The sequence below is a fragment of the Schistocerca cancellata genome, chromosome 9 (assembly GCF_023864275.1).
Source record: "Schistocerca cancellata isolate TAMUIC-IGC-003103 chromosome 9, iqSchCanc2.1, whole genome shotgun sequence".
Lineage (NCBI taxonomy): Eukaryota > Metazoa > Arthropoda > Insecta > Orthoptera > Acrididae > Schistocerca > Schistocerca cancellata.
In genome coordinates this window covers 403,921,638-404,056,830 of record NC_064634.1, presented here as the reverse complement: position 1 = coordinate 404,056,830, position 135,193 = coordinate 403,921,638, and the positions used below count along the sequence as shown (strand labels likewise).

At 38.6% G+C, this 135,193-nt stretch overlaps 1 protein-coding gene across 3 annotated transcripts; it reads left to right on the top strand.

Moving 5' to 3' along the window:
• The first annotated feature begins 27,046 nt into the window (after positions 1 to 27,046).
• Positions 27,047 to 119,058, top strand: LOC126100734 (protein sex-lethal-like). 3 transcript variants are annotated; one of them, XM_049911354.1, is made up of 7 exons: positions 27,047 to 27,412; positions 28,212 to 28,419; positions 52,023 to 52,198; positions 66,056 to 66,169; positions 83,680 to 83,840; positions 115,105 to 115,297; positions 117,441 to 119,058. In XM_049911354.1, the coding sequence occupies exons 1-6, from the start codon at positions 27,366 to 27,368 to the stop codon at positions 115,287 to 115,289; spliced, it is 891 nt and encodes a 296-aa protein (XP_049767311.1). In that variant the 5' UTR covers positions 27,047 to 27,365; the 3' UTR covers positions 115,290 to 115,297; positions 117,441 to 119,058. The 3 variants fall into 3 exon arrangements, with proteins under 3 accessions (XP_049767311.1, XP_049767313.1, XP_049767312.1); XM_049911355.1 differs by lacking the exon at positions 27,047 to 27,412 and adding an exon at positions 27,419 to 27,610; XM_049911356.1 differs by lacking the exon at positions 115,105 to 115,297 and having other exon boundaries at positions 27,068 to 27,412.
• The last annotated feature ends 16,135 nt before the right edge of the window (positions 119,059 to 135,193 follow it).

Genomic DNA, 135,193 nt, shown 5'->3' with positions numbered 1-135,193 from the left:
AAAACACTCCATAGCAGTGCAGCACTGGAATAGGTAATGCAAATGCAATGTTGATTTTGGTTTGCTGCTTCCTCTCCCCCCTGGAGGAGGTGGAGGTGCCCCGCAGTTTCATTCCCTTCGCAGCAACCACAGTGCTTGCTGGCAATCGCATGCTTCCAGATGCCCACACAAAAAGTGCTGCCAAGTTACACTGAAGAGCCAAAGAAACTGCTACACCTTCCTAATATTGCGTAGGGCCGCTCGAGCATGCAGAAGTACTGCAACATGATGTGGCATGGATTCGACTAATGTTTAAAGTAGTGCTGGAAGGAATTGACACCACGAATCTTGCAGGGCTGTCCATAAATCCATAACAGTACGAGGTGGTGGAGATCTCTTCTGAACAGCATGTTGCAAGGCATCCCAGATATGCTCAATAATGTTCATGTCTGAGGAGGTTGGTGGCCAGCGGAAGTGTTTGAACTCTGAAGAGAGCTCCTGGAGCCCCTCTGTAGCAATTCTGGGTGTGTGGGGTGTTGCATTGTTCTGATGGAATTGCTCAAGTCTGTAGGAATGCCCAATGGGCATGAATGGATGCAGGTGATCAGACAAGATGCTTATGTATGTGTCACCTGTCAGTCATATCACTCCAACTACACGTGCCCCACGCCGTTACAGAACCTCCACCAGCTTGAACAGTCCCCTGCTGACATGCAGGGTCCATGGGTACAGGAGGTTGTCTCCATACCCGTAGACATCCATCTGCTTGATACAATTTGAAAACGAGACTCATATGACCAGGCAATACGTTTCCAGTCATCAACAGTCCAATGTCAGTGATAATGGGATGGGCCCAGGCGAACTGTAAAGCTTTGTATCGTGCAGTCATAAAGGGTACACGAGTGGGCCTTTAGCTCTGAAAGCCCATATTGATTATATTTCATTGAATGGTTCGTACGCTGGACTTGTTGATGGCCCAGCATTGAAATCTGCAGCAACTCATGGAAGGATTGCACTTCTGTCATGTTGAACGATTCTCTTCAGTTGTTGTTAGTCCCGTTCTTGCTGGATCTATTACCAGCTGTAGCAATGTTGGAGATTTGATGTTTTACCGGATTCCTGATATTCACAGTACACTCGTGAAATGGCCATATGGGAAAATCCTCACTTCACTGCTACCTCTGAGATGCTGTGTTGCATTGCTCGTGCACCGACTATAACTCACTTAAATCTTGATAACCTGCCTTTGTAGCAGCAGTAACCAATCTAACAACTACACTAGACACTTGTCTTGTATAGGCACTGCCGACCGCAGTGCCGTATTCTGCCTGTTTGCATATCTCTGTATTTGAATATGCGTGACTATACCAGTTTCTTTGGCGCTTCAATGTATCTTGTATGTACAGTACAAATGCATGCAACTGCATATCATTGGAAAGGATACTTTCAACAAAGCTGCATCTATGAAAGTTTTGGCTACTGTAGTTAAATTTCTATCTTCGAAAATATACGAAAAATTGGTTTTGTGATATATGTTGCATTGCTTGACAAGCAGTGAGACTTTAGGAGGGACAAGGTTACTACTGCCACCTTCATGCGTATTATAACTAGTATTACTTTAATGTTCATGTGGGTCCAGACATTTGATAAGGAGATTCTGCATGCTTGTTCACATCGAACGCATTCAAGATTAGACTCTGTCACCTTGGTTAGGGCAGCTGGACTACTACTTTTAACATATTTTTAAAAAATCATCACTTAGTAACTATGAATACAATAAATACATGCAGTGTTTCATTTGAAACAATGAAATCTATTCCTACAAAACTTATGAAAAATTAAACTTAATAGATGTACAAAATGTTTTACTGAATCACGTCTTTGTTCTTGGGGGGATGCCTTGTACACGTCAAATGGCTCTGGGCACTATGGGACTTAACATCGGTGGTCATCAGTCCCCTAGACCTTAGAACTACTTAAACCTAACTAACCTAAGGACATCACACACATCCATGCCCGAGGCAGGATTCGAACCTGCGACCGTAGCAGTCGCGCGGTTCCGGACTGAGCACCTTAACCGCGAGACCACTGTGGCCGGCTGTACACGTCAGTTTTACACATAATTTGTCTTAATGTAGTATGTCTATGCCCAGCTGTAACGAGGGCTACATTACAGTATGGACATTTCTTTTTGGCACATTTTTGTCTTTTGGCTTGTACAGACACTGTAATGTACTTTGCAAATGTGTGGGATGCAATTGTATCTCAGTAGGAGGTATCTTTATGTTAAAATCTCACCTGCTCAGTCTAAGAACTGTAGAAAGACTTGGGGTGCCATTCCCCTGAATAACTGTTGCTGCCCGAGTCCCACTCAGGGTCCACAAGACGATATGGTAGTGCTTGAAAGTTTCATTTTCTTCATAATGGGTACTGCAGCAATGAGTTTATTAAAAGAAGGTGGCATTTTCTACTTTTGCTGTAATAATTTTATTAGTTCATAACTGGTTTCAGTCTTCTAGGCAATTCTCAAGTGATTTTATGATTCTGCAGTACAACACTGTCATGTACTGAAATGGCAGCATGTTTAAATTTATGTCTTCTATTTGTGTTGGTTCTCAAATGACTAGAAGAGCAAAACTGGTTGTGAAGTAATAAAATTATCACAACAAAAGTGCAAAATGCTACATTCTTTTTTGTGTTTGTCCACAGACAACTGGTAAGTAAAGGTTTCTTTCTTTCTATTTGTAATTTCAAATGGGCATATTTCATTTTATAGCTAGCAGTGTTCTACAACATTTACCATAAGCAAAAGATGGAAGCTGTATGCAGGTGATCAGGTAGACACTGACACTGATCATACATAACACAGAAACAATATACATAATTTTTTTGTACAATAAACTGCTTCAATCTGATACCATAAGCAAAAGATGGAAGCTGTATGCAGGTGATCAGGTAGACACTGACACTGATCATACATAACACAGAAACAATATACATAATTTTCTTGTGCAATAAACTGCTTCAATCTGATGTGGCATGGATTGTACAAGCCCTTGAAATTTGACAAGTGATTGCCTAAGAGTTCCACACATATTTCTGGTGAGGAGATAGTTGACTAGATCTTGAGTTGGAACTTATTGGTGTTACAGTAATGACCAGCGAATCGTTTTAAACATGTAAATAATAAGGTTGTAGGAGTTTATATAATTGGTGTGATAAGCTGTTGCAACTCTCATTGAGTGTCCAAGTGCACCAAATGAGGCGACATCAAGGCACCAGATATCATTCAGCAGGATTGGGGCTTAAGCACATGACCATTCTGTTCTTTTCCTAAATTGATTAAGGTGAATGTCAGGACCAAGTTTCTCCCCTGCATTTCTCCAAATTAAGCTTGTGCTTTGTCTCAGATCATCTTTTCAGTCTGGGATATTAAACCCTAATCTTCCATCAGCTTCAGATTGTAGAGATGCCACTGGCTGCAGTAATTTAGTGCCCAACTACCTGTTCTGTCTTGTTATGTTTTTCATGGCACACACTAGTCAATACTGAATCATAATTCCTGTTGTGAAATGACTGCATGTCGTAACTTTGTATCTATTGTGCTGGGGGTTGCTATACGAATGTTTAAATGGATCCGGATATTAAAACCATAATTAAGGCCCGCTCAGGTAGCCGTGCGGTCTAACGCACTGCTTCCCAAGCGGGAAGGCATGCCGGTCCTCAGCATGAATCTGTCTGGCAGAGTAGTGTCGAGGTCCAGTGTGCCGGCCAGCCTGTGGATCGTTTTTAAGGCGGTTTTCCATTTGCCTCAGCGAATGTGGGCTGGTTCCCCTTATTCGGCCTCAGTTACACTATGTCTGCGATTGTTGTATGAACACTGTTTCCACGTATATGTACACCACACGTACTCTACCACGCAAACATATGGGGTTACATTCGTCTGGTATGAGACATTCCCAGAGGGAGGGGGGGGGGGGGGGGACTTGGGACCAAACCGCACAATAACCCTGGGTTCGGAGTGGGCGGTGGTGGGGTGGGTGGACTGCTGTGGCGTTTTGGGGGATTGTGAACCGCTGAGGGCTACGGTGGGATGAAGTCTCTCCGTCGTTTTGGGATTCAATACACAAAACACTATAATTAAGACACATTTAAATATTGAATTATTGGAGAATAAGTTGTGGAGACTGCCGCATGAGGAGAAATCAGATCTTACTTGTACTCCTTGAGAAATCTGTGTCACTGAAGAAGGCATTATTTTTCTATTACCTCATAACCAGTTTAATTTCTGTATGGAGAAACAAACAAAGAAACGCCATAACTCTTCAATGCTTATGATTATCCACTGGCCAGTATGCAAATTTTGCCTGCCTTAGTTTTCACATTCAGAAATATTTTTACAACACTGTAATCTAAATTTCACTTCCTGTTCTTCTTTCTCTCCTTAGAGATCTCCCTCCCTATGTCCTCCTCCTGTGGGATTTAATGCCCATAACCGTCTGTGGGATGGTACTGTGACTACTGACTGAGGCAGGACTGTTTTAAGTCCTGCTAGCATAGCATGATCTCTGCCTCCTAAACACTGGAGCCCTCACACACATTAGTGTAGCATGCAGCACTTTCTCAGCCATTATTCTTTCCACCTGCAGCTCTGGTTTCCTCCCCTCTGTTCAATGGGGAGTTAGTTACCATTTGTGCAACAGCAATCACTTTCCAATCATCATGTCTTTTCCTCAGTATCACTTGCCTGGACATCGTGCCAGGTGGACCTCTGCCACTGCTGATTGGGATGCCTTTTCCTTGGTTACCAACCCAACCACTTCACCACATTATGGCACTGATAAGTCCATATGGAGTTCGATCAATGCCGTCCTTTCAGCAGCTGCATTGGTGATTTCTTCCTCCTCGGGTTCTCCCCGACAGAAGAGTATCCCTTTGTGGACCCCCAAAATTGCTGCAGCTATGCCATTGTGCCCTCCAACGCTACAAATGGTGTCTATCTCTCAACCACCTTGTGGCCTTTAAACAGTTGTGTGCCTGGGCCTGTAAACATCAGAAATGGATTTGTTGGGAATTATATGTCAGTGCTATGATTAGGCACGTTTTTGGCTGCCATCCTCCTACTGCTGTCCTGGATAATTCCCTGAATGGCATTATCCTCACCAGTCTGGATTCTATTGTTGATTGTTTTACCCTGTCCTCAGTGTCGGCCCGCTATCTGCCCGCATTCATATTAAACACCATCTGGAATGACTCCGTTTATCTTTCCTTCCCCACCACCTGTAGCCTTATAATACCCAGGTATGACACATTCCTGTGGGTCCACTATACACTGTTGCCCTTGCTCTCTGTTCTGACATGGCTCCTGGACCGGACTGTTTGCCCAACCAAATCCTCCAACACTTATTGGTGTACAGTCAACATCAGATACATGCCATTATCTCGAGAGCGAAAAGGAATTTGCTTCCTAATGTCAAGAAAGCATCGTTATTCCAGTTCTGAACTCAGGTAAATCACCTCATCGTATGGAAGGTTCTCATCTGATCAGTTGAACCAATGTCCCCTGCAAGTTATACGAACATATGGTAAGTTGAAGGCTGTACTGGATCCTGGAATCTCGGGACATTTTGGCTTTGACCCAGGATGGTTTCCACTGAGGCCAGTCAATTGCAGATAATTTAAGCTACCTGACTCTGCTGCCCAAACTGCTTTCATCTGACATCAACAACTTGCTGCAGTCTTCTTTGGTCTGCATGAAACTTATGATACCACATGGCGCCACCACATCCTTGCCACCTTACATGAAGGGGATCTCAAAACAGAACATTGCAGAACCCCATTCTCCTGCTTATGGAAGGTGGTATGGGAGGCCTGTATCTGAAAAGTGTAACACGAAAGAAAGTTCTGGATAAAAATCAGGAGCATGCCACAGTTTTGAGTGTCCCTCTCCTTCTAGTGGCTAACAATGGTCTGGTGGTGGCTGTGGGGCTTACGGTGTCCTCCACTTTGTAGGCTGATGATTTTTGCATTTATTTCTGTTCATTTGTGATAGGTATTGCTGAATGCAGAGTGCATGGGGCAATATATCAAGTTCAGTCTTGGGGTCTCATTCATGGCTTCCATTTTTTGGCTGCCAAGACCAGTGTTATGCCTTTCTGTCGTCGCCATACAGTCCAACCCCATCTGGATCTGTACATTGATGGCCAATCCCTCAATGCGGTGAATTCTCATCTTTTTTTGGGACTGGTCTTTGATGCTTGATTGACATGGCTTCCTCATCTTCATCAGCTAAAACAGACATGTTCGTCACAGTTCAATGTTCTTCGACGCCTCATGAACACTAGCTGGGGTGCAGGTACAGCTCCACACAGCATTGGTCCAGTCCCATCTAGATCATGGGAGTCTTGCATATGGCTCGGCATCAGCTTCGATGTTACTGATGCTAGACCTGATATACTGATGGGGGATATGACTGGCAACTGGTGCTTTTCCGGCTAGCTCTGTGATCGACACCCTAGCGCAGGCAGAGATTCTATCATTGCAAGTTCTGCACCAACAACAGTTGATCATTTATGCGTTACGCATCTGCTGCTCCCCAGAGCACCTGAACTGTCATCTCCTCTTTCCAGATATGGAGCTCCACCTGGGGTTATAATTGCTCTCCACATCTGGTCCCTTTTTTCTGAACTCTGGCTTTCCCCTTTACCACCACTTCTCCAGGCCTGCTCATGTACATCTCCATGTTGCATCCCCTGTCCACAGCTCTATCTCGACCTGTCACAAGGTCTGAAAGACTCAACTTATCCTGAGGCCATCCACCAGCAGTGCATTTCGAGGTTCATAAGTAGTCTACACTGATGGCTTGATGGTTGCTGGTCACACAGGCTTTGCTTATGTCATGCAGGATGTAATGAATTCCACTCCTTGCTGGATGGCTGCATTCTTTCAGTTTGGTGTTGGTAGCCATCTCTCGTACTCTTGAGAATATTCATTGCTGGACCAGTGAGTCGTCCATCATCTGTAGTGACTCTTTGAGCAGTTTACAGGCTCTTGACCAGTGTTACTCTTGCCACCATTTGGTCTGACTCTACAGGATTCCCTTTTTGCCCTCAAACAATGTGAATGCTCGGTGGTCTGTGCCTGGACACCGGGTCACATTGGGATCTGGGGAAATGAATTTGCTGACAGCCTGGCCATATTGGCTACTGACACGCCGCCTTTTGAAATGGTATTCTGGAATCAGACCTTTGATTGGAGTTATGCTGTAAGTTCTGAGGATCTGAAATGAGGAATGGCATACTCCGACTTTGCTGGACGAACTACACACGATAAAGGAGACCACGAATTTATGGAGGTCCTCCACATGCACCTCTCGTAAGGACTCCACTGACCTTTGCCAGCTCCGTCAATACTTGGCTGACTCATGGTCATTTACTCTGTTACGAGGGTCTGTTCCACTGTTGTTGTAATGCCTGTTCGACAGTGGTCCACATTTTGATGGACTGTCCTAATCTAGCCGCCCTGCTGTGAACACTTTATCTTCCTAACTTGCTACCCCTGGTGTTACTTGATGATGTCTCACAGGATGACTTGGTTTTACAGTTTATTCGTGGAGGAGGATTTTACCATTATCTCTAAGGGAGGGCGCTGCAGCCTTGTTGGACCATTGAGGGGTTGGCAGGATGTCCTGTTGCTTCCTCTGCCCCGAATGTGCAGCGGCTGTGTGGGCTTGGTAGTCCACCCCAGACAATGCCATAACCATTCTTTTGCTCTTCTTTCCCCTTCTCACATGTTCTGTTTGACTTGGTCGTCTTCATCTGTTTTTCTGTGCTTCTCCCACTCTGTCAATGTCATTTATCTTTTATGGGTATTGTTAGGTGTGGTGCCTCTGGTTCATAGGAAGGGGTATGTCTCCCATGGCAATTTGTGCTCTTGAGGGCTGCTGGCTGCTCCTGGATGGGGTGTCTCACCTACCTTTCTTCCTTTGCCCCCCTTTTCTTCTTCTTCCTTGTTCCTTCCTCTAGGCTTTGCTGACCTTGGAGTGTTTTTTCCTTGGGTTTTGCGCAGTAGGCCTTTCTGTGGTATGTAGTTTTGTTGAGTTGCCTGTTTCAGATAGGAGAGGCTGAAGACTTCTTAGTTTGACCAGTTTAATCATTAAACAAGCCAATCAACCAAAATTCATTGCCTCTGTCATAAGATAATATTTCTATTCCACTGTCAGAATGATTTTTAACTGCCAGTTGCTTAGTGTTTTTTTTTTCTTTTGCAGCAACAAATAGCATATTTTAACTTCAATAATGGAAGACTGTGGAGGAAGAAGGGGGTAAGTCCATGTCAATAAACTTTACAGGGAAGTAATTTCAAAAAATGAACACACAGACTCATACACCAATATTTTGATCCTGAAACCGTCCTTTATTTTCATTAATATATACTTATGGGAGGAACTGTGCATTTTTATAATAAACACAATTGAAACAGGTATGACATGAACCTGATCACAGGCAAGATAGGTAATACCACAGTAGAACTACGAAAACATGCTTTGTTCATTCTTTGGTTAATGTTTACAAAAACATGAAGAGTTTATTCACTTGCTTGTTGTACTCCACTTTCAATTCTACTCAGCTACTCAACAAACTGCATACTACATATGTGATTGTTTCCTTTCTTCTTGTTCATAGTTTACTTCTTGTTTGCAACTAATTTTCGTTTCTGATCCTTGTTGTGAGATAACTAACTTGAATTAGTTAGCATCCTCATTGCACGCTAGTTCATAGGTTACACTGAAACATTACTTATCTTCAGGCATCTGAGATGATGTTACCAACCCCCCCCCCCCCCCTCCTCCCCTGTCATCAAACAATTTTGCCGTATCTGGGACATTTATAAGTAAGGGTAACTTCCCAAGCCAATCTTCTCATGTTTACTTATCAGCTTTGCATAATATTCTTATTGCTCGTTTCTGTGGAATAACCCCCCCCCCCCCCCCCCCACACACACACACAGAGTTTGACAATAATTTTCAATAATTTTTTCCCACTGCAGTATTTACTTTTTTCTATTTTTTATATACTGGTGCTCCTGGACTCGCTGCCTTTCATATTACTCCCATTTAAGTATTTAAAACATGCATATGCCTTATTTTCATTTATATTTTTCACCTTCCCCTTAACACAATGAAACCCGACCTTCTCCCTGAGGGGTTTAAGACTAGAACAGACCCACGATAACTCATGCCTGTTGCAAGACGCGATAAACGAAGTCCTGTACCTAGGTAAACTTCCAGGTGGATGACTAAACTGATACCAGGACAACCTTCATATTAATTCCTCTCATAAAACCTCCATCCTTTTTTGGCTTAACTACGTATGATCCCCTTTTAGGGACTGACTCATTTTCTAAACAGAAGTGCAGGCCATCTGGAGGAGGACACTGTATGTAGTGCATAATCCATGCACTGAGCATGAAGATCAGATGCAACTCTTGTTCAAATGGATTTACTTTCACACCCATAATCCAGTGCAGCTGCCACTCTGTCATTCATTGGGTCATTACGTACCATCATAGTTACATCCCTTTGACAATGCAGGGATAAAATTGCTGATAGTTGAGCTGCAAACTCCCCAGGTATGCCAAGGAATAGGTGCCTGCTCAATCCAGGACTCCATGCAACAGTTACTGTGCCAGGTAACCTTTCCCGTGGTGGAGTCGATGGAATGGCACACATGGGAAGAGGTGCACCTACAGTGAGTGGCATTCAGGGTGAACAAGCTGCAATGAAACAGATAAAACTGGTGGCCATGCCAACACAGCCATCTCATCAGCAAAGACACAACTCCGAAGTTACAACCCACAGCATTCACCTCTTTGGTCACACATTGGGATGACAACAATGGAAGAAGAAATGGGGGTCTTGGTATGCTCCAGAAACAATGAAGAATCTTTCGCAACATTTAAGTCATTGTTTTTCATTAAAAATATTCAGATAAATTTGGAGAAGCAGCAGAAAAAAAAAGAGCAATGGATCTCTGTTGACCAAAACTTTGAATTCTAACCAATCACAGGTTCTTCAGGCCTATGACAAGCTTGGAGATATACTGAATACTATTCATCTTCTTAAAACATTCAGTAGGATTCAGCATCTTATCTTTCATCAGGCCCTAACATTACAAACACACAAGGAACTATACCCTAACATAGAGCAAAGGAGAGTACATTTTGTTTGCCACATTCAGCAAGGAGCTGGACACTGGTACACTTATCCTAGCCTTGAATGGAAATCTTTTACCTGATAAGATAAAGGTTTTGGCTTACATGTGTGATGTCAATTATTATTTTCCCCTGTGTATGAGATAATTTAGGTGCCTGAGGTTTGGACACATGTCCTTCTGCTGTATTAATGACTTTATCTGTGGGGTGTGTGGTAGGGCATTGCAACAGACGACTGACCTTGCAAACAACTGCCTTCATTCATAAACTGTGCAGAACACCACATGATCAGTGTTCAAGATGGAGAAGAAGATTAAAGAATTCAAAACACTACCCTGCCTATCATATGAAGATGCTGGAAAAAGTGTGGACAACTCCATGCTATACACGTGGCATCAAACTTTGTAAACATAGTGACAAAGTCTGCACCTGACAGCAATGCCAAGCTCTCAAACACAAATTGCCGACACTAGCAACATCTCAATCCAGTTATCTAGCTGCGGAAGAGGCTCAGGTTACATCAGCCTCCAGACCCACAGCACTAATGATAAGCACCCCCCCCCCCCCCAACCCAAGTACAGCTGAAGATATCTCACTTTCCTCTGGCACCGACAAAGAGCAGGACACCTCTCAGAATAAAATAGTTAAGGAACTTAACATCAACCTGTGGCTGACAGAGCTGCAGGTTGTAGAAAAGAACTGTCATCTTCTGTCCCAAATTTAAAACAGGAAAATCCTCACAGAAATTGAAACCTCACAGGGACAAAAAGAAAACATCAAAAGTGAAACTTGATTTTGCTGTTCTGCCTTCATCCTTCCTGAGACTGAATCTATGAAAACTGATGTGGAACCATGGTCTTATGTGTAATCTTACTTCTAATAAAATAACTTGTACTCACTATACACTTCACAGCTCTTCCAGACCAAACTCTGGCATTCCTTCAATGGAATTGTAACAGCTACCATCCCACTGTCCAATCTCAGTCAGCTAATAACTACTCTGTGTGGCTCTACATTATTTTTGAAACAATTGTCCCTATAACACCTACATAAATTATACTCATATCTAGAGGGTGTCTAAGAATGCTGCCATGCTCATATGCTTGGTTGCCTTTAAAGAACATTTACGACTAAACAGTGTATTGGAGGCTTCGGCAGCTGATGTGCACTTGTCCATTGTGGTAACAATACCATAAAATTTGCCTTCTCACTGACTGAGACACGCCATATCACAAGCCATATAATTCCTTCTAATGGGGGACCTAAATTGCCCACAATCACCTGTGGGGCAGCAAAAACATATCTAGTAGGGACAAAGTAACAGAGCAATTAATTTTTGAGCTGGAGCCCTCCCTACTTGACATCAGAGATCCAACACACTCTAATACAGCACACAAATCTTACTCTACCATAGATACAAGCTACAGCATGAGCAGTGCATGAATGGCATTCTCTACTGAGTTCATGCAACATGTTCACCACAGAGTTGATAGTTGGCAGCCACAGCTCACGACTTGGAATACATAAAAACTTTCACAATGAAGAACTTTCTGGTTTTTAGTGACTTCACGAGCTGTCTACAAGGAATACATCAGTGTACCCCAAAACATCCTGGTTTCCGATATGAGACCTCTTATCGGTCCTACACACTACTGGAACCACTATAACATTCATCTGAACACCGTGCCACATTTTAGTACTGGGAAATGATGTGCTACCAAATTAGCGAAAGAAACAATGGAAAGACAAAAATTTTAGTTTGCAGTATCAGGAATGAACTTATAACTGCAACTGATGCACCAAATTTGAGGGCGATCAATGGGTCCACTTAGGCATGGCATACCTCTCTTCAAGCCTCTCACAATAAGCAGTCAGACTGTCCTCTAAATTTCTCTTACGGCAAGAGGATCCACCCTCGTGCAGTTGTGGTAGTTGACATTTTCACCAAGTGTGCCCCTCTGGCTAATCTGAGACAGTGCTTTTCTTACTGTTGATATTTGAGGACAGTGCGATAGCTGCTCAAGATATTTCATGAGAAAAAGTGGATATTGTAACAAAATTTAATGCACCTAACAGTTTTGTGCCAGTTTCCAGGGTGGGTGTGGAAGGAGCACCTTAGCAGTCTTTGGCTGCATTGAGCCCCCACATTGTCATACACTACAAATATACAAATTCTTTTAGTTTAAACTGTTTAAGCCAATAACCTCTACTCCCAGCAAGTCTTCATTTTCTCACCCATTTTAGAAAAAATGAATGGGATGACCAGTCTTAATACAATCTTCACTCATTGGTGTGGGACTTACACAAATTTTGGAATGAAGCACTAACTTCTGTGCCACATTATCATGTATTTTGTATAGCAAGTGTGTGTCAGAAACATCATAGATAAACTGCCTCTGGAACTGACCTGGTGCTACTCCTTAAATAATCAAATAATTACTCTTCATTTTAACTGATATAACTGCAGGGTTTTCATGGAATATTATACATTGTATTAATGAAGGGAAACACATTTTTAGCCTTGTTCCACAAACTTTATTATTACAGCAAGACCTACATTTCACATTATAAACTTGTTTTATAATACACAACTGGTCCCAAAGATGAGAACCGAGCAAAGATAAACAGGTGAAATTTTTAATTTATCAATTCTTGGCTTAAAGTATAAAAGTTATCGCTGTTGACAATTTTAACACAGTTACATATGGATATACAAAATTCATTATAGCAGCATTTACAATAACTATGTCTAAACATAAATTAGAGGAGAACTGCACACAGGAAATGGAATCTTTGTCATTATCTACTACTGAATGGAGGCAACCAGGTTCTTCTCCTATGTGAAATTTGTAATATTGTCTAGAAGTGGTGTAAAACTGAAATGAGTTTCCTCATTCAATAATAAATGAACTTCATCAAAAAACAGCATAAAGAACAGTTTAGATTCAGTAAATAAGTTAAAAGATGTTAAGATTCCAACAACTGCAAAATTAGCCTCTTTTATGGACACAATTTGATATCCCCAGTTCCTATGAAATATTGTATAGAGTGTATGACATCAGGAAGGAATTCTGCTCACAGCTGGTAAAATTGTTGTTTATTAAAAGACTGTCAGTTTTGTGGCTTTAAGCCACATCATCAGGTGTGGGTATGCTTATGATCTTTTAACATTGTTCACCTGATGATGTGACTTAAAGCCGTGAAACCCATCATGAGCAGAATTCTTCCTGACATCAAGCCTTGCAACGGCTGACGTTACCCAGAACATAAAATTGTGTCACAATAATTGTATTTACACAAAAGTAATTGAGAAGAACAGCTGAGTATAATTAGTACAATGGATGTTGCTTAAACAAAAATTTTATCTGCTTTCAATATTATAAGCAAGCAGATGGTGTGGCAGTGGGCTCACCTTCACCCTCCTTGCTAGCAAAAATGCTCATGTCACATGGAAGAATGATTTTCTTAAAAGTATAACATTGGCAAAACATTTATCATAGGACTGGAGGGCTGGATTATTAGGTGTTGAGCCTGAAATGGAATCAATCTTTTTAATTTCTTTAAATGGGCTTCAACAATTTAAAAAAAAACAGGCTCTCCTGGATGATCAGCACCTGTCGCCCATTGCATGATGGCAGGAAGCAAACACTGTCTCGGTCCTGATTGAGCTCTGGGATCTTCGCTCCCCCCCCCCCCCCCCCCCCCCCTCCTCCCTCCCTTCCCGTAGGAAGACCCCTGCAAGATTGGATGATGATACTTGAACCCAGGCCAAACATGCTACACACTAGCTTCACCTAGAAGTAACTAAGCACAAACATAGCAGTAGGCTTAACAGTGTAAGCTTCCAATAAACAGTTAAATTCTTTTATCAGCCCTTTCCAGCTCCAATGGGTGTGGCCCAAGCCCGAAGCTCAACTAATTAGTCCCACAATGAGTATAAATAACACACAACAAGAAAGGGCAGTAGGCAGGTTCAATACTACGGTACAGCTTTAACCATCAAACACGTAAATGGCACGCAAAACAGAGTCAAGCTTTAGCAACAAGGTTCTTACAACTTAAACTTAATAATGGCCAAACGTATAATTAAGCTAACAGGCTTTTAAAACTTACTATGCTAAAAAAAAACTTTGTACTAGTCAAACACATGATTACTACATTCAAATAGAATACGCTAACAGAGCTTAGCAACATGTCTTTTAAAACTTACTACACTAAACTTAATTCTGGCCAAGCTCAATGACCACTACATTCAAACAATAAGCTACTGTCACCCAGATGCACTACATGCTCATGGAGCCACAACCGCAGTGCAATAGTTTAACCTTAACAGGGTATAGCCATGCAAGCCAGGTTGAACACTGGCCACGCTTTGCAGACACTAAGATGCTGTGCAAAACAATGTTAAATAACCAGTGCAACTGTACTCAGCTCATCAGTTGCAGCCAAACACCCTTACTTAAAACTTACTAACTGCGGTGGTGCACCACTTTATTATTCTACAGAAGCAAAGCATGTTACTTCAGGAACACACTCTGCAATACAACCGCTCCATAGGGCAACATAAAAGCTTTATAACAAAAAACTTTAGACCCAATTCAAAGGAACAATATGATAAAAGCCCTGATCATACAACATTCTGCACTTCCAGGGCATTGTGACACATCAAAATGCTTTTCACAGTCCACCCTCCAGTTTTTTTTAAAAAACATAATGTACCCACACAAAAGACCACCATTACCTCCCCCTTTCGATTACATCGATAGTGACAACCTGATATAGGTGATCCTATTTGTTTTCTATGTCCCACAGACATTAGATAGATGCTTCTTCAGTCCAAAAAATACTGGTAGACAACCAGCCATCATAAAAAGTGGGGTGTATGAGATCATATGCTAAGAGTGTCAGTCATGCAATACTGGATAGATGAAGAGGCAATCTCTATTATGCCCAAAAAGCAATATAGAAGCTGGAGATTTAAGAAGCCAGATTCAATCTTTGACACACAAGGCTTAAACAAACACCACAAATACATAATAGACGTAAACATGCTAAATATAAAGGGAAAGTGTGCAAAACTTACTTCATTAAAAATATTAATTAAGAAACAGATGTGTGTATCCCCACAAGTCTCAGGACTCCAAAGGACACTGAACAGTGGTGTGCATGAAGAAACCTAGAAATACAACAAGAGATTCAGGCAGCGCTGCTCCACTGATACCAGGATATTGATGCAGGCCGCCAGTAGATGGTGCAGTGAAGATAGGCCCATGCGTATGCTTCCTACCAGTGGCCTCTAATGCCCAGCCCATGCTAATACATTGGCAGGCGACCCACACTCAGCACACTCACACTGACACATACTAGTAGCACGATACAGCACAACTCTTCCTCATGCAATGTGGGTGCCCAGTTGACGGAGGAGACACTAGTGGCTTGACTAGATGCACACCCATCGGAGCTGATGCCAATGAAGGGAATAGGACAATATGCCAGGCGGGCACCAAAGTATAGGGCTGCACCGTGCAGGGATACTGGCACATCCGAGGGCGACGGGCCTGCACGGTGGCCGGTGACAGCACCAAAGAGGAGGGTGCCAACATCATCTTTGTGTTGTCATCAGCAAGCAGGCCCCAGTGCGGAGAAGACAGGGCTGGACCCACTGGCAATGAGGGCCAAGGCGATGATGACGAGGGACCATTGGAGGCAGTCTAGATGGAACAGCAGGCTGCGGCAATGGACTCGATGCCAAAGATGGAGCAGCACCTGACGCTTGGAAGCTGGAACACCAGGGCGCCGCACGTGAAGGAGGCAACCAATAGGATGGACGAATCTCGATGGCAGGCGTAAGGCAGTTGGCGACGGAGCAGGCTACGATGATGGGAGCTACACTCGTGAACTGGAAGCTTGCTACAGTGAGCTGAGGTGCAAATGATCAAAATGACACGCCACCAGCCTTCAGCCAAAATGACATGCCATCAAGCTGTCAGCTGTATGGTCATCACAAAGACGACAACCCTAGTGGTGGACAACACTGGCTGGTATCAACTTGGGCTGGAGAAAAACCCTCATGTCCATACTGGCAGTCCCAGTGCGACGCGGCTGGATGAACCCGACTGCGGTAGGTGAAGAGCAGGCCACAGAAGGTGGAGTAGCAAGTGTGGCTGTTGGCAGTGAAGTATCTCAGCTGGGCTCTGCTTCCCCATAGGTGTGAAGCAGTTGGTGCTCAGAAAATAGAGAAGGGCATTGTCCGGCAAAGAATCCACAACAAAATTTTTCATTTGGGACTTGAACGTATGCACTAGTCATTGCATCTTGCCATTTGATTGAGGGCGGAATGGCAGAGCCGTAACAAGACGAATGTCATGACGGCAACAAAACAACTGAAAGGTGTTAGAAACAAACTGGGGCTCATTATAAGAAACTAAGGCACAAGGCAAGCCCACAATAGAAAATCTCTTCAAAAGTGTACGAAAGTCAACACACACCAAAGAATGTAAGGAAACCAGAAAAAGTCACCCACAACCAAGAGCCAATAGGAATTCAAGAAGGGACCCACAAAGTCTACATGAATGTGTGCCCTCGGCTGACTGGGAGCGGCCCAGGGGGACAGAGATGTCCTGGGAGGCATCCATTGTTGAGCAAACTGCTCACAAGCCGCAACAAAACAGACAATTTTGCCATCAATTCCTGGCCAAAAAATGGGTCTCCTAGCTAACAGTTTAGTGCACAAAACTCCAAAATGGCCCTTGTTGAGAAGCTTGTGCTGTAATGCAAAAAAAATAGTTGTGGAGGGGCTTCTAAAGACTGACCTGGCAGTTTATATGGCAAGCCCTGTTGAAGAAACAGAACCACCTGGCGGAAAAACGGGTCAACAGCAACGGCAGCTGCTATGCGCGAGTTCGTAATTGGAAAACCCTCAACTATGGCCTGTGTTTCAGTATCAAGATGGAAGCAAAGCAATTCTTTACAGTCAAAGTCAGGAACAGGATCCCAAGGAAGCTGGGACAAGGCATCTGCCTTGGCATGTTTGTATATAGGTCAAAAATGGATTTCGTAATTGTAGCGAAACAAGAACAGCACGCAGTGTTGTAGACGGTGTGCTGCCTTGTCAGGCAAGGGAGTGTGAGGGTTAAACAAGGAAACCCAGCATTTATGGTAAGTGATAAGGTGAAACTTGGAACCATACAAAAAACATGAAATTTCTTGAGAGCGTAGACTACGGCAAGAGCCTCTTTTTCCACCTGAGAGTAATGCTGCTGGACCAGAGCGAGGGATTTAGAGGTGAAAGCAACAGGTCATTCAGAGCCGCTGGCATACTGGTGCGCTAGGACCATGCCAAGGCCATACTGTGAGGCATCTGCTGCCAAAACTGTTTGCTGGTCCAGAGGAAGAATGTTTGTAATACAGGCTCCAGCAAAAGGTACATTCTTGCATAACAAAGCATGGAATAGGTGGGCCAATGTGGCTGCCCCCAGCAGGAATTTATGGTAGTCAACTGTCTTCCCTAGGAAGGCCCGAAGCTCCTTCATGGATGAGGGGCGAGACATAGACAGCGGAGATGTCGTCTGGCAGAGAGTGAACACTATCCCACAAGACCTTGAACCCCAAATAAACAATAGAAGGTTGAGAAAGTGAGGGTTCATGAGGCCACACTGTAAGCCTACAGACTGTAAAACAGAAAACAAAGTGTGCTAATTTTTTGGGAAATTGGTTGCGGAGGAGCCAATGGAAACATGATCATCCAGATAATTACTGTAACACAAGACAGGCATAATATATTGCTCTAAAACTCATTGGAAAATAGCAGACACTCTTGTCAGACCTATTAGAAGGTGCAAATATTGATAGAGACCAAAGGGAGTATTCAAAACCAGAATTAGCAGAAACTCTTCACCACAGGAACATGCAGATAGGCTTCAGACAAACCAATTTTAGAAAAGCGCTGCCCATCTGATATTTTCACCAACAGTTTCTCCTGGCATGGGAAAGAATATGTATCTATGATCAACTGTGTGCTGACAGTAGTACTGAAGTCAGCACACGTGAAGTGGCTCCGACAGTTTCCAAACTACAACCAGTGAAGATGACCATTCAGTAGCCAACAGATTGCATCACCGCTAGAGATTGAGATCTGTCCAATACGGCTTTCAATTGATCTTTTAGGGTAACACAAATAGGTTGCACATGTTGAAAAGTAGGCCGAGCTGTGGACCGTGTCACTGACAGAAAATCCAAGGGTCTGAAATGTGTCCATCCCGAACAAGTTCTTAACACCGACATAGGCAACCACCAAAAATGTAAAGGAACAAATCACTGACTTGTAAGAGGTGGATACCATAAATTGACCCAAATGTGCAATGTTTTTCTTATTATAACTAACTAACCAGCTTCTGCATGACTGGTGTCAACAGCAAAGTGCCTAAATGCTCACAGGTTCGAGAATTCAATTAATTCATTGGACACCTGTGTTGACCTGTAGTTGGATCACTTGGTGAAAAACATTTAAATTGATAAGCAACATGGGAGAAGTCACAAGCATTGGAGTCACACAGTTTACATCCCAGTCCATAACCTGAACAACTTTCAGCAAACTACACACGGAGGTGATGTACCCTGTCTTTTAGCATGCATTACATGTAGCTCAGCACATAGAGCACACCAAATATCTGTGCTGGACAAAACAGAAAGGGCAAGATGGAAACAGAGAATGCTGACACTGGCACTGTGGCAGTCACAACTGTTTGGCCCGGCCTTGGTCTGTTCAGCACTGGGCCCGCATGTTTACCACTGCCACTGCCACTTCCTTATGCAAACTATCTGTCGTCCTAGGGGGCATGTCTTGTGACATTACTGTGACATCACACCATGCTTCAATTTGGTCACCCGCTGCCCAAGAAATTTCAAAATGTTATACTGTTTGAAAAACTTCTGCGAAAGGGAGGGTTTCATGGAGTAATAAAGACTTCTGGTGCATTTCCTTGTCTAGAGCTAACAGATAATTGCGTTGTGCACCACAGTCTGCATAAGAGTCATTATGGGCATCAGTAATGAACTGACATTTACTGTTAAGGCTGTGAAGTTCAGCTGTCCAGGCCCTGTGCTCTCACACTCACATGCACTAGTAAAGGGATACAGAAATTATTGAAAGAGAAAATGTAATTCAATTGTTCATGACCTTTAGACAAGGTTGCAAACTCCACATAGGATAAGAGCCTTGGTGCCTTAATTCATGAGTAGATAATGACAAAAATTAAACAATGGTAAATCCATGTTGCATTATCAACAATATTAGGAAAAGGATACATTGGTACTCACTGTAAAGATGAAACGTTGAGTCGCAGACAGGCACAACAAAAAGACTTACAAAATGAGCTGCCCAGAGATAGTGGTCATGTATGCATGAGAGGTGCTTGTTTGTAAGAATTTATTGGTACTCCTTTTCCTTTCTAAGGAAGAATTTGGCTTAAAGTTCAATTTGTAAGTCTTTTTGTTGTGTCTATCTGCAACTCAACGTGTCGTCTTTATGATGAGTAACAATCTACCAAGGTTGCACAGTAATAATGTGTTTTTGGATCATGGCTAAAATGTGTTTCCTTTCATTCATACAGTCACAATTATTATTTACATTATTGGCATCAATACATGGAAAATTCAATGTGCACATAGCTTTTGGTATGTTTACACCATATAAACAAAAAAGTCTGAGATGATAATTTTTAGATAAAATATCTACTCACCAAGTGATGGCAAGAGAACATTCATATAAGTAGTATTAAAGTTTGCCAGCTTTCTGTGTCAGTGACTTATTCTTCTGGCAGAAAGGTTGGCGAGGAGTCGAGGAAGAAGGGTGAAGGAAAGGGGCTGGGGAGGTTTAGGAAAAGAGGCAGAGTTTAGAAAAGTCACCCAAAACCCCTGGTCAGTCCTAACTTGTACCTACATCTCAAGTTCTTGAGCCTGATAACTAAGTTATTTAGTCTCCTTAAATCTACAGCCATCACCACCAACATACATTGCCCTGTGAATAAGTTCTCCTTTATGATAACTACTAAGTGGCACTAGTGTCCACTAAGAATATACTGAAGAAGAAAAAACAAATGGAATGACAAAACGTGAGCAATCTTTCATACCCCAAAGATCTGACTGCTATTAGTTCCTGGTTTTAGCAAATAATCAATGCCCAGTGCCACTTATTAGATAAAGCAGAAAACTACTGATGGTATAATTACATGAACAGACATGACTGGAATTCCAGTTCCGGAATCATATTTGGCTTAGAAGTAATGTATAATACTAAAAAGTTCATTGTTTAATAAATCTGGCTGGCAGTGCAGAGATTTTTGTTTTTATTATTTTATTCTTTAAACATTCTTCTAAAGACTGAAATCTCTTGTTGGTAATTTGAAAGCAAGTGGCAATTTTTTATGGTTATTTATTTATTATTTTTTGTTCAATACATAGAAATATCAGATTGGATCCTTCAAATTAATCTTTTTTTTTTTATTCTTTCTTTCCTGAGTTTAATGTCAACTCTGATAGATTCCATTACAGTATTTTGGAGATACTGCACACATGTACCAGTGCTTGAAAACACAAAATTGTTTGTTTGCATGTCAACATAAATTGATCAGTTATTTGTTTTGCTAGTACAGTTAACTAGTTGCTAAGGAAAGCTTCCATATAAACAGTGCATTGAACTATTTATAATATGAATAGAGAGAAATTTATTTACGAAAAGGCAAGAGAGGGAAAAAATTTGAAATACTTTTAAAATTGTTTCCGTCCGTAGCTGTTTGGTGAGTAGATTTCTCCACTGTATTAACAAGCAGCATATATATGCTCTCACAGATGGCTGCACATCCTGAGTCAACTTATGATCCCATAATAAGCACGTAAATGAAAGAATGAAATAAATAAATAAATAACACACACACACACACACACACACACACACACACACACACACACACACACAAATAAACATGTCTGTAAATAAAAGCCCTTATTTGGCCGGTTACTAGTTTCACGGACTGGCATGGGTAAATCACATACTTATTTGTCCTTCTCTGGTCCCTTTTAGAAGACAGTGTTGATCTCTCAAACATTAATTAAATTTATTCAAAATTCAAATATGTTTCCAAGTATCAGTGAAATTTGTAAAAAATATTGGCTATTCTTAATTTTCTTTTTAACTGGTTGGGATTCCAAACTGTTTGCTTTAAGTTATATGGGAGCTTGAAGAATATCTTTGCAGCAGAGTACATTTTGAACCATAGATGAGTAAACATAGTGTACATGGACATTATTTTTGTTGCTGGCAATATAATGGCATGACTCACAGTTCACCTGAAAGTTATTTTTATCGTCAGGAAGAAACACTATTGATGAGCAAATTTGAACGTACAAACAAATTATAGAAGATGCTTCTGCACGATGTATGGTTAATCACACAATATTCTTAGCGGTCACTTTATTTACTTCAGGTACACTGTTCCAGACGGTTATACCATCAAAGAATAAGGAGTGAAAATATGCAAAATAAGGTAATATTCTTGTTTTTAGGTCGACACAAAGAATCGATAATTTATTTGTCATGATAATCGGCAACCAGGTACCGCTAACAAGGCCTGCTTGTGCATCCTCTATTTTAACTCTGCAGGCTGAAACAGTATTGAGTTTGGAGCTGAACAGTATTTGCAACTTTCATTCCAGGGTATAACAACGCTCCACTGATGAGTACATGCTCCTACTGGACAATTCAAGCCATTTGAACAGAGTCAGATAGTGGGCCTGCTGAACATTGGATGGGTGTATTGATAGATTGCTACACATGTTCGCCACAATGAATCTGTGGAATTCTGCTGCTTTCAGCTATTGTCTGCAGAACATTTCCAAACATGCAGACCAGGTTCTTGATGTTTGGGTGCTACAGATGCATGTCAAGTTTGATACAATGCACAAGCAGAATTGCCTGAATTAACATCATCCAGGGAAGAAATTCGGGTACATGTTGCACCTGTACTGTCACCAAGGACCACTGGGAACTGTCTGCTTGCAGCACGACTATGATCATGCATGCCTCTGGCCAACCTATCACTAACACCACAACACCGCCAAACGTGGCTACTCTCGTGTCGTGAAAGAGTTGACTAGAGTGTGGCATGATGCTCTATTCTCTTCAGTGATGAGAGAAGGTTCTGTCTCTATGAGAATTATGGACATACATGTTAAGGCATAGATCTACTGAGTGATATATTTCAGGGTGCATTCAACCACTACACACAGGTCCCATACCAGGCTTTATAGGGTAGGGAACCATCAGCTACAACTCGTGGTCAAATCTGGTGTTTCTGCATGGTAAAGTAATTGACTGGTAGGTTATGTGGTTTCTCAGAAGGGCAAAGCACATCTGGTTGCTGTGATGCAACACGCTCCTTGTGGTATACAACTGCCCTCTCCATCCGAACAAATATTGGACATGATGAAGTGGGCACTTGCTTGCTCTCCAAAGCCTATACGAACAACTGTTGAATTGCAACAAATGTACAGGATGCTTGGAACAATCTATCACAGGATGCCATTTGGCATCTTTATGATCACTCGCACGTGAGATACACACCTGAGTTGCTGTCTGATGGGGGGTACAACATGCATTGATGGGATTATATGGACATGCTTTAATGTGACGTGTTTCATTTCAGCTTAATTTGTTATCATACACTCCTACTGATGAACTACATTCCACAATGCTTGTCAATGAAATGACCTTGTCCTTGAGGGTCTTGCATTTTTTTACAGCAGTGTAAGCTGACATACGGCCGGGAGAGTGGTGTGCTGACCACATGTCCCTTCATATCCACATCCAGTGATGCTGTGGGCTAAGGATGAAACGGCGGACAGTCAATACCATTGGGCATTCATGGCCTATTTGGTCAGTATTTTTTGCAGTATAAATATATCCATGTTATCTTAAGCTTTTTTATCTATGAACAAGTAAGTCATTTGTATAAGCTATTGTGCTGCATTATCTGTTGAAATAAATGCACTTCTTTCAAGAGTTTCCAGATTTTTTTTTCTAGGTATTCTAATATTACTTCATCAGCATACACTATTTTAAAAGTTCCTTCTCGCTGCTTCAATAGTGTTTAAGAAGCTACTGAATGATAATGAATCAAGTACAGACCCCTGAAGCACACCATACATCATATTTTTGATTTCAAATCTGCATCCAGTATCTTTTTCATTCATTCACACATCGTATTTTGTAAATCAAATCCCATCATGAAGGATAGCCTTCATGGCAGAAGCAACCGCTGCTGATTACTCCTGTAAAGAATGCTAACAACGAATTACGACAAGCACTAGTTATTCAAATCGATAATTATAGTGTTCACTTTTAGATTACTTTACATACATATGTTACAAGAAAAACAGCTCCTTTGAAAGAAACTACTGCTCGTCCTTCTATACCACTCGGCTGTTGTCAAATACTGCTTTTAGTTGCCAGCATTTTGAAACATAATGGATGCTGAGCTTCTCTTAACAGATTCTGTTAGTCTAGAGACAGCTTTTGTGTAGCTCCCCCTTTTCGGAAGTGGTGAAGCACTTTAATCAGACTACGGTATTTCTCTACAAATTTCATCAATCTACTGTGTACAAGCATTTATCGTATTTTGAGAAACTAGATATTAAAAAGATACTAGTCTTTAGTCATTTGAATCGTCCTTGTCACCTTTCCTGTACATAGGTACTACTACACCTATTTTTTATTTTCGTGTAAGTTCTCCACCAAACAAGCAGTTTGCTATATGCAGTGATAGCTCAGTTATTTTCCCACTAACATGCTTTAGAAGTTGATTTAATATTTCACCATCTCCTTTATTTCATGCATTCCCATTTTGTCACTGTTTCTAGGAACACTGAGTTGGATGATTGTCCAAGTGTTCTAGGATGCTTATGTCTCTTGTGATTCCTTTTACACACTAAATTTTCTTACAGCTTCCATTAAATTGTTGTTTAGTACATTAGCAATATTTGCTCCTTCTGTAGCTGTGGTGTCCTCAGTTTTCTTTAACGTGGAAATATTTTTGTTGCATGCTTTCTCCTTACTGTTACCTTTCAGTGTTAGTTATGCCTCATGCTTTTTTACTTTTAGTTTTTGAAATTTGTTGTAGTTCTGTTCATCAAACTTGCCTTAGCTTCTCTTATTAATTGGCTGTACCTCTTATGACACTGTTAATATTTTCCAGATTCCCTGCTTGTCTGAGATCTTTTAGTTTAGTCCGTAGTTCGATTATTTTTTTTATAATCCATTCCTTATGGTGGCCTTGGTCATTTTGGGGACGTCTAAATGAGAATGGTGCATTATTGTATTAAGAAGTGCATCATATGTCTCACTTGTGTCTTGTGCTTACATAGTTTCGTACCAACTATCTTTCTCAGAGTAATTTAAAAAATTTCCTAATTTGTTGCTTGACATGCCTAACTTTTCTCATAAGAGAAACTCCTTAGGCCAAAATAAGCTTAACTGAGTTTCTTGATTAGTTTATGAGTGTGTTGACTCCACTGCAACTTCATTATGCAGTTAGTACACTATAAAAATTTTCCACAGTGTTCTATCTAGTTTATGGCAATTATTATTTCTGGTGTTTGCTAGTCTTTATTGCTTGTTTTAAACTGCGTAATATAAGTCTTTGTGAAATTAAGATTTCAACTGATTTCTGTGAACCAGTTGCAGGACTATTAAGCTGTCATTTGAGCTGTTTCTGGTAATATTGCACTTGACTTTACATCAGTATGCCTGTGTCATTTATGGTTTTTGAACTGTCCTTTAGTCATTGCGACATAATTTGTGTAGCTTAATAACAAGAGTGGGACCTGGTACCAATCCCTGTGGTACGCAACAAGTTACATATCCCCATTCTGAGGCTAGTTTCATGCCAGAGGTACAGTCTATCAGGATTTCTGTTATGAAATATTTTATCTATGTGCGAGGGATGCCATTAATGGCATAAGATTTTGATTTGTCAAGTAGAATTCTGTGGTCCATGCAATCAAAGGCTTTTGGCATGATCATGGACTATACCAATGAGATAATTTTTCTTGCTTAGCTCTGCTAGTACTTGACTCGCTACATGTTGTACGGCCTTTTCTTTAGAGAATCCAGTATTGAATCATATGCCAGTTTCATAAAAGTTTTTGAAATGGTTTGCTCTAGTTTAGATATGAATGTTAATACAAAATACCTACATCTGTCAGAAAATACGCCCAGAGTCATTGTTTGATTACAAAGATAACTTAAAGTCTGTTCTACCATGTCAGCACAGGATTTACTACTTTTCTCGAAACAAACTCACAGCCTGTTGAACTATCATTTTTTTTGGTGACCTGATGAAATGCATAGCCTACTGAAGTAAATATGTAAGTTAATTTAGTTATTTATGAGTGGGTGCAAAGTTGCTGTCATTGTGAGGAAGTAATCATTCAGTTTGAAGGCCAAAAGTTTGGAAATTGTCACCAATCTGTCACAGCTATTTTCTAGTTTCAGCTTCATTTAGGTAATAATTTTTTTTATCCTCTGAAATAGCCGGAGCTCTCCCTGCCGAACATTCATATCAAGTCAGAATTTGTTTGAAGCCAGAACATGTATTAATACATTAACTAGAGGCATGCGCACACAGAACCATTTGTCATCAAATCTCTCAACTATTTTGTCATTCACCACAAAACTGAAATAATCTGGCCTTCTTCCCTACTCCCCCCCCCCCCCCCTCTTTGTGTAGCTCAGGCCCTGGGTATTCTTGCTCATAAATCTCTTCCCACAATTTCCTCTAAATTCTGTGATTGGTTCTTCTTTAGAATTCTGTGATGTATATGTTATGATCTGTTATGATCTAAACCCACCTAGTCAGCAATATTTATTGTGAGCATGTGACCATCATTATCAGCTAAATCATTGCTTTTACATCAAAATCACTTAATACTGATGTGTCAAAAAAACAAAATGTTAATGAGTGTTGTACTAGGCCTATGTCCTTTAATCTTTGCAAGTAATTTTATCGTGGAAAATAATCCAGTGCTAGACAACTCTAAATATCCTTGACTGTTACTACTCTAGTTACAAAGGCATAACATTCTCAACTAATAGGCCACTATCTCTTTCAACTGTCATTTTTACCTACATCACTGTACCATCACAGGTGGTGTGACAGTACTACAGTAATTTCTGTCTGTTGGGGCACATACCCCCCCAATTGTTCTCCTTCATGTTGGAATCCATAGAATGTGAAATAGGCATGTATGTACATATTTGAACTTGGACCATGAAGACTGTGTATCACTGATTTTCATAACAGAACCATGAGGTGGTCTTCCTAAAATTTGGTTGTTCCGTAACATTATCTGCAAGAACACGGTATATCTGCAATATCTCCTAACACAAAAAGAAAAATGTGGAGATTAGAAAGAAAATCTGTGTAGCTAATACTGAGGCAGTTTACTGCAAATTTTAATAAAAACATATTAACGAAATTAAATACGCCATCGGTCAACGCAATGTAAAGCTATTTCGAAACCCAAATTGAAACATTTTGATGCAAAATACTAAGCATTAGTAAATAGTAACCTAATTCTACAGGGTGTAATGTAGGTGTCTATGGTAAAGAATTTCTAGTATGCTGTTCTATGAAATTATTAAAAAAATGGATAAGAAGTTTAAGAGTCAAACACTATCAAGCACATGACAAATAAATAATTCAGTTAACACGCAAACAGCACAGTACTGCAATCAAGTAGCAACGTAATGAAAAACCAGAAAATAGTAACAAGGAACGAATCGGAACGATATATCAGCCGCTCGAGAACGTCCTGAAAATGGAGTGACATAATGAAGTCTCCTTTAATATGCATATTTAATTGCTGTTTCTATTGTTAAAACACTAAAATCAACAGTATTCTTTTGAAGAAATGTTGGGATAATGTCGAGGCACCGCAATGAAAAACAGAGCTTTTGGTAGCCTCATCGTCGCAAATGTTCACACAGTTGGATATATTCACAGAATTTCCTTCGTCCGCTGCAAAAACTGTTCAAACACGCACCTGATTCATTAATAACAAAATAACAACGGAAAAACAATGCAACGTCGTACTGCAGTGTCGAACTACGTATATTGAAAATGGATGCCTATCCGAGGACACTTCACTACGTTAACCAAGATACGAGGTACGGTAGTTGAAAAGAGCAATATCTGCAAATATATACACCTCTAGAAGCTGTTAAACAACAGTTGTTGGTTACATCGAGGATATCAGTTCGAAAGTTACACGTCCGATACATTCTGCGATAAGAAAATGACAAAATAACTATTTTGATTTGTTTAATGTAGCATTTTCAGTCTCCTTATTTGTAGTGTATTATAAGGTAAGAATTTCCGAAATATCGTTTTTATTATGATGCTGCATCTCTGATAAGCATTGGAGCTGCACTCTTGTGTGATATTTAGCAAAAAATCAGTAAATTTAACTGCACTACGCATTTTATTGTGACAATTATGACACCGGCATCCTATGGCGTGTTTGAATGTTTTGACGATTGCTGATTTTCTGCTATTAGAATGCTTCAGAAATTACGTAAATTGATAATGATGGGTAATCGGTTATACGGAGTTTTGGAGTAAGCTTGCAAATATTGTTGCAAATTTTATAATTGCTACAATGTAGGCTATTCCAAACTCCAAGCATTTCTCATGATTCGAAAACACGTTTTAATTTTTTTTATCAGTGTCCTAATAGGATCACTCAAGACTTCATCCGGGAATGTAGTTATCAGTAGCCTCAAAGCTTTAAAGTTTTCTTGTTGAGTTAGAGTAGCAGTATATTGGATATACTAATAGGTATCTCACTTACGCTCTTTATTTTCTTTAGGGAAGACATGGAAACGTGCTTTATTTATTATTTTTTTGTGTCACTTATGCCACATAGAGACATCAGTTTGTTTTTATTTTTTTTTATCACTCTCATAGTTGGACGGACCAAGGCTCCTCCAAAACTTCATCCAGAAACGGTCAACTCAACATCAAATCAATGGCTGATCAACAAGGAAAGAGAGATGATTCGAAAACAAACCTTATCATCAATTACTTACCACAGACTCTGACAGAAAAAGAGCTGTACAACATGTTTGTAACAATCGGCCCAGTTGAGAGCTGTCGAGTAATGAAGCATTACAAGGTATGATTGATTTTATACAAGTATTTTTCTGTAAGCCTTTCAGTTTCCTACATGATAGAGGCAATATCTGGCTTTTCATGAATGAGAATTAATAAGTAAAACATATTGAAAAGAGTAGAATCATTATATAAACTTCTTTGGTAGTTTAAGCATTTGTCTGCTGTTGTGTCTGGCCATACTTCAGAGTCTGTTTGGATAAGTGTACATGACTGAAATGCACAGTCTTGCCACATTAAGAGCGCCCCATGAATTTGACATCTTTCTTCATCAAATGCAATAGTGGAAAACAAAGAATAAAACACATCTAAAAGACATTTAGAAATATCGTACTTTCGTGGAGTAATGATAGCAGTAAAAAGCATTCGGAGCAACAAACTTAGGTTGGAGTAGGGCTTGCATCATTATTTTGGTGTAATAAAAAACTGAAGACCTTCACGGCAACGTCATTGAGCATTCAGGCAAATATTTGAATTTCACTGATGTTGTATTGTGATTCTCCAGGAGACTGACTGGTTATGCCGAAAACATGTCCAACATGTTGGATGTGGGTATCAGATGCATGCTTTTGGTTCAAGGAGAGTAACCCAAGTTGTTCTGCTTCCATACATGGTGTACAGATTTGCTCCTGCACTTGTGCATCAAATGTGCAAGCAGATGAACAAGAACATAAATTACAACCAGTATTTTAGCCATTATCAGCTACGATTGCCAAGAACCATTTGATGGAGAAGGGGCAGCTATGAGTTGAGTATTCTGCCCCATAGGCTCACATCTCACCATGAAGTATACCTCTGATCATGTACTAAAAGATGCAGCTGGTGGGATAAATGGTCCAAGTTATGTTGATTTATAAGGACAGAATTTGCTTTGGTTAGTGTGAAGACAATCAGTTGACAAAGTCGCTGTTAGAGCAACAGTTTAGGACTCTGGGCACAAGTAAACAGAAAATAATGGGCAATGAAACTTATCAACTCAATTTTGCTTTCCTTTCATTGGTTCAGTCAACTCGGAGCTAGCTTGTCATCTTCCATCATAACCAGAACACTGGGCTAAGCTCGGATCAGTTTGTCATTGTTACCTAGATTTCACATTCACATTCGTTTGCCACCAACACAGAACCAAATTTTCACCCATATACCTAACCTGTACCTTGGGCTGTTCTACAGATGAGTCTGCGACTTGAACAGTCTATATTTCAATATTCACATTTGTTCACTTTGCCAACTCACAGCCATTACCTTCCAGCCTAATTTAGAATTTGAGGCTACACGACATATGTCTGTCACTACAATATAGATTCTGCCTTTGAGATGGAATCATTAATTTTATTTCAACACAGACAGTGCAAAAGTGCTGTACATGTCAGTTAAAGAAACACATGTATTTGGCAGAAGCAGAAAGAAGAAAGGGCCATCTACATAATGCGAGTAATTACAATCATATTGCAACCTGAATCAAGATTGGTGCAATATTTCAGACAAAAACATTAACACATCTCAACATAAATATGTACAGTATCAGTAACAGAAACGTCAGTATTAGTCAAAAATGGAATGTGAAGGAAAGGCTATCCACAAAATACAATTAATTTGTGTGTTAGCAAATGAAGACTGACAGTTACATTACTCAGCAGCTACCATGGTGTGCCTCCAACTTAATACAGAGATACATTGACAACCTCTGCAATAAGTGCAATGTGTGGACTGCGCTTTGTAAAGTTTATCCCATTGCAGCACCAACGTAAGATGTTATGGTGCTAGGAGCTGTAGCCGATGATGTCCATACAGTGGTGATACCAGTTGTGGAACATTAAAGGGTACAGCATGCATCCAGTACTTCGTCCAGCTCCTTGTTGCCTTTCTTCTAGTGTGGGGGCTATGTATTCTAACATAAAATCGTGTCTGTGCACAACACTACTCACATTACCAAAATGCAATCCAAAATCCAGCTGTCCTGGTTACGAAAAGCCATCTTGCCAGAAATAGTGAAGAATGTGACACAACACGTCAAATTTGACTGGTGATACAATTAATGGATTAGATCACGCTTCGCCAACTTGCAACCAGGTTCTCACCTTACAACCTAACTGGGACCTCAGGCTGCATGACGTGTCTGTCTTTCTGTCACCACAATCTGTATTCCAAAAACCAATACAGAAGCCAAAGAATTGTCAGTGTGACTTTCTCATACTGTTTGCATACACTTGCCCCAAACAAACTCACCGGAACATATTTATTTATTTAAGCCGTAACCTTGTTTTTGCCATCACACTAGATCAACTAAACTGGCCTTCCTGTACATATGGATACCAGAATACCTGATGTGCTGGATTTGTAGGTCTAATGAGTTTGTGTGAGATATATTATATTTTTTATTTAAGTCTACTTTATTTTTAAACCACATTTCCTTTTATAAAATATGACACAGAACTGTAAAGAATACCACCATTTCAATTACAGTACAATATGTTGAGCATGATAATTCGTCCTGCAGCCAATGGATGTAGCAGTATTAAAGAGTGTGAAATCTACTTGGGACCAAAAGTTAACTCGTCACCAGAGACATCATCAAGGGGTAAAAATTAGCAAACGTGACTTTTCCAATTTCCTCACTGCTGTATGGAATGAAACACCACCTGAATAGTTGAAAAGTGGTTTTCAAAAAGCAGGAATATTCCCTTACAGTAGAGAAGTAATTGATAAAATGATAATGCAGCCATAGACTGTTTGGAAGCTATGTTTCTAACAGAAAGTACTCAGATTTTTGGGAAGCTTCCAGCTGAACAACCTCCAGAATTTTATAGGCTTACATCTACTGAGCCCTGCAGTTCTCCCAGTATCGGAGTTCTTTCTCAACCATTCCCGAGCTAACCAATGTTTCATTATGTTCTGGAACTTCTGATTTGTCATTTGAAAGCTTATTATTGGAAACAGTCCGACAGTGTAGTCCCACTGGTAAAACAAAGAAGAAAAGGATTGCACCAGGAGCTGAAATTATCACTTCTCAAGATGCCATTTATAAAGAAAAAGATTTTAAAGGAAACAAGAATAATAAGGAGAAAGCAAAACAAAAATGCATTATCGGCATAAAAAAGGGCTTGGTAATGAAAAGTAAATCTTCCAAACAAAGTGCTGTTACTTGATCCGAAATGGCATCTCAGAATGTTGTAGAAAAAAAAATCCCTGATTGCTCATATGGGTAACAAGAAAAAAAGACGAAGTTGAATCAACAAGTGAAAAAAGTGAAACTGAAGGAGGCCTATCTTTAATAAGTAGTGATGAAGAAAATGGGACCATAATAACACTGGACGATCTCAGGAAAGAAATGATAAACTGTGAAGAAGAAGAAGAGGCAAACTGTTTTGAAGCCAAAGATAAAATTACAGATGGAAACTGTTCTGGTAGCTTTTGCAACAAAATGTAAGGAAGTTCATTGTATTAGCCAAGTTACCAAAATTAGTGATTTAGGAGATCCAGAAGTGATTTTCCTCAGATGCAAAAATAAGACAAAGCATGGCACCACATTCTACTGGCCTGATAGAAGAGATGAGGTGGAAGTTCCATCCTCTGATGTCATTTCAGTGCTGCCAGAGCCTACTTTGGGTCACAAGGGGGACCTGACATTTGGTTTTACATTTGATTCATACAACATTCAGTGACTAAATAATAGTTAGGGCCTAAGTGTGAATATAATAAGTTCAATTAGGGCAGTTTAGCATTAAACACAAATTGCCAACAACTTTAGTTCAATTACCATGAAAAATAATAGAAACTGAACTTATAAAGTGAATTTTTCTTTTCTCTTGAGACTAGATATTTTATTATTTTTGTTAAATTGCCTACTAAAGAAAAAAATATTACTTTTGTAGAATTTAAACCAATAAATAACTGGTCTAAAACAAAAATAAATCATCTATGATGCATTCTGTGTCAGTGTTTTATGGTTTAGGCTAACACCTATTTTTTAGTTTAGCTAACATTTTCTGTGTATCTCATAATATAAAAAGAGGTGTGTGCAAAAAAGTTCATATCTTGAGTAAAATTTAAGATATTTTAATAATTTAAAAACCCTCAAGTTCAGTAAAAATTGGGTAATCAGGTCACTTACCCCAAGTCTCTTTCACAATGCTCTGTATGGGTACAACAATGCGGGGTTACACTTGCCCCGTACCATGGGGCAAGTGTAACCTCACAACACAAAATTTTGAAAACAGTTATTTGACCATATATTTTTTTTTCAAAAACAAAATGTGTATTGTTTAAAAGTCAATAAGTCAAACTTTAAGCATGAGAAATTTCAAAATCATATCTTCAATAACAAGTTGGCAATTTGGTGTCAAAGTTGAACTATGCCAGAACGTGGTTACACTTATCCCACTTCACCCTAACACTAAATCACAGTAAGACTCAATTTTTACAGTTTCTAACACACAATTCAACAAAAGCTGAATTTAATTTCACAGAATGGGCATATGATTAGCAAAACCAAACAGTTAAAATTTCTGAAAGCCCACATTCAGGATCTTGTTCAAAGACTTAATGCTGCCATTTTTTCTATTTGAACGGTATCTGAAGTGACTGATTGTTCAACATGAAAATTAGTCTACTTTGCATATTTTCATTTGCTTATGTCATATGGAATTTTGTTTTAGGGTAACTCTTACCATTTTAAAGGATATTTTTGTCTCGGAAACGGGCGGTTCTGTCAATAAGTGCGGCAAGTTGATGAACCTCTTGTTGACCCCTGTTCACGAGTCTGTGTATTTTGACATTGGCCTCTCAGTACATATATTCCTTACTGTCATTTCTTGTTAACAATATTAGCTTATTCCCAAGAATAAGCAGCTTTCACTCAGTTGGTACCTGGCAGAAATCAAACCTGCATTTGGATCGGACTTCGTTAACTCTCGTGCAGAAAGTGTGCAGTATACTGCTGCATCCATTTTCAAAAAGCTACTGCTCGAATTCAAAAATCTTAGCAGCAATCCACACGCTTTCAAATCGAAACTGAAGCGTTTCCTCATGGGTCACTCCTTCTTACGCTGATTCTTGTTGTATTGTTGATTGCTTTTATTTATGGATTGACTTTTTTCGAGTTCATAAACATTTTATTTTCATCTGTTGTTATTTTTATGTTGTAATTTCACATACTGACTTATTCAATAACCTTGGAGTTTTGCTCCTCAATTTGATCCTATGGAACTTGAGTGTAAATAAAATAATAAATGCAATTCAGTTGCTCCAGTCCTGGATGATACTTAGTCACAAAGGGGGTCTCATTTGTGCTTGGTCTGGATGAATGTGGATAGGTTGTCTTTATCCAACCCCACTCATCTATCCTTCCCCCTTCCTCAACCATGTCTCTTGTGTACCCTCTTGCACACCCTAGCCGAGATCTCTACTCACGGTGTTCAAGCCTCAGTGCCTGGAAACGACAGTGGTTACTTTTGTGCAAGTTGCTAATTTGGGGGTGGGGGGTTTTGGAGGGGGGGGGTCGTGTGTTCAGTGCTGAGGATGGGCTCTGACAGAATGCATTATACAAGTCTTAGACAAAATAAGGGTTATATCTGCAATGTTTCTGGCTCTGTCTGAAGCATTGACCACCATCGCACATAAGATACTGACACAAAAATTAGAAATCTATGGTTTTTGAGGGCAAGTAGGAGAGTGAATAGATGAGATTAGATTCAGTTTTCGTTACATATACCCAAAAATGAGATGATTCTCGTGGGTGTGGGACATGCCAGTAATTATAACATAAAAAATAGAACATTTGAATATAATATTCACTTCTGTAATTATTTGTCAGGAGATTGTCAGGATATGTTACATTACAGTAAACGGGAACTGCTAATATTTACAGAATTAACGCACTGTCAGGATGAAACATAGTTAAGCATTTTAATAAATTTATCATACTCAGAATACCTAATCTTGACTGTTGTGACCAATTGTTGTCAAAAGTGAAATGTAACACAGATTTTACTTAAGCTGGTCTAACAGTCCCTGTTAAGATACTCATCCATATAGTAGAAGGAGTTGCCTACCAAAAAATGTTTCTGCTTTTCAGTTTTTTAATAGTTGCTGGTAATTTATTGAAAATGCGTGTTCCTGAATATTGAACCCCATTTTGTACTTAGATAAGTGATTTTAGGTCTTTATGTACATCGTTCTTATTCCTAGTTTTGATACTATTTATTTAGTTACTGTCTGGAAATAGACAGAATAAATATACTGAGAAGCAATGCCTAGAATACTCAGTTCCTTGAACAGGTTTCTACATGATGTTCTTGAATTTATACCACAAATGAGTCTTAGTACATGCTTTTGCGCTATAAAAACTTTTGGTCAGTTTGATGAGTTACCACAAAATATGATCCCATATGACATAATAGAATGAAAGTAAGGAAAGTATGCAAGATTTTGTTATGTTTATAAAGTAAGGGAAGTATGCAAGATTTTGTTATATTTATATCTCCTTCATCTGACATCATTTGCAATGATACCTATGGATCAGGAAACATAATGTCTCAATAGGGAACTCATACCAGCCAGAAACAAAAGCCGTAAAAATGGAGTGCCGCAGGGATCGATAATGGGGCCATTGCTGTTTAAACTATTGTGAATGATATAGGTGTTTGAAAGAAAGAGAAGACAATATTCTATGCAGATGACATGACAATACCGAACATTGATCAAAATGTGGAGCAGCTTGGTGGAAGAACTTATATTTCTGCAAACATCTCAGCTCAGTGGCTCGTGGAAAATGAACTGTATGCAGGATTCAGAAACAAGGAGAAGTCTATGCATATGGACGTAGATGTGGATGATACAAAGTTGGAAGAAGTAGAATCCACTAGATTCTTAGGTATTATTGCGCGCAGTGAGCTGAAATGCAAACAGCATATTAATTCTGTCATATTCATAATGAAGCAGCCGTCATAATATGCAGATGAAAAGCTTCTGTGTATGGTATAGCATGGACACTTTGAACTGTATGTGCAGTATGGAATAGTGGTGTGGGAAATCTTGAAAATATCCAGGAAATAAAAAGTGTGTTCACATTATGAAGAAAAGCAATTAGGATCATTTTAAGGAGGACTTCTGAAATGTGCAGAAGCAGCTTAAAAAGCTAGGCGTTTTAGCTTTTACATCTTTGCACACATATAAAACAGTAATATACGTGATGAGATATTTCAGAGTTATTATAAATGTTAGTGCACATACCTAAAACACATGGAGTAAAAACAATATGTGAAGCATACCTCCTTTGAATGACAATGCTTGAAAGAGTATGGCAGTACTCTGGTATTAAGCTACCAAGAAGTCTACCAAAACATCTGCTTTATAGTATATGTGACACTTAACTATTCAAAGAAACCCAAATACTGTCTGATGGAAAAGGAATTTTACAGTGTTAAAAAGTATCTACTAAATTAAAATTGTGTATGTTGTTGTTTGCTATCAGTAATGTTGGAGAGCGTAATCAAAATTGTAGCTACTGAGAAGTAAATGATAATGAATGCTTTCGGTTTTTGATATGTCCTATATTACATGTACATCTATTGTACACAGCATAATCATTTAGGATCAATTCCATTTGAGCCACTCTGTCAAGTTTTAACTGTCTACCATTTTCTGACTGAATGCCCATTTTTCAACCGTTTACATTTCTGCTTGCATTTTCCATCTGAGTTATCATCTGTTTTAGCAAACTATGCACGGGCTGTCAACTGTTTTTTACTTTTTATCATAGCAATATGGTGAAGGCCATTTAAATTTTAGTTCTGGACCTCTGTTTCTCTTTGGTGTATTTTCTCCGTGTTCCTGTTTTTAGCTGTCTACTCTTATGTTGATTGGGATTGACGTGTAGTCATTTTTTAACTCCTCTCTGTCTTCGTGTTCTAGTTTTGACATGGGCTTGTAGAATGCTAGTTGTTTTTGCACCCTAAAACAAAACAAAACAAAACAAAACAAATAACCACTCTTGCAAAAGTAACTCTCACGCCCAAGTCCACAGTCTCTGGCCGCTGAGATCAGACTGTGAGCAGCAGTGCATGATGGGGGAAGCAGTTGGGTGGTGGCTTACTGGTTGTCATGCTCACATAGAATGCAACACAGTGATTGCGGCTTAGATTGTAGATCACATGACTGATTTCACAGGTAGCCTGCCTTTGATGGGACAGGTGCTGCTTGTGACTGGACTGGGGTAGGTGGTGTGGGAGGATGTATGGGACAGGTCTTGCATCAAGGTCTATTGTGGGATATGAACCATGAGGCAAGGGGTTGGAAGCAGGTGTTATGTGGGGATCGACAAGGATACTGTGTAGGTTCGGTGGCCGGTGGAATACCGCTGTGGGATGGGTGGCAATAATGGTAAGTATGACAGTTCTCATTTCAGGGCGTGACGATGGGTGCTTGAAACCCTGACGGAGAATGTGATTCAGTTGCTAGAGTCCTGGGTGGTACTGAGTCACAGTGGGAATGCCACCCGTCCACCTTCTATCTGGTCAGGTCTTTGGAAGCAAGTTTTTGCTAACTTAAGTTTCTATAGATAGGTTTTATAGTGTATACTACTGACATTGTTAGGGGTGGTCATGTCTATGTTCATCACCAGTTACACTAGCTGTCATATTTACACCTTGAGTGTGAGCCCTTTGGGGAGTGGGAATGATAGGAATTGTCATCCATAGCAATCTTGTGAAAGAAGGTAACACACACAGTATTTCATATTTCTTCTAAATTGTTAGTAGCCAATTTTTCCACATTGTTTGTCCATAATATGTTTGAGCAGACCTACTTTAGAATCCGTTAGGCTGCCATCCCTTGATGTTTGCTTAGCGTCAGGAAGTTTTCTGCCCCCTTCAGGTCCTAAAGGACTTCCCTTTGTCTTGAACATAAATTCTTTTGGACATGGCCAACACATTAAAGTTTTACGATGTGCTGTCCTCGGTATGGCGTATGTTGTAGCACATGTTGAAAAGTCTTGCTGTCACCCAAATACTTGGCATTCTGTACACTGAGCTTCGCCTGTGAAAGATTGGACATGTTGCCTGCACCAGTAACTTCCATTCCTCCACAGTATCCACCAAAATTTCTCTTGCATCTGGTGCTCCTTTCTCTGTGTTTGTATATAGTACTTGGACAAGCATTTGAAATCCATAACTTTCCCAAAAGTCTCCTTCAAATCACTATGACTAAAGCTTAAACAGAATGCTGAATTGATGTTCAGCTGTTACCTACACTCACTCAGCACAAGGGTGAGCAGCTTGAAAAGCAGTGGTCAAAGAATGATTGGAATAAAGACAAATAATGTCTTTGCTGCTGGGTTAAACACAGCTAAATAAATGACAAACTGATTAAACAGTGTTCTCTCTTTCCAATCAGTATGCAACAGACGTATAAAAACCATACCCATTCTTGTCCAGGAAGAAAAGGGTTATGACTGAACACAACAACAAAAATTATTTCAACAGTTTTTCGTTTCCTGGTTCCTTTAAGGCAAATGAATGTTTTTGAAAAACATAACTAATCCATTGACCATATCAACAGTTGTTTCTGTTGCGTCATCCCTGTCAAGTGGTCTAGGGCTCCCCATTCAACAATCTTGGATTTTGCTGAAATTTTGTATGTAGAGTACAACATGTCTCAAATGAACTGTGGCTAAGTTTTAGATTCTCCAGTGGATTATGTGTTGAGATACAGCCATTTGTTTGACCCCATACGCTGACCATGTACAGGCCAACGCTAAGATTTCACCAAACAATGGAAAATCCAGGATGGAATGTAACAGTATAATGAAAAGGAAAGTAGCTACTCACCATATAGCGGAGATGCTGAGTTGCGTATAGACATAACAAAAAGACTGGCACAATATAAGCTTTTGGCCAACAAGGCCTTTGTCGAAAATAAATGATAATAATGTGTGAGTTGCATTTGTGTGTGTGTGTGTGTGTGTGTGTGTGTGTGTGTGTGTGTGTGTGTAGGGAGGTATCTGTTTTCAACAAAAGCCTTAGCAGCCTAAAGCTTATATTGTGACAGTCCTTTTGTCGTGCCGATCTGCGACTCGGCCTCTCCGCTATATGGTGAGTAGCAGCTTACCTTTTCATTACTTTGTAAGATTTCACCAACTTTGAGACCTAATACCTCTCTTAGTATTTGTTTTAAAACATGAAACTTAGCTAGCTTTTACAATTTTTCCACTGTGTTTAATGGCAATAGTTATTTCTGTATGCACCATAAGTAGATAATTATATTATAGTTGGCCTAAAAAATTAACACTCTGAAAAGATTAAAAGTTCAAAGTTTTATATAGCTCCACAAATAATTAAGTAATAGATGCCATATGTGATGCATAGTACGTCTACAAATTGTTCTTTTGAAATTTATTTAAGTTGCGAACTCTTTCTGTGACTTTACAAATTTTGTGTTAAGTTGACAATTTTTGCAAAAACATTAAATTAGGGTATTTTCAGTCCCACGTTGCACACAAAAGTCTTGTTTAGTAACATTTTAAAACCACTCTCATGAGAAAGAGCATGTTTTGAACATCCTAGAAAAGTGGATTTGACTGACTAACATTGGCATACAGTTCCCTAAGAAAAGGGTCAAAATAAGGATTTTTATTTTAATATTCAAATTCTATTTTCCTTTTTTTCCCAAACTTCTTTTAATGCCTTTTTTATTCAGAAATTATCAGTATTCTGTTGCACTGGTCCATGGTGACTCTGTCACTACCAGTTCAAGAACCTGAACTGGCAACTCCACTCCCCGTAGGGTCACGCACAGCAGCTGTGGAATACAAGGGTGGGTTTCTTAGTCTAGACTCCCAAGCCTGTAATTTGGTTTCTTAGCTGAGGTTCCGAAGCCTCCAATGGGTGTCTGCCTGGTTGTCAAGCTAATGATTGAGCATGCCAATGATGGAGCATCTTATCATAGGTTCTCAAGCCTAAACTAGATGTCTTATATGGTTCTGAAACTGATGTTCACAGTTTGATTTTAATTGATAGTAATCTGTCTCCACATTCTGTTACATTTACAAGCCACTTCCTTCAGCACAGTTTCTGGAAAATGATATTATAGGCAAGATGATGTAACTGAAGGTGCAGGGACCATGCAAATCAGGTGTTGCTCCAGAATCCAACATATCACTTGCCTTTGTGGCCAATAAAATGAATGAGCAGGACCTGATGATGGATGCATAAATTTTATCAGCGCATCAGTTTTCTTCAACTGAAACTTCAACAACATTTCCAATGCATCAGTTGTTTTCATAAATACAGGCAATGTATCAACCAGGGGACAGCTCAGGCAATTTCAAATATGCAATAGTGTTGTCAGAAATTTCCAGCAACAAAATATATCGTGTCATTGGGAACTTGGCGGACACAAATTGCGTTTGAGTCAACTGGTACAAATTGGTGATGCTATCTAATACCAGATATTGTGCAGCTTTCTTGCCATGTTTGTTCATGAAACTTCCTGCTTTCTTCAGTTTCAGCTTTTGTGACAAAAAATACATTTAATTCTATGTATATTTTGATTACAAAAATCAAAGAGATCCTTTGGTGTCAATATTTGTCAGGTGAAGGTCTTAGGAGGCTTGCCTGTGCATCAACTGTTTAGTCATGCCACCAACTCCATCATAGGGAAATTTCCCATGGCTTCTAACGTTTGTTCAATTCACCAAACATTCGAAAAATGCGTATTGACACTGTATTGTGTTGCACTTCATTGAAAATTATGCAGCAGTTAAATCTTGCAAGGAGCCCATGTTATCGACATAATAGGCAACAATTGGATGTACTGTTGCGTGTGAATTATCCTAATGAAAGTCCTTGGCAGCATCCTGGGCTGCAAATGAGTAGTTTTCGGCAACGTCCATCAGAACTATCCTGTTGCTTTCAAGTCAGTCTTCAATGACTTCAAGTATTCCATTTGATGTTTTACAGTGAAATGATGACCTGTCAGCTTCCAAATCCTGCTTGAGAGTTTTTCAATAAATTTCTCCACTTTTCAGACATTATTTTCTACTGTTTCACAGTCGCTGTGAACCCACTGTTTGAATTATTTGATTCCTCTGCATCCCTGTCCTGGAATATTTCTTCTAAGTAATGTTTAACTGCATCATCACCAGGGCAGTTTTGACAATGATGCAACATACAGTCCTTGGCCCTAAGATCACAAACTGCCTTTTCTATTAGCATTTTCTGATGTGTGGCCTGCTTCTGGACATGTGGCATTGCTGAGCTAAATAGTGTCTGAAAAGCAGTGATGTGGTCGTGGATGTGTAAGCTGTTGGCAAGCTTGGCACCTCTAATGGCTACTGCCAAAGATTTAGTGGAATGGTTCCCAACCTTTTTTAGACCATTACTTCTGAATGCAATCAGATATCAGCTAGTACCCTGCACTTCCCCTCCCCCACATTATTATCAACTTTAGCACCTAAATAAACTTTAGGATGAAACATTTTTTTTGGAACACTTTTATTTTTAAAATGATGATAGATGAATGATATTTAATGTGTGTGTGTGTGTGTGTGTGTGTGTGTGAGTGTGTGTGTGTGTGTGTGTGTGTGTGTGTGTGTGTGTGTGTGTGTGTGTGTGTTTGGATGAATGATGAAAGCCAAACCAAGTGGACAGCCAGCAAACACACTTCCACAAGTGACAATTACAATAACTTTTTAGCTGAATTCTTGGGTATATTCAATGAATGCTTCCCCTTTTGTAACAGTGAGGACCAGGTCCCATAAAAGTAGATCATGGGTAACAAAAGGAATTAGAGTGTCTGGTGCTACTAAGAGGAAACTGCATATGGAGGCAAAAGTAAATCGAAGCCCTGAATTTCTTAAGTATGTAAGCACATACAAAAAAAATTTGACAAACTAGTTAAACTAACAAAATGTACTGCGAATAATAACTTCATTTCAAATGCAAAAAACAAATCAAAAGCTGTTTAGTTTGTTATAAGAAGCGAAGTTGGCAGTGAGGCAGAGAGAAAATGCCCTTCTAAAATAGTGATAAATGGTAGAGCTGTTACAGAACCCAGTGCCATTTGTGAATCAGTCAATGACCTTTTCATAAACTGTAACAAATTTACTGACTGTTCACCACCAAAAACAAAGCCCAATACGACAGACAGTAATTGGCCATGTTTTAAGTTTTCTCGTGTTTTCATCGCAGATGTCATCAAAATCATAATGTCCCTCTAAAATTCAAAATCTGTGGGGTGGGATGAGGTTTCCACTGAAATAATAAAAATAGTCCGTCACAGTATTGCATATCCACTCTCTTTCATAATCAACCAATCTTTTGATGTGGGATGTTTTCCAGATCGATTAAAATATGCAGAAGTTCAGCCAGTACATAAAAAAGGCAAACAAGATGAATTGGGCAACTATAGGCCAATCTCACTGTTACCAATTTTCTCAGAAATATTTGAAAGAGCAGCATGTGATCAGATCGAAAATCACAATTCATCTAACAGCATTATATTATGCAATCAATATGGTTTCAGAAAAGGCCGCAGCACAGTCCATGCAATAAATGAATTAGTCACAAAAGTCAGCAGATGTCTTGATGGTAGAATGTGTGTGTCAGGCATCTTTTGTGACCTGTCCAAAACCTTTGACACAGTTAATCATGACCTGCTTCTCCAAAAATTGGCACACTATGGTTTTCAAGGCAAATCCCTTAGCTGGATGTCATCATATTTGGTAAACAGAAAACAAAGAGTACTTATTAACATCAATGGCAAGAAATTTCTCTCTGGCTGGAAGCACACTGAATTAGGTGTCGCACAAAGTTCAATATTAGGGCCACTACTTTTTCTGTATTGTATTAATGATATGCCATGCCAGGTCCAGTCTGATACTATCCTCTATGCAGATGACTCAACAGCTGTAGTCTGTTGCAAAAATGAGGTAGGCCTAATTCCTCATATTGAACAAACACTTGGGGAAGTGGAGGCATGGATCAAAAACAATAACTTGACATTAAATTTTACAAAATCATAAAGTGTTCATTTCACCACAAAACAATCTGCACAGTCTGTAAGTGAAATAAGGTATGTGGACAAAAGAATTAGAGACTGCAGACTGTGTCAAATTCCTTGGCGTATTAGTCAATAAAAACCTGTTATGGAAGCACCATGTGGACAACATACTGGGTAAACTGAATAGCCTTGTGTATATTATAAATATCTTGTATAGTATTAGTGATTTAGCTGTAAGAAAAACTATATATAATGCATATTTTGTTTCAGTCATTAGGTATCGTATAATTTTCTGGTGGTCTGAAAAACAAATTTACTTACAGCTTTTAGACTTAAAAAGGGAATCATCTGAGCAATGGTGGGAGCAAAACCAAAGCAACATTATAAACCTTTAGTTGTAAAACTAGATCTAATGAGCATTCCAAGCATATAAAAATCTATGAAACTCTCACTTTCACGAAAAGAAACCCACAATTTTTTGAGGGTAACTGCTTCTTGCATCAATATGATACTAGATGTAGAAAGAGCTACATGTTACCCACCCACCGATTAAAATCATATGAAAAAACCCCGTACTATATGGGTATGAAATTTGTAAATAAAATATGTAAAGGTATGGATGGCCCAAATGTAAAAGGTACCAAAAGAGACCTGGAAAAATGTCTGAAAGATAAATGTTACTATAGTGTAGAAGATTTCTTGAATGGCAACAATGCACTATAATTGTAATTAAAATACCTCTTTAAAGATGTTACACCATAAGTATTATTAGTTTATTGTCTGTTTTTAGTATTATTATATATAGTGTAAAACTGAAAAGTCACTTATGTCACAATCTTTGATTGTATAAGGCATGTTATGGAAATGGAAATGGGATTTGTGGTGCATTGCAAGTACTACCCACAACTCCTCCACAGATAAGGAAGCTAACTACCCAAAATGGAGGTAGACACTTGTTACAAAACATACTTCATCTGCTTTAATCCTCTCCATTGTGGTACTTGACTGATTTGCACACTGCACCCCATTTAAAATTAATCAAGTTAAAATATGCACACTATACTTACGGTTCGTAAACCAGTTCATTGCTGCATTCCTTACATCTGAACTGGCAGAAATTGGAAGACTTCAGGCTGTTAATGCTTTGTGTCTAACCACAGACACTAATAGTAATAATAATTTTAGAAATCAAAAAAGTCTTCCAAAATAACAATGTAAGAAACTTTTATAAAATATTCAAAACAAAGCTAACCGGTTACCAACATCAAAGTCTTTGCTTCAAAAATGAAAATGACAGTTTGGCTCTTAAAATCAGGAAAATTGCTAATTATTTTGAAAAACTATTCAGCTGTGCAGAACTGGAGAATAGTTTCCAACTACAGCAAACTAATAACACCAACCCTGGCACTAAAGAACTTGACAAAACCAAAATAACTAAACAAATTAAGACTTAAAAACAATAAAGCATCCGGAGAAGATGGTATAATTGCAGAACTACTAAAATCAGCTGGCCTGAACACTATAAAAGAGATTGCTCAGCTAATAGCACATACCTGGCAAACTGAGAAAATACCTAAGGACTGTAAAACGGCCCTAATTCATCCAGTGCATAAAAAAAGGAACTAGAACCAATGTTAATAATTACAAAGAAATCTCTCTTCTCCCGGTCACATACACAATTCTTTCTCAACGTTTATTTGATTGAGCCCGAGAACAGTTAGAACGTAAAATTGGTGAATACCGAGCAGGCTTTAGACCAAACAAATCTTGTTCGCAACAAATTCTTAATTTAAAACTGGCACCAAAGGATTTTTAGTAACAATATTGTATGTACATTTGTGGAGTTTTTAAAAGGACTATGACTCAGTTGATTGTGAATCTCTTTTCCAAATTTTAGAGGAACAAGGGCTAGACAGTAAAACTCTAGCACGATTAAGGAAATGATAACTGACACTAGTTCTAAAGTTAAATTCATGAGAGAAATTTCTCATTTGATATCAAAGACTGGTGTTAGATAGGGAGATAGACTCTCTCCATTACTGTTTAACTGTGTTTTGGAAAAGGTAATTACAGAATGGTGACAGCAAAAGTCATGTCAATCAATCAAGTGAGGTAGAAGTAATATTGAGTAGATTGTCTCACCTTGGAAGTTGATCTGGAAATTTTAAGTAGGGATATTACCACAGCTCAAAAACAAATTGAAATTCTTAAAGAAGTTGCAGAAAAACTAGGACTACAAATATCATTTGGAAAAAAACGGCATACATGACATGCAACAAACAAGCACTGAAGTTTTTTAACACAAAAAATGAAAAGGGTTACACAATTTAAGTACTTGGGAGAATCACACAAGAAAACAGTCTGGAAAAGCTGCAAATGAAGTTCGCTGTCAAAAGATGGCAGCTGCATTCAGTTCAACACAAATTTTTATAATAAAAAATCACTTTCTAAATTTAGTAAACATAGGCACTGTAATAAAACTTAAATATCTTTGTGGAGCATAAACTTTAATTTTAAATAGAGAGAGGGCTATTGAATAAATCCAAGAGAAAGAAAGATTGTTAGGACAGTATTAGGCCCCAAAATTACTGATGGTGAAACTTATAGGCTGAGAAATAATAAGGAAATAGAAGAATACACAGACATACACAGTGACATTAGAAAACAATGACTTAAATTTTATGGGCACAGTAAAAGAATGGCACCAACTAGGTTCACAAAACAAATACAGTAAAACTTGCTAAAATCAGAATTGCCTGGGACTAAAATAGTTTTCCAAATTTGACAAGTTTCCGGATTACGCTAAACTACTGGGATACTTAAAATCTGTCAGGTATCATGCACAAAAGTACAGTAAAATTTTTAATTATGCATATACTGTATTTACGTACCTTCACTCCAGCACATTAGAGTTCATTTACTGTACACTGGAAAACAGAACACTGGACCATTATACTAATTGATAAATAACACAGCATTTCTATATTTTTACTTGAACTTTAAATTCGTTTATTGTTGTATGTACATACATGTTATTCCTATGTTTATTTACTTTACATTTCACTTTTTTTTGCCACATATGAAAAGGGGAAACGTGTTTTGATTTCCTGTTCAAAATTGTTTTTTTCTAGGCAATTTTTTGCATGATACAGTAGTTCCCACAAGCTGGGAGAATTTGTGTGTGCTGCAAATTGCATAACATTGTTTATGTATGCTATGGCTTCTTCAGGCATATTAATTTTTCTAGGGGCATCATTTTGCTCCTCTTCTTCCTCCTTTGTTTCTTCTTCATCATCCTCTGTGTTGCGGATTCCTATTAAATCTGTTGCTGAAGTGGAAGCGGAGTGAGTTGACAGAAAGTCATCACTTTTTATGTAATCATCTGCATTATATGAAATGTTCTGCATTTTCATTAATTCAGCAAATGCTGCTGCATTTTCTTGATCTTCAATGGCCATTGAAGTATCTTGTTCTTGGCCCTCAAACCCCACTTTGTTGAAGCACTTGGTGACAGTTTCGGGTTTTATTTCCTTTACTGCCAAGCCAGTCCAACTTAGTGCATCCAGAACAGAAACTGATCGTGCAAGAGCAAATGCACTTTTGGCTTCTTCAACACTAAGAATAAGAGATTGCATCAGTAATCGCCTATAATGACACTTGAAAGTTTTACTGTAGTTGAATTGCACAAAAACAGAAGTAAGGCCAAAACTGAGCCAATTAAATGGTTTGCTGTGATTTTCTAGGATCTTAAAGTAGCTAGTATAACTCAGGCTTATCTACAACTTGGAGAAGACATTTTCTTCAGATATTTAGCATTTCTTACGTATATGCCTCACTTTTATCACCAGCAATGTATGGCACAAAGCACAACCTATGCGTGTAGTGGCTTGACTATGTGAGGAATGTGTAACCTCCACTACATTAATGCTACTAATTGAGGAAAAGTAATTATTGATAACTTATATCATCAGTATTAGTCTTACAGAACTGTGGTAATAGTAATGATCTTTAGAAAATAATTTAGTTTTATGACTGAAACAAAATAGAATCATTTGGTTTTCACCCCTCAGAAAATTTCATTTTACCTCTCAGGGGGTAATTAACCACAAGTTGGGAACCACTGATTTAGTGTGAATCGATTTGCAACAGTGATGGATAACATTTTGTAAAACATTTTAGACTACAAGACCTAATGATGAGAGCACAGCTCTCTCGAATCCGGCCATCCAATAAAATGCCTTTGAGTGGTTTCAGCTTGTGAAGTTTTCTGCAGTTATCATACATTGCAGCTCTTCCACAGGTGGACACTGTCAGGAATATATAACATTTGTTGTTGTTGTTGTAGTCTTCAGTCCTGAGAGACTGGTTTGATGCAGCTCTCCATGCTACTCTATCCTGTGCGAGCTTCTTCATCTCCCAGTAGCTGCTGCAACCTACATCCTTCTGAATGTTCTTGGTGTATTCATCTCTTGGTCTCCCTCTACGATTTTTACCCTCCATGCTGCCCTCCAATACTAAATTGGTGATCCCTTGATGCCTCAGAACATGTCCTACCAACTGATCCCTTCTTCTAGTCAAGTTGTGCCACAAACTTCTCTTCTCCCCAATTCTATTCAATACCTCCTCATTAGTTATGTGATCTATCCATCTAATCTTCAGCATTCTTCTGTAGCACCACATTTCGAAAACTTCTATTCTCTTCTTGTCTAAACTATTTATTGTCCATGTTTCACTTCCATACATGGCTACACTCCATACAAATATTTTCAGAAACGACTTCCTGACACTTAAATCAATACTCGATGTTAACAAATTTCTCTTCCTCAGAAACGCTTTCCTTGCCATTGCCAGTCTACATTTTATATCCTCTGTACTTCGACCATCATCAGTTATTTTGCTCCCCAAATAGCAAAACTCCTTTACTACTTTAAGTGTCTCATTTCCTAATCTAATTTCCTCAGCATCACCCAACTTAATTCGACTACATTCCATTATCCTTGTTTTGCTTTTGTTGATGTTCATCTTATATCCTCCCTTCAAGACACTATCCATTCTGTTCAACTGCTCTTCCAAGTCCTTTGCTGTCTCTGACAGAATTACAATGTCATCGGCGAACCTCAAAGTTTTTATTCCTTCCCCATGGACTTTAATTCCTACTCTGAATTTTTCTTTCGTTTCCTCCACTGCTTGCTCAATATACAGATTGAATAACATCGGGGAGAGGCTACAACCCTGTCTCACTCCCTTCCCAACCCCTGCTTCCCTTTCATGTCCCTCGACTCTTATATAACTTTTCCAATTCTAAATTTATGCTATTTACTGCTTGTTTACATTTTCGTAAGACAGGGAAGTAAAATAAACAAAAAGAAATGATTTACATCAATTTTTATCCTCACTACATCTTTTGCTTACAAGGCCTGTTGTCTATGCTATCACTATTTTTAATAATAACAACAGTAATAACCAATCATTCTCATCTTAGAAGTAGCACACAGTGAAATTTAAATCTTCATCGAACCAAATATTTGGTTGTTTCATCCAAATATGTTGCAATAGGTGAGGTTGTGGTTACAGTGGGATCTGAGAACACAGCTCTTTTTTGTGACAACATAGCAAATTTCTCTTCTATACTGAGCTGAGAGTGTCGAATTGTGTCTTGCTTCCAAGGATATAGTCTGCCCTTTGCTCTCTTATGGGCTGCGTGGAACCAGTAGTTGACACACTTCTTTTGCTCTCATCATGCCTTATGGTGAGAATCAACAACATGCACGCATCACCTAAGTAGACACTGGCACCTGTCTAGACTTCTACTGTCTCGTGCAGAAATGTATAGTATTCTTGAGTATTTGTCCTATTTTAAAGTCAGTTCATTCCAACTACAAATGGATTCCAGCAAACAACAGTGTAAACATTGTAGCTGTTCATAAAAAGTCGAAGTATACGACAAAAATTCCCATGGTTGACACTATGATGAAGCCTGTTGCCTGATCACCACTCCCTCCCCACATTCACCCTAGTTCTCAGCCAAGCTGGCATGACTGTTCTCCTTGAAACCTCTCTGTAATGCTGTACTTGAGTAACTGTGAAACATGGACTGAAATGTGTTCTGGTGTGTGTTTCATTTGCAGTAACAGTAACTAATATGTAAATAAAAGATTGCAGTTATGATTCAGTTCTGTTCTCAAACTTTCGCTCACCCCACAATCTAGTGATGTCTGTCGGTGCTATATTTCAATTAAGAGTACTTTGCAGATGGCAGATTGCAATGGCAGTGGGTACCCACAAAGCTAGCAACACAGTGAATGTGTGTTGCTCGAGAAGGAACTATGGTTGGCTAGTGGCTGACCCCTACCACTCGACTTGTTGAAACATCAATCTCAAAGTAATTTTAATTGGAGTGTATTTCCACAAAAGGTCTTGCCACTGTTCTTAAGTCTCATGATAACAATTACAGTTAGTTTAATATGATTTATTTCATTGTTAAACAATTAATTCTCAATATGTGCTCATTCTTGTTTCTCCTGAATGTCGCCATCTTGCTCTAAAGTTGATTGAAAGCTGATAATGTTTTTATGTGGTATTTTCAATTTGTACTTGGGACAAAGGGTAAAGATGCAACTAAATTGCGGAGAAATAAACACTGTGGAAATAGGAAGAGGAGTCAGACAAGGATGTTGTCTGTCACTGAGTCTCTTCAAACTGTATGGAGAATGGTTGGTGAGAGAAGCTTTGAAAGGATGTGGAAACTTCAGGATAGGACGACGACTCATCAGCACCATCAAGTATGCAGGTGACCTAACAGTGGTCACCAAAAATCAATGACAGCTGTAACACATGATGGTTGGTGGGAACTGAAACGAAATATGGCATGGAATTCAACATTGAGAAATCGAAGGTGGATATCAAAACAGGAGGAACCTTCGAGGAAGATAACTGCTGACTGGAGAATGTGATACAGTGCAAGTACTTGGAAAGCTTGCTGACAAAGAATGCCCACTACACAAATGAAATTTGAGCAAGAATTGCTATGGCCAAGTCCCGATGAAACAAGAATAGGACTCTGCTGACCGGCAACTTGGGCTTGGAATTAAGGAAGAAACTGGTGGAACATTGGCCTGTACAGAGCAGAGACATGTACCATGAGAAGAATGAAGAAAAAATAACCTGGAAAGTTTAGAAATGTGGTGCCGGGGAAGAATAGAGAAGATCACGTGAACAGATCTGGTGACACATTACTATGTACTGAGAAGAGGAGGAGAGAAGAAAATTATTCTGAATACAGTTCTTTAGAGCAGTGGTTCACAGCCTGGGGTAATTACCCCCTTATGGGTAAAATGTAATTTTCTGAATGATAAAAACAAAGGAGTTTTATGGTAATGGATTTTCAAAAATAATTTAATCTCTTTTTCATGCAAGGCTATAATACTGATTACATAAGTTATCAACAATTACATTTTCTTCAGATACTAGTATTAATGCGTGACACAATATGATGGAGGTTACAACTTGTGAAATGAATGTATCATGATCATCATCATTATCATCATCATCATCATCATCTTCTTCTTCTTCTTCTTCCTCACATTGCCCTACCACTACACATGCATTCTGTACATAGTACCATGCACCTGTGACGGCGACCTGTACTCCACTTTTGCTTAAATATCTCATGAAAATACCTGTTGCAGGATTGTAGGTAGTTGCCAGGATAAACTGGAAATTGCTTCATTATTCCCTTCGTAATGACCAGTACCTGTTGCAGGGCTTATACTGTATTATTATTATTATTATTATTATTATTATTTAGTGACAGTGGTCTGACATGAAGTACTGGCAGCCTGAAGTCTTTAAATTTCTGCCAGTTTAGAAGTAACGAGGCCAGCAATCAAGTGACAAACAAACAGGGGCTAAGTTTAGTGCACATATTTTGACTCGGTTGATTTCAAATGGGGTTGAGTGAGCAATTGTCACTAGTGAGAATAGTAGTACAGAGGAAGCATGTTTTGTATTGAGTGTCCAGCCCTTGACAATTAGCTTTCTTTTCTGAGGAGGAGTTGCAGGTAGCACTCACGTTGTGCTTGACAAATGCGTCATCATTCTATTAAAAAATGTTGTTGGAAATGCACAGTATCAATAGTCTCATTGACTCAATAGTTCATGGTTTAATAAAACCACAGGTGTTTTGCAAAAACTAAACGTTGCTTATCTTTCGTGATTTTAAAATGAGTGATCAACGAAAGTTTTTTTTTCACTCTAAAATTTATGTAGGTGCTAATGTTGGCGACAGTGTGGATGGGGATAAATAGCTAATATCATATTGCACTCAGGGGTAATGCTGTTGTCAGAAAGGCTAGCAACCACTGCTGTAGAGGAAAGTCATCTGGATCAGATGCATACTTAGGCATGATGGGCTCACACACAATGTCATCAAAAGGAAGATCAGAACAACTATAGTCCAAGGAAGAAGATTTGAACATCTGGATGACATTAAATATGGAAGTATACTGCAGACTGAAGGCACAAGCTGTAGACAGAAAACATTATTGTCAGAAATTCTCCATACAAAGACACGCACCTGCCACTAGGCAGAATACTACATAATAATTCTAATATGTGAACAAGATCCGAATTTCTCATGTGCAAACCATTTGGTAAATTGTTAAACTCTTGCACAACCAAATTAAATATTGACTTGGGTTCAGAATCAATTAATGTTTTTTTAAGGACTACATTCTTGACTTTGAATGTAAGCTGTACTTAAAAAGCAGCACAAAAGTTTGCATTCCGTATCCATAAGTATAGAAGAACTGCAAACATGTTCAAATAGAACAGTAGTTTGTAATATGACAGAATGTAATGCTATTTCCTCCTGTCTTTCACAGAATTGTCAGATTTTAAGCAGCACGATAGAGTATTGTAGTGACTAGTCCATAGGCTCCCTTGCAGTATGCCATGCAACTCAAATGTCACATGATTGTTCAGGCAAGGTTGATACCGTATGGAGTGCTTTGGTATATCGGAAAATCTTGAGCCTGTTTGAACGGACTATTGCATGCCCAGGCCCACTCTTCTGAATTCTTCAGAATAAATCTGCACATGACCTGACCAGCCAAAGCTTCATATTTAAATGAAAGATAACTCCTGAATTAATGTATTAAACAATAGATAAATGTTGACCTAAGCAGCAGTAGTTTAATCTATGAGTATAAGATGACTGTATTTTACCAATGACGAATTTGGGAAGAAGCATCATCTTATAATCGAGTAAATATCATACTTAAAATAGGTAAATTATGCTAAATTTTGAGTAATGATTTCCACTTCATAGTAAAATAGAAATACGTTAGTTAACATATTTACCCACTCGTACTTTCCTGCTTCTGAAAAATGTGGCAAAGGAGACTATTTCATTAGCAGATGCTACTCTGCAGACCTTGTTTCATTCAATTGTGGCACAAGGAAAAAGTGATTGGTTTATCTCATAGAGAATAGAGAAATGGCTTGTATGAACAGTCTAGTTTGTTCATATTCTTTTCTAATTGTAATAACATGATGAGGATTTTATGTATGATAATATATTTTTATTTTATGTAATGGATGTTTGTGTTGCAGACTGGATACAGCTATGGTTTTGGTTTTGTGAATTACCAAAAACCTGAGGATGCTATTCGTGCCATCGCAACACTAAATGGATTCCAGGTGCAGAATAAAAGATTGAAAGTTTCGTTTGCACGACCATCTGGTTATGATATTAAAGATACGAATCTCTATGTAACAAACTTGCCACGGTAAGCTTTTATTTTAATTTTCTTTATTGTCTTTCTTTCTGGCATGCGGGAAAATCTTTACTACTACTTTCTATAAATACTTTGATAATTCCAGGCTTCACTTTAATGCACATGTGTTTGAATTGAAAATACAGAGCTGTCTCCAGTGGCATCACTAGGATGCCCAACAGAAACTGAAAAACCATGGTATCATAGTCCAAGTTCACAAAATAGGTCGACATTTGCAAGTGTAAATTAATAGTAGCTTATGCCTTGGTTTAAAGTTTGATTAGACCATTTATGGGATTTGGGGCAATGTAATAGTGTATCCTAACTGGCACGATCTAGTATCTGTTTCTTTTGTTGGTACAAAAGTTTTGTAGAGGCAACAATCACAGTAGCCTAGACTACACTTCATTGTGTTAAAGTTTGCACATGTATGCAAGAATACCTAAGTACCTTCTGGTCCATAAATTTTTGTACCTGTAAATGTAATGGAAAAGAAAATTGAATAGAGCTGATAAGGTGTCACAGAATCTAAAATGCCGTAAAGACTTTTTTATATTAAAATGTTTAATCACCTTTGTGGCTTCACAAATATTTACTAATGCTTCTTGTACTGAGCCGAAGAGTGCTGCATAAGATATTTCTTAGGTGACATATTGAAATGAAATGTGTTGTGAATTGATTTTCTAAGTAGTTTCATGAATTGCTTTCAGAAAGTGTTTGAAATTTTTACCCCGAAACTGATTATATGTGCTGCCAATCATCTGATTCATCCCAGGATTTGATCTTTATGCTCAATCTATTCTGAAACTTTGTTAATGAATGATTAAACATTTTTCAAATGTTATACCATGAAGTGCTCAAACCAGACCTGATATAGTGTCCTCTTATGAAGTGCTTGTAATGACATCTCTTGTTTGAAAGGAAATTGTATTTGGGCCTTCATCTATGTGAACATAATGTTTATAATAGAAGGAAACATTCCACGTAGGAAAAATATACCTAAAACAAAGATGATGGGGCTTACCAAATGAAAGTGCTGGCAGGTCGACAGACACACAAACGAACACAAACATACACACAAAATTCAAGCTTTCGCAACAAACTGTTGCCTCATCAGGAAAGAGGGAAGGAGAGGGAAAGACGAAAGGATGTGGGTTTTAAGGGAGAGGGTAAGGAGTCATTCCAGTCCCGGGAGCGGAAAGACTTACCTTAGGGGGAAAAAAGGACGGTATTTGTTGCGAAAGCTTGAATTTTGTGTGTATGTTTGTGTTCGTTTGTGTGTCTGTCGACCTGCCAGCACTTTCATTTGGTAAGTCACATCATCTTTGTTTTAGGTATATTTGAACATAATGTTTGATGGAAGACTGCTGCAAAGGAAAATGTACTGGTATTAATGTAAATTGATGTAAATGATATTTCAGTGAAGTGTGACAGCAAGAAGCCATTGTCACAGATTTTCATGAAATAGATCCATTCAGATTGTGATGCAAAGTAGCTGTTTGGTTTGTAAACTGTTACGACATTTTTTTGATGAGTTATAGTGTCAAGATGGCTTCTCATGTTCATCTGCAACATTTTACATTTTCTGTTATTAAATTTATAATGAGCTTTTTTTGGAAATGCATATTGCCACAGGAAGACCTAAATCTGTGCTTGAATGGAATGAACAGAATAGAGTGGGAAGAAACCATAACAACTGGTACAATGGGACTAATCCTCTGCCATCTACCTCTGGTGGTTTGCAGAGTATAGATATTCATAACGGTGAAAAAGACTGCAAATAGAAATTCAGTATGCCAAGTCACTATTTATTCACAAGGTGGAGGTTAAAGTTCATGCATCTAATGCTTTCTGTTAAGGAACATGTACAGAAAGCCATAGAATGTGAACATCTGAAATTTATCACGCACTGATTGAATGGAACACTCTTATTGTAAGCAGAGGTCGTAAGATAGCCAGGGTACTACAAACCACCAAAATTGCTTAGTACTCTGTTATGATAGAAATCCATCACAGAGAAAGGGCATAGTTTTACATGCTAGGACCATCTGGAATGGAAAATAGAGTTGAGAAAACTATTCGACTGACTGAAGTTAAGAGAGAAAATGTAAAAGAGTAAATGGATTGCATGAAAATGCAACTGTTCTGACAGTCATTGCACCAGAGTCAAAATTTTGTTGTCACGTTCTATACAGATGAAATTGTTTGATTTAATGACTTATGAGACAGGAGTGTTGGCAAGTACTAACTTTCAGGAAGAGAAATGTTTAGTATTGCCGATACATAAAAGTGATGCTCCTGTCCTCACTTTTGGAACCATTACTTCCTTCTTTCTCTTGTAGAGGTTCCGCACCTACATAACACTCTCATTTCTCATCTTTCCCATTTTCATTACACCTATCCAACTTCTCAAAAGCTTCATTTCAATTGATCACACTTTTTTTTGTCCCCGCTTTATTTTAGGGCTCAGATTCCTGCAGCACACAACAGAACTGGTATATAATATGCTTGGCATATCATGTTCTTACTTTTCTGAGGAACTATGCTTGTCGCATCCATTTTAAGATCGGCAGCTGTCAAAATTTCTTTTTATTGTCTTTTTTTAGTTTTTGTGATTGCCTGTTGAGGTTTAGGTAAAAATCTTTTTAATTCCCTTCCTTGAGTCCTATATAAGGACATAATTGTAATACAGTCTGTTTATAATTCCACACAATAAATTTCAAATACAGATTTGTTGTTTAGCAAATTAAATTTATTTCCAACTTTCTAGTTCGGTGAGGCTTTTCATGAGAAGCAGGTAAATCCATGGATTTTGTTGCATCTACAAAAGCAATAGGCAACAAGGAAATTTCTTAGCTTATTTAAAGTTACCATGCAGTATTTCATATGCCAGTGTTCATTTATGCAGATCACTTTAAAATTTCTTATGTCTGAAAAGTAATTTGGGATGGATAGTGACTGCACGTTATGTATGAACACAAGGAGACTTGGCTTAAGAAGTGGTGTTGGCTATGGTTTATTGCTGGGGTAGTCAACCTTTTTTACCTACTTGCCCACTTCTGTATCTCTGTTTGTAGTAAAATTTTCTAACTGCCCAACAGTTCCACTGTAATGGTGATTTATAAAGTGAGGAAGTAACTGTACTATATAAAATTTATAAAGCAGATTTACAGCAAGTTAAAGCATATAATAATAATTACTTACCAAATACTTTGTCAAAATTTTATGACAACCAGATGTAAATGTTTTTCAAATCCCTCTTGTCTGTTGCCCACCATGCAAGCTGGAATGCCCACCAGTGGGTGGTAGGGACCAGGTCAACTATCACTGGGTTATAGGCTTCAGGCCACTTTTCTGAGCTACAATGATATTGGAGTGCCTTTCGGTGCTTTTGGGAATCCCAGTGTTGTTGTGTCTTCCGATGCACCACATCTGACCAGTTCATGGTTTATCCTCACTTAAGGGTGAGTGCCAGAGTGACAGGTTCATGTATCTCTGGAACCGGCTACACAGCTGCCCCGTTATGCCTTCACAACTGGTATGAGGTGCTGCCCTGCATTGATAACATAGCTGAGCCAGCAGAGGATTACTTTATGTTGAGCAAGTTGCCAGTTTTCCAGCCATGTCGAGACAGGCACGGGCAGTGTGTATGTTGACTATCAGGAGTTCCAGTGTTAAATGGGTAATGAAGCTCCTCAGGGAAATAGCAGGCAAGTTGGCAAAAGAAGCCAGTGTGCACCTTTTATGTTTACAGGACGTCTCAAGTGAGATGTGAAGATGTCTGTTGAACACACAGGATGTTACCAGCTGCAAATCATAGCTCATACCTGCATGAATGATGCTTCCTGCTAGAGTTCTGAGGCTATCCTTTGTTCCTTCAAGTGGTTGGCTGGACTAGCATTGTATATGGGGTGCAAACAAGGTTCATAGTTTGCAGCATCATACCAGAGTTGATTCTCTGATTTTGTGCTGAGTGGGGGTGTCTCAACCAGCGGCTCAGGCAATTTTGTGATAATTCATGTGTGAATTTCTTGACACCTGTTATCAACCAGAGAGTTGTGGAGCATCCTCCCCCCCCCCCCCCCCCACCCCACACACACACAAATAGGTCTGTTGAGCACAGCACAATGGCAGCAGCAAAGAAAACTTAACAAATTTGTTAATGTGGGCTGTTTTTAATTTTTTTATTTATTTTATTTTTTTTTTGTTAAGAGGAAGCTCTCCTTAGGATCACCGATGATGAATTGCTTGATAGATCATCCACATTACTCTCAGACAATGTTTGTCATTGCAAATCATAAAGAGAAAATACTAGTGTGATATTAGTACTGCTTATTAAAGATAATATGAGCTGCTTAGTAACAATGTTATGATGGTAGCAAAATCCTGAGTTGAGATTGGAATATGTATTGCAAGAATAGGTTAAGTACCAATGAATTTGTATTGCAAGAATAGGTTAAATGCCCATGGTCACAGCCCATTTATTGCCGTGAAAGGTTTGATGGTGTTTAGTGACATTATTACAGATTCCAAATGTAGACTTATAACAAAACTGCTATGTCTGTCTATCTGTTTGAACACACGAACACACTAATCTCTAAAAAATGGGATTTCACAGGTAACTTAAGTATAGCTTGGCCCACGACTTTATTTCATGAAAATCAGAACATGAATTAAAAAGTATCATCATTTACAGTCTTTATCTAAAAAATCTGCTCACAGTGCAGTACACCAAAGAACCTATATTTGGTGCTGTTAGTTTTTTCAACTCAGTGACAGATGTATTTTCAGAAGTTTATGCAGTCTTGTCTTTATGACTGTGAAACTAAGTGCGAATTCGCTTGGCTGCGATATACGGAGTCACTGGGTTTGCTTTGTGTATTAAAAATGACATTGGTTTATTCCTTTTGATGTGTTTCATTTACATTCTTTGCTAGGATTAACAAATTTGTTAAGTTTTCTTTGTGGTTTGCGGGCCTACTCATAACATTTTGATTTGGTTCTGTGTATAAATAAATATGCCTAGAAAACAGTAGAGTCATTCTGAATGCAACAGAACAGCTAAAACACTATGAATATATGGTCTCGAGAATCCAGTGACATGCGGAAAGACTTGTTCTGGCTTGAGAACACCAGGCTTTAACTTGCTCTTTGGTATATCTTTCCAAGAGTGAGATATGATGTAACTCTGATTGAGAGCATCATGCATCATCTCACTTCTCAGAGTTCTTCACTCACAGAGGCTAATACTGGGAGGTTATAATTAAAGTGCTACTACGCACAGAGGTCCAGTGTGGGGTACACTTATTATATGGCAGTGAAACTTGGTAGACATTCTAATGCATTAATAAGGAACTGATTTACACTGGAAAAAAATTAGTTCAAATATTTGGCCACCAGATGCAAATCTGGCTCTGTGAATGCGGGAGAGGCATATATAAATGTTTCTGTAGGTGATGGATTAGGAAGGAGACCTGAGCAGAAAAGGTCAAACAAGTGAGAAAGGCACAACGTTGATTTTATTTTTAAATGCCACTTACACACTTCATTCAGTATGAACATTAGAGATGTCAGTGAGATGCTGTATAGTGCCAAATTTGCACCTGATGGCCAAAATTGAAAGTAATTTTTCCCAATGGAAATAGATTCTATATTAATGCATTAGGATGTCTACCAAGTTTCACTGCCATATGATAATTACAGCTCACACTGTACCTCCATGAATAGCTGCACTTTATTTATAAGCAGCCAGTAGGTACTCCTCTCCAACGTAACACTACGGAAGCAGAAATTTTGATGGGTAGTAGCACAAGCAAGAGAGTTTTTATCGTGACCATAAACAAAGCACAAGGCCAGAAACGGTGTGTTGTGGACATGGACCTTAGTGTTAGTTGGTTGCCAGTTCTACGTGGCTCTCTCTCTTGCCGGTGAAGCAAACAAACTGTTCGTTTGTGTCCGCTCTCATAATTCTTCAAAAATAGCATACAAAGAAGCTTTATAAGTCAAAGATAAATTCCACGAATGCGAAGTAAATAAATACTTGGGTACTATCAGCTACTGTGAAATAATTTAGATAAAGTTAAGCATGAAAGGAGGTTCAAACATGGTAATTAGATGCATTTATAGGCCGCCTATATCAGGAGCCTTAGTAGCAGAGTGCATCAGGGAAAACCTGCAGAATGTTGCAAGTAAGTTTCCTGTTAACGTTTTTGTTATAAGGCAAGACTTCAATTTGCCATCTATTGTATCGGAGAGTCATGCGATTAAACCTGGTGTCAGAGACAGGGATTTGTGTGAGATTATTCTGAATGTATTGTATGCAAATTACTTCAAGCAGTTAGAGAAATGCTTCATAAGAGCAGTGTTTTAGACCTCGTAACAACAAACAGACCCCAGTGTTTTGAATCGGTTAACATGTAGTAGGGCATCAGTGCTTACAAGGTTGCAATAGCCTCAATGAGGATGGGTCTTACAAAGCATGTTGGGAAAGGTAATATTTTTACTTAACAAGAGTGACAGGGTACAAATGGCAGAGTACATGAATACCTGTAGTAAACATCAAGTAATCAGGTCAGATGATGAAGCTGTGATGCACAAATGGATAAGATTCAAAATTGTTGTTCAATATGCTTTATACCAGTATGTGCTTAGCTGTTTTATATCACTATGTGCTGAGCAAGGTTTTAAGGGCATGGAAAATGCATGTTAGAAAGTTGCTGCAAAATCAAGGAGAGCTTCATCACAGACTTAAGCAAAGTCAAAGCTTAGTTTACAAATAAAAGCTGAATGAACCAAAAATAACTACATAGAGAGCAATGCAAGAAGCATTCAGTGAATTTGAGGGTGAAATTTTGCCAAATAACTTGTGTTATGTAAAGTCAGTAAGTGGATTGAAAACATTCATTCAGCAATTCAGTGACCATACTGGCACCAAAACGGAAGGTGATGGAGAGAAAGCTGAAATATTGAAGTCATTCTTCCAGAACTGTTTCGCCATGTAGATCGCCGTACAGTTCCTTCTTTCCAACCTCACAAGAGTGCCAAAATGGAAAAATATCAACTAAAAGAGCTCGATCGTGGTGGGCCATCTGGCCTTGTTATGTGTGAGATTGTACAGCAGTAATGCAACAGAATTTGCTCCACTTCTAGCAGCAGTATATTATAGGTCACTGGAGCAGCGATGGGTCCTAGCGACTGGAAAAAAGTTAAAGTCCTTTCCATTTTCAGGAAGGGTTTAGTACAGTTGTACATAATTCATTATTTTGTTGAATTATGGTATATGTTGTATTCCCACGTATTATGATGTTTTCAGAGGACAAAAAATCTTTATAATAGTCAGCATGACTTCCGCAAACAGAGGGTTTGCGAAACTCTGCTCCCTTTGTTCCGCTGCAATATCCAGAATATTGTAGACATTGGCACTCAGGTTGATGCCATGTTTCTTTATATAAAGAAGGAATTTTGTACAGTTGCATGCTGCCGTTTAGTGAACAAAATGTGAGCTTACAGAGTATCAGACCAGATTTGTGACTGGATTGAGGGCTTCCTTGATTCAGGACTTTCTTGCTATTAGAGCTCATCACCCTTAGTCAAACTAAGGTGACAGATGTAAAAGCAATTTTAGGAGTACACAAAGAAGTGGATAGCTTTATTACTGTCTACAGTATAGTTAAATGATCTTGTGGATAACATTGAAAGTTCCTTGAGCTATTTGCTGATGATGTGCTTGTGTATAAGAAGGTAGCAATGCCAGAAGATGCCTATTGCAGAAAGACCTGCAGAAGATTGAAGAGTCATACTGGCATGGCAGTTGACTCTGAATATAAATAAATATATTATGTATAAATATCCAAAGAAATCCATGACAGTTCGATTATTCTATTGGCAATAAACCATCCTAAACATTACCTACTGTAAAATTTCTAGGAGTAACCAATTGAAGTGATGTAAAGTGGAATGACCATATAAAACAAACTGTAGGGGGAAAAACAGATGCCAGGCTTAGATTCAAGAGCAGAATTTGAAGGAAATGTTGTTGAGCCACAAAACACTTGTTCAGCCGATTCACAAGTATTGATCATCAGTCCGTGACCTTGGATTGATAGAAGAGATAACAAAGATTCAGTGAAGAGCAACTCATTTTGTCATTAGATCATTAAGTTGGTGCAGAAAGAAATGCTGGACAAACTCCAGTGGCAGACACTAGAAGAGATGTGTTGTGCAGCACGGAGAGGTTTACTGTATTCTGAGAGAGTGCATTCAGGGAAAAGTCAGGCATACACTTTGTGAAATGACCATAGTGAGAAAATCAGAGAAATTTGAACTAATATGGAAGTTTACCAACAAACATTTTTCCAGCACACCACTCACAAATGGAAAAGGGAAGGGTGGAAAAGATAGTAGTATCTAAAGTACCCTCTGCAGTACACCTAAGGTGTCTTGCAGAGCATAAATATAGATGAAGTTTGTCCTCTTTCTTTCTTTTTTTAAGTTCGTCAATTTTCCTTTGTCTTTTCAGTTACGGTCACCCCATTTTCATTTAGATGCATTTAAGGTCATTCATGTTTGTGGTTTCCTGGACACTATTTTTCATGTAACATTTTGGTCTTTTTTCCCCCACCCAGATTTTGTTATCCCCTTTACTATATATTAGTTCCCCCAATAATTGTAATTTTACTAATATTAGCAAATATTTTGCTAAAGATCTGAACTTGTTTAAGTACAGCCCATTTTTGGCAAAACTCTTTTCACTTAGTTACTTATTTGGAATTGTGAACACTGCTCCTAGCTTGTTACAGTGCTCACTTATTTTGCTGTTTATTCTAGCTGTGTATTTGTCACTCTTCTACCTATGTATTTATAACTTGCAGATGTTTTGTACATGACGCCATTGACTATAACCTGGATGCAGAGTGAAGTTTGTACCAACTTGGATGAATGCTCCTTTGAAATTTTTTTCATATTTATCTACTGAAAGTTTTAAAATTAGTGTGCTGTTAAAATTTTTGTCCAACTGAAGTGACTAGATTACTGGACAAACACTAACTTTTGAATTGTGAGCTATGATGATTTTCAGCAAGGAATGACTAATAATAATAGTAATAATGAGAAACTTAAGTTTTCTGTTCTCATTTCCACTGCTGCCTCAGTACATAAATGAGGGGTACTACATCTATCTTGGAAGTCTGTCCTTGTATTCCAGATACCATGCTCTGTTTTCAGTGTCAGCTTTTTGTTTATTTGATATTTTCTTATAATGAGAAGACATTCACAAACTTAATGTAACAATTGGTATTCTCACCAAGGTGTATGACGTTTTGAATGTCTGGTAAGTAGAAGGTTCTTCAGAAGCTGAATGTTTCAAAATGAATATTATGCTTAGAGAAAAGGAAGGTTTTAAGGTACTGCAGCCTCAGTATTTGCAGCTTCCTTTACTACTGCCTGTTTTCTTCAGTTGTGATACACGAATGCACACCATTATCTGTAAATGTCAGGAATTAAGAGGGAGGTAGGGTGTGAGGGTGGCGGATTGGGGTGGTCGGAGGGGTAGCCATAGCCAGAATGGTTGACAATAAATTATTTGTATCTTCTATGACTTTTAGCTATGTCATGAAGTTGGAACTATATTGGGATGAAGCTAAGACAGGGTGTATACGACCCGGGAGATCCGGGAAAAACCCGGGAATTTTTTCATCCGGTAGAAAACCAGGAAACACCCGGGAATTTTTTAGAATTCTGGTATCTTTTTGTTTTGTTTTAGTTTTCAATTAATTTTTTTTAAATTTTGACTGGTAAGAAATAATACTCTGACAAAGGATATAACTGCATCCTGCTACTGCAGAATAATACTGCAGCAATAAAACATGAACGAGGGAAAAAAATAAAATAAAACTTAAGTTGCAAAGGAAATGTGCCATGTACACAACATAACACAGTACTCCTACAAGCGTCTGCCAGTAGAAAAATGTGTCAAAGGCTTTAGGAAGACTATGCAATGCTTCATAACAACGAATTGCCTCCGATGAGCATGACGTCAAAACTGTTTACATTAGATTCGTGTGAGCAGTTGCGAGTGAGCCCAAGCACATGCATGCGCTTCTGGCTACAAACGTATGGCTGTTAGCTGTATAAGCAAGCAGCAAGATGCTACCCGGAAAAATTATACTGGCGCGCGCAAGCTGCCATATTCACTGGGAGCAAACCGGGGTATCTGCCTCGGGAGGCAATTTCAGTCAAGCGTTAATCGCCTTGCAGTACAATGAAGTTATTTTTGTCGGTTTTGCTAAAGAAATATGGGTTTATTAATCTTTTCCGCTGAGGCAGTCAATTTATTTGAAACCAAGTGTTTAATTCCACACTATTGGCTAGTTTCAACTGTTTGCTGTATTTCAAAAGAGCATGGTTCAAATGGCTCTGAGCGCTATGGGACTTAACTTCTGAGGTCATCAGTCCCCTAGGACTTAGAACTACTTAAACCTAACTAACCTAAGGACATCACACACATCCATGCCCAAGGCAGGATCCGAACCTGCAACCGTAGCAGTCGCGCGGTTCCAGACTGTAGCGCCTAGAACTGCTCGGCCACCACGGTCGGCTCAAAAGAGCATGTTTTCAACTTATAGCATGTATGGTATTATGCCATAATAAAAAAACCAAAAATGAGACAATACAGTACTGGTACTCAAAATATTTATTATTTTTAATGATTGCTTATATCAGATCCTGTAACTGTTTTAAATATTCCAGTAAAACTTTACTCAAAAGTTGAAGCCTTAGTAGTGAATGCAACTTTTTGCAATAAATATTGTGTTCGTATTTTCAGGTTCAGGACTCTTATTACACACTTGTATAACTTTAAAAGGTGTGTTGTGAATAAAAATCAACAAAAATTAAAGGAATTTGTGTTTTTTAAATTTCTGGTGGTGGCCGTAAAGTACCCCTCCACTAGATGTAAACATTAAGGAAAATGAGTTGGTATAGCTAAGAATGTGCTAAAGGTTATTTCCAGGTCATACAAAGAAAGCATTTCAAGTAGGCCTAATGAATCCATCTACTTTATAGAATCATTGGACTCAGCAATAAAATTGACCACTCCTAATGTCTGTATATTTACAGTCCATGATAAGTACTGTTGCTGGAAGCACCTTTATCTGCAAATGTAATTGCCAGGATACTCTAGTTGACAAAAATTCAGATCGGAGGATTGCTGAGTGGCTAACGACCAGGGAACTGCAGACTGATAATCCTTTGAGCCACAATGGTTTCTGCTGCAAACCAACATTTTATTCATTTTGACCGGCTGCTGAGGCTGAGCGGTTCTAGGCACTTCAGTTTGGAACCACGCTGCTGCTACGGTCGCAGGTTCGAATCCTGCCTCGGGCGTGGATGTATGTGATGTCCTTAGGTTAATTAGGTTTAAGTAGTTCTAAGTCTAGGGGACTGATGACCTCAGATGTTAAGTCCCATAGTGCTTGGAGCCATTTTTTATTAATTTTGTTTTGAATGTACTAGTGTCTTTAATATGAGACAACTGATCCTACTAAAGCCTGATTTAGGACTTTAGTAACATTGGTGGTTTCATACTAAAGGCACTGCTACTTTGAAATAAAATGAGTAAAATGGTGGTTTGTGGCAGAAGCCTGTGGTGCTCAAATGGTTAAAGAGTTATTCATTCTCAGGCAGAGGACAGGGCATTGTAGCCCAAAATGAAGCTTCAGCACCATCACCGAGACTTAAAAATCTGATGAATAACAGCAGCAAACGTAAAAGACTAGCTCCAATCCTACAGAACCATGTTTCTCTTGTGACCTCTGATGACTTCCGAGAAAACATTTCTAATGTTGAGATTGAGTATGAAGTAGTCTTCAAGGCTGCAGAGGAGAAAGTTCCTTGTCAGTTCAAACTGCTACTGTATCATACCAACAGGTGGCAAAAGATGCTGCATTGTCTTACATGGAACATGATTCTCTGGAAATCACTATCTTTTATTCGAGCATTAAAATGCTTACTGTACTAGAAGCAATAGCTGTGAGGGTTTAGATATCCTGTTGTTTCTCCAGCCCTAACACTTGTTCTCTTCCATATTCTCATCTTCATTTACTTATTCTCCTTATTATATCTGCTCCCATCATTTTCCTATGCTCATTCATCCCTCTGTTGTTTCCTTCTTTCGTTCTTCCCTCTCTCTTACCTCTTAGATGTTAAGTGCATTGCCACTGACATCCAAAATTAAAACTGTCATATAATTCGGTAATAATATGACTGTTATTACCTAATGCCTTTGGTACATGATAAGAAACTAATGTATGAGGAAAGCTAAATTATATGAAGAAGTAGCAGTCACATTAAGCAATACAAATCACTATAAACCAGCGATAAATGTATTTTGAAAGAAATTTTGTCTTCTGTAATGCATACGCTGCTGCTGATGATGGGGCATGTGCCTAACACTAGTCTGGCATGATGGTTTTATTGTTAGCAGCAATGCATTTATGTAAGGGGCAGTCAAGTGAAAACTATTCATATGGAAAAAACTAAGTAAACTGTTTATTATTTCAAAAGTAATTGTCATAAGTGTTAATACATTTATTCCACTGTGAGACAAGATGGTCAATGCCTTCATGGAAAAATGTTTGCTGTTGCCTATAGACCATGATTGTACCGAGGCTTGCACCTCTTCATCCAAAGCAAATGAACGGCCACAAATGTCTTTCTTCCAGGTTCCAAAAATATGGAAATTGTATGCAGAGAGATCAGGACTGTATGGAGTGTGTATAACGGCTTTCCAACAAAACTTCTGCAGCAGAGTTGGAAATAGCCTTGGCTGCATGTGGGTGGTCATTATACTGCAACAGAATGACACCATCTGTTAATACTCCTGGGTGTTTGGACTTAATGACACACTTCAATTTTTGCAAAGCGTCCTTGTACTGCTGTGCATTAATTGTGACCCTGTGTTCCAGAAAGTCAGCAAGCAGTGGGGCCTTGCAGCAAAAGAAAATAGTCATTGTGCCTGTTGTTTCAGCAATGTTGCAGATGTTTTGCTGGGAAGCCCATATCCATCCTCCATAGACTCCTGTTCTCTCCCCATGTGGTTTTCATATTTTTGAGACATGAAGAAAGACATTTGTGGCTGTCCATTTGATTCGGGTGAAGAGTTGCATACCAGGGTACAATCATGGTTCCTTAGGCAACCACAAACATTTTTCCATTAAGGCATTGACCGTTTTGTGTCACAGTGGGACAAATGTAGACAGTTAAAGCAATTACTTTTGAAACAATAAACAGTTTCCTTACTTTTTTCCATCTGACTTATTTTCGTGTTACTGCTCCTTATATAACTGTTAAGTCTCAGATCCCAGAACCCTTACATTCAAATATCATGGTGTGAAGTATTATTGTTTGATGGCTAACAATGTAGTTAGGAGATACAAGTAACACAAGTGGTTGCTACCTGTCCATAAGGTTGTAATTGATGATAAATCTGTGTTCATAATTTCTTACTATCCCTAGCCTTATGTTTATGACAATCCCAGATGTACTAAAAGTATACATTTTTAGTATTTCATAAAGTGTAATGTGTTTCATTGACTGATCTAATTTGATGCCACTAATGTCAAGGAAGTGTTACCTTGATTTGAAAGGCCTGTATCTATTGTTTAATTTTTAATGAAACCAGTGATGCTTTTACTCATAGGTTTACGGTAGATGCTTAAATTACTGTTTGATCAGTAAGAGGTACTAAAAGGGTATTATGTAGGAGTGTGTGTATGGCGAACATAGAGCTATATTTCTTTGCACTCACTTTCTGTTTCTTTTTTGATGATTCTTCGTTCAGTCGTTCAGCAGTAGTGTTCTTCCTCATTTCAGAAACATTACTGAGGAGTACTTGGATAAATTATTTGGGAAATATGGTACAATTGTGCAGAAGAACTTACTTAAAGACAAAATAACAGGACTTCCAAGAGGTGTTGCGTTTGTGAGGTAAGTGAAGTACTGTAACAGGTATCATGTTGCAAACTTGCAGAAACATTTAAATACACTTGCATTGTTTAAAGGGCAAAACAGTAGGTATCTATGCTTTGTTCATTGTATGTTGTTGTTTGAGTTGGTCCTATGTGTGCATGATAAGACTATATCATTGCAATTTTTTGTTTTCTACTTTCTTAATTTGACTTTCAGTATTGCATTTGCACATGACAGTTCAAAAGAGTTGGCATACTGAAACAGAGTATAGAGGAAATATTTGAAGGTCGAGCCGGAGATTTTCATTTTTTAAGGATAAAACTTTTAATTTTTGACTACCACAGATCAGCCTGTTTAGAGTATAGTGTTTTCCTTCCAGATGTTGTGCTGTGTGACACTCATTCCTTAAGAAAGACATGAAAGTAAGTTTATGTGGGGAGTTTAACACAAAATATAAACTGATATTCCAGAGAAAAGAATCTTCGTGGATTTACTTGAATCTTACCAACCCGGCACAGAAAGTTTATTTTACAACTAGAGTTCTTGGATACAGTTTTCACCCTCAAAGACATTGTCTTCATAGACTGTTCTCTAATTGGTGGGCACAGCAGCCTCTCCGATCATGATACACAGGTAGAAATGCTGAAAGGAATCAAGACAAAGTTGTGTTCCAAAATAGCAAACAAAACACTTAGATACATGAATCCATGTGCAGCACAGATATTTGGAGCCAATCTCAAAAGGTGAACTTGGTAAGAAATCTGTATCTATTTATACACTATTATAGAAAGACCAGGTTGGAATATCAATAATATTATGAAAAGGATAGATTACTACTCACTGTAGAAATGTCATGGTGAGTTGCAGATGGATATGGTGGAAGACTGTTACACATTGAGCTTTCGGCCAGAATGGCCAGAGGTATTTGGGGGGGGGGGGGGTGGAAGTGTAGGAAATGGACATAGAGAGGGAGGGGGAGGAGGTGATAGACAGAGAGGGAGGCAGAAGGATATTAGGGAATATTTCCAGTTCCCACAAATATTTTGCAGCTGCGGAAATTGATAGTTTCGCTAGTCTGCAATATAGACAGCTTGCACAGTAAATGTAATACATCTGTACAAACCTTTATCACTTTCTTCGACAGCTCTTTTTCATTAAAAAAAGAAAAATACAGGCAGATATTCTGTGCTAATGAGCAACCAGTTTGGATAACAAATTATGTTAGAACATCATATAGAAGGGGACTGGAGCTGTATCAGTATGAAAGCCATTCATAGACAAATTATGGAACTTCACTGCAGAATGTAGAAGAATGTCATCAGGCAAGCTAAAAGAATGTACAGTATTACTCTAAGAGAATAGATATTTCTCTGAAAAAATTGAAACTATTTAGTCATCTGTGAAAGAGAGTACTCATAACATAATACCGTATTTACTCGAATCTAAGCCGCACTCGAATCTAAGCCTCACTTGGAAAAATGAGGCTCGAAATGAAGGGGAAAAAAAAAAAAAAAAATTCCCGAATCTAACCCGCACCTGAAATTTGAGACTCGAAATTCAAGGGGAGAGAAAAGTTGGTCCATTGTAATACGAGACACAATTTAGGTCGAATGAATGACAATACAGCTACAGTAGTTTGGTTCGAGTCGTAAGCTTAGGAGTTAAGCTTTACCAGGTAGCCATTGCTATGCGTCAGGCGCTCAGTCCATATTTATACGGGTACCCATCCTTTTTCACGTGCTTCGTCTGGTTTGAATCGATTGCTTATTTTGCTTTGATCTTATAAGGTCTGTTTTCTTTGTTATAGGTGTTTACGTCACTCTAAGCTGAAAATGCATTACTGTACTGTGTATATAATAGAGGGAAACATTCCACGTGGGAAAAATATATTTAAAAAGAAAGATGATGAGACTTACCCAACAAAAGCGCTGGCAGGTCGATAGACACACAAATAAACACAAACATACACACAAAACTCTAGCTTTCGCAACCAACGGTTGCCTCGTCAGGAAAGAGGGAAGGAGAAGGAAAGACAAAAGGATTGGGTTTTAAGGGAGAGGGTAAGGAGTCATTCCAATCCCGGGAGCGGAAAGACTTACCTTAGGGGGAAAAAAGGACAGGTTTCACTGGCACACACACACATATCCATCCACACATACACAGACACAAGCAGACATTTGTAAAGGCAAAGAGTTTGGGCCAAACTCTTTGCCTTTACAAATGTCTGCTTGTGTCTGTGTATGTGTGGATGGATATGTGTGTGTGTGCCAGTGAAACCTGTCCTTTTTTCCCCCTAAGGTAAGTCTTTCCGCTCCCGGGATTGGAATGACTCCTTACCCTCTCCCTTAAAACCCAATCCTTTTGTCTTTCCTTCTCCTTCCCTCTTTCCTGACGAGGCAACCGTTGGTTGCGAAAGCTAGAGTTTTGTGTGTATGTTTGTGTTTATTTGTGTGTCTATCGACCTGCCAGCGCTTTTGTTGGGTAAGTCTCATCATCTTTCTTTTTAAATATATTACTGTACTGTGTCATGCATTGTTTGTCACATTCTGATAGTGCGTGTTTACGGTCTGTCGCCGATTGCGGCATGGCTTGCTTTTGTGCGCGCTACCGCCGCTTACAATAAATAAATAAATAAAGAAAAAAAGAGAGAGAGAGAGAGAGAGAGAGAGAGAGAGAGAAATCGTCCCATTAGCGAAACAATGGCAAGAGACTGCTATTTGTTGTTACTTACACTGCTGCTTTCTTTGTTAATGATCAACAAGAACCAAATAATAGACTGCGTATGATAGAACATGTTCTGAACGAGAGTTAAGCGAAAATTTTTCTCCATTTGAAAATCTTTGCTGCCGCTTCTTTAGTACATCAAATTCTGCACAGAAATTAGAGTCATCTTAGATTTAAAAATCTAGTCAGTTGCCGCGCTTAATTTCTGACTGTATCACTATTAGGCATAAGAATAATATGAATATAAACATGACACGATATGTATATTCTTCCGCGTTTGCTGTTGTCTCTCTCGAGTTTCGTAGTTTATTTGGCAGACAGGATTTAAATGAGATAGCAGCAAATACGAAAGAATACATAGCAAAATGTTTATATTCATATTATTCTTATGGTGAAGAGAATACTGCAAGTGATTCACATTTCATCAGGTTCCTATTAGCAACCATCTCTTCTCACAGGTAGAAAAAAATTCAGAATGTAGAGTTGGCCATATTGACAAACATTTTTTTTTTTACGCAGAGGTTTTGGCGCCAGTATTTATCTTTGTGCCCACAAAGCATGCCTGTGTAGCACTACATATATTTGATGGCAGAAGTTAGTTGTGGCGGCACCTACCAACATTTTTAAGAACTTCCGTTTGCTTTGCACTCGATTCTAAGCCGCAAGCGGTTTTTTGGATTACAAAAACCGGAAAAAAAGTGCGGCTTGGATTCGAGTAAATACGGTAAGCTCTGAGAATGAAACAGTTAGTGATCCATCAGAATTGTGTAAAATATTTAATAATTGTTTTCTGTCAGTTCTGGACAGGTTTAATCAAAATTTTATTTCTACAGTTAAAAATGCATAACTCTTAAAAGCTGGTCTTCCAGGACTATTTTATCACATGTAGTTAGAGGAAATGAACAAAGGTGAAATTAAATCAAGTATTTAATGCTATAGAGTGAAGAGCTCCATGGATATGATGAAACTGCAGTTAAGACTATGAAAACCGAGGCTCCATATTAATTCTGTACTCACAAGGTGATTGTGCCTGCTCTTCATCACCGATTTTGTCCAAATTTATGGTATGTACAGGACTTGGCCAGAAATGAAAATGAGAGTAGTGGTGGCTCCAGATGGCCTAGTGTTTAGAAGAAATAGCAGTTTTTGTACAGGTCACGTAAGGCACGAGACCTCATGTTGGTGTAGTCTAAATGCAGCGGTTGGCGCGTCGGAAAGAATACAGGATGGTAATCTGAGGGTCTTCAGCTTGAGTCCCTATACTGAATTTTTTTGTTTTATATTTTCAGTTTTTACATTATTCACACTGCAAATAAACCGAAATAATGCTCAGTATGTTGTATTTATTAATATTTTTGTGAAAGGCATGAAAAGGAAAACCAAAAGAAAATTTGGGTATGCAAATAAATTACATTGAATATCATTCCAGCACATGTAAATTAGCAGCTGTAAAGTAATAAACATATCTAACTTTATGTACAATGTCATCGTGTACAGCCTACAATTTCTTTCTGGAAATCTATTTGCAATCCCAGGTGTTTCCCGCCCCCCCCCCCCTCCCCCACGACTTTCATGATAATATCAATAAATACAATATACTGATTATTATTTATGTTTATTTGCAGTATAAGTAACATAAAAATTGAAAATAAAGGAAAGTTTCCACATAGTGGCTCAGTCCCAAGACTCTTGGATTACCGTTCTTTTCTCTTTCCATTGCGCCAATCGCTGACTGGAAACTATACTAACATATATGACTCGCACTTCACCTGATTCACCCCAAAATAGATATTTTTTTTTAATGTTAGGCCACCTCGAGCTCCAATTTCTGTTACTTTTGTTTCAGGCCAAACCCTGCTTATATAATAAATTTTAACTAAATCAGTGTAACGAGTAAGCCCAGTCCTCTTGTCAGTCACCTGTGGAACGTCTTCGAGTTGTGCTCAGTTTCTTGACCCCCCTCTGGGGGCTCAGCATTCATTTACTGAGTACGGGCTCGAAACCCTGGGGCTCCTTAACTTGGGACTGGTAAGGGCCGCCAGCGCTCTGTCACTGTAAACTCTGGGCATGCTTCAGTGACCACCATGCGGCGCAGTGGTAGAATGTTGTGTTTTGGGGGAAGGGGGGGGGGGGGTCTTTGGCTTCACTGCCTGGATCACGAGGAAGGTACACACGTACATAAAAACACCCTCAACCTCAACGTGTGCTATGTGCTTATTAGATGAATGGCTGTTGAGGTCTCTAGCGAGCAACCTCTGGGGCACCTGCCACTCCCCAGTTGTACAAGGCTTGCTCAGGCATGTAGGGCTATGCCTTGGTTGATGGTTTGTTTCCCTAGCATCTCAAGGGATCCCTGTAGAACGGTCTCATCAAACAACTACTGCTAACGGGATGGGTGTACCATCAGGAAGTACCTACACCCACTCCTCAAAGAGAGCTTGGTTGGTTAGTCCTCCCGAAAAGGAATCTCCGAATCATAGTAACAGGGCATTAGTGTGCCATAACACTTTCATTGTAATCAAGCGAACAGGGGAAACCTTTGAGAAGATCTCACCTTTCTATATTCACAAGACATTGGAAGGTATTGCTGGGTCTCCGGAAAATCTCAAACGACTTTGTAATGGAACACTTTTAGTTGAAACTGCTAATTCCAACCAAATATCTAAGCTTCTGGGATGTAAGGCCCAGTTGAGGCTGATTTGCGTAACACCCTTAACTTGAGTAAGGGCATGGTTACCTGCTCCAATATAATGGAGATTTCAAAATGTCCTTTCACAGTTTTCTTCAGCCTCAGGAGTAGAAAGAAGTTGCAGTCCCCCGTACAGGACGAATGCAGTGGCTGAGGCAACATAACAGTTTGGTTTTTTGCCAAAAAATCATGAACAAGCATTGAAGTGTGAGTGGGAGCATTATCGTGATGCCATTTGCATGAATTATTTTGTCACAATTCTGGTCATTTTCTTCGGATTGCTTGATGCAAACGGCACACAATTTCCAGGTAGTATTCCTTATTGACCATGCGATCATAAGGCAGGAACTCGTTATGAACTGTCCCATTACAATTGAATAAAATGGGAGGATTGGGCCTTGGTTTCAATGTCATACCCATATCTCATGTTTCATCGCTTCTTTAGAAGTTCTGGATTGTTGTCGACTTCATTCAGCAATTTGTGAGCGGTGTCTGTGTGACGTTGTTTTTCATCAAAATTCAACCATTTTGTAACAAACTTTGCTGCTACATGTTTCATGCCCAAAACATCCAAAGAAACTGCTTGGCATGATATGTAAATTGAGGGGGATCCCTGCTGTAAGCTGCAGGAGGACATTAAGCGGAAACAGTGATGATGAGTGAAAATGTGTGCCGGATCTGGATTCAAACATGGTATCTCGAGCGTACTAGGCAGATGTGGTAATCATTGCGCCATCTGAGACATTTATATGTTATGTGTATGTGTGGTATCTGTTATTTTGGACATGTTGGAAAGGACAGACACCATGCATTCATATGATTGATAAGCCTAGCTGGGCAATGGATCCAACTTTTTAATTGTAAATGCACAAATACATCAGACGTCTTGTGGGAATCTCTGAGTAGTGAACAGGAGTATAGTGGACAGGGACTGCGGATAGATGGCGCTTGATGGGAGTGTGGATAGGCCGTGAGGTGTGTCGAGATCATCTGCGCAGTTAGATAATGCTGCGTCCCAGATGTGCCGTGGTTACCGCACCTACCTAGTAAGCAGGAGATCCCAGAGTCGAATCCTGGTCTAGTACACATTTGCACTCATCACTGCTGATTCCACTTAATCTCATGCTGCAGCTGACAGCAGTGATCCCCCTTCAATTCACATATAATGTTTCACAACTGCAGATACTGTGTGATGTCTGTTTTTTCAGACATGTCTGACACATTCATATAATGTATACTTGGCATGAGCCATAGGATATGCTGACATCATCAGCAACCACTCTGATAAGGTGGTTCGACAATATTCAAGAACCATTTTCTTCACTTATTCCACATTGTTGTCGGTAATTGATACATTATGGCATCCAGGGTGGTCGTTGTCTTCAGTGCCCTCTCTACCCTCTTTGAAAAATATTTATACCATTCGTAAACTCTTGTCTTACTCATAGTATATTCGCCAAAGGCCAAAGTCTATATTTCGAATATGGTGCTGCACTTCATTCCATTATTGAAGCAAAATTGAATGCAAATCTAAATGCTAACATACATCAGGAACAAGTGTACGAACAGGGTGATAAAGATAAAAATAATAATAATAATAATTTAATACTGGAAGCACAAAGCCCATGAAATAAAAAAAATTCCCTTACTTTTTGATCATTATTGGTGACAAAATTCTTGTTCTGTGGATCTGCATGCTCACTCCATAGGTAAATTTGCGAACACATGCATCAAGTAAGTAAATGAACTTGTCTGTCCGACTTGGGTGATGGTAGAAGGCAAAAGAGTGAGGTAGAAACTGGTTATTTTTTTCAATTGTTAAAATCGGAATACACCTTGTGATAATAGCTTAATTAAGGCTGATGTCTGTGAAATATTTTAGAAACGCTTGAAGTGGTATCAAGACATGATAATGATGAAGTATGAAAGATATAGCATGTGGATCCCTGAGTGTCACATCGAGAAGGTGGACACATACTCAGAGAGGACACTCAGCAGTGGCAATTGAGTGGAGACCAATGTCTTGAAGTTATCCAAGGGATCACACAGATTACGCAATAGCCTTGTAGTGTGTTTGTCCTGCAATTGCGAAAGTAGCAGATCAAATAGCTGTTAGCTTTCTGATTCAGTCCATGTGCTTCATTGTCTTTCAGATATTTTTTGAATCTGCAAATTATATGCTTGGGAAAGGAACTGTGCATTGAAGACTCTTGGATCCCTCCTGATAAAGTACGTATGCTTACGTTGTATGTTTCACCTTGCATCGTTTAGTTTCTCTGTATCAGTATTTTTAATCACAGATGACCCAGTGGTTGCAGTGTAGTGCGGTCAATTAATGCGTAACATTCTTCTTGCTGCCAGGGTGTGTGCCGTGAAACCTAGTAGTAGAGGTAGGGTTCCAGTCAATTTATTTCAAGACCCGCATGGCAGAGAAAGTAACTTAAGAGTGTTATTGATACAAGTAAGTTTAAGCTCACATTCTCTGTGAAGATGAAGGTAGTATTAGCTTCGTGTTGAATGTGCAGGGGACATATTCTGAGTTTATGGTTTTGCATGAAGGCTCATTGAGCTTTGGGTCCAGAGACAGTCATTTAGAGGCAGCATCATGTGGTTCTGTTTGTGCTTGTGGGCTTAACAATCCCTTTTTCTGGCCTAAATTCATTTTAGCGTTTTGACGTAAGGCAGGTGTCTCGGAGAGATGGATTATCTGGGAGCATTTCTATTAATAAAGTAATAAGGTAAGTTTACAGTATGGTAAACTGCAGAACGACACTAATGAGTTGTAAAGTTGAGTTGCTACACAACATAAGTTCATTCCTGTACCTAGCCTCAGGCACCATGACACAAGTAGGTGAGTAAATAGTTAGCATTCAAAACTAAAATCACAGCTAAACTCCCTGATAAGTTCAAAATCCTCTGTAATTCTTAATATTTCTCTTGTAATATTTTCTATAGTTTGATCTGTTACATGCTAACCATATTGTAACTTTTAAGTACATAATTCCATACCCGGAGAATCTTTAAAAGTGGCAGCCTGCAATATCCCCTTGCAACTGTAGAGTTGAGTCTTGTTATATGAACAGTTGGGGGCAAAAAAGCCTGACATGTGTATGAAATATTTAAAGTACCAAATGATGTTCTTACAAGTACATTACGTGTTGGTAGGGCTCAAAATTCTGTGTGTGTGGCTGACATGTGGGATACCAATTCATTTCTAAACTTCTTTTCCTGTGCATCAGTTTTCCTCTCTGAATGGGTCTATTTCAGACTACTCCCTAATGACAACCTGGCTCGCTTGTAGGATGTAGATTATGACTTTTTCCACTTTCTTCATTTATTTACCCCATGTATATCTGTTAATTTATATTCAGTCTCCACATCTGGGTTTGGCCTCCAGTTTTTCTAAATTTTTTTTATAGAAGTCCTGGCCATACAGTGAATGTTGCCCAATACTCAGCATGATAGGCAGTTCACATGGACACAGTGTCATGACCACGCAGGGATCACACTACTGTTGCCCGATCTTTCACTTTCCTGGGCATGCCAAGGAGTCTTATCTGTCTGGGGGCACAGTGTCTGTCTGTTTGTCTGGGGACATCATGTCTCTCGACACCGACCATTGAGCCAGGTGGCCTTTGCTTTGACTGTGTGCCTTCATTCAGAATAGGCAGTATCATGGCAGACATCGTAAGAAGACAGAAATTATCTGCTTGTGGCTGCAAGGCTTCGTTAATCTCTATTGACAGACTGTGCAGATTGTTGTGATCCTAGTAACCTTTTCTCTTTGACCACTCCGTGGCAGGGAAGCAAAATCAAACGACTTGCACTCACTCCCCTCAGTTTCTGGTTTGCATCCGAAACAAGTGGTGCCCTTTCTGTGTACTAAGCAAATGCCCTTTGTGGAGAATACTGAAAACATATTTGGTGAACTTTCTTCCCTTAGTAAAGTACAAAGTGGTTCCATATTAACTATGACAGCAAATCCTTCCCAGTCCTAGGCATTACTCTCTTGTAAACAACTTAGTGATGTACTTGTTACAATTGCACCTCATAAGAGCCTAATCATGGGACAGAGTTTAACTTTTCACCAAGATGTAACACTGCAGATACACAAAGAACTGTGTGAACATTTGGAGAAGTGAGGAATCAGATTCACACATCGAGGACTGCCAAACTACAAGGGTGACACTCGAGCAGTCATCCTCACTTTTGTCAGGGATTCGTTTCCAGAGGAGGCCAAAATCATGGTTTACCACTGCAATGTGTAGCTGAATTCCCCCTTCCTTTGGCCCCTGCCCCACACCATGCAGTGCTGTAAACATCAGTGCTTCGGGTAAACATCTAAGACAAAATAAAGAACGACGCACCATGAAGGAATTATCTGAATGGGACAGAAATCAATAGATATGCTGTAGAAACTCCCTCCCCAATCCTCGAAGTGTATTACTCTAATGAAGGAGTGCAAACTACAAGAACTGAAGGTCTCCAATTGCCTCTTACACTACTGGACATTAAAATTGTTACACCACGAAGATGACATGCTACAGACACGAAATTTAACCTACAGGAAGAAGATACCGTGATATGCAAATGATTAGCTTTTCGGAGCATTCACACAAGGTTGGCACCGGTGGTGACACCTACAACATGCTGACATGAGGAAAGTTTCCAACCGATTTCTCATACACAAACAGCAGTTGACCGGTGTTGCCTGGTGAAACGTTGTTGTCATTCCTCGTGTAAGGAGCAGAAATACGTACCATCACGTTTCCGACTTTGATAAAGGTCGGATTTTAGCCTATAGCGATTGCGGTTTATCGTATCGCGACATTGCTGCTCGCGTTGGTCTAGATCCAATGACTGTTAGCAGAATATGGAGTCGGTGGGTTCAGGAGGGTAATACGGAACGCTGTGCTGGATCCCAACAGCCTCGTATCACTAGCAGTCGAGATGCAGGCATCTTATCCACATGGCTGTAATGGATCATGCAGCCACGTCTTGATCCCTGAGTCGACAGATGAGGACGTTTACAGGACAACAACCATCTGCACGAACAGTTCGACGACATTTGCAGCAGCATGGACTATCAGCTCGGAGACCATGGCTGCGGTTACCCTTGACACTGCATCCCAGACAGGAGCGCCTGCGATGGTGTACTCAACAGCGAACCTGGGTGCACGAATGGCAAAATATCATTTTTTCGGATGAATCCAGGTTCTATTTACAGCATCATGATGGTTGCATCCGTGTTTGGCGACATCGCGGTGAACGCACATTGGAAGCGTGTATTTGTCATCGCCATACTGGCGTATCACTCAGCGTGATGGTATGGGGTGCCATTGGTTACACGTCTCAGTCACCTCTTGTTCGCATTGACGGCACTTTGAACAGTGGACGTTACATTTCAGATGTGTTATGACCCGTGGCTTTACCCTTCATTCGATCCCTGCAAAACCCTACATTTCAGCAGGATAATGCGCGACCGCATGTTGCAGGTCCTTTACGGGCCTTTCTGAATACAGAAAATGTCCGACTGCTGCCCTGGCCAGCACATTCTCCAGATCTCTCACCAATTGAAAATGTCCGGTCAATGGTGGCAGAGCAACTGGCTCGTCACAATACGCCAGTCACTACTCTTGATGAACTGTGGTATTGTGTTGAAGCTGCATGGGCAGCTGTACCTGTACACGCCATCCAAGCTCTGTTTGAGTCAATGCCCAGGCATATCAAGGCTGTTATTACAGCCAGAGGTGGTTGTTCTGGGTACTGATTTCTCAGGATCTAAGCACCCAAATGCATGAAAATGTAATCACATATCAGTTCTAGTATAATATATTTGTCCAATGAATACCCCTTTATCATATGCATTTCTTCTTGGTGTAGCAATTTTAATGGCCAGTAGTGTATATTTTGTGACCCTCGACCCTACCTCCTGTGCCAGCTGCCTTCGTCACCGTTCTTTTACTCTGTTAATTGCTTTTAGATTCAGTTCGTCCTTGTGTCTGACACACCCTACTTTTTTTTTTTAGTGGTAGCGCTATGATGAAGGCATGACCTTAAGGATTCTTTATCCTTGATGCTAGCTGATAATGAAATAATGGCTAAACTGGATTTTTTCTTGCTCCAAGATAGTGGGTGGTGCTTCCACCTTTAATGCTTGCAGAGCCCGGGGGACACTTGTGTGGCCCCACCTATCTACTGATCTCATTATTTATTTCACCTTATTTTATTACTGTCGGTCCAACTGATCGAATGGCATTTTTAGTCATTTCTGTTTTACTATTATAAATCTCCTGGCGTAGAATGCTGTCTTTCCTCCAAAACTGTCTTAGCCAGATAGATAAAGAACCTACTCACCAAGTGCGAGCAGGAGCATACGTGCGCATGCGCCCATTAAGGAAATTTGCAAGTTTCTGGGCCAGTGGCTTCTTCTTCTGACAGAAGTGTTTAAGGGAAAGGAAGAAGGATGAAGAAAAAGGATTGGCAAGGTTTAAGAAATGGTGAGAGATTGGGAAACTCGCCCAGAACCCCAGGACAGGGGAGACTTGCAGACAGGATACAAAGAAAAGACAAGGAGGAGGAGCCACTGGGTCTGAAAGCTAGCGAATTTTCGTGACCTTTGTATATGTGTCGCTTGGTGAGTAGACTTTTTATGTGTCCATTTAAATTGCATTTTCAAATATTGATCATTTTCCTTAACCCATTAGTGCCGAAATGAATTATTTCGTGATTTAAAAAAAAAAATTGTGTTATTATGTCCGTAAAAGGCATAAATTACACAACAGAGTTGTTTTGATGAAAGTCATTACCGCTATTAGCGAGATATTTGATGTTGCCATATGGCAATGCTATGCGCTTTCACTACCTAAATTTATATGGATTACAACTTCAACTAAAATAAGCAGGTTATTGAAATTTCTTATTACATATACAAGTTATGTGCAAATTTATTATTCAGTCTTCATCATACAATTGATACTTTATAACACAGTACAATTAATAATCAAAAATCAAATCTTGAACTCGGCATTATTTTACACGGAATGGAATAAAACAGTCAATACACAATTCCACATTACACTTTGAACACATTGTTCTCACAATAGATTTACAGTCCTTGTGTGCACACCTTTTCTTCTTCTTTCCTTCTCTGTGCTGGACGAGGTGGTCAGTCTTATCAAATCTACCGTATTTACTCGAATCTAAGCCGCACTTTTTTTCCAGTTTTCGTAATCCAAAAAACCGCCTGCGGCTTAGAATCGAGTGCAAAGCAAGCGGAAGTTACGAAAAATGTTGGTACGTGCCGCCACAACTAACTTCTACCGTCGAATATATGTAGCGCTACGCAGGCATGCTTTGTAGGCACAAAGATAAATACTGGCGCCAAAACCTCTGCGTCAGTAAATAAATTAAAAAAAAAAAAAAAGTGGAAGACGAGCTTTTTTTCTCCGCCGCGAGTTTCGACCACTGCATTTTCATACATTATCCAATGAAGTAAATACAAATTCTGTATTGATCATCTTCGAATGTAGCACAATTTCAGTGTGCTACGAAAATCTGACTGGCAAGACTGTTTGGGATGTTTGTCAATATGGCCAACTCTACGTTCTGAATTTTTTCCTATCTGTGAGAAGAGATGGTTGCTAATAGGAACCTGATGAAATTTGAATCACATACAGTATTCTCTTCACCATAAGAATAATACGAATGTAAACATTTTGCCATGTATTCTTTCGTGTTTGCTGCTATCTCATTTAAATCCTGTCTGCCTAATAAACTACGAAACTCGAGAGAGAGAACAGCAAACGCGGAAGGATATACGTATCGCGTCATCTTTATATTCGTGTTATTCTAATGCCTAATAGTGATACAGTCAGAAATGAAGCACGGCAAGTGACTAGATTTTTAAATCTAAGATGGCTCTAATTTCTGTGCAGAATTTGATGTAATAAAGAAGCGGCCGCAAAGATTTTCAAACGGAGAAAAATTTTCGCCTAACTCTCGTTCAGAACATGTTCTATCATACGCAGTCTATTATTTTGTTCTTGTTGATCATTATCAAAGAAAGCAGCAGTGTAAGTAACAACAAATAGCAGTCTCTTGCCATTGTTTCGCTAATGAGACGATTCCTCTGTCTTTTTTTTTTTTTTTTTTTTTTTTTTAATTGTGCGCGGCGGTAGCGCGCACAAAAGCAAGCCATGCCGCGAGCCGCGACAGGCCGTAAACATGCACTATCAGAATGCGACAAACAATGCATGACACAGTGCAGTAATGCATTTTCAGCTTAAGAGTGACGCAAACACCTATAACAAAGAAAATGGCACTTATCAGATCAAAGCAAAATAAGCAATCGATTCAAACCAGACGAAGCACGTGAAAAAGGAAGGATACCCGTATAAATACGGACGGAGCGCTTGATGCATAGCAATGGATACCTGGTAAAGCTTAACTGCTAAGCTTACGACTCGAACCAAACTACTGTAGCTGTATTGTCATTCATTCGACCTAAATTGTGTCTCATATTACAATGGACCAACTTTGTTTCGATTTGGAGGTGCGGCCTAAAACTTTTCTCTCCCCTTGAATTTCGAGTCTCAAATTTCAGGTGCGGCTTAGATTCGGGAAATTTTTTTTTCCCTTTATTTCGAGTCTCATTTTTCAGGTGCGGCTTAGATTCGAGTGCGGCTTAGATTCGAGTAAATACGGTAATTGAATCTGATATGCGGCTGTCGGAACATGCGCTTGATGCAGATGGTCTCCCGGCTCCTTTTTGTAAAGCAAGTACACTGTTGCTACTTCTCTCTTGAAATCAAGCTGAGAAATAGTTTGGTTTCTTGCTTCATTATACAAAATCCAACTGTTTTGTATGGTGACATCTAACATCCATGTAAAGAGACACCAGTACCATTTCTTGCTTCTTGCTGCAATGCGATAGCATGCTAGATTCTGATCCATCTGATCAGTACTTCCCATATATGTATTATATTTGGCTACCAGTTTTGGTCTGGGAATCATTATATTTCACTTTTTTAGTTGCGAGAATCTCTTGACTTGGCCAACTTCTTGTGCACCACATGAAGAAGAGATCATTGTGACAACTGAGTTGTCCAGCCACTGCACATACAATAATCCATCATTCTTCTCTATTGCTGTCTCAAAATATCGCCGATCTTTCTTGGAAAATAATTTTGTGGCTCAACAAACACATCACCTTCAGTATCGTCACTATAAAGAATCTCCAGCACCTCAGAAAGCGAGAAACCTCTTCTAAAACAAAAAAGAGAAAATTTGTCCTTTTACTGAGTACAAGCGCCTAGTGTTGCCATATGGCAACACTGATGTTCAAACGGCCTAAACGTAATTTATTTCACAGCAAGCAGTAGCTTCCAACGAATATATATGTAAGTATTTAAAGCACAACCATACTAAAAAACCAAATTATATATCGTAAGTTACTGTGTAAAACATACTTACTCGAACTTGCACTCCATTTTTCTTCGTCATTCAGCAAACGACGACTTCAGACAGTGCTTACGCCGCAGAATTTAAATGTATTGTTAAAACTGTTGCATTGTAGTGATCTTTACAGTCTTGCAGAACGGAATTCAGTGCTGCCAACACTCTTGCTTCGTTGATGTCACGGAATCAACGATTTTAAAAAAGTGTTACAAATGGCACTAATAGGTTAATATATTAGCCCTTAATTGGGTTTATGGATGGTCATCACTATAAACCTCATCAGTACACAAATAGCTTTAAACTTACCTGGATAAGTTATAGAGTTAATGTGGTCCAAACAGAAAGTATGTAGTATTATGCTGGGTACTTCGACATGTGGTTATAGGGCTATGAGCTGCCTGATGTTGTAACTAAAGTAGCCTGTCAGGAATACGCTGCTTTAAGTTTACGACATCCATTAACAGTACGTTGTGTAATGGGTAATCTAGAGGCTGTTGTTTGTGTGGACACGAAAGTAGCAGGAAGTGAGGAACAAGGTAGCCAGTGAAATTGACAATCCAGACTAAGCACACTTAATTCATTCTTAACCCTCTGCTTACCAGAAAACCTGTATAGCATTGCCTACCAGTCAGGCCTGGTTTTTTAAATTGACACTACTTTGACTACTTACGGTGTGAATGATTTTTGAGGTATAAATATTATTTAAAATAATTTTATTTTTTAAAAATTTGCAATAAAAAAGAAATGCACATTCACTGGTGTGTTTTATTCTTATAATGAAACTTTTATTCTTATAGTGAATTTGTGTAGCAGAATGTTCTGAGTATACAGGTTGGTTGCACCTACAATGTGTAATTTGACTTTTTCTATTCCCCCCCCCTACAGAATATCCACATCTTCTCCTTTCTTTAGCTGGTGTTTCAGTGCCCTTCCTGGGTCCAGTGCTACTAATGAATTAATTGACTTGTTTACCACTGCTACTTTCTTTCCCAAATTGATGATGAAAGTCAGATGTATAATTTTTTTTTATTGGTAGCCAGCTTTATCCTAATTATGGATGCATTCATTACACATCGATCACATTGAAGAAAACCACCCATAGCCAGCATCTTGTTTTCCTCTCCACACTGTAGCATTGTATCTTCTAGTCTGGTGTGGTTGTCGAAAAATTACTTCTAGCTACATGGGCCTGCAAGGCCTGTACGAAAGGAAATGTGCTCCAACAATTTAACAAAAAGCCATAGGTAAATTTTTATAATTTTTTCCCAAAATTATGACTCTCTAGACAAACTAGGAAAAGTCATAAAATTTTATAAAAATAAAATGTGTAGTTACTAATAGAGAAAATATTAAACATGATGCCTGATGGTAGGTAAAGGGTTAATAAATTCTGTCAGATTGGCCGTTTACAGTTGTTCCAGCACAGGTTTATGTATTGCTTTAATGAGAGAGCCCGTAGGTAAGCGGTGCGTGTGCGGTGCACATATTAGTACACCACATTTTGAAAACAAACAAACACTCTCTCTCTCTCTCTCTCTCTCTCTCTCTCTCTCTCTCTCTCTCTCTCTCACACACACACACACACACACACACACACACACACACACACACACAGATACATCGTAACAATGAATTCCGTTCAGTATGTACACTTTGAGAACAGTAATGAATAAAAGTGCTGAATTTATTATGTATTTCTAAGACTACCATGAGTTATAGGGTGGTAAATATTCATACCAATGAATCGGGAGCAAAAAAATTATGTTTAAAGTGTTACTTAAAGGGGCTTCTAAGAGTCTCAGTGCTTTTCTAAAGCCCTGGGAAGTATTTGTATGGTTCTGTCAACAAGACTGTAGTGATGCATAGTCTCTAATGACATCATCAACATCCTGTACGCCTTCTACTCACTCCCCTCTCAAAAAATTACCTGGTTCATTACTTTTTACTGTAAATTAGTTTCGTTTCCCTAAGAGTTTCCCCAAATGTGGGTAACACATGTCCCATCCACCCCTTGTTTCTCCTATAAACGCAACTCTGTATTTTCTGTTCTTTTGTAAACTACTTAACAGAACAGAAAGTGTTCATCTACAGAAAACATCGTCTACTATTGACAGTGTGGGGTAGTACAGAGTAAGTGTACCTGATTCCCATTTGGGAGGACAGTGGTTCAAACCCGCTTCTTGCCATTCTGATTACTTTTTCTGTGATTTCCCAAAATCACTTAAGGCAAATGCTGTGATGGTTCCTTTGAAAGGCCATGACGTCTTACCTTCTTCCTTCTCCATCCTTCCCAAGGCCGAGCTTGTGCCCCCTTCTAATGACCTTGTTCTCGATGCGATGTTAAACATGAATCTCCTCCTCCTCCTTCATTCAGTAAGATTGACAGACAATTGAGACTGTATGTACATTGAATCCATGTGTAAAAGGGATACATAGCTGGCCTTTTGTTGTCATGTTTGATAGTTGTGGTGTTGAGTGATTAGCCTCACATTTGGTAACATGGGGATGATGCATACCATCTTTCCATCAGAGCTGTAAAGTCAATTTATTGTGTAGATTAACATGCCGAGACTGCTAGGACAGAGGACAATTGTTCTGACCATACTGAAATAAACTGAAGAGAAATGATGACACAAGTAACCGACTATTGTTTCAGGTATGACCGCCGTGAAGAGGCTCAGCTGGCAATAAACAACCTTAATGGTGTTATTCCTGAGGATGGTACTGAACCTCTTACGGTGAAAGTTGCTGAAGAGCATGGTAAGCAGAAGGCAGCTTATTATGCAGGATGGCAGGCAGGCTTCAATCAAAGCAGAGGTGAGAAACTCCCTGATCCATTAGTTATAAACAGATGTTAAAATGCATTTTTGCAGAATATAACAAGTAAATCGTAATCATTATTTTGATTCACCATTTGCTCATGTTTTCCAGCTGTTCATATGTCATTGCTGCCTGTTTGTGAAGTAGTTGTCACATTTAGTGCTCCAGTTTTGGGTGTTGTAAAGCATTTTATTGTAAATAATTCTAGAAATCATCACATACAATTTGGTTTTGTTATTTAAAGTAGTGTTTAGTTAATGGCCTAATAATTTTAGAGATTATTGTATTGGCATATGGATATTATGCAACACAGAACACATAGGAAACAATAAAAGAGACTGGCAGTTTATTTGTGATACATACTGAATAACCTTATCTGAGAGGGGCTGTGAGGTTTAATTTAGTTTATTGGAGTATAAAAAAATATGGGGCATGATATAATACATGCTGTTACATGAGACTGCTGCGAAGCTTTTTTCTTAAGAGAGAGCAGGATTAGAGCTTGTCGACTGAATGATTTATTTATCCAGAACTAGTTATGAGTTGAACCACGTCCTCAGTCCCTAGCATATATGTCTTGTGTAACATAGCACACTTCATCAGAAGTGTCTCAAAGTTGCACACAAAATATGGGTTTCTGCTCAAACTTCCTCGTGACAAACCTGTAAATCTCCACAAGAAATATGCCATCTGCTGGGACCTGACACTAATTGCAAATAAATACAGTGTTCATTCAGCAAAAGTGCTTTGTCTTCCTTTTTCTAAATATTGTTGGAGAAGACCTCAATAAGCCAGTTGTTATTTGTTGTTTCATTCAATAATCTGTTGGCAAATGACAGTCACCGAGTGAGTGTACTGAGTTCCTTCGTGGATGAAATAGTGATCCTGCCCGCACTCTTTCTTCTGCCTTACTACGTAGTTTTGAAATTCAGTCTGTCATGAATGAAATAAGGGTTTCTTATGCTACATTTACATGCAACACGAATTCCAGAAGATGAAAATCACATGCCAGAAACTAATTTTTGCCTACTAGTTGACATATTAAGCCTTAAATTGATGTTGCTAGTCCGATCAGATATCAGTTTTTCAATTATCATTTGTTTAATGCAAGTGATGTTAAAAATCTGGTGTAATGATTTCTGATTTAGTTAGCACTACGGCTGTTCCTCTTCAATTAAGTATATGATGTGCGTAACTTTTTGCATCAACAAGAAATCCTTGTTTTACTAGGATGGATCAAATGTAAATGAAATTTTTGTTTTGAATGGTTTTATTTTTTCATTTGGTGTTGTGACATAATCAAGTATACATCACTTTTGTGTATAACCTCCTGTTTTTAAAATGCACTTAGCCTACCTCGTTGCATGTTCTTGATGGTATTATCGTTAAAGGACTGGGGCCATGTCCAGCCAGTTCTGCTGGAAGTCTTCCATGGCAGTGTCATTGCCCTATACTTTTCGTAGCAGTGCTTCCTCAAATGATCCAAAGATATGAAAAATCTCAGAGCCATAGGTCTGGGATGTAAGGGGGTTGGTTGAAGAGCATTCATTTTCTCTCTGACTATTTCTGGTGAGTGAGAGCTGCAGTGTGGTGACAGGCGTTATGTATCCCACTGGCTACGAACACAAATGAGATGCTTACAGTAAAGTTCAGACTGATGCAGAACTCATTCACAAATGGTACAAGGTGGGAGACAGGAATGTGCGACACCACATAGGAAGTTTGCATGCCAACTAATTCCAGGATGGATGCCAAGTCGTAAACAATGAGGAATTAGTCCCTGTGTTAAACAAATTGAAATCAGAACCCACAGCAAGATAATCAGCACATTACTAGAGGGTGTCTGGAAAGCAGGGACGAATAGTTTCTTTTTTTTTTTTTTTTTACACATTAAGTAACTTCTTCCATATATGTTTGAAAATATATTCTCCTTGTGACCACCCAAGGCTGTGCAGCAATGAGTAATGCGTTCATTAAAGTCCTCAATGACGCATTCACAAAAATCTGGTGGTATGCCATTAATAATCCTTTTAATTTCATCCTACAGTTGGTGTATTGTTGGTGGTTTTTTCACGTATAGCTTTTGATGTTACGTATCCCCACAAAAAAAGTGACAAGGTGTAAGAGCGCATGATCTGGCAGGCCATTCCCGGTTACTATGGAAAAATTTTTTGAGGGAGAGCAGTTGTTTCAAGGGATGAGTGACATATTGCACCGTCTTGTTGAAACCAAAAAATTGCCATTTTCATCAATAAGAGGAAAAACCAATCAGAGAGCATGTTTCGGTAACGTTCGCCATTAACATTGATGGCAGCTCCCTCATCGTTTTCAAAAAAGTACAAGCCGATCACGCCCCCTGCCCAGAACCCACACCACACGGTCGTGCATTGTGGAGACATCTCATCTTCCACAGTCACTTGCAGATTTTCATTACCTCAAATTCTGCAGATCTACTTATTGGTGAACCTACTGAGGTGGAAGTGCACCTCATCTGAGAAGATTATTCCTTTTCTGAAGTTTTTGTTCTGATTGTCAAGCCAAGACCCATTGCGCGAACTGATGTCGCTTTCCATGATCTGCAGGGTCTGTGTAAGTTGAATCTTGTACACATGCATTTTCAGATCTTTTGAAAGGATTTCATGCAGTGAACTTGGTGATAAATTCAATTGTTGAGCTTTTCTGTGAACCGATTTTCTGGAGCTTACACTCACAGCAGTGTTTTCTTGTGTTCCAATAGAATATGGCCATCGTGTTTTCTTAACATTTGAAGCAGAACACGTGGTTTCTAACTTCCGGGTCAACTTCCAAATTAATGATTTGGTTGGAGCAGCATTACGTACAAGTGTCACACACAATTCACGAACAATTGCTGTGGGATTTCCACTGTTTTTGTAATAAGTTTTTGTTATTTGGATACATTGCTCAGTTGTCACCTGCTCCATGATGAAAATAAACATCAAACTACAATGCTCACCACACAAAAGCTATTAGGCTACTAATGGGAAGAATTGCAGCTAACAAACATGGAAAAACCACAGCTGCCAACTTTCATATGACAAAATATCACAAAATTTGTTATAATGGCACATACTCAGGTGCTTCATGTTAGTATGTGAACAGCTTTTCGACTGTGTTGTATGCTTATTTTAAAGCAGCCGAGAAAAATAAGGTTTGCCCATCTGAATTGAGCCCTCTGGCAGCTTCTACATGTACATGGCTCAGTGTGTATTGTCCACCCCCTACTAAGGCGACAAATTGATTCCACCTCCATGTCACTGCCCATCAGTGGAATAACCTTGTCACTGCTTGGCAAAGATACAACAGTGTAGAGGAATGTTGTATCAATTGTGGAATAACCTTGTCACTGCTTGGCAAAGATAAAACAGTGTAGAGGAATGTTGTATCAATTGATCGTGTCATTCGTTGAATTAAGGAAGTTTAATTTCATTCAAAAGGTCACAGTATATGTCATGCCGATAATATGGTGCTTGTACAAAAAAAATCAAAGGTCAATATGCATAACACCACACTGGTCAGAAATACATAGTATCTTGCCAGCTACATTATAGTGCTGGCTTTCACTGGCATTGCCTCACCCTTCCTTCGACACTTTTTAGTGTCCTGTTTTGACTTGGGTATGTAGTGGTGTATCCGTGTTTTATCACTGGTCACATTACGTCTTAAAAATGTTGACCCTTCAGGCAATAATGTTTCTGTAAACTTCACATATTTTACTTCTTTTATTCAGGCAAAAGTTAAGAGAACCACCAGATGTGTAGTCTATGGTCTATGGTGTCCTAGTTCCTTTGTAATGATAGCTTGACTGCTGCCATAATTTAATTAGATGGGAGAAGCAATTTTAAATACTGTCTTAATAGATCACAAATAGTATTAATTGGTAAGGCATGCTGTTGGTCGATAGTTGTGGTTGTCATTTTCAACCTATTTATGGCTTTTTTGAACTCATACCAAGTGAACTCATAAGATTGGCAAGTGTTTCATCACTGACCTGTGCTCTCAATCTCTGCAAAATTTCTGTGGGTTTCACACCTTCATGAGTAAAATATGTGTTGATCATGATGATATGTGTTGTGCAGTTGTACAATGCTCCTGAGTTGCTCAGAGATTGAGAGCAGTACTAATGGATGAGTCTGTGAAGGCAAACCTTTCTCTTCAACTTGTACACTCAGAACAAAGTCTAATTTATAGTCCAGTCAAATTGCAGATATACCTTGCAAAAGGTTGGGTAGAAGATTTTATTTTTTTAACTCGTTCATATTGTTGGAAGGGTTACAAAACCAAGTTTTGCCAACAAAATTTCTCTTGGGAAAACTTTCTGCAGTCAAAAAACTTCAAAAATTTCGGACTTTTTTCAGTTTTTTCAAAATATCTCATTTGCTCCTATTGTTTTAACGTCTATTTTCTTTTTTAAAGAGCACAAAATTCTCTACAAATTTGGTTCTTACCGTTTTTTTCTACTCCCAGTATCTAAGGCGCTACAGCACGTCAAAAAATACCAATTTTTCAAATTTTGAGCATAGTGGCAAGATACCTTATTTTTGAACACTATTTTTTCAGTTTCTGTTTGTGTAGTATAAATACATTATACATCATGCCATAGTGGCAAGATACCTTATTTTTGAAAACTATTTTTTCAGTTTCTGTTTGTGTAGTATAAATACATTATACATCATGCTATATGTTGGAATTTACCACCTCACTTTCAGGTATTCAGTTTCTCTGCATGCAACATGAGGATTGCTGGGCACCCAATTATTGTGATTCTTACATCACTACCTGAAGTTCACTATGGGCCACCTCAGCCCTGGTATTTGTGAAACTATAAATATAAAAATACATCATTAAGACACACACACACACACACACACACACACACACACACACACACACACACACAAAGTAAATTGTCTCAGGAAACTGAACTATTATTAGTGCAATAGGCAACCTAATTAGGTAGGTAATTATTCTTGTGTATAAAGGCCACACAGTTGACATTAAAAACAAGTAGCTTTATTACAATTAAAATGCATTGTCAGTTACTAAAAAATGTTGACAGTTCTGGGTGTGTAATATTTGTAATATCGCACTTTAGCACAATTGAGACAGGTATGAGCATCACTTCCAACATTTTGATGGGCCAGGTTCCTCAGTGTCACCGGAAATACCTTGAGTTACGGATTCAGGGTCTGTACATAGAGTTGATCCCAGATTGACCTCTTCTTTAAACAGTGAGTCAGCCTCAGCAAGTTCGTTGATTTCGTCAGCCGTTTCCTCAACATCCTCCATAACATCTTCTTCACTGTCTTCATATAAAAATTTTGGCACATTTTCACAGTTGACCCCAATACATTTCTCGCAAATTGAAGAACATTTCAAAAGCACTTTTCTACAGGAGCACGCTCCGCCACAGTTCAGCTTGCATGAGCATGAAACAATGTGAAGAAGTGCTTCAGGTGCTGAATCTTAGCTCATTATAACGAATATTGGACCGTGGTCACTGTGATTCCAGCCCCATTTATCAGGAGGTTTCCAGTTTCCCATCCAACTTTGGACTTGTTGGTAAGTCCGCAACGAATGATGTTGTGCAGCATCTTGTTTGTGTAGGTGGCAACCATGCAAGATTCAGTTTGCTTTTTGTGGCAGACTTGGCGAATAGCTGGTACCGCAAATGGTCTAGTGTGTGGGAACTGCTGACACCTCCACTATACAATGCGATAGTAACCTGTTCTCCTGCTGTTATTATTTCTTCACGGGTAGCATGTGGTTTATTGAACGTGCAAAGCGCTGAGGTTAGGTGTTCATTTTTCGCAACAATATTGAAGCACTTAATTTTTCCTTGACCAAAAAAAGCGAATGTTGCGTCACATCCGCTAAAGGCGTGAATGAACAGAATATATTCACTGTCAAACTTGTAAGATGCAGTGGAAAACCACTTGTCTTCTGCATTTCCTCTTCCTGGCTATAAGAAAAATAAGTTTTCACTGCCTTACCCCAAACTGGTCATGAGCAAAAGCAGGTCAACATATTCTCCTACAATGACAACACCTCCAAAATCTTTGGTTCTTGAAATGGCAGATGTTACAATTATAACGTCAGCATCTTCTTGTGCCTGGCTTTGAAGGTGTTTCAGCTATCACCACATCGTCACCATATTTCCGGAAAAGGCGAACTTTGACAGTTCGAATATCAGGACGAGGTGATGTGGGTATTTGCTCTAACAGATTGTCCATAGAAAATTGACGTTCTTCCGTATTGGTTTCCAGGTAGGCAAATATAACCTCCATGCCTTCATCTACTTGTGTTGCAGGTTGGTAACCTCGATTCTGTCCAGTAGCTGAAACACCGTGAAAGAACTTTCTGTAGCAAAATCTGTGGTATTACCCATCTGCAGCAACCAAATCATTTACATTTTGAATCCGCTCTATCACTTGTTGACCAAATTCATCACCACGTCGTTTAGCCTGTTCTAATACTGTCGATTGCACTTCCAATTTCATTACTTTGTAAACAAAATTTCGTTTGGCATATGGCAATCTTAACTGCTTGGTTAAAATGTCATCAGAATTTCCTTTTGCAAATAAGAAGCATTTCTCTTTGAAATTGAACTGACCTTTTTCCTGCGACCGACGTAGCATGCCTGTTGGTTCCTGAGGATGTCGAAGGCCAGCTGCTATCATTCTCTCATTAATGTACTTCTTGTAGCATGCTTCATGCAACATCACTTCACTGAGTATTTTCAAAAAACGGGTGGGCAGACTCCCTGCGTTTAGCACTACAATCGATAAGTGTGCTCAGTCCTTTCTTTTTCACAAATGGTTCAAATGGCTCTGAGCACTATGGGACTATGGGACATCTATGGTCATCAGTCCCCTAGAACTTAGAACTACTTAAACCTAACTAACCTAAGGACATCACACACATCCATGCCCGAGGCAGGATTCGAACCTGTGACCGTAGCGGTTCCAGACTGAAGCTCCTAGAACCGCACGGCCACACCGGCCGGCTTCTTTTTCACATTACGTCCACCACTCACCACAGTTTTTTTGCAAATGAAACACAAATTCATGTCAGACATACTCATTTTCAGCACCACAACATATACTGAATGGAAGCGACTCCAAACTGTAGGACCCTTATTGTTGTGTGCTAATAGCTGTCAGTGTGCTGTGAACAATCACCAGAGATAATCGCCTTCCGCCCGCCAAAGAATAAATATGCTTTTGTCCGCTAAAGAACTATTCCTACATACTTTTTCTTATAACTGATCATTAACGTCAATTAACTGTAGAAAATGTATGGCACCTGCATGCAATCGTATTACATATTGCAACATAAATAAACTTCACGCAATCCGTCGTGAATGTGTTCGTAGTTACTGAATATGATGCTGTTTGTCCTGGCCCTGCAGCAGAGTGAGATGGTAAATTCCAATGAATGACATGATGAGTAATATGTTTGTACTACACAAATAGAAACTGAAATAACAGTGTTCAAAAATTAGATAATTTGCCACTTTGCTCGAAATTTGAAAAATTGGTATTTTTTGACATGCTGTAGCGCCTTAGATACTGGGAGTAGAAAAAAATGGTAAGAATCAAATTTGTAGAGAATTTTGTGCTCTTTAAAAAAGAAAATAGACGTTAAAGTGATAGGAGCAAATGAAACTGAGATATTTTGAAAAAACTGAAAAAGGTTCAAAATTTTCAAAGTTTTTTGACTGCAGAAAGTTTTCCCAAGAGAAATTTTGTTGGCAAAACATGGTTTTGTAACCTTTCCAACAATATGAACGAATTAAAAAAATAAAATCTTCTACCCCACCTTTTTCAAGGTACAGGCTTTTTTTCTGACAGTTTCACTGGACTTATATTCGATCCACCCAAAAAAAAAAACTTTTGCAGAGTACTATAAATTATCAGGAGCAATCAAGCCCAGGTATATTGTATGCTCTTTCTGGTTGTACAACACATACCAATTTTTCTCTTTCTTACTTTAATGGATTTTTGTCTTTTTTGCTCTTTACTTCCATATTTGACTTAAGATGAAACCACGTTTCATGAAAAATAGGGAGTTTTGAAATGGCCTTAATTACAAACATAACTCATATCATCATCTTATATTAATGAACAGTTGCAGGTGACATTTGTCTACTTGGACACATGTTACATAGTGCTTACAGGTGCTGAAATTACTTTACTGGGCCGAGTTTTCCCATGCTTTCGTGCTGTGTCTTCAATGAATTGCTTCACTGCCTTTTAATTCTGCTCTTATTGTTTCAACTTCAGATAGAGTTTTACACCACACTAGACAGTAGTATAAGTTACAACAGCAGTCTTTTAACTATCTTTCCTGCTGATATTGGTATATTCCGCAGCTGCATCAGCTGATTTGTCATCTGCTGTTTCATTCATGGATGATAACGTCAACTTTTTGTTCAAATCTGTGCTGACTGAATTTTTTTGTATTTTCACTTCGTTCATGCTTCAAAGTTCCAAAGTAACTCTCCTCCAGTAGTTATAACACATTTCTTGTGTAGTGCATGGCCTTTCTAGTCTTCTAATGCCACAATATTAGACATCAATGCCACAGCAGCATAAGCAAACTGACCACATGGTCTAACGGTTAGTGTTTTTCAGTAGTAATGCCAGGGTCCCAAATTTGATTCTGGGTCATCACCTCACATTTTTCCCTGATGGAAAAATGTAGAAGGAAGTCCAGTCGGTCTTGTTAGGTTAACTGAAAAGCTGCTTCAATATAAAAGAACTGAAATTGACAAATAATTTGCCAAAATAGTGTTGCATTGAAATGCTTTCATAAGGTTGGGTGTAACATGACATTTATTTAATAGCAGTGTCAGTGTTAGTTTTCCACTTAAAGATTGAGATGCTTTCCATATTAAGGCTATGGATCTTATTCTTTGCAAGATTCCAGATCAGTACTATAAGATTTAGGTCTGGATGGTGTGGTGGCAGTAAGAGGGCAGCCATTTTCTTGTGAAATTTTGTCACAAGAATGAAGAGGAGAAAACCCTTGGCTTTCCTTGTTCTTAAGTAGTTCAAAGTTTTTCTGTTATAGTCATAGAGGAAAAATGACATGAAACAAAACTGTTTATTCACAACAATGAACATTACATATTCTCGAAATATTGGCGGTTGAATCAGTGACCAGTGCGGAAAATATATTTGTTTTAGTCTGTAGTTGCAATGTTTTATTTACCTACTGGCTACCAGTTTCGGTATAGTACCATCCTCAGGCCATCCTATAATCAAAAACCCGCAGCACATAGTTAAAATACTAGTGTGAGAAACATTTACAAATTTTTTACCTGTAATAGGAAACTAGTGATATGAAGTACAACCTTAAAATATGTAGGTAGCCCCTCTCCTCTGGCATACGGCTGTCACACTTGCTTCCCAAGCAAGTGTGTCGATTACTAAAAGTAAAAGTCAATGTTCAGTTTTAAATAGATACAAATTGCAGCCAGCAGTGGTAAGACTGTCTTTGTTTTTGTTCTTAAAAAAGAGTAGCATTGTAAACAACATATAAAGAATAAAAGTAGCATAACATATGAAATTTATGAAATTACATAATAAAACAGTGAGAATAACGGTCCTCATTGTAATTAATCATTACAAGAAACATAGCATGTATTGATAGCCACATTTACGTTGACAGTTCATATATGGTTTATGTCACTAAATGTTGCCTGGCACAGTTGTTTGCCATTAATCTTCACACTATTTCAGTTATTCACAGTGCAATGTGTGAGATTCCAAAGTTCATCTAGGTAAATTACTGGCGTGTTTAATCCTGGTGCTTCATTTTTTCATAAAAAATCTAAGGTAGTTTGCTCTTTCTGCAAATGTATTCTCTCATTCACATGACACATTCATCATGGCACTTTTTGAAATCAGATCCCATAGATGGATCAGTTGTCCTCAGTTTCTTTGCTAAGGAAGTCCAGAGTCATCTGACAACAGCAGTGAAGTTTTTGCAAATATGGTATTTCCTTGTGGTGTTTATAATGCTGCACAAATCTGCCTAGTAACACATTTGTGTATATCATCAATGAAGTATTTACTGCCAATGTTTAATTCCTGTGCTACATAGGTGACATTAATTGCAAGTTGTTGTGGCCTCCCACAAAGATATTTTCCTTGATCATTTTTCACATTTACATTGCTAGGTAACAAGCACTACTTTTGAATTGGAATCTAACTGTGATTTGTGATATGACCAAGTTATTTACCACTACGACCAGGTAACCAGTTCATCTTGCCAAGTAATATGTACACATATTTATTTGTACATTATGCTCAAAGAGTTTGCGTAGAGCATCAGTGACACATTTTTGAACTGGAGTAACCACGTGGCTGGTACTGTCTGTTGTTTTCAGCAGTAACAACAATAAGAGAACAAGGTGCAAAGCAACAAGAATTGGATAGTTCGTCAGTTTTTATATTTTGATGTATTTTTTAGAACAGGTTTTTGTGATCAGTAAAATTTTTTATCATTTATGTATTTGTATTTCTTCTCTGTGGAAAACAGTCATATTCACTCCACTTTTAATTTGTGCTCAGCACCCAGTTAGCTCCCGCTCATCCAAACCACTGCACAATGCTGCCATCATTCTCAAGCACACATTGTGTGACAAAGATGTAGGCAGAACAGTTTTACACAAAATGGAAATGTTAGTGCTGTTGCCAAAACAAAGTACAATACATTATTGTAGCTTTTGGAGTAGTTAGTTCCTTCCTCAGGGAGGAAAGATGTATAGATAAGAAAGATTAGAAAGAAGCAACAAGTCACTAAAACCCTTGGATGAGAGGTCCCCATATTTTATGATGGTGAGGGGAAATGAAGCTCAAATATTTAAAATTATAAGCTATTAAATTTCTCTTTTCTCAGCTTCAGGTTTTCAGTTATAGCTCTTGTAAACATAGTTTGCACCTTTCCACTTTCCATTCATTCCCTCTCTTTCTCTGCTTTTTATTCTCCCTTTCCCCCTGTCTAATAGTCTCTTCTTGTTCTCAATTTGCTTGCTTCTCTAACTTCTCTGTGTTCTGTCCTTTTGGGTCATTATATTCCCTCTCTCTCTTTTTTTGTTTGCTGCTCTCTCATTTTCTCTTCATCCATTTGTTCTCTCTCTTTCTTCCCTTACCTCCAATTTCTCTAAAAGTATGTTCCTCATGTACAATCCTTTCCTGCTTTCTGCAATCCATCTTTGCATTTTAATTTGTATATGGATGCTATCCCCCCATGAACCATGGACCTTACCGTTGGTGGGGAGGCTTAAGTACCTCAACGATACAGATAGCCGGACCGTAGGTGCAACCACAACGGAGCGGTATCTGTTGAGAGGCCAGACAAACGTGTGGTTCCTGAAGAGGGGCAGAAGTCTTTTCAGTAGTTCCAGGGGCAACAGTCTGGATGATTGACTGATCTGGCCTTGTAACACTAACGAAAACGGCCTTGCTGTTGTAGTACTGCGAATGGCTGAAAGCAAGGGGAAACTGTAGCCGTCATTTTTCCTGAGGGCATGCAGCTTTACTGTATCATTAAATGATGATGGCGTCCTCTTAGGTAAAATATTCCGGAGGTAAAATAGTCCCCCATTCGCATCTCCGTGCGGGGACTACTCAACATGACGTCGTTATCAGGAGAAAGAAAACTGGCGTTCTACAGATCAGAACACGGAATGTCAGATCCCTTAATCGGGCAGGTAGGTTAGAAAATTTAAAAAGGGAAATGGATAGGTTAAAGTTAGATATAGTGGGAATTAGTGAAGTTCAGTGGCAGGAGGAACAAGACTTTTGGTCAGGTGAATACAGGGTTATAAATACAAAATCAAATAGGGGTAATACAGGAGTAGCTTTAATAATGAATAGGAAAATAGGAGTGCAGGTAAGCTACAAACAGCACAGTGAACGCATTATTGTGGCGAAGATAGACACGAAGCCCACGCCTACTGCAGTAGTAAAAGTTTATATGCCAACTGGCTCTGCAGATGATGAAGAAATTGATAAAATGTATGATGAGATAAAAGAAATTATTCAGGTAGTGAAGGGAGACGAAAATTTAATAGTCATGGGTGACTGGAATTCGACAGTAGGAAAAGGAAGAGAAGGAAACGTAGTAGGTGAATATGGATTGGGGCTAAGAAATGAAAGAGGAAACCGCCTGGTAGAATTTTGCACAGAGCATAACTTAATCATAGCTGACACTTGGTTCAAGAATCATGAATGAAGGTTGTATACATGGAAGAACCCTGGAGATACTAGAAGGTTTCAGATAGATTATATAATGGTAAGACAGAGATTTAGGAACCAGGTTTTAACTTGTAAGACATTTCCAGGGGCAGATGTGGACTCTGACCACAATCTATTGGTTATGAACTGTAGATTAAAACTGAAGAAACTGCAAAACGGTGGGAATTTAAGGAGATGGGACCTGGATAAACTGAAAGAACCAGAGGTTGTAGAGAGTTTCAGGGAGAGCATAAGGGAACAATTGATAGGAATGGGGGAAAGAAATACAGTAGAAGAAGAATGGGTAGCTCTGAGGGATGAAGTAGTAAAGGCAGCAGAGGATCAAGTAGGTAAAAAGACAAGGGCTAGTAGAAATCCATGGGTAACAGAAGAAATATTGAATTTAATTGATAAAAGGAGAAAATATAAAAATGCAGTAAATGAAGCAGGCAAAAAGGAATACAAAGTCTCAAAAATGAGATCGACAGGAATTGCAAAATGGCTAAGCAGGGATGGCTAGAGGACAAATGTAAGAATGTAGAGCCTTATCTCACGAGGGGTAGGATAGATACTGCCTACAGGAAAATTAAAGAGACCTTTGGAGAAAAGAGAACTACTTGCATGAATATCAAGAGCTCAGATGGAAACCCAGTTCTAACCAAAGAAGGGAAAGCAGAAAGATGGAAGGAGTATATAGAAGGTCTATACAGGGGCGATGTTCTTGAGGACAATATTATGGAAATGGATGAGGATGTCGATGAAGATGAAATGGGAGATACGATACTGCGTGAAGAGTTTGACAGAGCACTGAAAGATCCAAGTTGAAACAAGGCCCCTGGAGTAGACAACATTCCATTAGAACTACTGATAGCCTTGGGAGAGCCAGTCCTGACAAAACTCTACCATCTGGTGAGCAATATGTATGAGACAGGCGAAATTCCCTCAGACTTCAAGAAGAATATAATATTTCTAATCCCAAAGAAAGCAGGTGTTGACAGATGTGAAAACTACCGAACCATCAGTTTAATAAGTCACAGCTGCAAAATACTAACGCGAATTCTTTAGAGACAAATGGAAAAACTGGTAGAAGCCGACCTCGGGGAAGATCAGTTTGGATTCCGTAGAAATGTTGGAACACGTGAGGCAATACTGACCCTACAACTTATCTTATAAGAAAGATTAAGGAGAGGCAAACCTACGTTTCTAGCATTTGTAGACTTAGAGAAAGCTCTTGACAGTGTTGACTGGAATACTCTCTTTCAAATTCTGAAGGTGGCAGGGGTAAAATACAGGGAGCGAAAGGCTATTTACAATTAGTACAGAAACCAGATGGCAGTTATAAGAGTCGAGGGGTATGAAAGGGAAGCAGTGGTTGGGAAGGGAGTGAGACAGGGTTGTAGCCTCTCCCCAATGCTATTCATTCTGTATATTGAGCAAGCAGTGAAGGAAACAAAAGAAAAGTTCGGAGTAGATATGGAGAAGAAATAAAAACTTTGAGGTTCACTGATGACATTGTAATTCTGTCAGAGACAGCAAAGGACTTGGAAGAGCAGTTGAACGGAATGGACAGTATCTTGAAAGGAGGGTATAAGATGAACATCAACAAAAGCAAAACAAGGATAATGGAATGTAGTCGAATTAAGTCGTGTGAAGCCGAGGGAAATAGATTAGGAAATGAGACACTTAAAGTAGTAAAGGAGTTTTGCTATTTGGGGAGCAAAATAACTGATGATGGTCGAAGTAGAGAGGATATAAAATGTAGACTGGCAATGGCAAGGAAAGCGTTTCTGAAGAAGAGAAATTTGTTAACATCGAGTATTGATTTAAGTGTCAGGAAGTCGTTTCTAAAAGTATTTGTATGGAGTGTAGCCATGTATGGAAGTGAAACATGGACAATAAATAGTTTAGACAAGAAGAGAATAGAAGCTTTTGAAATGTGGTGCTACAGAAGAATGCTGAAGATCAGATGGGTAGATCACATAACTAATGAGGAGGTATTGAATAGAATTGGGGAGAAGAGGAGTTTGTGGCACAACTTGACTAGAAGAAGGGATCGGTTGGTAGGACAAGTTCTGAGGCATCAAGGGATCACCAATTTAGTAATGGAGGGCAGCGTGGAGGGTAAAAATCGTAGATGGAGACCAAGAGGTACTGGGAGATGAAGAAGTGTGCACAGGATAGAGTAGCATGGAGAGCTGCATCAAACCACTCTCAGGACTGAAGACCACAACAACAACAACAACAACAACAACAACATGGATGCTATCTTGTAATACCTCTTGTTCCTTGCTTCTCTCCCTTACATGTTGAATTGGAGCTCTCATCTCATTGACTATTTAAGACTGTTCTTCAGATCATGTACATGATATTCTTGCTACTGCATACCTTTGTTTTGTAGCAGTGAGCTACTATTTCCTCAGGTCAGCCTCCTAACATCTTACATTTTGGCAATGCTCACCAAATTTTAAAGTTCTTACAAAAGTATTGGAATTTTTACTTTCTCCTGTGACCTCCTCCATAGCCAAATGGTTAGTACCATTGCTTTCGGTGTGGAAGGACTGGTGCCTACTCAGATTTTTTTCTGAGTTAGGGAACCCTAGTACTAGGATCACTCAACATGTGAGACAAAGTCAGGAGCTTCTTGAATAAAGAAGCAGCAGCATCACTGGCATTCATCTACTGGCAATAACAGCTGGAGAGATTGGCAACATGCTGATTACATGTCCCACAATCGTAGACTGCTCCATGTACAGCCTTGGAAGCAGCAGTTGGCCAACCAGAGCAGGCCTCAGACCTAATTCATGAGTGTTGTTCATGCTTACTTTCCCCTGTCCAACAACTTTCCACGTTAATGATTCATCTTAACTGATGGCAGCTAACTTGGCCAATATTTTCCATATAAAAACTACTCCTGACTGGCTGCTTCAATATCGGTACTAAAACTCCTCCCTCCTCTTGGCACACAAGTACTGGCGCACATTAGTGCCAACCACTGAACTTGTTTCCTGAGATTTAGATTTGGATGGTTTCCAATTAAGTGCAATCTTTCCCAGCACATCAAGTCCCAAATTATGCATGCAGCATGGCTTTTCTGGGAGCTGTGATTCTCATTAAATTTCTGGGACTTCTTTTAATGGCTGCTCAATTCTGTTATGCGCGCCACTGTACACTTGGTGGGATTAGCTGATCTACCTGATTGACAGGATGCACCCTCTTTGACATAAAATTGTCCCAGCCCCCATTTCCTACGTTGCTAATCCTCTGCTCACTTATCCTAGAGGCACCAAAAATTCACATAGTCAGTACTCCTCTCAAATGAGGCATTGGTGTTATGTGCATTCAGAGTGTGAAAACAAACATTTCTGTCTTCACTCATATATAATCAGCAGAGGTAAACACAGTAAAGGTGCCGTTTCAGTAGGGCTTAAAGAAGCAAGTCTCGAGCATAGAATTGAAACAGTTGTTAAACAGTGTAACCATACAATGCTAAAGCATTGTTTTATCGAATATGTCCACTATTTTAAAGAAAATGAAATAAGTATAGATATGAAATTAAACAGTATAAAAATATATGGAAATGTGTAAAAGAAACTTAATTCACACAGTAAATTGTTTTAAGTATTTGCATATTGGTTACATAATCTTAATGATTTCTGTACAATGGACAGTAATCTCAGCTCTAAGAAAACTCTTTCTTATACCACAAAATAGTCAGATGTACTGAGGATTTGGAAACTAATGGGAATTATTCATTCTACTGCTTTTTCTTGTAATTCTACCACTATGATTCTTTTGAGTAGATGCTTCACTTAATGGTAAAGAAAGAAAGTTTTTTCCATGTTTATTGTCATTGCTGTAACATCTTTCCTTTGTTTCATTGCCCATGTGTAAAATTCTTAGTTCTCTTCTGGGTAAAAAGTATGAAACATTTCTTTCATTTGTTTTTTGGAGCCTCTCTAGCGTCACACCAAGTCTCAGTTGGTGCTACAGCCAGAAGTCATGCTCCCATAGTGGTGCACAGCATGCAAGACTAATTACGTAACAGATTGCTCCACAGATTTAATCAGAAGTGTTTATTGGCAGCCTGAGATTACGTCTGAGAACAGCCACACTACCCAGTTGGTTCAAAGAAGGGTGTCCAGCTTCGCTTTTATCCATGAGATAGGATTAAACTCCTCACTACTCTAAAATCAACAATCCTAAGCAATCAAAACACTTCCAGAAAGATTCCAAGATCTGAACATTGGACTAGAATATGCACACAGCTAACATTTCATACACCACCTGCATCTGGCTCCTATTAACTTCTGCCAGTTATGTCCACCACCACCACCACCACCACCACCAACAACAACAACAACAAGCAACAACAACAACAGGAGTACAGTTCAAAGTCAAAAGAGGAAGAATGACAAAAACATAACACTCAGATTTCCATGGAAATTAACATAATTTATTAATATTAAATTAATTGTGGCCATACTGGTTACATTTGGAACCGTGGCCATGTGGAATAATTATTTATTTGTACTTTATGCCACCAGTCATTTTTATTTGTTTAATGTTTAATTTAACATGTTGTACTGTGTTTCGAACATGTTTTCTCCCTGTCAGTAATCATCAGTTATTTTACACCTCATAAACCAAAAGTTATCAACTGTTTTACTGTCCCATTTCCTAATTTACTCCCCTCAGCCTCACCCGATCTAATCAAAGTACATTCCGTTACTCTTATTTTACTCTTGCTTATGTTCATCTTGAAACAATTTTTAAAGACACTGACCATTCCATTCAACTAATCTTCCAGATCCTTTGCTTTCTGTGACATTATTACAGTGTCATTGACAAACCCCAAAGGTTTTTATTTCTTTTCCTCAAACTTTCAAACTTTAATTCGTTCTCCAAATTTCTCCTTTGTTTCCAATATTGCTTGCTCCATACACAGACTGAGTAACTTTGGAGATAGGATACAAGCTTGTCTCATTCCCTTCTCAACTACACTTTTCCTTTCATTACTTCTGACTCTAATTGCTGCAGTCTGGTTTCTTCACAAGTTAGATATAACCTTATGATCTCTGCATTTTATCCCTGGTATCTTCAGAATTTCAAAGAGTGTGCTCCAGCCAAAATTCTCCAGTGCTTTCTTAAAATCTGCAAATTCTACAATCAAAGGTTTTGTCTTTCTCCAATCTAGGTCAGTTTTGTTGCACATATTCCCACATTTCTCAAGAATTAAACAGGTCTTCTCCAAGGTCAACCTCTACCAGTCTTTCCTTCCTTCTGTAAATATTGTGTGTCAGTATTTGGCAACCATGGCTTATTAAACTGATGGTTCTGTAATATTCACACATGTCTACATTGGAATTTGAATTATTATAGTCTGAGGGTAAGTCAGGTGCCTCCTGTGTATTCATGCCATCTGCTGTGTTCTCCCAGGGACCTATGTAATTCTGAGAGAATGTTGTCTTAAAGAGCCTTGTTAAATTTGTCTTTCTGTGCTCTGTGAAATTATTGTCACTGTATTATCTCCATTTACTTTCTCCTCACTAGCCACATTATTGTCCACAAGTTCATTTTCTTTGTATCACCATTCTATATGGTTCTTGCACTTTTCGGTCTTCACTTGTTCGCTTAGTACTGGCCTGCCTTCCAAGATCTTGGTATTCTGCATCTCTTTTCTCCAAAGGTTTCTTCATATTTCCTATAGGTGGCTTCTGTCTTTCCGATAGTGACACATGTTTTGTCTTTGCATTTCACCTCTAGTCATTTCTTGTTTGCCGTTTAACAATCCTGTCAGTTTAATTTTTTGTTTGTTTATATTCCCTCTTGCCTGTTTAACTTTGTGAATTTGTATATTTTTCCCCTTTTGTCAGTTAAATTCAGCATCATGTGTTATCCAAGGGTTTATACTAGGCCTTGTGTCTTTGCCTAGTTGTTTGTCTGCCATCTTCACTTTACCATCTCTCAGAGCCACCAATTGGTCCTCTATTATGTTCCTACCCCCTGTTTCAATGAATAGTTGCCTAATGTTTTCTATGAAACTCTCAGAAACATCTGGTTCTTTCAGGTCTTTCAACTTTTCCAGGTCGCATCTTTTTAATTCCATGTCTTTCTGCAGTTCACTCAATTGTAATCAGTAGTTCATAACCAATAATACATTATGATTGGAATGCACATCTGCCTCTGGAAATTTTTTAAAGTTTAAAATCTGGTTTCAGAAAATATACATTATCATTGTATAATGTTTTCTTTTTGGCTTTAGTAAAGAAGAAACATTGCTAATTAGCCTGTCAACAGTTTATCTGGTATTGTTTATTGTAAAATTATATAATCTGCCTGAAACCGTGTGATGTCTCCAGGTCTCTTCCATGGATAAAAAAAGTCTTTTATTATTCTTAATCCAAGTGTTACAAATGAATAAACTGTTGTGAAAATTCTTCTAGGTATCTTTCCCTTTGCAGTCCATGTTCTACCATTATCTTGGCTATGATAATGCATTCACTATGTTGTTCATAGTAGCTCACCCACATTCCTATTTTCTTATTCATTTTGGACCTTCTCCTGTATTACTGCTGTCTGATTTTGTGTTGCTTCCCTGAACTAATTCCCACAATGTATACATGTTGATTAATGTTAAAAGGTATATCATTCAATCATCAAGACTGTTGCCCCTGCAGCTGCTGAAAAGGGTGCTTTCCCTCTTCAATAACCATGTGTTAGTATGGTCTCTATACAGACACCTCTTCAGTGTAGTTGTACTTACAATGCACCTATCTGTCTCGTGGCATGCAAGCTACCCCACTGTGACAGGGTCTTTCATTCATGGGGTTCATGTCACTGGCATTCAGTATTCTATGGCAGTATTATTAGTTATGTAATCCGGATGTTATTTTCTGTATAACTGTTACCAAAAGTTAAAAAAAAAAAAAAAAAAAAGAAAAAGAAAAAAAGGAAAGCTCTTAACAAGTATATGAAGTACTCTAATTTAGGCTACTTCAGTTATACATAATGAATGATGTACAATCTAGCCTACAAGGTGATTACACACTAAATGATTTTTTGAACTTGTAAAAATGTTGATTAATGTTATTCTTGTGATATACTTATCTAATCATTGTAATCCCTCTGTTTATATCCTTATCCGTTAAACTTGATCTGTATATATTCAGTCATATTATTGAGATTGTACTTTAACGCTTTGAGGGGCAAGTAAACGCCATAAATATTTATTGCAGAGGGCACGAACCATAATTTACATGTTTCAAATTTGAGCCACTAGCAACACTTAAGTTGTATTAGTGTAATATGTTTTCTATATTATGTTTGTAAAAATTCACCTTAACAATAAAAAATGTTAGCATTAAATGTGGGCACCGCAGATAACTATCATCCCATTACGGTATACAGGTTCGGTAGTTAGTGGTCCAACTTTGGTTCTTGCCGGCTCTCAGGCACAAAGATACTTTGCACACTGAACACATCCACAGAGTTCAGACTGGGGTTTTTTCTTGATCTGGAAATTGCGCTTCTTTTAGACAAGTGAATGGGATAATGTTTAGTGCTTTTGTGGCAAATACTTTCATCTGTGTATGGCTTGTGTACCTTGATCTGAGATGATAAATTATTTTTGTATACAGAGGTAGAAGAAGCAGCCACTGAAACTACTTTTGGAGCCAACAAACTTTTGCATGCCACTCAACGAAAGTCTTTATTGGAGAACTGCTCCATTTCATTCTCCTTGTGCATAATGGCATAATGAATGCATTGTTTGTTGCAAAGCAGTCTACAAAGGGAAAGAACAGTATCATCTACCATTTCTTGCTTTTTCTGTCTGTAGCATAGTCTGACTTCAGTCTATCAAAATTATCCGCTTAGTTCCTACTGGAATTGTAATCTTTCAACACAAGAGGTCAAGTGATATTGGTTATTGTTCCATCTTCTATCTGTGTGGATACTGTGGACACATTCGATGGTGCATGATATGTAGCAATCATGTTGACTGCCCTGTTATCCTTCCACCTGTAGATAACTATTCCATCATTACTCATTCTGTAATTGAATTCAACTTTCTCAAGTTCGTTTTCCTCTTTGAGTTTTGGCATGTTTTCCTTCTGGGATTTATTGTTCCACAAGTGCACAGACTGTTAGATTTTAGGTTCTTGAACAGATCTTATGATGTAAAATAATTGTTATGATGTAAAATAATTGTCCATAAAAATAATATGATTCTTTCCATGAAGATCACTGGTTAAATTTAGAACCACTTTCAATCATAACCCTGCCACTAGAGACTGTTGAAACATTTCCGATATAAATATCAAGGTTTAAGTTGTATGATGATTCTTCACATAACATCCACACTTTGTATCCTCTCTTGATAGGTTTGTCCCTCATGTGCTGTTTGAGAGGTGATTTGCCTTTGAATTTAACCATTGCATCATCAAGTCTGGTGTGGTTGTGTAGCAGTCTTGGAATTTCCTGTTCAAATGATGTAGCAACGGACATACTTTGTGTAGTGTGTCATAATTCTGACTGTTTCTGTCGGGAGTCGCCGAACTATGGTTGAGGTGTAAGTTACTCATTAACTTTGTGCTGGTATTAACATAGAAATAAAACTATCACCTAGGTTCAGATTATGCTCCAGTAATCTCTGTAGCTAGGTCTTTTAGTTAGTGAGTCCCAAGTAAAGATTTATTTCGATAAAAGTTTTTATTTCATGTTCGTTGGTGGGGATGAAAGATTTGAGTGCTTGTGTTGCATACATACAAATAAGTTTGAAACATTATGTGGTTTATACACTCCTGGAAATGGAAAAAAGAACACATTGACACCGGTGTGTCAGACCCACCATACTTGCTCCGGACACTGCGAGAGGGCTGTACAAGCAATGATCACACGCACGGCACAGCGGACACGCCAGGAACCGCGGTGTTGGCCGTCGAATGGCGCTAGCTGCGCAGCATTTGTGCACCGCCGCCGTCAGTATCAGCCAGTTTGCCGTGGCATACGGAGCTCCATCGCAGTCTTTAACACTGGTAGCATGCCGCGACAGCGTGGACGTGAACCGTATGTGCAGTTGACGGACTTTGAGCGAGGGCGTATAGTGGGCATGCGGGAGGCCGGGTGGACGTACCGCCGAATTGCTCAACACGTGGGGCGTGAGGTCTCCACAGTACATCGATTTTGTCGCCAGTGGTCGGCGGAAGGTGCACGTGCCCGTCGACCTGGGACCGGACCACAGCGACGCACGGATGCACGCCAAGACCGTAGGATCCTACACAGTGCCGTAGGGGACCGCACCGCCACTTCCCAGCAAATTAGGGACACTGTTGCTCCTGGGGTATCGGCGAGGACCATTCGCAACCGTCTCCATGAAGCTGGGCTACGGTCCCGCACACCGTTAGGCCGTCTTCCGCTCACGCCCCAACATCGTGCAGCCCGCCTCCAGTGGTGTCGCGACAGGCGTGAATGGAGGGATGAATGGAGACGTGTCGTCTTCAGCGATGAGAGTCGCTTCTGCCTTGGTGCCAATGATGGTCGTATGCGTGTTTGGCGCCGTGCAGGTGAGCGCCACAATCAGGACTGCATACGACCGAGGCACACAGGGCCAACACCCGGCATCATGGTGTGGGGAGCGATCTCCTACACTGGCCGTACACCACTGGTGATCGTCGAGGGGACACTGAATAGTGCACAGTACATCCAAACCGTCATCGAACCCATCGTTCTACCATTCCTAGACCGGCAAGGGAACTTGCTGTTCCAACAGGACAATGCACGTCCGTATGTATCCCGTGCCACCCAACGTGCTCTAGAAGGTGTAAGTCAACTACCCTGGCCAGCAAGATCTCCGGATCTGTCCCCCATTGAGCATGTTTGGGACTGGATGAAGCGTCGTCTCACGCGGTCTGCACGTCCAGCACGAACGCTGGTCCAACTGAGGCGCCAGGTGGAAATGGCATGGCAAGCCGTTCCACAGGACTACATCCAGCATCTCTACGATCGTCTCCATGGGAGAATAGCAGCCTGCATTGCTGCGTAAGGTGGATATACACTGTACTAGTGCCGACATTGTGCATTCTCTGTTGCCTGTGTCTATGTGCCTGTGGTTCTGTCAGTGTGATCATGTGATGTATCTGACCCCAGGAATGTGTCAATAAAGTCTCCCCTTCCTGGGACAATGAATTCACGGTGTTCTTATTTCAATTTCCAGGAGTGTATGTGTTCTATCAAAAATCTCGCAACGTAAATCAAATGGCTTTAGGTTCAGCTTGTTCTTTATTTTTGCAGCCACACCACCCTGTCCAATAAAAATAAATAATGGCACTTCGTTAACTCTTGTTTCTTGGTTACAGTTTATTGTGACTGTTGATGGAACAGAGGGGCACCACATTGTTTTCGCTTATCTCATCACTTTCACTTTTATCCTCAGAATCACTACTGTTCGATACACGATTGTAAACAAGACTAGAACTTGCACAGCCTGTGGTGAACGTTGAGTCATTGTCATCACTTCCATCACTGTCACCACTGTTGTCATTTGAAGGAATTTCCTCAAAAATATTTGGTAACGTTCTTCCTCTGTTTTTCTTTTTTGGTGAGACATACTGTATGGAGAAGAAGGGTGGTAGTTAGCAGCACTAACCACACTAACCACACAAAAATACATATGTGAAGCAGAGAAAATTGTATTTGGATAAAAAGTAATACCACTTGTAGATTTATCGAAGATCAACACGTAAATACAGATAAAAGCAGTGAAAAAACAGACTAGATTGCGGTGGTACTTTATTAAAATGACCAATTTCGGCCTATACTTAGGCCATCTTCAGACAGTATCATCAGCTGAAGTTGATGATGCGTACAACAGCCAGTTGACCTCAGTTGCTGAAACTGCTACATACATATATACAGGGAGGGGCAAGTAAAAGTGATCCAGAGAGCAGAGCTCCGGGGTACATGAAGCCACAGCAGAGGAAAGGAAATAGGCTAGTAATCTAACTATAGCAGATGTTGGAAGTGACCACCATTCATCTCTTGGCACTGTTGGATCCTGTTCAGCAAGTTGCTGAAGACAGAGCGAAGCTGAACTGCTGGAATTGCTGCATTCTCATTCGAAATGTTCTCCTGCAGTTCTTGAAGATTATGAGGGTGGTTGTGATGCACCTTAGACCTGAGGGCTCCCGTTGATCTGAGTGCCAGCAAGGACTGCGACCAGACTGACCTCTGCTAACAACTTCGTCAGGCGTGAAGATTGTGTAAACATACTCCAAGGTTCGGCCGGTTGCATTGGCAGGTGCTCCATCCTGTTGGAAGTAACTGTAGGCCTTTTCCTACTCTGTTAATGCTGCCACAAATTCATACACAATCCTATACTCTTGCCCAAGCCACTTTTATTTGCCCCACTCTGTATAAACAACTACCTACCATAAACAGCCATATAAATAAGAGCTACAGAGAGACACTAAACACTTTCATGAACAACAAGAACAACAATCCATGAAATATCAGCTCGTGTTGTAAATACATGGCAAAAGTACTGCACTGTGTTTCTCCTGTCATCTGGTGAAACTTCAGTCAATAATTGGTTGGTTAGTTGAGAGAACCTCTGAACGGTAAACTGAGAAAAATATATGGTTAGCCACAGTGACAATCATCTTTTCAAAGCATCTGCATGTGTGGTAGGTTACGATGATGCCTGCACTCCAAAGAGTTACGCTCTTTTTGAACATATACCAATTGTGTCAATTCAGCATGCATGACTCTCTTGTACTGCATATTCCCTCCAAAATACTGAACGATAACTTTTTCTTCTGTTTCGCTATGTGTAACATATGTGCACATAGGCACAGAACAAGAATTATTTCGTTATCTTCATGCAGATTGACATTTTTGTTAACATTTTATGCTCATTTTTATTTTAAAAGAGATTGTCAAAGGCTTGTTAACTATTTTTGGCTCATTTTTACTTTAAGAGAGATTGTCAAAGGCTTTCTTCTGGTTGTCAAAGGCTTTCTTCTGGTTGCTACAGGGAGATGAGAGTCCAGTCAAAATATGATCAGTTTTGCATAATAAACATGAACATCAGTAATATAGTTTCATGTTGTCTTGCAGCGAGAAGTACTTGTCTGCTTTTTAAGGTTCTGTCAATATTGTGTTTACTTTATATAGCCTTATTTTAAAAATGTATGGTATGTATAAATATATCTTTGATTTATTACTCTTAGTCCTTCAGTAATTCACATACTTTCAACTCTTAGTATTATATTTACAGTGTAATCTAGTAAACTATTTTCACATGTGTTAAATACTTACATGTGTTATGTTTTTTTCTTTCCTTTCCCTATATGCCTTTTTAAAGGAGCTGATGGTTTGTATAACAAAAAAAGGAATTTATCAGTATTAGACACATTCTAAATACATAATTATAAATAATATGAGTATTGATTGATTTTGCAGTCTCCATTCAATGTTCTTACAGCTTGTCAATGCTCAGCTGCTTTCAGTAATTGGCTTCAGCTACAAAGTTTGAAAAGAAACAGATAAACAAACAGTAATTTCTGATTTAGGGTAACTTTCAATGAAAGCTTCTCTGTTTGTGTCAGCAACAACATATATGTTGTCAAGATGTGATCTGGTATCTCTCATGTGAATGTGAAAACAGCACACCTGGCACTGTTAATTTGTTGCTGTTAACTGTTAGGAAAATGTTTCATTACATGTTATTGTGAGTTTATTTCATCATGTGCAAATAAATTCTTGTACTCGGAAGTATTAGAATTGTAGCAAGTAAGATACCAAAATTTGGTTTTGCATTGTATTCAGTTATGTACTGAACTGAGAGAGACATTTAGTGACATAACATGTGATGAGAATTTTAAAACATATGTTTTTGCTGTACAGTATTTTTGTAATATATCACAAGGAAAACTTTTTCTTTATTTATTTCAATATTTTGGTTTAAGTAATCTGTAAGAAGCATATTTAAAAGATTTGCAGCTGTTTTGAAAGACAAAAATTTTTATTTATCCACTTTATTTAATAACTGGAAGAGCATTAATTTTCATTCTTGTTCTTGTCTTTCCTATTTCTTTTTGTCCTCAAAAGATGTTTTTGCAGAACATTGATGTTTGTAGTACGAGATAAATATTAATTTTTAAGCAGTTGTTAATGAATGGATTATTCAAAGTAAATTTTGTAATAACTCATGTTAATGCAATTACATTAATAGGCAATTTGTTAGAAATACATTTTGTAAAGTAGTGGTTAGTCGTACGCTAGGGCCACTTTTTCCCTTCTGATAGAATCCGTTGAATGATTTTGCGTAACAATTTACCAATAGTTATAGAGGTATGTGCATTATGTTATTGAAACCATCTCTGACAAGTGCTGTCATGTATTGGGCATTTATTTTAAATATTGCAGAATCCACAGTATATTTCAAATAATCATATAGTCATTTTTTATGAGATTAAGGCCATACCAAAGCCATTATCACAACATTAGTCTGGAACATGTAAGCTTGTGATTTTATGCAACACAGAACAGCGTTGTCATAGTACAGAAATGCAAGAGACTCCTCAAAAATCGTGAGGGTGGAGTAAGAGGATACAGCATCCTTGAGGAAGATGTGGGAGGCATTGTATGATAATGAAATTGAGCAGTGACATTTATTTTTGTATTAGTTTTTAACTTGAGCACAAGATACATTGCTCGAGCAGTGATGATTTCATATTCTGTTTAAACGGATTTAATATACTATAAAGGCTATATTATATATCAGATCTTCTGTTCTGTCTGTTTTTGTTATACAAGTGCTAGATACATATTTAACTATGCTGATAGTGTTGTAGCGGTTATATTATTAACGGCTATAATGAACTGAACTCCTCCAAAACACTCTCGTTTTGCCTGATATTGTTAATTTATAAAATAGAGTTTTGATCATTATCATAAAAGGACCTGTTATTGATGAGAACTAACGTAGGTGCATGAGCATTTCACTTCATTCTATTTTCTGTTTTCTCACCCGTATTCTCGCTCATTTTGAAAATGTGAGTTGTGTGAAATAATTCCCCCCCCCCTCCCCCGCTGCAAATGCTGGTTTAGTTTAAAACCTGTCTTTGTGCTTGGACTCTTCTCAACTTTTCTCTTTAAATATTTTTATACGTAATTTGTGTACTGTTTCCTTGTATTTTCTGCATTTGGAGTACTTGCACCAGTGTCTTAACATAAATTGTCTGTTTCCATATAAGTGCCATAGAGTCTGAGAGGTAAATAATTTGTCATGAATGTTAGGATGGATCTTTCAGTAATGGAAAGTTCATTGTATGAATAGACGATAGCATATGATCACTCAACAGCACTTGCATGATAGGTGGTACAGAGGTACATTTAGAGATAATTACAATTGCTCTAGCTTTTTGCTCTTCTTCCAGCTTCAGTGCAAACTACAAACACAGCTGTCCCTAACCCACTCCCTTTCCTACCCAGAAAACACACACACACACACACACACACACACACACACACCTCTGACTACATTATGTGCTAGTTAGATTATCTTCTCTCTTTATCTCTGTTCCATTTATTTGCAGAAATGTATATTTCTTTTATGTCACAAACTTTGCAAATCCACTGGCAGAAAAGACCAGAATAATTACACAGTCACAGCACACAAAAGGAAAGTCACACACAAATCAGTTTTGGGGCATTGGAAGCCACTAATAATTTAAGTATTAAATGTCAAACTAGAAAAATTGACTGAATAACTGGAAGTTTTGTACCAGTGCTTCATGTGTTAGAAATAATCCCTTCTCTTTGGCTTGCATTGCGTCCTTGAATAATTTATCTGGAGTACATTTCATGCACTCATCAGTTTTTGAATGTGTTTGGTTCTCACTCATTCTTGTCATCTCACTGCCTTGCTGACTGCTTTCAAATTATCATTTGTTACATGGTCACTTGCCCTTCAACAGCAAATTCTTGAGCATTATTCTTCTCATATTTCATATTGTTTGTGTTTGATTTCTCAGATTAATTATTTTGTGGCTGTGGTTCACTTGTATGTTATTTCTTACATTACTATTCACTTGTAGATTATAACTCCCATATCTCCCAAAAAATTAATCAGGATGATTTGAACTTTAGCTTGGTTCTCAGTCTTACTGTCATAAGAATGTAATCCTGTTTATGTGATATCTATTGCTTTGAGAGTCTGATTTGTTTTACCTGTTTCGGCACTTCCTATTGCAGGCTTTCAGTGTGTTTGACTTTTTCATTTTAAGATATATGTTGTAACTTCTATGATGAAATGCCTTGTTATTGCATTTGTTAGTTACCTAATAACATTAGTATCTGTTACTGATTGAATACAAGTTATACCAGACACATCTGGCATTTAGTTTCAGTTTGTTTCATCTTTACTGAGTGTTATTCCATTGCTAAAATTTTCTTTGGTATCTCACCTTCCCAATCTACTTCAAGGAAGATCCAGTTCATGTTAGAAGTAAAGTTAAGCACGTAAAGTAATAACTGCACATGCTACATTGAAACATGTTAATATGACATTAACCTAGGTTTGAATTGTGGAAAAGTATGAAATTATTTATGTATTATTTATGATACAGAGAAAACACTTGACCATGTGTGCTCAATGTGGTATCTTCATTTCATATGTTAATATAAATGAACATGAAGAATAATTGCAATCTTTTTAGCATGCCCATCATATGTGGAAGAATTTGAAACTTTTTAATCTCTGCAGAGAGTTCCCATAATAGACTATGTGAACTGTAGGGCATACCTTTTTTGCACAAGGGAGTTATGGTCATCTGCACTGTTATTTCACTTACTTTAAGAAAGTTAATATGTACCTGAATGGTAAAATATAGCTCTTATTAAATGTATCTTGTAAATGAATTGTACTATATTATAAGGCCCCTGTCCATATCATGATGTTATTACATTTGCTGCCAGAAATGAGAACTGCATGATACATACAGTGTGGGTATGCAAATTCTTATTACTGAAGCAAATTAGCATCTCATGTATTTTCAAATTTGATGAAGAATACATTGTATTGTTTTCTTTTTTTTTTTTTTTTTTTTTTTTTTTTTTTTTTTTTTTTTTTTTTTTGGGGGGGGGGGGGGGTAATTCAGTTTGGAGATATGTAAAGCTGCTTGGAAGTAATCTATAGACATATTTCACACAACGTTATTTCTAGACTGATCATTTATTTGGTTCCTTTTCTTTGTGACTGACATATACAGCTTTTCCTCTTTTATAACAATATCCATTAAATATCAAATGAGCGCCAAAATTCATTATTGCCAGAGAAATTCAGTACCTGCGGTGGAGTGTCATGAGTTCTTTTTAAAATGGGGGTTGCATGATTTTCATTTAGACAGTATTTTTATTCTGAGATTGTTTATGTTAGCCTGCTGTGCTCCATTGTTCCTGTTTTGGAAATTCGTAAGTATGTACTTGTATTTATTCTTGTGAACCAAATGTTTTGGAAGCCTCTTTGTTAATAATTGGGTTCCAGGTGTCATAAAGGTTGAATTTTTGCAATTGGTCTCAATCTTTGATTATCCCTTAGTGTTGGTTGCACTTACATGTGAGAATTTGCATTTATGCATGTAGAAGCAAAGTTTATGAACCTTAGGTTCAGAAAAAGGTGGTCTGTGCTTTTTAATTTTGAGTATCTTCCTTTACAATATACAATCACTATTCCATGCTCATAAGTGTACAGAGAAAAAACAGTTTGCAAATAGTTCTGAAGGAATTGAGGAAAGAAAGAAAGAAAAGATAGGTGGATTGACAGACAGATAGATAGCTAGAGAGAAAGAAAGAAATGATAGACAGAAAGAAAGAAAGAAACAAACAAACAAACAAACAAACAAACATCCGAACAAAGGGGTTAGGAATATTTATGAAGAGAAATGTGTTGCAAACATAAGATAATAAAATTTAAAGACTGTTGAGACTTTAATAATCAAAATGTGGAGTGATTCCATGGTTGGTAAAAGATTGTAGTCAATAATCTTTGGTGGTTTATTTCAAAAATAAAACTGTGTTCATGTGTGTGAGTGATGCTCTTGCAGTGGAACTGCTACCCAGCATTTTAAAGAATGTTTTCTTTCTAACAATGTATGTGGGTGAAATTTCATTTTAGGAATCTTCTTAACTTAGAAAACAGTTGTGAATCCTTTAGTAATAGCTGTAGCAGTTAAAGTGCAAGACTGTCATGTTAATAAATACAATTTTAACTTTGAAATGAACTATGAAAGATTATTAAATAAACATATGCTCTTTGCTCATTTGGGTTGTTGAAGTCTTAACAATACTTTGGTTTAATTCCTTCCTATGTTAGTAAGACCATCTTTCTTCCTCTCCCTCTTGTTTTATTTATTCCTTCCTTGCTCCAGAATGACTTGAAAATGGATGTCTTCTCTATTTATTGTTCTTTCTTTTGCTTTTGAGCCATTGGAAAACTGTGTTTTAGCAGTCCTTAGCAGTACTCTGCCAAACTCACTGAATGACCGTAGAGGACTACCATTAACTCCCTAAATTGATAAATTCACATTTTCCTGATAATGGACACAAAGCAAACTAGTAGACTAGAATTTTCCAGATGCAGTTACAAATCTTTAGTTTTCAGTAACAGAGAAGTTATTGAAAGTTACACATTCTATGGTCCCCAAGTATTCTTTGGACATAAAGATGAGAATATCAATGCCTAAATACCATTTTCAGACTTAAATCTTGAGGTAACTTATGTCCAGAAACAAATAGTATTTCAGTTCAGTAATGCAACCATTTTGAAAAGTTGTAGCATATCACAGCTAGTTTTGTAAGCAACCTCTTGCTTGTCATTATATTTGTACATTGTTCCATATGTTATTTAAAGCATCCCATTGTCAAAATATGCAGCAATCTTACCCTATATAACAATCTATGTCATTCACAGAACATACAAAAGTATGAACAATACAAGTTGCTTTGAAAAGAATTCATTGCAACTATTACCAGAACAGTTTTTGTGTCTTTTCTGTTTGTTTTATCAGTGTTAGGTCTAATATGCCCATCAGTGAATAGTAGATACCTCTTTTGTGTGTATGTAAAATATATATGTATATGAATCCAAACCTGTAACTTAAGAGTAATTGTTATTGAAGTAGATTATGATTACATTATGAGTTTGCATAGCAGTTATGTTGTTGACTGTTGCTGTTTTCCATTGCATCTTACGGGCTATAAAGATGCACTTATTACAACATTTAGTGGGTTCAGAAGACCATTACTTTCCTTTGTGGCATTTTATTTCCACTAAACTATAGTTATGAGCTTTGTTGAACTTTTTGTCTGTAAGTTGGTGGGGAAAAATTAAATCCCCCCCCCCCCCCCCCCTCTCTCTCAAATGGCCTTAAAAATGAAATCTCTTCTTCTCTCTGTAACATTTTGCATCATAAAATAGATGCACAGATATTGATCAATATAGGCCTTGTAACTTTCTTAACAGCATTTGTGTTTATAATTATTTCATTGTACAGAATTTTGTCCTTGAAATATGGGAAAATTTACCTTATAGTAATTAAAGAGGAGCCATTTCACATATCTTTGCATTGTGTACTTCTTTCTGCAAGTGAAAAACTTGGTATAATTTATTACCTTAGACTTCATCATATTATTTTTAGTTTCAGGTTAAGGAAGTTGCTGTGATTTATCTCTAAAAGTAAATAAAATGTATAATATTGTATTTTCTCTGACAGATGGCGATAGCATTGCCATCAGATATAAATTGGTTGTGTTTGGTGCTAAGTACATGATTATTTCAAATAAAACAATTGCTTTCCAAAGGAAAAAAGTAATGTTTGTTATTTTTTCTTTTAGAATAAGATGTATTTCATCCTCAGTGCCACAATAATTGCTTCTGTGTTTGAACCTCATTCCACCATGTAAAGGTCAGGGAAGTTGAAAGTGTGATCTTGCAGGCGGCGGAACTACTGCTCGTGGTGGTGCACGGGGAGGTTTAATAACACGAACGGGGGTTGCTGCTCGTGGAGCAGGCGTATTAAGTGCTGGAGGACAACCAGGCGTCATGAGACAAGATAAAACATATAACCGATATAATCCCATTGGTATGGGTGGAGGATACAGTTTGTACAACTGGAATTAACAGTCACAGTTAGTAAAAAAATTTTATTTTTATTTTTTTTCTGTTAGTTTCTTTGTATTGATTCTTGGAAAAAAATTATACTAAATTCGCAATTCAGTAATATTCCATTTACAGACGAGTAGTGTTGTGTGCAAAATGTCAAATTGTTCCTTGAAACTTTATTTTTTATTTTTTGCATTATGGCTGTTGCATTTTTTTTATTTTCGAAGGGAGAATATAGACGCATGTTTAGATACGAAAGCTGTTGTGAAACTTCATCAGTGTTCCTTGCAATGCATTACTTACCATAAATAATAAATACACTTTAAAGCACTATAAATCCATAGTTGTTCCCTCTTGAAGGCATTTTATGCTATTATCACTGAAAATTCGAACTCAGGAATATTGTTTTTGTCCCCTTGTTTTGCTCTGTCATTTGAAAATATGCTGATCAGGGATGATTAGCATTATTAAATCTTCCTTCAAAAATTTTTCTTCGTAATATTACAGCTGCTGCCCCAGTCTGCCATTGTGATGTTTATGGCAGCAGCAGGTACTGAATGTTAGTATGTGATTTCAAATGTTCCTCATTACGCATAAATAACGAAAAGCAAAAAGGAGAAGATAACAGGAAGGTTGTGAAGAGAGCCAAGTTTAGAGAGTACGAGTGGTTGACTTGGCATTTTGTGAGATTAAAGTGAGGGGAAACAAAATTAACAGTGGATTACAGTAGATTTTAAAAAATAACAAAACCAATCTAATTTTTGTTTTCTTGGTCCTATGTTATTAAAAAAAACACATTTGTTTTCAGGTTATTGTATCAGGTAGATTAATGTTTGATAAACCATTGGAAACAAGTCATGGGTCTGATTGATTTATTATTTTTTAAAGCTGACTTTATGTCCAAACTCTTGCTGTTCAGCAGTGGTCCTGAATTAATTGCAGTTTAAATAGTGAGGTTTTCGAAAGAGAGGTTATGATAGGTTTGATGAAAGTGGAGGTTATGGAAAGGAGAAAAAGAAGCTGAATTATAGTCTTACCTATAAAGGAACAGCAGTAAGATCAAAAATGTAACTTCAATTGTGAACTTTATCTAAGTGTGGGAGAGGTAGCAGAAAATGTTGTAGGCATGGAACATTAAGATTGGAGAGAAAAAGTCTTTGCGTGCAAAGTGCCGTTACAGTGACACTCACAGGGAAATTATTGGTTCTGTGCTGAACCATTTAATCTTGTGTTCTCGATTATGATTCGGTCAGAATCGCCATTCAGTGAGGAGTTGATCCTTCAGTCTGCCAAATAGTCCATTATTAATTACTTTGTTTCAATTTTTTCTTGTTATATGTCTATTTAATCATTGTACACTCTTATGCCATAATTCTTACTCATTTGTTCCCCAAGGTTTATACTACCCATTATGTGGGCGTTTTCATCTCTTATTTTCAGTGCTTTCTAAACAAAATATTTTGTTTAAAGCTAGTCAGTGTTGTGGGCCCTCCATACAACTGGATTCCTTCTGTTGGCCTTGTAATGTGGCCCGTAACAGTGGCTAATATTTTGGTCCTTATCTTGCATGCATCTCATACATCATTAAATTTGTTGTGGGAGCTCTATTTGTTACTAACATTATGACAGTTAATAAGATCCCCAATTTTTGCAACCACACCCAAACAGTGATTCACAGTGTGAAAATGCCATATTAATGTTCATGAAAAACATTATTGTCTCTCTGTAATTTAAGCAGCTCAGTGCCTAAAGTTTTATAAATTGTTCACACCTACAGATCTGAATTATTAACATTACGTAAATTACAGCAGGAATAAGAACAAGGACACTTCTTTTAGAGCCAGGCTGTTTTACTGTAACTTATTTTTGTTATTTGTGTTTAAGGCATTCGTTCACTGGTAGTTTATATATAACCCTTACTTACTTTTCTGTTATATTTTTTACAAATTACAGACAGATAAATTTCAGTTGAGCTCCTATGCATCCACCCTCACATCTTCTCTATCTTTTTGTGATGTCTTTGGTAATCACTACCCTGTGAGCCATAGCTAGCCAGAAGATATTGAAGAAATGTTGCAAAAAACTAATGTTAGGTTAAACCTTTGAGCTTGATGTTATTAATAAGAATGTTATATTTATTTTGCCTTATTTTGTTTTTTCATTTTTTAGATCCTGGTGGAACATTATGCCCTTTAATTCTACTTGCCTGAGGAAACAGTGAGAAAATTAGACTGAGGTTTATAGACACTTCTGGGCTTGACAAAATCCACAAGCCAGATTAATATCTGGGAAATGACTGTTGCATTTCAGTGCATTATGATGCAGTAGGAACAGGTTGGAATTAATCGGTTAAAATTTATCAGCGAATTGAAGGTGTGAAAAACATTGATGGATGGATGTTGTACACAAATTTTCCTCAGTTAAATACTAAATAACAATATTTTTCTTTAAGGTTCATTTGCAAACTGCCACACCACTACAGTTATTGAAAAATGTGTTTTTCATCTTTTTGTTTGAGGTTCTATTGTAGACATCCAAAAAAAGTTTGGGTATGTGGATGTTTGTTTCTAACTGTGCATTTATATGAACGTTTCATATAGAACATTGATGTCCCAGGAAAGTCTACCATTGAAAATTAAACATAGTTTAACAGTTGAGAATGTTGAAATGACGATGAAACTGGTGGACATCCAGTTAATGTGTTTTTACTGTGTGACTAATTGCAGTAAGCAACCTTCTCGAGTCTAGTCATCACGCTGGTGGATAAAAGTTGTGTAGTACTGAAATACTGCTCAAAAGTGCAGCCGCTTCTAAAAAAAAAGATCTGGATATTGCATCTTTTATATCAGAGGTCAGAAAATTTTAATTATGTGGGTATGTGTAGGCAGAGTCCCTGCAGCTGCTGCTTGCCTCAGCATGCAGCTGAGCAGAATAATCCTAAGTGATATTTTGCTGTGTTACATATCCTAAGTGATAACTTAAGTTTTCTTTCTTCAAATTCTTAAAAGCACAAATAAGCTATCTTTCTGTGTGGTTGTTATAGAATAAAGGAAAATAGTTTGCAAAATTTATTGTTGTGTGTGTATGTGCCACTTGTCACATGTGCTGATCCGAGACTTCACTTGGACTTGGAGTACAGAAGACTTTCAGTATTAATATTTCACTCATTAGTTACCTCACTGTAAATCGTTGTAGGCATCAGTTTCATTTTAGTGTACTTAAATGTTCTGGTTTATCAAATAAAATATATGATATTGTGCATTCTAAATACTAAATGTATGGAAATGAGCAGGGACATTACTAAGTGAAATAAAAGAATGAAGTGACTTGTATGTCTTGTCTATTATAATAGGGAACTAAACAATATCTCATTTATTCAGTTATTTTAGTATTAAGTGGCACAGTTCAGTATTGCACAAAATTGACACTCTCATTGAAGAACTTTTGGATTTAGACAGATAATGTCTCTTGTTGCATATCATTGAGAATTATTTAATGTGACACAGTTGCATGGAGTCTATACAACAGTAATTACTATTTCATAAATGATGCGCCACCTCATTGATTAAAAGTTAATTTGTTTTGTTTTGTGCTGTGTTTAAAATCGGATCAGTTACTGTGCATCATATGAATATACCTCATTAATTTGTTGTGCATTTGTTTTGATTGTTGCACGTCCCAATGATTTGTTTTTATATATCATTGAATAAAAGACTGTCAATATTGATTCATCTAATAAGTCAGAAAGAAGGTAGAATAAAAATTATTCATTTATTGAGACCATTAATTTGCATTTTATAATAAATCCTCAAGTCTGTAGTTTTTTATGACAATTTGGGCAGAGGAACATCCATACATCATCAAATTGTCTGGAATGCAGTATATGAAATTTCAGTAAGCAAATGAAGTTTAATGGTGATGTGGTTGCGATGTATTAGTCGAGCCTTGTTTCGTGATTTGTGTTTTTTACTGGGGGAGGGAGAGCTGTTATTGAGTATGAGAGAAGTATGGAAGAGCATAATATCAAAATTTTAATACACTTCTCAGATGTAAATGATTGGTAAATGAATAAATATTAAAAACATAAAAATGAAACAAAGTCAAAATAAATAATTCTGATGAAGTAGTTCGAAAATATCTTGAAGAGTGACAGTCAGCTGTAAGTAAAATTAAATATCAAGAACAGTAGAAAAATGGAAGCTTGGGTAAGGGTATAAGAGGCACAAGCTGGGCAAAACACTGGTCAGCATCATTCTCATTCTATACTGAGAACTCACGCCATATCCATACTTTAAGTTAACCTCGTTCAGTGACACATGTTTTGTGGTCTGGACTCATAGTGAAGCATAATTTTTTCTTCTCTCCCTCTCCCTCTCTCTCCCCCTCCCCCCCCCTTTTCCCTCGATGTTAGTCTTCAGCCTGAAAACTGGTTTACTGCAATCTACAATTGCTTGGAACCTGCTTGTTGTAGTTTTATTTGTAAATAATTATTTTGTGCCTATTGAAATCCAGCAGCATACAATTGTCACCACATTAGCAGACACCTGCTTTGCCACTCATTTTAAACCTACTCATCAGATTAAGTTTCAACCACAATGCACCCTCATTACAAAATGACCCACATTCCACTATATTCAGTACTTTGAAAAGTTGCCATTATCTACCATAAGGAATTCATATACCAACAAGTTTTAAATTAGTGCACACGCTTGAGTATTACAAATTTTTTTTACATGAATCAACATTTAAAAATTTAGTACAACCACCATTTTTAGAACAGTGTAGCTGTACATACCCCACAGAGTGCAGTGAAAAATTTAGATATGCATCAGTGTTCGAAACTATGTGAAACCTTTCTTAACACCTCCGCCCATTTTCCTAACCTCTTGTTGCCTGCTTTATCACTCCACATAGCCTTCATCCTATCCTGATGTCCTTATTACTATGTGTTTCCTGACATGTTTTGTTTTTGTAAAACTTCCTGTTCATTACTCCCTCACCATATGCAGTTCTCGACCATGTGGATTTACACGTGAGCAATTCTAGTTCCAGTGCACTGCATCTCGTTCCAGCCTTTGTGCCATATCACCCTTGAGACATCTACTGCCTGTGTTCTACCTTTGCCTACAGGCAATTAGTCATACATTAGTTAAAATTATTGTACATGTTAAAAATCCATGATAACACTTTTGGAGAAAGTTGTCTGGAACTGTTGGACATGTAACTGCACACTGAGAAGAAAAAAGGCTGTACCGCTGAGATTAGGCTGACAAATGATTATGTTACAATATTAGAGAAGGGAAGTTGCTGCTCACCATATAGTGGAGATGCTGAGTCGTGATAGGCACAAGAAAAAAGATTCACAGAAGTATAGCTTTTGGCCATTAAGGCCTTTGTCAACAGTAGACACACACACACACACACACACACACACACACACACACACACACACACACACACACACACAACTCGCACACACGTCTGCAGTCTCAGGCAACTGAACCACACTGCAAGCAACAGCACCAGTGCATGGTGGGAGTGGCAACTGGGTGGGGGTAAGGAGGAGGCTGGGGTTGGGAGGGGGAGGGATAGTATGGTGGGGGTGGCAGGCAGTGAAGTGCTGCAGTTTAGACAGGGGGCAGGAGAGAAAAGGGGGGGGGGGGGGAGGCAAGTAGCAGAAAGGAGAGAAATAAAAAGAAATTAAAAGACTGGGCGTGGCGATGAAATGACAACTGTGTAGTGCTGGAATGAGAATAGGGAGGGGGCTGGATGGATGAGGCCAGGAGGGTTACAGAACGTAGGATATATTGCAGGGAAAGTTCCCACCTGCGCAATTCAGAAAAGCTGGTGTTGGTAGGAAGGATCCATATGACACAGGCTGTAAAGCAGTCATTGAAATGAGGGATATCATGTTTGGCAGCGTGTTCAGCAACTGGGTGGTCCACTTGTTTCTTGGCCACAGTTTGTCAGTGGCCATTCATGTGCTCAGCCAGCTTGTGCTTGTCATACGTACATAGAATGCAGCACAGTGATTGCAGCATACCTTGTAAATCACACGACTGGTTTCACAGGTAGCTCTGCCTTTGATGGGATAGATGATTTTAGTGACCGGACTGTAGTAGGTGGTGACAGCAGGATTTATGGGACAGGTATTGCATCTAGGTCTATTGCAGGAGTGTGAGCCATGAGGTAAGGCATTGGGAGCAAGGGTTGTGTAAGGATGGACGAGTAAATTGTGTAGGTTTGGTGGACAGTGGAATAGCACTGTAGGAGGGGTGCGAAGGATAGTGGGCAGGACATTTCGCATTTCAGGGCATGACGAGAGGTAATTTAAACCCTGGCGGAGAGTGTAATTCAGTTGCTCTAGTCCTGGATGGTACTGAGTTACGAGGGGAATGCTCCTCTGTGGGCAGACTGTGGGACTTTGGGAGGTGGTGGGAGACTGGAAAGATAAGGCATGGCAGATTTGTTTTTGTACAATGTTGAGAGGATAATTAAGGTCAGTGAAGGCTTCAGTGAGACCCTTGGTGTATTCTGAGAGGGACTGCTTGTCACTGCAGATGTGATGACTACAGGTGGCTAGGCTGTAAAGAAGGGACTACTTGGTATGGAATGGGTGGCAGCTGTCGAAGTGGAGGTATACCAAGAAGTCCCTTCTGTACCTCTCCATGTAATCACATGACAGTGTTTGTCCCATTAACAGTGTAACATGTTAGTGTCCAAAGATATGTCTGGAGGAATACAGGGAGTGAGATCAAACCCATTTTACTCTCTGAGAAATCATGATTTAGTTCCAGACTTGAGATGTCATCCAAAATAGTTCTTTAATATCTTGGATGTAAGCTACATTCTCTTCTGCTGTGAACTGGTGTCATTGTTGTTTCTTCCCATTTCAGGATCAGTGCTTACTTCCCAAACACAAATTGTATTGAATGTGTGAGAGATTCAGTTGTAAGATGTGTTGTACCACAACTTTTTCAGAGGTGAAGTTCGTTGATCTTGAAGGATGGATAAATGTCACACACTCGTTAATAAACTCAATGAATGTATTGCACGCAGTTGCAAAGCATTGTTACAAGTGACCATGTTGGAGCTTAATAAACTACAACCTAGTCCACTAACATGGAAATTGTCCTCTTTATGTCTTAAGTCATTTCACTACATCGACCATTTTTAGTGGATCCTGTGAAGAATAGTTTTTGGGATGAGGAAAGAAGTCAAGGCTGTATATTTCATTTAAGTGCCATTTAATGAAATGAACAATTGAAGTATTATAATGCTAACATTGATTACATTATCATATTGTACCGTGGCAAGAACAGTGACAAAAACTCAAAAATGCAATACATGAGAATACGGCTACGAGAGCAGGAATAAATGCCTGTATTACTGTTTTATAGGACACAGTGTAATTTACACTGCAAAAAATACCTACTTAAAATTAAAACAAAGCTTTTATTATTGCAATATAAGTGATATAGAATTCTTTAAGTCAGTTTTTCATAGATATTGCCGTTTTGAATTGTGTCAATGTTGTTGTAGGGGCGCTATATTACCCAACATGGGAATTTGAGTTTCGGTGAAGAAACCTTCAGTGGAGTTGGTGTTTGTCTGTGAAAAGTTCTTTAATATAGTCTTAAACACGACTATGTTACCAACGACATTTAATGTTTTGTTAGGTTGTTGAAAACTTGTATTTATCTATCTGATACCTTTATGCACCAATGAAGCCTTTATTAAGGTTGTGTTTGACCTTAGAAACATATTTGTGCTTTCCCTATCTATTGGGAAAACAGAAATTTTGCTGCTGATAAAGGACATTAATGAATATGTATATTATGAAACAGTTATTGATATACCAAGTTTTCTCTGCTGGATGTTCTAGAAGCAACATTTTATGTAATGTGTGTAACACGCTTGTTCTGAGAATATTTTTCCTGTAAGGTGAGCTTTAAAAAAGTTAAATGAAAATATGCAGAATAAACCCATTTCTCCAATTGTTAAATCACCTGTAGTAGTAATCGTGCATACTGAAAATGTAGGTGAACTAAGGTGCTTCATTAAATCTAGATCATGGATTTTCCAATTAAGATTGTGATCAGTGCCTAGTCCCAAAAGCTTAACACTATCTACCTCTGGTATTTTATTGTAATAGTAGACTAGTTTTATACCTTGCGGAGTTTTGTGAGAATTTCTGAATTGTGTGTTCTGAGTCTTATCAAAATTTTATGATTGGCTTGAATGATCTGAAATATTTCATTGGCTGTCTTCTCAGGAAGAATAATGTTATTACTTTCACTCCCTTGCTTGTATCATCTGCAAACAGAAGAAGACCCAAAATAGAACACCAGTTCACATAACTTTGCATAGAATCCTGGTAAGCCAAATCTGATTATTTCAAATCCGAGTGTCTGGTGCATGTGACATATCACACCTCCCCTGTCTATGACATAACTCTTTCTGCTTAGTTTTGTTATTTTATGTAACGTTTTCATCTTTATTTTTCTCATCAAGTGCTCTTTATCATTGATTAGCTGCAGTTTTATTTCTGCCGCCATCTCATTTTCATTTGTCTTGAAATAAATCAAAAGAGTAAGAGGTGTATGCTGTTTGTTCTATGCTGGAAGTTGCGAAGCTGAGCAGACTCGAAGAGAAATGTGCGCTGACATTTTTGTGACAGATTTGCTGAAATATGACAGATTTGCTGAAATAAATGATGAGTCTCAAAATAAATTGGTGTGGACTACATTATTCTTTGGTGTCTTTATTCATTTTATACTTATGTTCAGGAAGGACAAAGAAACAGTCCATATCTAACAAGGTGAGGAAAAGGTATCTTCTGCCTGTCTGTGTCTCCGTAGGAAAAGTTATGACAGATGCAACATAACAGTCCGCAGCTCGTGGTCGTGCGGTAGCGTTCTCGCTTCCCACGCCCGGGTTCCCGGGTTCGTTTCCTGGCGGGGTCAGGGATTTTCTCTGCCTCGTGATGACTGGGTGTTGTGTGCTGTCCTTAGGTTAGTTAGGTTTAAGTAGTTCTAAGTTCTAGGGGACTGATGACCATAGATGTTAAGTCCCATAGTGCTCAGAGCCATTTGAACCATTTTGCAACATAACAAATGTGAAACAGATGCTCACTACTTTCTGTCGTGCACTTGAAATAAAAACCATGAACTTCCTATGTTTACCGTATTTACTCGAATCTAAGCCGCACTTTTTTACCGGTTTTTGTAATCCAAAAAACCGCCTGCGGCTTAGAATCGAGTGCAAAGCAAGCGGAAGTTCTGAAAAATGTTGATAGGTGCCGCCACAACTAAGTTCTGCCGTCGAATATATGTAGCGCTACACAGGCATGCTTTGTAGGCACAAAGATAAATACTGGCGCCAAAACCTCTTGAGTCAGTAAATAAATTAAAAAAAAAAAGGTGGAAGACAAGCTTTTTTTCTCCGCCCCGAGTTTCGACCACTGCATTTTCATACTTTATCCAACGAAGTAAATACAAATTCCGTATTGTTCATCTTTGAATGTAGCAGAATTTCAATGTACTACGAAAATCCAGCTGGCAAGACTGTTTGGGATGAAACTTCCTGCCAGATTAAAACTGTGTGCCCGACTGAGACTCGAACTCGGGACCTTTGCCTTTCGCGGGCAAGTGCTCTACCATCTGAGCTACCGAAGCACGACTCACGCCCGGTCTCACAGCCTTACTTCTGCCAGTATCTCGTCTCCTACCTTCCAAACTGGAAACATCCCCCAGGCTGTGGCTAAGCCGTGTCTCCGCAGTGTCTTTCAGGAGTGCTAGTTCTGCAAGGTTCGCAGGAGAGCTTCTGTAAAGTTTGGAAGGTAGGAGACGGAGATACTGGCAGAAGTAAGGCTGTGAGACCGGGCGTGAGTTGTGCTTCGGTAGCTCAGATGGTAGAGCACATGCCCGCGAAAGGCAAAGGTCCCGAGTTCGAGTCTCGGTCAGGCACACAGTTTTAATCTGCCAGGAAGTTTCATATCAGCGCACACTCTGCTGCAGAGTGAATATTTCATTCTGTTTGGGATCTTTGTCAATATGGCCACCTCTACGTTCTGAATTTTTTCCTACCTGTGAGAAGAGATGTTTGCTAATAGGAACCTGATGAAATGTGAATCACTTGCAGTATTCTCTTCACCATAAGAATGATACGAATATAAACATTATGCCATGTATTCTTTCTTGTTTGCTGCTATCTCATTTAAATCCTGTCTGCCTAATAAACTACGAAACTAGAGTGAGACAACAGCAAACGGGGAAGAATATACATATCGTGTCATGTTTATATTCGTATTATTCTTATGCCTAATAGTGATACAGTCAGAAATGAAGCGCGGCAACTGACTAGATTTTTAAATCTAAGGTGACTCTAATTTCTGTGCAGAATTTGATGTTCTAAAGAAGCGGCTGCAAAGATTTTCAAACGGAGAAAAATTTTCGCTTAACTCTCGTTCAGAACATGTTCTATCATACGCAGTCTATTATTTTGTTCTTGTTGATAATTATCAAAGAAAGCAGCAGTGTAAGTAACAACAAATAGCAGTCTCTTGCCATTGTTTCGCTAATGAGACTATTCCTCTCTTCTTTTTTTTTTTATTGTAAGCGGCGGTAGCGCGCATAAAAGCAAGCCATGCCGCGAGCGGTGACAGGCCGTAAACACGCACTACCAGAATGCGACAAACAATGCATGACACAGTACAGTAACGCATTTTCAGCTTAGAGTGACGTAAACACCTATAACAAAGAAAACAGCACTTATCAGATCAAAGCAAAATAAGCAATCGATTCAAACCAGAAGAAGCACGTGAAAAAGGAAGGGTACCCGTATAAATACGGACGGAGCGCCTGACGCATAGCAATGGCTACCTGGTAAAGCTTAACTGCTAAGCTTACGACTCAAACCAAACTACTGTAGCTGTATCGTCATTCATTCGACCTAAATTGTGTCTCGCATTACAATGGACCAACTTTGTTTCGATTTGGACGTGCGGCCTAAAAGTTTTCTCTCCCCTTGAATTTCGAGTCGCAAATTTCACGTGCGGCTTAAATTCGGGAAAATTTTTTTCCCTTTATTTCGAGTCTCATTTTACAGGTGCGGCTTAGATTCGAGTAAATACGGTACTATTCCGTAATTTTTTTAACTATTTCATGAGGACATAAAGGTTCACACAACCAAAAGATATTTCTAATTTATTGATTGTGATATTTCACCTATCAGGGTAAATACAGCCTTTACAGTTGGCAGTCCTTTTTGAAGCTGTTTACTACTGAAAATGTTTTTCTGTACTGAATGTTTCTGGATGCTGTTGTACATGATCTTGAAAGTTTTTGAAAATTTGGCAGTAATGAGATTGGATGATAATTCTTTCCATTGTTTTAACTCACATTTTAGTAAGTGTCATTGCATCTACATATTAAAGCCCATATGGGGAAACAGCACTAGAAAAAGGTTCATTACGTTAGTAATATAATATATTACATAGATCAGTCAAGCAACTTCTAATTGTTTAATGCTGATTTCATTATGATCATTTGAACATTTATTTTTGAGAGTTGGTGATACTGAAAACTTTTTTGTGTGTAAATGATGTTCTTGAATTTTATCAAATTTGTTTTGGAACACTTTTCTTAGAAACAGTAAGCTATTTACTGAGAAAATATTGAAATCTAATGATAAAAGTACGTTCTAAGAGCAATACATTATTTAGGCTGAAAGAAATTTCCTCTTTTTCTTTCTCTCCAGTTCTTATCTTGTTGGTAGAGGAGCTTATATGTTCCTGGAAGTATGAACATGTTAGAGCTCTGATTATTTTGCTTAGAATTTAAAATACATGGGATTGCAGGATTTATCGACATATTCTAATGCTAAAATATTCTCGGGTGATCAGCCCAATGGTGGCGTCATCTTGTCACAATGTTTCAGTTTCATACCCCTCATCTTCAGGCGGAGTGTCAGGATGTCATGTTCTGCATATCTATATAGCGGCTGGATCACTGGCCTCTTCCGTGGATGAGCCAGTCATGTGCCTTTGTAAGCAGCATTCATGGTGACTGGGGAGGAACTGTGCATGGTGCTGGTGCAGGTCATTTTGTCCATGTGTCTGTTCATTCTGTCTATGGACGACAACGCCTGATGTAGGTCAGTAATTGCAGAATCCCATGCTGTGCTGAGTTGAAACCCGCTATCTCAGTGCAGATGTATTTCTACCACCTCTGTTACAATCAAGTCCCAGAACCCTTCAAAATCGAAGGTGTGTTCCTTGTTGATGCTATGCTGTGCCATTGTGGACTTGGCTGTCTGAATGTTTCCGATGTGTTCCGAATGGTGCTGTGAGATGCATTTTTGTGCCTGTCCGATGTACTGCATCCCACATTTGCACTCTATATTCTAAACACCTGTTGTTTGCAGTCCTAGTTGGTCTTTGATATTTTTCCATTATTCTCGCTTTCTCGGCTGTCGGTGGCCTTGCACACGGCAGGAATGCCACACATTTGGCTTCTTCTTCTACTAGTTTGTCCTCACTACTCTTATCTTACTTTAATGTATGACTTATTTGTGTGTTATCATAATTGTTTTTGCAGAAAGTGTTCTGCAGTTGTCACAACTCTTTTTGGTATGCTCTTCTTGTCCCAGATGAATCTGTCTCTACGTATTAAATTGGTTAGTACTGAGTTGCATTTTTGCTGGGTGGTAGCAACTCTAAGCATTTAGTTAAAGGTCCATGTGTGTCTTCTTCCTGTGAAGATTGTGGCCCAATGTGCCATCCAGTTTTCTCTTAATCAAAATGTCCAAGAACGGTAGGCTTCCATTCTCTTGTCTCCATCTTGAATACCATTGATATGATGTAGGAACTCCTGTAGCTTTCTCTCTGCTATGTGGGCACACCACAAATGTATCATCTATGCATGTGCAAAATGCCTCCTGTTTTAGGCAGGCAGTATTCAGTGCTACATCTCTGATGTGCTCCAAGTATAGACTACCCATACACGGAGCTAAGGGGAAGACTGGAGGAGGGCTGGGGGGAAATCCCTGTCAATTTGCATGTAGAATTTCCCATCCCATTTGGTTAGTACATCACAATATCTAAAAAGTTTGCTGTGCCCTCTTTGAAGTGTTCCTCAAGTAGAGCTAAGGAATCTTCCAGTGGCACCTAGGTGAAAAGTGATGTGACATCAAAACTGACTAGTTTTGCCTACTTGTTCAGGATTCATAGTGTCGTCATGTAGTCTGGTATGAAGATAATCAATAAGCTCCCATGTAAAATACAGCAAGAAAACTGGAATCTCTGACAGTTTAAAAGAAAGTTAAAAATACATGTCTTAGCCACTCTTTTACAAAGTATTGTATCATCATAGTGAAACAGCAACATGCAATGTTTATTAAAGAGTCCCTTGAAAGGCAGTAGTGGAAATGGGCTTCTGTATTTACAGATCTAGGTAACTATTTTCTTTGAAAAATACCGGTGCAATCGAATAAATATTAAGCTACTCTTTTTTCAAAGTAACAACTTTCTGTTTAATTTGGTACATCAAATTTAGCTGGTGTATGTGTAAACAGTATTAAGCAGTATAGTGATAATATATTGTCAACACAGTGTGCAGATTAATAAGTTACTGCGATCTGCTTCTCCTTCTTGGGAGTATACCAAGACTAATTCTACATCTCTGAGGGTTCTTTTTGATGGGATTTATGGATCATGATGAGCAAGTAAATAAATGAATGAAAGTCGTATTTGGAAGGAGTGGTATCCAGGCTCCTTTTCAGCCATTTCAGTTAAGTTTTTGTGGTTCCTCTAAATTTTAGATTAATACTGGTTCCTTTAATGAGGTCAAAGCAGCTGTTCCTTTTCGTCATTGTCAAGTCTGAGCTTATGCTCAGTCTTCAAAGCCCTCGAGTGGTCCTGAATCTAATGTTATTTATTCCTTTTGAGTATGGTGTGATGTCGTTGTTGCAAAATGCTGGTGGATGCTACCACTAGATTGCTTCATGTCAAGGATGAGCTGCCACTTAATTACACTGATGAGTCAAAATATTGAGCACCTGCTTAATTGTGTTTTGTTCCACCATTCAAATGCAGTAAAGCAGTGATTCTGTATGGCATGGATTTGACAAATCCTCTGTAAGTTTCTGGAGGTATGTGGCACCAGACATTTATACACAGGTCATGCAATTCCAACGAATTATGAGCTGATGGTTTGAGAGCATGGAGATGATGGCTGATATCATCCCAGATTGTGTTCCATTAGGTTCATAGCTGGTATATTTAGTGGCCAAGACAGCAGTGAGAGCAAGCTCCTCAAACCACTGTAGCATGATTTTAGCCTTATGACATGGATAGTTATTCTCCTGGAAGACACCATTGCCATATGGGAAGACATGAAGCGTGAAGGGGTGCAGGTTATCTGCACTAATGTTTGCATAGTCCTCTATTGTCATGGTGCCTGACATTACTATCACAGATTTCCATGGGAGTCCATGTGAATATAATACTACATGTGAATATAATACTACACTCCCCCCCCCCCCCCCCCACCCCACCTGCATCCATGGGCACAATGCATTTTTTGAACAGTCATTTGCCTATATGACCATTGGTGTGATAAATCAAGGAATGTACTTATCTGACCAGGCAGCACACTTCTGTTGTTTGACCATCTGATCTAAATGATAGTGTGTGCACAGCAAATGTAATTGATGATGTCGTTGGATGACTTAGAAGGTTTGTCTGCTGCAGACACGTCTAGTAAACAGTGTGCTCTGAATGTTGTGCTCTGAAACACTTATGCCTGCATCATTATTGTACTCTGTTGTCACACCTGCCACAGGTCATTACTCATCCTGGTTTTCAAAGTAGGCAAACTCTGATTTCCACATTCAGTGCGATGAAATGTGGATGTGCAACATCTTGTCAAAAATTCAACTATTCATGGTTTCATTATGCTTCAACTTTCCACAGGTGCTCATGACTGTAGCACATGGGCAGCTTTACTTCTTGCAAGATGCTTGTGCCCAGGTGCCAGGCCTCTTGTGGTACATTTTGCTATAAAGCATAGCAACCGATCTCACTTTCCTTTTACTGGATCGATGAGAGATGTGTGTGTGAAAAAATGACTTTAATTAGAAGTAGAGTACAAAGCATCTACTGTGCCCGGGTTTGCTGGAATTTATGTGCAGATATGAGAAAGAAAAACATAGGCATAGTGTTGAAAGTGACAAGGGATGTGTAATTTGGACTGGCCGTGAGGGGTCATTTGCACTTTGTGGTTGTGCTTTGGGTGTGCTGTGGACTTCAAAGAAGAAAGGGACCTGATGAAAATGGTCAAGGACTAAAGAAAAGTGAATGTTTTTATATAGAGTGTGTGCCGTGCTATCTCAGTTCAAACACAAACTTCTGGTTTTGTGAAGCATTGAACCATCATGTATGAACATGTGTTGTCTGAAAAGCTTTGTTAATTATAAGTTCTTGTGAGTTGATAACTTATTGGAATGTAGAAGAATTATGGAAACAGTGTTTTGTGATTTCGTTGTGAGTTATTTAAATATAGGAGCTCTCTTATAGCCCTGGCCACTGCAATTGGAAACAAAGTCCACAGTTAAATGCATGGCACCACATAGCAGGATCACAATATCAAGAGAGAACAAGTTGTTGACCGGGAAATTTGGTAAAGAAGGTAACTGTTATTATATATGAACGAGTGAAAACTTGGCATCTCACAATATATCGATCACTTAAAATCAGTCCAGAAAAAGAGAAACCACCTCAGGCCATAACAATCTGTATTTGTCAGTGTTGCTTACATCAGACAATTTCCCTGTTTGCTGCCCATATTGTCACTATAGTGATTCCCCATTAATTGCTGTTTGGCTTCCATGTGTTTCTAACCATGTCACATGCCCACAATGCCATTATGTGGCATTTTATCTTGTTGTGGATAGTGGTCATAATGTTTTGGCTCATCAGTGTATGTGTTTGTAAAGCAGCGGAGGACTATGCAAATAAACCTCCTCCTCCTCCTCCACCACCACCACCTTCTTCTTCTTCTTCTTCTTCTTCTTCTGTAGCACTACAACCCATGATGAATCTTGGCTTCATCAATTTTCCTCCATGCTTTTGTTTTTGCAGTTGTTTTTCATCCCCAGACTCTTACCCAAATTAACATTACACCTTATAGGTCACAGGGTTTGTACCATTCTTTGTAGCTCTTGTCAGCTGCCGTTGGAGTTACATCTCACAGAGAGTCAGCTAATTCTGGATGCTGCCAATTACTGAAATGTTAGCCCTCAACTTATGCAATGCAAACACAACCCAAATATAGATAGTGGTTTATCTTCTATTTATAGATTGTTCTTAATTTGGGGGGGGGGGGGGCGGAGGGGGGGTCATGATGGCTAAATACATTTCTAACAATGCCACGGCGAAGGTGCTTGTAGGTGTGTTGTCTGTAGTATAATGCTGGCTGAAGTAATGTTGTCATGATTTAGCAATAAATTTGTGTTGTTACCTGATTTGGATTGATGGATCTACCGTCACCCAGTGAATCGTGAAGTGTGTTGAATGTATTGAATAAGCCACTGTGGTACTCCCCCAGCAACACTGTCCTTTGTGAGACTTCATTAGGATAAAGTGTGTATGTCGAGTAATTTGGCTTGTCATGGTCAGTGTGCTGCACATCAATTGTGCCCCATCCTTTGAATTCACTCTGTAGACTGCTTATTGAAACAGTGTAGCAACTGTTTAGCCAGACTAGTCCATCAGCTAACATTTTCCATTCCTCACTAACGAAGAATATGATCACATGTTTGCCAAGTGCCAAGACAGTGTTCTTAGTTAGAACACAGTAGACTTTATGTCTAAATTCAAGTTTACCAGTTCAGTTTCTTAAGCATCTCCGTGACACCCTGCTCCTCTCCCCACGAATCAAACAAATCTGTGACCATTTGTGCTGCCCTTCTCTGTGCATATTCAGTATCCTCGTTTCCCCTTTTAGTCCTCTGTGGTATGGGTCCCACACATTTGAGCAATAATGTAGAACAGGTTGCACAAGTGATTTGTAAGCAGTCTCCTTTGTAGACATGTCAGACTTCCCCAGCACACTACCAATAAATCAAAGTCTACCATGTACTTTACCCTTGACTGAGCCTGTGTGAACATTCCATTTCATATTTCTATAAAGTGTTACACCCAGGTATTTCTATGAGTTGGCTGTTTCTAACACTGACTCGTTGTTTTATGGTCATAGGATACTATGTTGTTGTTGTTGTTGGTTTTTTTTTTCCGGAGTGTACAGTTTTACATTTATGAACATTTAAACCAATTTGCAATCTTTGCACCAGTCTGAAATCTTATCAAGATCTGACTGAATATTTGTGCTGCTTCTTTCAGACAGTACTTCATTATAGATAACAGAATCGTCTGCAGGAGTCTGATGTTACTGTTAATATTGTCCACAAGGTCATTAATATACAACATGAATCGCAAGGTCCCCAGTACTCTTGCTTGAGGCACAGCCCAAGTTACTACTACATCTGATGATGACTCTCCATTCAAGATGACATGCTGTGTCCTCTGTACCAAGAAATCCTCAAACGAGTTACAAATTTCTCTTGATACCCCACACAATTGTACTTTTGACAATAAATGTAAATGTAGATGTAGTACTAAGTCAAATGCATTTCCTAAATCGAGAAATACTGAATCTATGTGATGGTCTTGATCCAAAGCTTTTAGTATGTCATGTGAGAAAAGAGAAAGTTGAGTTTTGTGTGATCGACATTTTCGGAATCCATGCCAGTTGGCATGGAGTAGATCGTTCTGTTCGAGATACAGCACCTCATTATGTTTGAGCTCATAATATGTTCTAAGATTCTACAACAAATTGATGTCAAGGATACTGGATGCCAGTTTTGTGGATCACTTCTACTACCCTTCTTGTGAACGGGTGTGACCAGTGCTTTCTTCCAACTACTGAGCATAGTTTTTTGGTTGAGGGATCCATGATAGATTATAGTTAGATATGATTATAGTTAGAAAAGAGGCTAATTCAGCTGCAAATTCAGTATAGAATCTGACAGGGATTCCATGGGGCTCTTTCGCTTTGTTCAGTTTCAACAACTACAGCTGTTTCTCAATACCAATGATACCAACACTTATTTCACTTATCTTTTCCATGGTACGAGGATTAAATTGGGGCAAGTCTCTTGGGTTTTCCTTTCTGAAGTAACATTTGAAAACAGGTTTAAGCATTTCAGCTTTTGCTTTGCTACCCCCAGTTTCAGTTTCTGTCTCATTCACAAGTAACTGGACACTACGTTTGGTGCCGCTAACAGCCTTTACGTACTACCAGAATTTCTTTGTGTTTTGTGAAAGATTATTTGACAATTCTTAGCTACTGTAGTCACTTCATGCATTGGCCTCTTGACAGCCAAATATATTTCATTCAGCATTTCTCTATCTAATGCGGGGCACGATTTGCTCGAATTCGTGAAAATTTACCGAATAGGTAATGTACTATAAAAACAAACGAGTAACAATAGAATAAGCAAATTCAACGTTGCCAGTATATGTAACAAAAGAAACACAATGCATTTTAAGCAAGGCGTGAAGATCACCTTGCAAGGCATGTCACTATTGTTTAAGAAAGTGCAGACAATTTTTATTGCAAAAAATCTAAATTTTTCTCCCTGGTTGCATAATTTCAACTATGGAATCTCTTTAAATAAGTGTCTGCAGGATAATCTTTGACCACTCACTGCTACTATGTTTATAAATGTTAAAATGCAAAAAATATTACATTAAGTATGTGCGATAAGCCTGATGTAGAGCTTTTGTTTCAGGAAGCACTACAGTTGCATGTTGCCCTGAAAATACTTCAACGTCTGCAAGTTCTGTAAAGTCATTGAAAGATGAAACATCAACATCACCGAAGTCATTCATGTTATCAGATGATGTTACCAAGTCAGAAATACTCTGCTGTCTTTGAATGGTCGTGAACTATATCTCACTACATAGTTCTTCAGAATGTGCATCCATATTTCCACTGATGTTTTGTGATTCAAAAATAGCAAGAAGGATGCAGTTACACAGAGCGAAACTGGCATATAGTATAGCCCATGGTATTGTTGCCCATTTTACCAAATAATTGCTCACATTACGTAACTGTTGTGAGGATATAGTTGTAAGATTCGATGAAAGTTTAAACACTGTTGCACAGTAAGCACCGATGGACATCGGTGTAAGGTTTTGGAATCCAGAATCATCTCAAATATCAGAATGATTCTTTGATTCTGTTTTTATGCAATGCACTTCTGCTGTTGATTTGTTGAAAGGCCTAAAATATTCTGTTTCAATGCATAATTTGAATAGAAATTTTATGATTATCCTTGGACGGCTCTAACGTAAACTTTAGTTCTCGAAGATTTAAATGCAGAGATTAAGGAATCTTTTAATGGGATGCATCTTCCTGATATAGGTAGTTAAGAGCTTAGTGTGGTACATAGAGCATTCAGGGTTGGTAAACAAAAACTAATTGTAAAATTATTGCCGTTCTAAGAGCGATTTATTTTTTTATTTAAAGGTTCTCCTGCTATAAGGGCAAAATATATAGGATATTCTAAATGTACAGTCTTCCCTAAAAATTTTGCCCTCTCAGGTGGACAGAGAATATTGATGTTGCTCAGAGAGCATTGGAAACTTTCCCTAATCTTTTAGAATCTACTCCTTCTGTTTGGAAAATAGATCTTATTGATGAAAACAATTTCGTTACAGCAATAAAGTTTGATTTTGACTTTAGTACAAAGGAAGTATTAAAGAAAGTGAATAGTCCATCAGAGAAGGATATTTTCATCTAAAACAAGAAATACAAACATGCATTTTAGAAATATTGGGCAAAATAAGACAACATTTA

Coding starts and splice junctions, on each gene's coding strand:
- LOC126100734 (XM_049911354.1), top strand. CDS start 27,366: ATGGATGCCTATCCGAGGACACTTCACTACGTTAACCAAGATACGAG. Junction 28,420..52,022: donor GAGTAATGAAGCATTACAAG/GTATGATTGATT, acceptor TTTGTGTTGCAG/ACTGGATACAGCTATGGTTT. Junction 52,199..66,055: donor TATGTAACAAACTTGCCACG/GTAAGCTTTTAT, acceptor TCCTCATTTCAG/AAACATTACTGAGGAGTACT.